The sequence below is a fragment of the Pleurodeles waltl genome, chromosome 2_2 (assembly GCF_031143425.1).
Source record: "Pleurodeles waltl isolate 20211129_DDA chromosome 2_2, aPleWal1.hap1.20221129, whole genome shotgun sequence".
NCBI lineage: Eukaryota > Metazoa > Chordata > Amphibia > Caudata > Salamandridae > Pleurodeles > Pleurodeles waltl.
This window is the reverse complement of record NC_090439.1, coordinates 622,723,103-622,867,281: the sequence shown is the minus strand read 5'-3', so window position 1 is coordinate 622,867,281 and position 144,179 is coordinate 622,723,103.

The following is a 144,179-nucleotide window of genomic DNA, read 5'->3' as shown; positions in this document are numbered from 1 at the left end:
TAATGTATAATTTGATAGGTTAATGATAGTGGGGTATAGTGAATGTCCAATAGAATTTTGGGGGAAGGTATAACGAAAAAGGGATAAAAACCCATGTCACAGAAGGGTCGTCAGGACTAGGTAGGGAATGCTATTGATTTCATCCAGAAACTCTGTCACTCTGTTTGGTTATTTGAGACTAAAATAACCATCCTCACCCATAGGCTGCCCTTTACATTTCTCCTCCTTATGAGGGAAGTGTCCCCTGTCCTTTAGACAAGGTTAGACTGATGGTGATTTGACTGAGGTCCTGAAGACGAAGACTGATCCTGTGTGCTGACCTATTCCTGGAGGGTAATTATGACAATGCAATTTGTAATTTGTCTGTTTGCTTTTCCTTTCTAGGTACCAACTGCTCTTTGTTAGAGACCCTAGCTAGATGTTTTCTAAATTGATGTTCCAAATTGTTTTGCATGAAGCCCAACATGCCGATGCTAATTAGCGGTTAGGTTAGGAAATTCACTCTGACGGACGCAAATAGACAAATGACTGACGTTACACTTTGCTGAACTAAGACATATATGATATTTGCTGTATTCTGATCTATGTTCACACCGTGCTATCTTCTTATGTTTGTGATTCTTGCATTAATGAAATCTTATCATAGTTGTCATATTGTGACTATTCTCTTATGCTTCTTGGTTTTGAGATTGACACTTCTGCTTGTAGATTGTAAACAATAGGTAATAAAATTCATAAAATTCTATCAACAGGTGTGGTTATTCATGGCTGGAAGGTCATGGTTGCGTTGACAATTTGATTAATGTCTTTTTCTAAAGTAAGATGCATTGTGGTGATAAACATTGATGAAATTATTGATATATTGTTTGACATATTGATCAGTTATCTCGTCCTACGGTGTCTCACCACTGGGTCACAGGATTCATTGGCCTAAAACGAGTCCCAATGTGTAATAAAATAACATAAAGGGACGCGTTAACAGTTCTGGTAGCAGAGCGACGGTTTGGCCCTTGGGGGCCCTAGGACGGAGATCCATTGTTTAATTTGTTTTTCTGTGATAATGCAAATTGGAGGTATGATGGGTTTCTAAGTTCACCATGACTTTCCCGGGATCTCGGAGCCTGCCTAAATGAGTTGGGGATGTTCTCGGCACCATAATGTGTGTGGTTTAGGGTTTTTTGCTCTTGCTTAGCTTATGCTTTTGCAGAAGATTGTGAGATTTATGTGCATTTAGGTTAACTATGTGTTGTTTAGCAGGAGTGGGCGTACTCCACAGTAAGAGAGTAGGGAAGTCGGCGTACTTCATGAGTGTGGCGCTTAATGCTCAAAATTATCCACGTGGTTGGTTGTTATGTACGGACCTGTCGAGGTCTAAGACTCCGGAGTATGTTGACAAGTGTAGGAGACACTTGGGTTTATGTTGTAATCTGTGCGGTTTAATAGGTAAATCGGGCGTGGTTGACAAGTCATGTTTGAATCAAAATGCATGTGTGAAACCTTCGATGGAGATTTGCTAAGTTCTAAAGTGCACTAGAATAAGCCATTGACAAGTCGAGAGTAGAATTTGCGGGTCGAATTCTGCTTGCGTATGCGGGAACTGATAAGGAGAAAGTAGCAGCTGAGGCTTCAAGTGAAATCTCTGTAAAGTTCTGAAGGGAATGTTTTACCCTTCCTGTAGTAAACCGGCAGATTTGTGTTGTCGTTTAAGGTGCTTGCAATAATTGCATTAGTTTGTCTGGGTTCGTGTGGGTTCAGTAAGGAGCGGACGAGCCGCAAGACTTTGTCAGCTGCAATGTGTGTGAGTGTGACGTCAGTGGTGCCGCGCTGAGATAGGTCAGTTGTCGAGAGGGGTTGCGCACGGAATGGCTGCCGTCCGTGAGAGGCAAAGGGTTGAGAAAGGCAGGTGAAAAGTGTCCTGGGAACTAAGTCATTTCTGATTAAAATACAAACAAGAGAAAATCGCAAAATGAATTTTGTCAAGGCATTTAAGAGCGCTCTGAAAGGAGACGCATATATTATAGCACCCGAGGGGGAGCCTACACCACCTGAGGGTACTCCAGCCTATATAGTCATGGAAGAAAAAGGTGTTGCGCCATGTTTATGGATGAAACAATGGCGCAAATTAACAGAGAAGGAGGGATGTTTGGCGTTTCCGGAATATGGAACGTTCAATACGAGGGTTCTTGGAAGATTGAGGTGGATGTTAAATGAACAGAAACCACCTCCGAGGCCAGCTCAGTATGAGGCGTTAGCGGTTTGGGATCTAATGGCTCTTAAACAGAGGCAAGAAAAGTTTCAGAGAAGGTTGAGAAGGGCAGAAAAATCTTATGCAGAAGCTAGATGGGATGATGAGAGCAAAATGTGGAGAAGGGGAATTGTTGATTGATTAAAATAGTTCCCCGCAATAGCACAGGGAGAAGAAACACAGGGCAAGAAAGCCACCTGTAAAACAGATAAAGACTCAGGCAAATCTAAAGAGAATAAAAGATCTTGGGAAGAGGAAGATGATTCAGACGATGAGGAGTTTATGGACAGGTTGTTGCACGATCGCCCACCACCCTATGCGGTGAGCGACAGTGTTCCAAGCACCAGCACAGATCCTGGGAACCAGACGCAGAAAAAGGGAGCTGCTGATATGGTACAGACTAGTGATACGACTTCGTTACAGAATGGTGTCAGTGTACCCACTGCTCCAGACATGCCGATACAGTTGCAACCTCCACCGCAGATTCAGAGAATTTACCCAGACGTCCCAGTACTTGGGACTACTACAAATCTGATAGTGCCGCCAGACCCGATATATACGAAATCAAAGTTAGTACAGATTGAGTCAACTCCGAAATTAATGTCCCAGCCACAACCACAGCTGATACCGGGGTACAACCCAGTAACTAACCCAACATTAGTACCTGTCCCGGGTACCTTGAAACAGACCTATGGAGTCGCTGCTCCACGGAGTCTGGGTCCAGGTCAGACACCTGCTGCCATATCATTGCCAATTACTGTCGGTCCACCAGTGCCATTGTATGCGCAATGCAAACTTGGTGTATGTGATCAGGGAGTAATGACTCAAGATGTGATAAGAGGAGGGTCCATGGGAACTCTCCAGATAATGGCTCCAGTAGAGCAAGCAGTTGAACAGCCAAGGTCTTTAATGGATCTTAGTCCAGTAGGAGCACCCATCGAAGCAATGCGTCAAGCAGGACTAGGAGTTTTAACTCCACAGACAATGAGTACAAGTACATCACATTCCCCGATGAGGCATGCAGGGAACATTTCACTACAGGGTTTCACAGTCCAGCAGCTAAATGAATGGTTAGAAAAGACTTATACTTCACAAAAGGCTGCAGTAGTTACAGTTGAACCAGAAAAAGAAAAACAAGACGAATACCTGAATCTTGTAAGACTAGGGGCAGAAGCTGCTGAGTTAGTAGAAGGTACGATGGGAGTGAACAGATTAGAGTCCTACACGGAAGCAGAATTGAGATTCCTATGCCCCAAAATTACCAAAGAAGTAGGCAAGGTGCATCAGAGATTGGCGAACCTGGAAGATAAATACAATATTGATATTGGAAACACTAAACATCTGAAAAGAAGTTACAGATTAGATTTTGATTCAAAGGATTTTGAGCACATGAGGTCTGCTGGAATGAAGGCACATTTGAAAGAATTGTTACAAAGCGCACAGATTTGGGGTGCACTGGAGAAATGGGAAGGCAGGTGGGCAAAGAAAAGAGACAAAGGAAAGGGCCACAGTCCGGGGTCTAACCAAGCTAAGGCCTCACCTAATTTGGAATCAGTAAAGATACTACCTATGAGAGAAACTGCTGGTGGTGTCTTAGTCCATGTACCCTGGACCAGAGGAGATATCCTATCCTTTACTAATGATTATCCCAGATTAAGAGAAAAACTGATCGAATGGTATCAACAAACAGACAGGTTTGGGAAACTTGCAAAGTGTCTTTGCGAAGACCTGAATACCTTGTTTGAGATCATTGTTTCGCCTGATCTGTGGCTTGAATGCAAGAGAGGGGTAGATTGGCCAACCCTCTGAAGAGGTGATGAAGTATTATCATAAGGTGATTGAGTTTTTGAAACAAAAGGTGTCGCCGAAAGTGACTGATTGGCAGAAAATCTACCGGACCTCTCAAGAGGTTAAAGAATCAATACATGCTTACTATGAAAGATTGTTAAAGGCATTTAAACATTACAGCGGTGCTGAGACTATTGAACCAAAGGACATGAATCACCTTGTGTTTAGATTTGTTGAAGGGTTGAGACCAGAAGTTAGTCAGATGATTAAGAATCACTTGATTTGTTGGCAAGCTAAACCGATTGATGAGGTGTTGCAGTATGCGAAATACTGTAGTGATGAGATTGAGTTGAAGCAGAAAAAGTTTAAAGAGAAAGTGATGGTGATGCAGATAAGGACTGCGCAGGCAGGAATACAGGGAAACGGAGTCCAACAAATGATACAAAAACAACCGCAAATGAATGGTGCGTTTCAGACACAGCCGAGAGGTCGAGGCCGAGGGTTCGTGAATCGCGGTCCAGACATGAATACTGTTGTGGTTCAAAACGACGTGCAAGGGGTAAAAAAGATGTCACCATGTCATGCGTGCGGGGGCGTGGGGCACTGGAAACGGGAGTGCCCAAATATGATGCAGGATGGTATTTTTCAGCAAAGTGCTAATGTTGGTACATTACAGAATGTACGGGGCCTGAAAATGAGACATCAAAACCCGAATTTTCAGAACAATCTGGTACAAATGCTAGGGGTACAGCCCATGCAGCAGATGCAAATGCCGCGTTTTCAGTCAGAACAAATGCAACCAGTACAACAGCAGATTCCTGTGGTACCTAGACAGCAAATGCAGTTACCAATGGCTCCGATGGGACAGCAACAGGTGATGAATCCTCAACAGGTCACAGGTCAAGTAATGAGTCAAAATAATACAGTACAACAGTTCCCATTATGAGGTGAAAATGGCATGAATGGGGAATGGTCAGACGATAGCTCAGACAGTGAAGAGTGCAGGCTTGCAGCATCCTTAGAGGTGGATCAGAGGGGTCCATATGTGGAAGGAAAGGTGATGGGTTACAAGGTTTCATTCCTGGTTGATACAGGAGCCACACGCTCTACAGTCAGAAGTGCTGAGGTTCCAAAATTACCACTTTCAGGGCGTACCATAAGAGTGGTCGGGGTAGCAAACCAGTATTTGACAAATCCGATTACAGATCCAGTGCAGGTCGAGATCGGCAACTTTCAGGGGCTACATAGGTTTGTAGTCTGTGATTCGAGTCCGGTATCCCTACTGGGAAGGGACTTACTGTGCAAGACAAAATGCTCAATTACTTGTTCCAATGATGGAATCGAAGTACAGACAAATAGTGATGATGAGGGAGATGAAGGACAATTCTCAGAAGATGACACAGGAACAGCTAATGAAGATTACCCTTTGATTACTCTGTTCCCAATGCTTACCTTGATTGATTTACCTGTTGAGTTACAGGGAACGGTAACAGAGAAAGTGTGGGATTTGACCGGAAAAGAAGTAGGACTAATAAAAGGGGTAGAACCAGTCAAAGTCCAGATAAAGCCAAATGAGGTATTCCCTCAAGTGCCACAATATCACATGACCCAAGACGTTCTCATCGAAGTGTCACAAATAATTGCAGATTTTCTCAGACAGGGAGTCCTGAAAGAGGTTTTGAGCAGTCCATGTAACTCTCCCATAATGGGTTTAAAGAAGCCCTGTGGGAAAGTTCGAATTGTGCAGGATTTGAGGAAAATAAATGAAATTGTGGTAAAGTGTTGCACTGTGGTGCCCAATCCAGCAGTAATAATGTTCCAGGTTCCCTGTGATGCTGAATGGTTTACTGTCGTAGATCTGTCACAAGCCTTCTTTTCAATACCTCTTCATGAGGATAGCCAATTTTTGTTCAGTTTCAAATTCCTGGATAAGGTGTACAGTTGGTGCAGAATCCCTCAAGGGTTTTCTGAATCACCGTCCATTTTCAATCAGAAATTGAAAAATAATTTAGAGTCCCTGGTACTGCCTTTTAATTCGACTCTTGTGCAGTACATTGACGATTTGCTGATTGCATCTAAGACAAGGGACAGCTGCAAATACAATACCATTGCCTTACTAAATCATTTGGGAAAGAATGGACACAAGGTGTCGCCTAAGAAACTGCAATACTGTCAGAAAGAGGTGGAATATCTAGGGCATTTGATCGAAAGAGGTTCCTGGAGAATATCAAAGGAAAGAATAACAGCCATTTTACAAATGAACCCTCCAACGACAAAAAGAGATGTCAGGATGTTTTTGGGAATGGTGGGCTACTGTCATCAGTGGATACCCAACTTCTCGATCATTTCAAAACCATTGATAAAACTGACAGGCAAAGAGATCAAGGACGAGCCATATACCTTAGCTTTGTCTAAGGAAGAACTGGAATAATTTATGGAGTTAAGAGAGTGCATGTGCAGGGCACCAGCATTAGGAATGCCTGATTATACGAAGCCTTTTCTGTTGTTCTGTCATGTGATACTTGTTCTTTGTCTGTTTTAACACAGGTCCATGGAGATGCAAATCGCCCTGTAGCATATTTTTCAGCTACTTTGGACCCTGTCGCAGCAGCCTTACCGGGTTGTTTGCGTGCAGTTGCAGCAGTTGGTCAGAGCCTTACACAATGTGAAGGCATAGTCATGGGATACCCCCTAACAGTAATGGTTCCGCATTCAGTTGAAATACTGTTGACTCGAACTAAAACTCAGCATATGACTAATGCATGTCTCACTAGGTATGAGACGATCATACTGGGGTCACCAAATGTCTCCCTTAAGCGGTGTAATGTATTGAACCCGGCAACTCTACTTCCTGATGAAAACACTGAAATCAAAAATGAGGAAGAATTTGAACATGACTGTCTTGAGGTAACTGAGCTATGTACCAAACCTCGTCCAGACATTCACGACACACAATTGAAAGAAAATGACTGTATCATGTTTGTTGATGGGTCCTGTCTAGAAGATTCTGCTGGAATACTGAGAGCTGGCTATGCGGTATGCACTATAGCTGGCATCGTTGAACCACAAGTGGAAGAATTAATTGCCCTTACTAAGGCATGCCACGCAGCAGTAAACTTGAGAGTCACTATCTATACTGAAAGCAGATACGGATTCGGAATCGTACATGATTTTGGCCAACTTTGGTCACAGAGGGGTTTCATGACCTCATCTGGATCTCCTGTGAAAAATGGTGAACAAATAAAGGATTTGTTACATGCAATTCAGTTACCTCTTGAAATTGCCGTGGTGAAATGCAGTGCTCATATTAGATCACAAGATTTTGTGTCCATGGGAAACGGCTATGCAGATCAAGTCGCAAGATTTTGCGCATTGAACTGTATATCGTTCAAGGAGCAATGGGAACTATTACCACAAACTGAATATGACACATGTCTGAACCTTGCATTACGGGTGGTAGACACGTTAGATGAGTTAAAAACATAACAGAGTCGTGCAAGCAAAGAAGAAAACCGCTCTTGGCAGAGAATGCAATGTGTACAAAGGGGGGATGATTTGTGGGTTTCAGAAGAAGGGAAACTAGTCTTGCCAAACAGTCTTATATCTCAGTTCGCCAGGCTATACCACGGACAAGCTCACCTTGGGAGAGATGCAATGATCAGGTCATTTAAAATCGATTGGTTTAATCCAAAATTCAGACATGCTGCCGAGGTCCTTTGTCACAGGTGCGTCATCTGGCAACAGATGAATGCCGGAAAAGGAACTGTGGTAACTTTGAGCCACAGTGGGAGAGCTGGCAGTCCATTCAACAAGATGCAAATGGACTTCATTGAAATGCCTGTTTGCGGAGGATTGAAGTACGTGTTGGTGATTGTGTGTGTTTTCAGTCACTAGATTGAGGCGTACCCTACACGTAGGAATGACAGTCTTACAGTTGCAAAATTACTACTTAGGGAACTGATACCAAGGTTCGGGTTTCCGGTCTCTATAGAGTCAGATAGGGGCAGACACTTCGACAATGAGGTGATTAAACTCCTGTGTGCTGCACTTAACATCGTACAAAAGCTGCATTGTAGCTATCGCCCTGAAGCATCAGGACTAGTAGAACAAATGAATGGTACTTTGAAATCGAGAATGGCAAAAATGTGTGCAGCTACCAACATGAAATGGCCAGATGCATTGCCTTTAGTGCTGATGTCAATGAGAAATACCCCAGATAAGAAAACGGGATTATCCCCCCATGAAATCCTCATGGGTAGAGCTATGAGATTACCAGCAGTACCTGCAAACGCTCTAGTGAATATTACAGATGACATGGCGTTGGACTACTGCAAAGGTTTGGCTGATGTGATTCGCTCTTTCTCTCACCAGGTGGAAGCTAACACATTGCCACCGATTGGCGATCCAGGCCACACTCTACAAGCTGGTGACTGGGTGGTTGTCAAAAAGCATGTGAGAAAGTCGTGTCTGGAACCACGTTGGAAAGGGCCATATCAAGTAATCTTGACAACAACTACTGCTGTAAAGTGTGCCGGAATTCCAAACTGGATACATGTCAGTCACACAAAAAAGGTAACGTGCCCAGCTGAAGAGGAACTTGAAGTTTCCGGCACAACAGCTTCAGAAAGAGAAGTCTCAGGGCCAGAAAACAATCAAGAAGGAACTGAGACTGCCGGAGAGCTTGCTGAGAACAGCCTCGACCCTCAAACAGTGAATGAGTTCGAGAGGGGTGACAGAGTGCCCATCTCAGTAGAGGCAACAGGAGAACTAAATAAAGAAGAGGTTCTCCCAGAAGTAGACAGATACGGGTTAGAGCTCGAACCCGGTACAGACCCAGAGGAAGAAGGAGAAGAAGAAGAAGAAGAAGGAGAAATAAGAGAGAGAAATCAGAGTGGGCCAGTGTCACCTGAGCAAATTGCAGGTCCATCAAGTGAAAACACCATAGTACAAGAGGAGGGTGCTGTCCAGAGTCCTGAAAAGACACATCAAAAGAAGACGCATAAGGGTGATAACTGGCCAGAAAAACCACTCTTAAGGATAAGAGGCATACCAAGAGACACAATAATAGAGGAGAACGATACATCCCGAGTGGAAGATCTAAGTGAAGGAGAACAACAGGGTGAACAAAGATTGAAAAGAAAAAGAGTCGCAAACAGAAGATATACAGGTCCTGAATGGGCGTATGCTACAACATCTGAATGGCAACAAGAATTCCTAGCATTCTGTTTTGACGAGAAGTACCAGGCCAGTACTACAGTACCTGAACTGATCCAAAGAAAAGAACTTGGTTAAAAATGAAAATCTGAAAACTGAAAGAGAGACTTTATAAATTACCGAGAGTGACACTAGAACCGGATTGACTTTGAGAAACCTGATTACGACAAGCTGCTATCCTGATTTGACAAAAAGGGGGGTCCTGGAGTGAGTGAAGACGCTGTAAATACACGCAGAGAGCAAGAATTCTTTTTATCATCCTTCAATCGATTGTCGATCTACTATCTGATTCTATACAGACATGGCTTATAATAGAAGTAGCAGTAAAGGAAGTAAAGTGTGTGGTTGTTTAGGACTTATAATAGGTGTTGTGTGTGCAATAATAATTGTGGGAGTGATTGTGGGAATGCCATGGATAGAGAAAGAGACCATTAATGCTACCTCAAAACCTGAAACTACAACCCTAACACTGTGGGAGAGATTTGAGCAGGATGCAAGACACTTGTATGAGGGAACTAATTAAAAAGGGGAACTTTCTACTAACGTCTTCTATCGCTTGCTAAATGAGTATGTGGAGACCATGGATGCGAAAGATTGTTATGTGTGTACTAAGATTCCTTCATCTGTGCAGGAGGGAGTTACCTATCATAGTCTCCCTCTAGCTTATGGGATTAGTTGCAGCTTGCTACTAACAAAGTTCTATAATCAAGAGCATGTGCAATACTTTTATTCAAATGTGGATGTTGTGTTTTCCTTTGTGCCTGTGATTGAATTCCTGAATAGATTAGCTAAAGAACATGATATAAAAATAGTTAGAGGATTCTTTGAGCCGACGCTTACATTTGGAACCGCTTATGCACACCGCAATAATTTGACTTGCTTGCTATCACCTGTGGAGAAAAGCTTTTTAGATCATAATGATGATAGACGCAAAGCATTGAAAGAAAGACTAGAAAAAGGGTTAGAAAAACGCACATATGCAAATGATTATGCTTATACTGCAATCAAAACACAAGGCAAACTAGCTATAGATGCATTAATTGTAGGTAGGCTTTGTATATATAGACCAAAATCTGATCAAGACAATTTGTTTGTGGGAACGAGTGAATGCAGACATGTGTTTTTGTTTCAGAGTAAATGGACATTTATGTTGAATGGACAGGATCTAGCTATCCCTGGGATCTATTATATTTGTGGACTAAATGCTTATTACCGTCTCCCTAAGGGATGGTATGGGACCTGCTATTTGGGAATAGTTTTCCCAAACATTTACCAGATTGATGACTTAAAACAAGTACCTAAAACGTCTGAATTACAACATGCTAGACAAAAACGAGAATCAGTGGCTGCTGTCATTGGTGATATATTTGGAGCTATAATCCCTTCAGTGGGGGTTATCTTGAATTCTATGAAAATTCAAAAGTTGTCTACTATTGTGGATAACATGCTGACAAATTTTACAGGGGCTATACTCCTGATGGATACTGAACTTGCTGCAGAAAGAGCTATGACTCTTCAAAATCGGCTTGCTTTAGACATTCTTTTAGCAAAGAGTGGAGGGGTCTGCAAGATGCTCAACGAGCGTCATTGTTGCTCGTTCATTCCGGATAATAGTAAAAAGATTAGAAGTATGCTTACTTACCTTACTACAGATAGTACAGATTTGAAGGATTTGAAAGAACTTGGTGTTTGGAAAAGGAATTGCCAGAGTTGGGAGTTGGTTTACCAATATTTGGAATGGGGTACTTGCAAAAATATTAATGGGTCTATTAATAGTCTTGGCTTGTTTATTAGGATTGTGAGGGGCATGCAAAATTAAGGACAAAATCAAGAAAAATTGGACTAAAAGAACAAGAAGAAATGAATAGAGTGAGAGAGAGAAAATGTTCAATGAAACAACAAGGTAACAACTGCTCTTTGTTAGAGACCCTAACTAGATGTTTTCTAGATTGATGTTCCAAATTGTTTTGAATGAAGCCCAACATGCCGATGCTAATTAGCGGTTAGGTTAGGAAATTCACTCTGACTGACGCAAATAGACAAATGACTGACGTTACACTTTGCTGAACTAAGACATATATGATATTTGCTGTATTCTGATCTATGTTCACGCCGTGCTGTCTTCTTATGTTTGTGATTCTTGCATTAATGAAATCTTATCATAGTTGTCATATTGTGACCATTCTCTTATGCTTCTTGGTTTTGAGATTGACACTTCTGCTTGTAGATTGTAAACAATAGGGAATAAAAATCATAAAATTCTATCAATAGGTGTGGTTATTTATGGCTGGAAGGTCATGGTTGGAACGACAATTTGATTAATGTCTTTTTCTAAAGTAAGATGCATTGTGGTGATAAACATTGATGAAATTATTGATATATTGATCAGTTATCTCGTCCTAAGGTGTCTCACCACTGGGTCACACGATTCATTGGCCTAAAACGAGTCCCAATGTGTAATAAAATAACATAAAGGGACGCGTTAACAATCCTATAAAGGTTGGAATAGTCTTTGTCGTCTTGCAGGCCTCATACAGAACTTGTAAATCTCTCAATAATGTTTGAACTATCTATGCAGCATATGATCCAGGACACATACAGGGCAATTCATGGCTGAATACGATCTTTTTAAGGTTTCATCCACTTTCTGATCTCCCATAATCATGAGGTCTAGGAGCTTCAGATTCAATATAAGAAACTCCAGCCATACTTGTGAGCAAGGAACTTACATTTTGAACCAATGGTATTTGAGAAGAAGTCAGAAACACTAGATAATCATCATCTTTCCATTCTTTTTTCACTGTGTCCCAAATGGCTTTCTGCAGTGGGAGAGAGACAGCAGAGATTGTTTTATGCTGACTGACACGGTCCTAAGTTTCAGTTACAGTAGCTTCAAACTGCAAAGTCTCTCTGATGTGGGAAATACCTTCTACTAACAAATGTCCTTGCATTGTTTCCTTTTTAAAAATGGGTCTGTAGAGTTGTCTAAATTTCATCATCATCTAGTTTACCTCATTTAGAAGGTGGTTGTTCTTCTTGAAGGACAGTTGATACAGTCTTCTCTATTATTAAGTGTAATTTATTCCATGATCTAGCACCTAGGGAATCCTCCACATTATCAAAATCAGCAGGATTAGATTTTTGCTTCAAATTAGATTCCTTGTGGCTGTGCTTGTTTGAAAACATCTTGTGTTTCATTTTCAAAGCAAGCTTTTTTAAATAGATAGAGCAGGGTTTTCTATAGCTCAATCTCTGGGTGTAATTACTAATCAAACATGTCACTGGTCATATGGACATTTGCTTGTCAACAAGGAGAAGTAAGGAGCAACCATTTACATAGCAATAAATCATTAAAGACTTCCAATTCAGTCAATAAAGAGAATTAGTGTGAGTTAACAGGTTTTATTGTCAACTGTTTTAGACTATCATCTGTTTATTCATTAAATATTAATCTTTAGATTTTAGAATTAAATGTTAATATAATTCATCACTCGATATTTGATTATAAAATAGAACAAAATGTTTGTTCACACCACATTTAATATAATAATAATACAGCAAGCGTGTTCCATAAAGGAAAATTAGCTATTCTAAATTATATTGAAATAACATGAGAGAAAGTTGCCGGTTCAGATACCCATAAAGCAGGTGTATAGCTTGGCCAGTAAGACTTGGGGGGGGGGGGTGAACTTCAGATTTCCCAGCAATCACACTTTCACATAATGTTAAAATACATCATACAGCAAATAGGGTGCACGAGGGGGACATGAGGGGTAGCTGAAAGAAGGAGGAATGCAGATTAGTAGGGGTTCAAAGGGAGAGAAAGCACATTATTTTGTGACATAACCAACATTTTTTAAATCTTTCCAAACAGAATGTGTGTTTTTGTCTGTGTGTAAAAATTCCTTGTGAAATCTGACACCGCACTATACCCAACTGAAAGCACTTGTAACAAACTATTTGTTAAGAAATAGATTTATTAGGGGGGTTTAGCACTCCAAATACCCTCCTGAAGCTACACCCCTGCCATAGAGATTACTTGTAAGAGATTCGATGCACAAGCAGGCAGCCTTTGCATAATAGGCTGGAAAGTATTCCCAGCTTAAAGATGTAAGCAGGCAATCAACAAAATCTAAGTAAGGCAGCCTCTCATGTACAAAGACATCAGAAAATCAAAATCAAGTCTCCAGTCAGAGAGTCGGAGAAGGAAATCCTATTCTACTCTAGAAACATGCACTAATATAAACACACAAATGCCATGTTGCAACTTTATTGTCATTCTTCTTTTAAGCCCTCTAATTGAATATCAGCAGACTCATAGGAATGAGCAAACTCCCCATGTTCCCATGTAGGTTTTCATACATTAGTCCTTGAAAAGTTACATAGTTGGTATTTTGCGGTCCATGCTGTGTTTCTCAAGAATCATATTTCCAGTTGCCCTCTCTCCTCCCAGTGAGAATTCACTATCAGTTCTCTAAATATAAAACAAGTGTCTATTCACCAGCCCACAGAAGGCTTCTGGAAAAATGCAGCAGCTGTAGCAAAACAAACAACATCCTGCACACACAACCATTCAATGAAAAAGCAGGCCTTTCAACGTTAATGCATTATTTTTCAGTTAACACAGCATCAACAGTTAGGCTAACTTAAATCAGCACCCTAATTTATTTGTAGGCCAATAACATTTAACCCCTCCCATGCCCCGGACGAGCTGGTCTCGTCCAGGCACACGCTTCCTGTGGGGGCATTTTACTGTTGGCCATAAGTGCCCCCCTTAGGGGTAGATTGGCCTATTTTTGGAAGGCCCATAAGAGACCAGGGAAGATTTTTTTTCAAAATAAGAGGTATTTAAATAAAATTAGATGGCCATGCCCCACCCCAAATAAATGGGGCCAAAGTTGATCTGCACACCAGTGGGCAGAATGGGCAATTACCCCCAATCCACAACCCAGGTGGACAGAAAGTCTACTAGATGTCAGGGAATATAAAAAATAAAAGAAAATAGTGGGGTGGTGGCTACCAAACCAATATGGGCCTGGTTCTGCCCCCACCCAAACTGAAGGGGCTAACAGTCTTTCAGCTCTTCCCCGCACACTAAAACATCTTATCCCATGGTAAGCAAGAGGACATTTGATTATTTTTGTTTTTTGTTTTACATTTGGGCCATGAGAGCTTGGTAACTCTCAAAATCGTCCCACTTGTAATGGTGAGGGCTGCACTTTTTTTTACTTTGGGACGCGGCCATGTAGAAAAATCCACAAGACCTAGACACATCTGAAAACTAAACATCTAACTGATTCCAGGGTGGTGTGCTTCACATGCACCCTGCACCATTTCCTTACCCACAATGCCCTGCAAACCTGCAACTTTGCTGGAAAGCACACATTTTTCCCACATTATTGTGATGGAACCTTCCAGAATCTGCAGGAATCCACAAAATTCCTACCACCCAGCATTGTCTCATCTACACCGATAAAAATTCTGCTGCACTTGTCAGCCTAAATATGTTTTTTTTCAAACTGCCCTTTTGGACCCACTTCGGTTCCCCCTCAATTGTGACATGTTTTTGGCTCTTCCCTGTCAGAAGCACTTGGCCCACCTACACAAGTGAGGGAACGTTGGGTGGTAGGAAATTTGTCCCGCTGCGGTGATCCCACAAAGAAATATGGGAAAAATTTGATTTTTTAGCTAAATTTGAGATTTGCTGAGGACTCTGGGTAAGAAAACATTGGGGGAACCACGCAAGTCACACCTCCTTGGACTCCCTCAGGTGTCTAGTTTTCAGAAATATCTGGGTTTGGTAGGTTTCCCTAGATGGCTGCTAAACGCAGGCGCCCCCCGCAAAAACAGGCAGCTTTGTATTTGATAATTCTGATGAGTCCAGATAGTGTTTTGGGGCATTTCCTGTTGCGAGCACAAGGCCTACCCACACAAGTGAGGTACCATTTTTATCGGGAGACTTGGGGGAACACTGAGTGGAAGGAAATGTGTGGCTCCTCTCAGATTCCAGAACTTTTTGTCACCAAAATGTGAGAAAAAGTGTTTTTTAGCCAAATTTTGAGGTTTGCAAGGGGTTCTGGGTAACAGAACCTGGTGAGAGCCCAAGTGAGCCCATCTTTGATTCCCCTAGGTCTCTAGTTTTAAAAAATGCACAGGTTTGGTAGGTTTCCCTAGGTGCCGGTTGAGCTAGAGGCAAAAATCCACAGATAGGCACTTTGCAAAAAACACCTCTGTTTTCTTTGGAAAAATGTGATGTTTCCACTTTGTGTTTTGGGGCGTTTCCTGTCACTGGCACTAGGCCTACCCACACAAGTGAGGTTTCTTTTTTATCGGGAGACTTGGGGAAACGCTGGGTGGAAGGAAATTTGTGGCTCCTCTCAGATTCCAGAACTTTCTGTCACCGAAATGTAAGGAAAAAGTGTTTTTTTAGCCAAATTTTAAGGTTTGCAAAGGATTCTGGGTAACAGAACCTGGTGAGAGCCACACAAGTCACCCCATCTTGGATTCCCCTAGGTCTCTAGTTTTCAAAAATGCACAGGTTTGGTAGGTTTTCTAGGCGCCGGCTGAGATAGAGGCCAAAATCCACAGGTAGGCACGTTGCAAAAAACACCTCTATTTTCTTTGGGAAAATGTGATGTGTCCGCGTTGTGTTTTGGGGCATTTCCTGTCACAGGCGCTAGGGCTACCCACACAAGTGAGGTACCATTTTTATCAGGAGACTTGGGGAAACATAGAATAGCAAAACCAGTGTTATTGCCCCTTGTCTTTCTTTACATTTTTTCCTTCCAGATATAAGACAGTGTGTAAAAAAGATGTCTATTTGAGAAATGCCCTGTAATTCACATGCTAGTATGGGCACCCCAGAATTCAGAGATGTGCAAATAACCACTGCTCCTCAACACCTTATTTTGTGCCCATTTTGGAAATACAAAGGTTTTCTTGATACCTATTTTTCTCTCTTTATATTTCAGCGAATTAATTGCTGTATACCCAGTATAGAATGAAAAGCCTCTGAAAGCTGCAGTTTATTTATTGGCTCTGGGTACCTAGGGTTCTCGATGAACCTACAATCCCTATATATTCCCGCATCCAGAACAGTCCTGTAGACGTAAAGGTATATTGCTTTAACAAATCGGACATTGCAGGAAAAAGTTACAGAGTAAAATGTGGAGAAAAATGGCTGTTTTTTTTCTCCTCGATTTCAATATTTTTTTATTTCAGTTGTTATTTTCTGTAGGAAACCCTTGTAGGATCTACACAAATTATCCATTGCTGAATTCTGAATTTTGTCTACTTTTCAGAAATGTTTAGGTTTCTGGGATCCAGCATTGGTTTCACACACATTTCTGTCACTGACTGGAAGGAGGCTGAAAGCACAAACAAATTGTAAAAATGGGGTATGTCCCACTAAAAGGCCACAATTATGTTGAAAAATTGGGTTTTCTGATTCAAGTCTGCCTGTTCCTGAAAGCTAGGAAGCTGGTGATTTTAGCACCACAAAATCTTTGTTGATGTCATTTTCAGGGAAAAAACCACAAGCCTTCTTCTGCAGCCCTTTTTTCCAAATTTTTTGAAAAAAACAAAATGTTCATTGTATTTTGGCTAATTTGTTGGTCTCCTTCAGGGGAACCCACAAATTCTGGGTACCTCTAGAATCCCTAGGATGTTGGGAAAAAAGGACGCAAATTTGGCGAGGGCAGCTTATGTGGACAAAAGGTTATGAGGGCCGAAGAGCGTCCCGCCCCAAATAGCCAAAAAAAGGCCTGGCACCTGAGGGGGAAAAGGCCTGGTAGCGAAGGGGTTAAGTATGATTACCTACCAAAAATGTTGCAATTAGTATATCTTTACTTAGACGTAAGCTTTGCACGTCATTAATAAAACTTGCGTCAACAGTATCTTCTCTTCCTATTTAGGTCCTCAATGGGAATATATGAAAAACCTTATTGTCTGCTTGGAGGGATGAGGATCGGCTTTTAGAGAGAAAAGGTCACTCGCACTACCTCTACTCCAGAAAAGAACATGCTGTGTAACAAGGTCTCTATGCTCTCACCGGACATTAAACATAATAAATATTAAACAAAACATTGTGCTTTAGGGTAAAGATAAAAATATATATTTCTTCCTGTAGCCTCAGGGCAACTAAAAAGAAAGGGGCAAAAAACAAACTAAGTAGGAAGGGTTGGGCAGGGTATCGTGGGAGGCAGTAGAGAGACTATACTGGAAACGGTAGTCTTTCTTCTGATACGATATCAAAGAAATATGCAATAAGAATCGAGGCATATAATATATACTCGGGGAAAAGACAGAGGGGCGAAGCAGAAGTGCTGATTTTTAATCTGTTGAAAAGAGTCGCAGATTTTTGTCAATTTGAAAAATGTAGCAAAACATGATTCATAAATATGCAGAACTGAAGAGTTCAGTGAATAATACACTTATTGAGATAGAGCGTATCATTAATTGAAAAATATATTTTCTCGTCTAATGACCCGTGCATGAAGGCAGCTATACATTGCTAGCACAATCAAAGCTTTAATGAAGCACATTTAATTTAAGAGTAAGGAAAAGCTATTAATGCAGGTTATGGAAAGTATACCAATGTAACATATTGGGAAACGGGTCATGACTGCAATGCACTACATTTCACATTCTTAATGCTGTGCACAGCAAAAACACGACTGATGGGAAAACAATAAGTTAAAGATTCCTTAAATGTAAAACGACCATTTCGGGTTTGACTGTGATTGGTATTGTGCAATGTAATAAACCTTTTTTAATTATCTTTGAAATTAAATATTGTTGCCTTGAGGAAATTTGCTGAGGGTGCCATGATCGTCAATATCGCTCATAAATACGACCAGTACAACAATTACTAGGGCATAAGGAAACCATGGCAGGACTTGTAAACCAAAAGCAGCCTTGGCGAAAATGTTCAAACCACCACTGCCTCTTCCTCACTCTCTCATCTCTCTCCTTTCTCACTCCTGAAGCTCCGATCCTCTAAGTTCCTGATGTAATTACAGGAGGAATCTGGACAAAGTGACAGAGGTGGCAGCAGCAGGCAGGGTCAGGCTGGGACAAAAAATAGCCACGGGCACCAAAATAAAACAAGCCTTTACAATGCAACAGGTCTTGTGTTTGCTCATGTTAGAGCTGATCGCGTTGTAAACTCCTAACCCGACTTTTCACCTATTGGACAAAAGTGCATTTATGTACGTAACCCGAAAAAGTGAAATTAACTATGTAAAGCGCTCGACTTCTGCCAAGCGAGATCGCGCTCGTAAATTAGAGAAAAAGAAGTCCACGAGCCCGATGGAAAACAGCGAGCCTCGCATGTTTTCTGTACTTGGTCGCTGCGCTCGAGGAGGGCTAGCCACTGGAAAAGGCATGATGTATGCGTGCCTTCGACTAATGAAAGCAAGCAGATTTTATTAGGCAAGCCCACGAACCAATAAAAACACTGACGTGAAGTTGACAGGGCTCCGAGCCCTTTTCTAAATACTAAAGCGTCTCACTGCGATACGCATGCACGAGCGCATGCAACGCAGGCTCGACCCTAAAAAGTGGCCCCGTTAGCGAACCTGGGAGCTAAGAGATTGGCCGACATTTACAAATGGGGATTCTCTGAGGTGTGGGAGAGTGTGTACATGTGTGTTTGCTGCAGGCAATGCTTCTGGCAAATGCAAGGAGGCCAACTGCAAAAGAAGCCTACCTGACCATAAAACAGATCCACAACCTGCTAAAAAAGCGGCCCACATACTAATGTCAGACCAGCCCTCCGGGTACTTCCTGATTGGCCTATACGCCGGTCCGATCCTGGTAGCGACCATCTGCCTTCAATCACTTTCAGTAACCACAATCCTACGGGTCCAGGCCACTGGGGGAATGTCAGGTAGAAACAAGCATTGGAAAGCCAATAGGTTTCGCCTATGTGAGGTCTATTGTCTTTGTCAACGTTATTTTAGACATGTTCACACTACCATAATGCTTTGTGGTTAGACAACACCAAGGCAAAGTGTGAAAATAAGAGGCGCAAAATATGAAGGATAGCAGCAAGAAGATAGAACAGCAGCAGCCTCCCAACAGTCAGCCTACCTGCACCGGCTCCACAGCGACTGGCAACCCACTGCTCCAGTGCTACAGACACACAGGCCAGATGCTGATGTAAGCTGAATGTAACTACCCAGGGGAGGAATGAGCTGATCTGTCAAGAGTGTCCTTTCTTTAACAGTTATTCGCACACACTTAGTAAGTGTAGCTCAAACCTGTTGGAGTGTGACCTTTAAAAATTAATATTAACATGAAAAGATTGCTATATATTTTGTAATGAAGCTGCATAGAAAATGTGTTAACGTAGAAAATAATGCACACGTTTGAAATGTGCCCACCGGGAGTGGCCAGCAATGTATACGATGACTGATGAAACTAATTAATGATGAATTAATAATGTACTAATGTATGGATTTGCATTAGCATATTATAATTAGAGTCATGAATTGGGGTTTTGCTGAATTAATCAATAGGCCTTAGTTAGCGAGGGTCTGGGCCTAACTGCCCGGTCTCATATTAAACTGTGTTTTCTAACGTGCAATGTGCTGCTTTCCTGAAGGACACAAAGCTGTACTTTTCCAGAATCTAGATATGTGTGTTTGTAGCCGTAGTAAATTCTTTCTCATAGGACCCGACTTGCTCAAGGAGACATTCTTGCTGAATGCAACATTGTAATTCGTAACAGGTGCAAGCCTGCCTGGACTGGAAGAAAACAATGGGACTACTGACTGGAGCATAAAGTGTAACTTTTCTTACCTGACATTCCACCCGATAAAGACGTCAATTGCATGGGCCAATCAACTGCATGATAACTGTGTTTTGTGGAAAATTCTAGTAAGGTGCGTGGAGAATTATTGGACAGAGATAATGATGCACCAAAATTGATCCAATAGGGAATTAAAGGCTAGTTTGACAGTTTTGATATGACCGCATGACCTGAGGAGAAATTGTTTTTTTACCTCGCCATTCTTCATAATTCCTTGCCATTCCACTGAGCTATACTTTGCCATTTTGAGAGTTTGGCGTCTATTTTCCTGATACTTAAACCATCCTCTATTCGTTCTTACCTGATACTTACTTCTCCTCCATATGAGCGAAGAGCCTTATTCTTAGCTATGCCATACTGAGACCTGCCCTGTCCTGTTCTTGCTGATGGTGAATCGACTGATGTACTGAGGACGAAGACTGACGCTGTTTGCTGATTCGTTGGGGGGTAACTATCTGATGATAATTGTAATTGTCTGTTTGCCTTTCCTTTTTAGGTACCAACTGCTCTCTTTGGTATTGGCCATAGTTAGATGCTTTCCAAATTTGTGTTTGCTAAATTGTTTTGTATGAAGCCCAACATGCCGATGATAATTCGAGGTTAGTTAAGGTGTTCACTAAAATCTGACGCAAATAGACAAATGACCGAATTCTTGCTTTGTTGAACCTTGTACTCTGAGACTTTGCTAAACTGCTTCTTACTAGTGATGTGTTAATGCTTAATGAATATTCCCTATGCATTGATTAGTTGTGTTTTAATGATAAATCTGAAGAGTTACTATTGAGATTGATTGCTAATGAAATTAACAAAATGACTTTAGATTGTAACTAATAGGGAATAAATATCCTAGCACTCAATTAGATGTGTGTGGTTATTCTTGGCTGAGAGGTCATGGTGCGTTCGCTTTATTGATCTCTATTGAATGTTATCGACTAACTTGCTGATTAGGTATTGCATATACTGATTGGGTTATTGAAATATTGATTTTGTGATACCAGAAAGATATCTCGTATTGGGAAGTCTCCAAACGTGGTCAAAAGGTTCGTCGGCCTAGGCGTGTCTCCTTGTAAGTTTACTTATCAAGGTTCTGACATGCTATCAAACCCACATATTGTACCCGAGGCATGTACAGTCGCACAAAAGACACACCTGCATGCCGCTCACCTTAAAAACTCCAATTAAGAGGGCAAGAGCGTTGTATCCAAACACAATGGAAGAAGACTACAGTTAGCCTTTTCCATCCCCCCGCTAAAAGAGGCAAGGTATTCCTAACATGTGCACCCCAGTTAGAAGGTCTTGGGCTAGTAAACACGGAAGTATGATGCAGGGCAGCAAGCGCTGGCTCAAGCTGTCATGTGTCTGGTCAGATGGGAGTCCTTTGTTAAATATGCCATCACTCCTGAATCAGTCACATTCACAAAATGTCTATGGAAGGTTGTAAGGTTGAAACCATTTATTGTTGTGAGAAATCAGATCTTCCGTAAACAACACAATGTAGAAATATCCACTGCAACAACCAACATGTGTTTCGTCACCTGCATGACTTTTTCAAGGCTGCAAAAGGTCCAGTCAAGGACAACCATCGCATGAGGTAGATGCCCAAGCATAAAGTGACAATATTATGACCTGTCAACCCCAATGAATGTGCAAGTACACCAGGCTCTCTAAATTGCACAACTCCTATCCTTTAAGTTGCGGTACTGTTTAAGTAGAAACAGTACTAAGTCAGGCTCCGTTCAGTCAATGGTGAATACAAAAAGTAGTGTGACCACCAAGCTCATATAAGTAGTAAGTGACAAAAGTAATAGCCTGGTAGCAGCATTGATGTGATTTCTAAACCCAACTAGCAAGAGCCAGTCTACATCCAGTTGAAACTGGTCAACTAGTCACTTCAGGAAAAATGGCTTTTTATGTTCCTGTAGGCACAGAGGAGATCAGATAACTGACCCTTGGAGTGCACATTTTAGTCCTGGGTAGAAGTAGGAACATTTTAAACTCTCCAGGTCGCTACACAGGTTGTGAACAGCGGGCCAGTTCAAGTATTTTCTGTCAAAGGTTTAGACATGGTGTTTTGCTTTCACTAATGACCGAGCTGCAAAAATCTCTGGAATACACTTCTTAGTTTAAAGAAGACATTTATTATTACTTCACCATGAGGTTCCTGAGAGAGGAGATTAGTAGGTTGGAGGCACATGTTTAAAAATAGTCACAGCAATGAAGGAAAATATATCAAAGGGATTCTCAATTGCAATGTACACTGCAAATATATGTGATAATATTACAGCATAACTGTCAAACAAAGAATAAAGGTAAAAATTCATCACTGTAGGGCCTATCACTGCTTGTCATCTTTCTCATGCCAGCAAGTTGATGACCTCTGTTCAACTGCGAGAAAGAGATTTTCCACCCTCACAGGACAGGTCAGGCAGTTGACATCCACTCCTGACTGAAGTCTCGGAAAATTCCCCGTCACTGCTGCCCAGGGACACCTTTTATAATATTAAAAACATGCTGGCTACTGTAGGTCAGAGTTGGAAGAAACACCGTTGAAAGTTGGCCAAGTTTTCAAGGCTGATTCTCCCAAGGCCGCACTAGTGAAAAACACAAGCTTAGTTTACCATGTGGAAAAAAACAGCTTGTAGTGAATCCTAGTTTGTTTTAGCGGGATAACAGGAGTTAGCTTAGCCGTAGGCTTGTAAACTCGTGCCCCCGTCACCTAGTGACTTTTAACCTACTTAGCTTGCTCTGTCTTAGTCTATTTAATTTTTTATTTCCTTTAAGATGGCGGCCTTGTTTATAGTTAGGCCACTTGTTATGGGTTCTATTATCAGTGTCACTGCACCAAGGCGTCAATATCAAGCACGAAAGACAAACATACGTAGGTATTCACACATAGGGATTTTCCCTCTCTATACTTTTGAGGGACTGTTGATATTAATTGCCGTCCCAAGCATGCCTGTTATCTATTGTTTTGAATTACACTTACGTCAGGGGACCTTGTAGATCTGTATAAATATATTGCACTTTAGACAGATAATCAGAGGGGTTCCAACAAGAGGACATCGCCACCATCGCTGATACCGATGCTGCAGTCATCTTGACTCTGACCCAGTCTTCGTGTCCCTGCGGAGTCTGAGATAGAGACCTCATTCCAAGGTATCAAGGGTTGGGGGCTCCTCTCATGGACACGGCTTTGGCAGATTAGGTTTAACAAACCCAGCTCTCCTTTTAGGTAGGAGGTTAGACCTATTCTCCTTAGGGTATTAGGGCATATTCCATCTTATATATACATATATATTTCTTTCATATATTGCACAATGGTGGGGGTCTTCATAACAATGACTCTCTTCTTCACAATACTGTTGCTTGGTATATTCATTATCCTAATAATTGCAGTTCATGCAACTTATCGCAAATTGCAGTTATGTTGAATAAAAACTATTATAACTTCACTGCATCTGTGTTATTGCCTTTGTTTGTATGAGACATAATATATCTGTGAGAAAAGAGTAATTTCCGTTTAACCACGACAACCCTGAGAAACCTTACTTTGAGTCCATGCATAAGCGACTGCTACTAATCACCTTTTACTATTGTGTTTCTGGTGAGGTACTGCTAGTAAGCCGGTAAGGTTTGGACAACAGTTACAACTAGTTGTAGGAAAAAACATAGTCACCTACAAACGAAAGTACTGTCATCCTGAGACCAGCAGTCTTGCTTAGAGAAAGAGGCCAAACTACGACATGGCGCCACCAACGATGGTGTTTAGGCACTAATTTACGGTTACCCTGACTATCACTGTCTCACAGACAACAGGTACCCTCAGTACCATTATACAGAGATGTCCGTGGTCTTTGGGAGAATCCTCCTCAGCTGAACAGGTAACACCTAATTAAGCTGCAGGTTGTTCGAGCTCGAACTCATAAAAAGGAAAAATCTTCCCCTAATTGGTGTTCCGTTTCTCTTAACAACTATGGCTGATACCATAGACATTCCTGCAAATGCTAGACATGCACTTACACAACATTTATTAGCGCATGGCCTTACAGAAGAGGGCGGGGATGTTACTCTGATTATAGAGGCGACTGAAGCATACCAAACGGAGACTTTTTACAGTTGGGTCACCTTTCCTGAGGCTGACCAAAGAACGCACACATTTCACACATATGACATTGCAAACGTACCTGTAAGATACGAAGCATACCAGTATCATGAAATTTCGCTCACATATCAAGAGCATCAGAACTGGTTTGAAGGCGCCCTACCACATGTACTAAGAAGGGTGAGGCTAGGTCCTTTGAGTAATGAGGGTCCTACATGGTCTATGTTTGCCACGTATATACCTCACCCAGGCATACAGACCATGCCGATCGCAGATTTACGGGTATTATACAATGAATTAGTGGCATTATATAGACGATTAGTTCAGTTCGTAATGCGAACATTGAACACTACGCCAGCGTGTCCAGCACCGCCAGTAACTGATGGATATCAATTGGATACTGGGATCAATCCACAGACGGTGCATACTATTATGGGGAAAGTGCCCACGGAACGGGAAAAAATACCGTTCTGGATTGCCCAGAAAACAAATCAGCTGGAAGCTGTGTTCCCCCATACGGGGCCACAGGAAAAACATAGACTGCTCACTATGTGCTTGCCATTTGGGATGGTTCCCTCGGTGGATGAATGTGTCACATGGGGTACAGTCTCAGCTGCCGTTTATACTACCACACATGGTACCCGTACACTTGCCAATTTACCGGATGTGTTAAAACAGATACAAAATGAGCATGGGGCTGCACCGGCCCTGGATCTAGGGATGAAATTGATGCGTAACTTTGACGCGGTCTCCTCCATAATGCTAAGTAATATTAAGGGGGAAGTGGTGGCACTGGCAATACGCCAGCGTCTCCGGGAAACTCCAAATATGGAACAAGAGAGATAGCTACCGAAAATAATTTACGATACCTATACTAGTATAGGACAGGATAGTTTGGGAGCCAAACCTAAAAAATTTGAATTACCAAGTATCACCCATAAGGAAGGTACCAAGCAGGCACAAGAGGGCTCTAAAAAGCGCTGGGACAAACAAAAATATTTAAAAGACAGGAGAAATAAAAGAGCTGATTCTCCACATCCGGAGTACTCCGAAAGGAGGTATAATCTCAGAAATAGGGATAACATTAGAACTCCAGACAGATATACTGATTCACGTCCTTCTCGTTCCTTTCAGGACACACCGGATAAACGTAGCGAGAGAGAGGGCCGTCAAGATCGACGTCCGGAATACGTGAAAAAAAAAGACTCGCCACAGTCTACCATTAAAAAAGAAGAAAAGACTACTCAGCAGAAGCCACAATTTAAAAAGAAGAAAGTGGCAGCACTGACAGTTAAAAATGCCAATAGTGTTGAGAACACTGTTGAGGAACAAGAAGTGGGCCGTGACTCTGTTGGACAGCGCGGCAGAGGTCACGATATATCGCCAGAATCTGAAAGATCATCTGGATGCGACAGCAACTATCGATCACATCGCGGTTGAGACAGCGGATGGCTGCGTTCTCCCACCCGATCGGGTTTATGATTTAACAATTCAGATAGAGGGAGACGTGGAACGCATTATTAGTGTGATATTTTGGGATGAACTTACTAGTGATATCCTGTTGGCCGAGAGAGACTGGCCACCTCAACATGTCCGCAAGCTCCCACATGGGGAAGATGTCATTTTGCCTTCTTTTTCCGATCTTGTTCCGGAGGCCGACAAAATATCCTATGCTGCTGAATGGGCTTTAGCGCAGGCACCTGCATTATACCGTAATCATGTAGGTTGGGACAAGGACTCTCCTTGTCATGTTATTCCCGTTAGGTCTACACCCCACCCGCAACCACAATACCCTGTTAAGCATGAAGCAAAAGCTCCGGTGATGGAAATACTGTCACAACTTGAGTACCAGGGAGTGATTGAGCCCTGTACATCGGCAACGAATAACCCATTATTTCTCGTTGCAAAACCAGATCATTCATATAGAATAATGGTTGATTATAGACACTTAAATAGTCATACTCGCACATATGCTATACAAAATTCACACAGCACAGCACTGATAAACAATATAGTGCGTAAAAAATATAAAACTACATTGGATATATCTAATGGGTTTTTCTGCCAGAATTTAGCACATGAAAGTAGGGATCTAAGTGCGGTTTCATTTGGCTCTCAGAAACGCTTTTGTCGTTTACCTCAAGGCTATAAAAATAGCCCATGTGACATCAATTTTGCACGAGCTCGATTCAGATGCATTATCCTATTTGGATGATATCTATCTCACTGACGACGCCCTCGACATTCATCTTGCGAGGGTCGATCGGATCATTTTGGGATTTGCAGCCTTCGGTTATAAATTTAATTTTAAGAAAAGCAAAATAGCCTTTCTTAGTGTATTGTTCCTGGGATATGAGCTATCAAACGAGGGGAAGAGCCTGGCCCCGCACTTCCTAGAAAAGTGTGCTCAACTACAGCCTCCGAACACACTTAAGAAATTACAGTAATTACTGGGTTTCTTTAATTTTGGCAGAACATACATTCCAGATTATGCAGAACGCATCAAACCACTTTATGACTTAATTCAGCCTAATTTTTCTAGCAGACGATGGACGATTGAACACACACACATCCTTAGGGACATCCAACGGGACATGCTAGAAGCTAGACACTTATACACACGTGACAATAAAGCAAATTTTGTCATCAGAATAATTGCTAGTGCCCTTGGATTTACTTACGTCACCTTTAATGAGGGTGACACAGTGCCGATTGCATATAAATCACACTTATACTCAAATGCTGAAAAACGTTTTGCACCCACAGAAAAGATTCTGACAGCAGTTCAGATGGCCGTCATAAAGGAGAGGCCACTTGCCCAGGGGAAACGCATTATTGTTGTCTCCCCGGTGCCGGCCTTAGAGGCTGTCACTAAAGAGAGCGTTCCAAACGCTAAGGCATTACATCCACGCTGGATTCAATGGGCAACGTCTCTGACTGCCACTGATGTTGATTATGTGTTTGACCCAAGACTTCAGACACAAGAATTTCTCCAGTATGAACAGGAGTACCCCGCGCCTCTACATATCTTGCCAATAGACAGTTATAATACCATCATTTATACTGACGGGTCGGCACAACCGGCTGTAGGTACTAAACATCAATACTCGCCAGCTTGCGCAGCCGTGTGTGGGATAATGGAAGACGGAGTTTTCCATCCTCACAATACCTACACGCAGACCTTAGGGGACTGCACAGCCCAGTTGGCCGAGCTTAAGGCTCTTCTTCTAGCGCTCGAACATACTGAGCCAGGAACCCAGACTTTGATCATCTGTGATTCATATTACTGCGTCCAGTCATACAATGATTATCTCAACCATTGGAAACTGAACGGGTTTAGAGATTCTAAAGGGAACACCATTAAACACAAAATGTTGTGGGGAAGGGTGGCTGATCTTAAGGATAAGCTACCATGTGTCCATGTAGTTCATACATTAGGACACCAACGTGTAGGAATACACGTTGCCGGCAATACATTGGCTGATGAAGCAGCCAAAGCATCAGTAGCTACGGCTTCTGTGGCTGCAGTGACTTGTTCTCGGACGAGGTTGGATAATGAAATACTGATTGCCGTTAAAGCTTTGGCTGCAGGCAAGACCCTTCCGAAAGGATATCCTACGAACTATACTTACCATATCAGTGCACAGAATGTTGCTTATGCAACGATTCCTGGGGTAGGTGATCGTGTAATCCCCAATGAAGATCAGAGATTAGAGCTGATTACGGCTGCGCACGAGGGTGTCGCTTCTGCACATGCTGGTATACAGGCCACTATAACAATTCTACAACAACGATACTGGTGGCCTGGTCTATGCAGACGGACTAAACAGTATGTCCTTCGCTGTGACATTTGTCAGCAGATTAAGGGCTCGAATATCAAATGCCCTCCGCAGACATCCCTCTTAGTGTCAGACAAGCCACTCCAATGTGTGTACCTGGACCATTGTGGTCCCTTACAGCCTGATGGTGCATACAAATACATTTTAGTGGCTGTGGATTCCTGTTCTAGATTCCTGTGGGTATGGCCACAGCGGTCGGCTGACGCCCGGACTGTTATAAAAGATTTGCTGATATTTATCGGTACATATGCGGTTGCTGCATTCCATTCGGACCAGGGCCCTGCATTTGCCTCTAAAGCTTTCAGGGACACCATGAGAACGATGGGTGTTTAACTCCATTACTCCTCACCATACCATCCCGATGGAAATTCGGTCGTGGAGAGGCGGAATCGTGATCTAAAGCAGTCCTTAACAGCTCGAGTATTAGGTTCAGGCCGCAGTTGGTTACATCACCTATATGGGGTCCAGAGAGCACTGAATAATCTGCCAAGACGGTCCTTGGGGGGAAAGTCTCCATATGAGGTTCTCTTTGGGATACCCATGTATGTCCCTGATCTTGATGCCCCTGGTATGGTGGCAGCAGAAACACCATTTGACATAAAAGAACGTCTCACTGTTTTACAGGAGCTTCAACAATTTTGTGATGATAAATCATCTGCAAGTGCTGCACCTTAGGAATAAGGGAATTGGCGAAAACTTCGACTGGCTGGATTCTTAACGTTGGGGATTTGGTTCGTGAGAAGATCGCTGTGAAAAAAGAGTTCGGTCCATCATACAGAGCACCTGTACCGGTCTTGGGAATTAAAGGCACCAGGACTGTCATCCTTCCACCATTGTCTGGTTCTAAATCGAACAGATTCATCTCCTTTGATGACATCAAATTACACCATGTGGCCGATTCTTCACAGTAGACCACGAGGTCCCTTGGGTAGTTCCCGATCCCCTCTCACTACCCAACAGGACATCCATCTGCATAGTAGGATGAACATCACTACTACTGACTATGCAACTATGTCAACTGCTGTTCCAGACACTTCCTCGACCATGGGGAGGGCAGAAAATGAACTTTTGTTGGTTCCAGTAACAACTTCGGTGACCACCCCGCTTCAGGATTTGGCTGTCTTTTACACAAACACTTCCACGGCTAATAACGTTGTCTATCAAGAACCTCCACGAACGGTGGATCAGAATTCACCAGGTCCTGTGTTTGCAGAGACTTCCTCTGGCTATTTCGTAGATATTGATGATTTTTCTTCGGATTCATCCTCAACTGAGACTGACAAACTTTCGAGAAGTAGCAAACTGTATTGATGGCTTAAAAATAACTATTTGATCTACCCATGGAACTATCTATGGTTCTGTTTGACATTTATTGCATTATTTTTGTGGATTGGTTTTGTGACTGTTTTCTTTTTACTGATTAATGGTCACTATATTGCTGATCGCTCCTCTGTGGAGCCTGTTGATGAAATTTTAACACCACATCATTCTTCACATAAAATCCGACGTGATTTGTCCCATGTCAATATTACAGCTATTCCAATTACTGATGGGATTGTGTGGGACAAAGTTCCGTTCGATATATACGGGCCTACAGAGATAATTCAAATACCATACGTGTTCAAAATTTCAATGTCTGATGTTATTACACCTAACGTTGTATCTGATGATTGGGATGTCCAAACAGTTGATTGGATGCTAGCTGAAATGAAAGACTACTCCGCATTTGGAAGTGATGATGTATATGATTATACAATGAATTATGGAGAAATGTTCTGCTATAACAATTGGAGACATCACTACCTACACCGTGCAACTAGATATAGGTCTCTCTTGAACTACACACAATTGGAACACTCTTCAACACCACAGGTGGGGAGTCCAAAGTATTACAGTGACAAATTTACATACTTTTCTGGTCATGATACAAAGAAAGCAGAATCATATTATTTTAAAATACCTCCGGCACAGATTAGAAAACTTTTGATAACAGATACGAAACTGATTTATTCAGATCCCTTCGTTTCCCGGCTCTCGATTGAGGGTTACGAATATTGGAAAGACACTATTGATTTGAAAAGTGTATGGGGGACACACGTTTGGCAGATACAGGGTAGGGAGGCTTTGTTTCGAGCATGCCTGATTCCTGTGCAAATGATTTTCTTAAATGACACTAGTGAGCAGACATCATGTCTAGGGTTAGCAAAAATTAAAGATCTGAACACGCCCAGTATCCCTACTCCAACAAAATTAAGAGATTGGCAACACTTTCTTAATGTCTCAGAAGACAGGCTGGATGCAATGGTTAAGGCTGGTGCCTATAATTCTTCACTTTCCCGTCCCGGCGGATGGTTGGTATGGCCTACCGACACTGGTGAGTGTCAAAAGCGTTTTTTTAACTCTTCAGGGGGTTTTTCCATTCACAGGCCCGACCCTTGCTTTCTATCAGGTCAACATACAGGTATAATTACAACATGCAGTGTGGGTAAGCTGTGCCAGCAATGGGTGCAGACAAACACTTTAACAGCGGTTAAGCAAAACCTGAACACTCTTTTTGACAGTGTAGACTTACAGGATTTCCTATTAGGTCCTAGGAAACAACGCTCGAAACGTTTTTTATATGCTATGTACAATGAAATTTGGAAACTTTCCCAGATTGAAGCTGCTGCACGTTTAAGGCAACTTGATAAGGAAAATTTTGAAAAAACGCTAGCTGTTGTCGACAATGGCATGAACACGCTATCCAACAGGATTTATTCACTATCAAATATAGTGTTGTCTGCTATTGATATCACTCAGACTGACTTGTCCCGGTTATATCATGGGCAAACACAGCTACGTTCCATCATGCAGCTGGCTTGGACATTACAGACACTGAAAAGTGGCCACATTCCATGGAAGTACATTAATGGGAGTGAACTGTTCACTGCTTTTAATTTTCCCAGGGAACAAGAGACAATGGCTAAAAGGGAGGCTCGTTTCACCCTGCTTCAAGTGGAAAAGTTAGATAAGTTGCCCTTCACGGTAGCAGAGTCCTTCAACTATCTGGCTCTTACATGGCATTATTAATTTACTGATTTCGACCTTTTGTTTCTCGAGCTGCCTGAAACATCTTGCGGTGGGACGATATGAGCAGCTAGGAGATAGCTTTATTAAGGAAGTGTGGGAGTTGCCCTTTGACTATAAATGTCTGAACGGTGAACAGGAGGTCTTTCTTAGCGGAAGTGAATGTGAGACTGCTGTTCGTCATGCTATGATATGCAAACAGGTGTCTCTTCATGGTCTTTGCAATGCGGGGGTCGCGAATTTGGCCTGTTTTCTGAAGGGTACTCCCGTCCCTTTGAATCGTCCAGTGTTTCATGTACTTTCCAATGGAAGTTATGTTCTACTGAACGATGAAAGCTGTTGCGGCTTGCGACCTGGAATTGCCTACGCAATCTCAGTCACGAAGGTCGTTACGTGTTGTGGACATGTTTTGTTTCCCCCCACCCGAGAGATAAAAGTATCTGAAATGTGGCCCTACATAGATACTATTAATATGAACTATGACAAGTTGAGTAGACAGAAGGCGCAATTGTTTCAGAAACAGGTCGCCTTGACATCCGCAAAAGAGTCGTATGCTCTCCAGATTGCGAGATCATCAGCCGAGATACAATCCCTTTTAAATACCGATTTCCCCAAACACTTTGGAGAGCTGGTATCCAGAATATTCAATGCTTCAAGCACAACTGGGATTGTTCATTTCTTTAAGGCTGTCAGGTCTGGTTTCGCGTCCATCTTCCAGACTGTCTTCGGAGTCATCCCATCAGCCATCCATTCTCTCTTTTCCAGTGTGTTTGGTGGCTTTCCAATTATTTTGGCTTTATTTGGCGGACTGCTACTGCTATTTTTTCTGATTCGCGGTGGTTGTTTCTTTCCAGCGACGCAGAGCAATGGAGCCGCTCCCGTCAACCCCGCTGTGCCGTGAACGCATGGTTCAGATCTTCAGTACACCTTTGCTGGTGGAACTGGAGTTTGACTGGTCGTTGTCATTCCGGCCACTTCTCTGGTGCGTACAACCAGTCTTCCGCTGCATATGATGTCTCTTTGAACATCTGCCTATGGTCTGTCTTGCTGTTGCACCGACATCTCCTGTGGACCACGAACTGCTGATGTCCCCGATGAGGGTTCATACATGGTCATGCCACTTGAGACTGAGGTTGCTCCGCGAGGCCACCTATGAGCCTTCTGTTATAAGATCTAGCATGGATGAGGACACTGCAGCGAGTATCGATACACCAGTGAATGTGGCTCACTTCTGCTCTGTGGATCCGTTTGTCCGTCCAGCAATAGATTTCACTTCAGACGATGTTGACTCATTTTTGAGATCCTTGAATGGTGACTTCGATGACATTCTTCAAGATGCTGCATATAACACATGATTTGATGAATTTGCTTACCATTTCCCGGTTCCAAAATATGCGATTATACTGAATGTTTGCTGTACTTGTCATAGTTGATATTAACATCTCTGTATGTTTTTTAAACGAATTTTAACACACAGCAATTGTTTTATCATTAGCTACATTTATTAGCTTGTGTTTTAATTTGATTTTTTGGCTTTTAGTTCAGAAACAGCTTTTTTAGTGTTTGGGTTCCTGTACCTTCATCATACCTGTTACGGCAATGGGGAGGGTGTAGTGAATCCTAGTTTGTTTTAGCGGGATAACAGGAGTTAGCTTAGCCGTTGGCTTGTAAACTCGTGCCCCCGTCACCTAGTGACTTTTAACACACTTAGCTTGCTCTGTCTTAGTCCATTTAATTATTTATTTCCTTTAAGATGGCGGCCTTGTTTATAGTTAGGCCACTTGTTATGGGTTCTATTATCAGTGTCACTGCGCCAAGGCGTCAAGATCAAGCAGGAAAGACAAACATACAGTAGGTATTCACACATAGGGATTTTCCCTCTCTATACTTTTGAGGGATTGTTGATATTAATTGCCTTCCCAAGCATGCCTGTTATCTATTGTTTTGAATTACACTTACGTCAGGGGACCTTGTAGATCTGTATAAATACATCACACTTTAGACAGATAATCAGAGGGATTCCGACCAGAGGGCATCGCCACCATCGCTGATACCGATGCTGCAGTCATCTTGACGCTGACCCAGTCTCCGTGTCCCTGCGGAGTCTGAGATAGAGACCTCATTCCAAGGTAACGAGGGTTGGGGGCTCCTCTCATGGACACGGCTTTGGCAGATTAGGTGTAACAAACCCAGCTCTCCTTTTAGGTAGGAGGTTAGACCTATTCTCCTTAGGGCATTAGGGCATATTCCATCTTATATATACATATATATATTTATTTCATATGTTGCACAATGGTGGGGGTCTTCATAACAATGACTCTCTTCTTCACAATACTGTTGCTTGGTATATTCATGATCCTAATCATTGCAGTTCATGCAACTTATCGCAAATTGCAGTTATGTTGAATAAAAACTATTATAACTTCACTGCATCTGTGTTATTGCCTTTGTTTGTATGAGACATAATATATCTGTGAGAAAAGGGTAATTTCCGTTTAACCACGACAACCCTGAGAAATCTTACTTTGAGTCCATGCGTAAGCGATTGCTACAAATCACCTTTTAATATTGTGTTTCCGGTGAGGTACTGCTAGTAAGCCGGTAAGGTTTGGACAACAGTTACAACTAGTTGTAGGAAAAAACTTAGTCACCTACAAACGAAAGTACTGTCATCCTGAGACCAGCAGTCTTGCTCAGAGCAAGAGTCCAAACTACGACAAGCTCATCTACAATGTCACAACTGCAATGTCTAACGCCACGATAAAGCCAATAGGCAGCTAAACTGAATAAAAAATGTAATATCTAATGCCATGTTAAAGCCAATAGGCAGCTAAACTGAATACAAAATGTAATGTCTAATGCCACGTTAAAGCCAACAGGCAGCTAAACTGAATACAAAATGTAATGTGCTACTGGTGGACATTGAACAACTAATATGCACAGTGGTGAAACACAAAGTCAGTGGTCAAACATAATTATTTTCATTGTACATGGTTCTTAGGACATGCTGGGGGTGAGGTGCTATTATTGTTCAATTCACTACCCAATTGGTGGGAGTGATTTCTGGACACTCTTTGACCAAAAAGGCCACAGGTCCCCAAAGGCAAACCTTTCCATTTGTGCAGCACAATGTGTGAGTCTCACTAAAAACCCTCTCAAAGTGCAAATTTTTCAATAAAATCCATCAAGGCAGAATCGTTCTGCCCCTGGAAGGAGGTTAAGGGCATACCTACTAGCATGTTTTAGGTAAACAGCAGACCTCACCCATTCAACCACTCCAAGTGGGTTCTATGGCCAGCTCCCTCCTCACCTGAGACTAAGCCAAGAGGATAAGGAGTATTTGGGGATCAAAAGACCCCTATTTTCAGGCATCCTTAATCACTAAGCTATACACGTATAGGTCTCTCTGTGGTCCCTTTTATTTTAGTTAGATCAAATACCTCCCCAAGATGTTCTGTAAGGTCCATGTATTGCCTCTGCTCTGAGAGCAGCATTCCACACCTTGTCAAATCTGCTGGCAGTGCAGTGCTAATTGGCATGCACGGGCAGAGAGAGTATACCATTTTAAATGATACTTTCCCTACATAATTATCCTATATACTGACAAAAATAAGACTTCACCATTGAAATGCATATTAATGTATATTTAAAACAGTGGTTGAACCATCTCTGTAGCTTACTCCAAACTTACTCCAAACCAAAGTTACAGGATTAACATACTAACTGTACTTTTTCTTTTTCTTCATAGAACCAACTACAACATTGACTTATTAGGGGTGATTTACTTAATCTTTAAAAGTAGGATTTGCTTCCGGTCAAAAGGTATATTTTGTCAGGTCAGTCAAGCTACCCCAGTAGGCCTGAAGCTGTTTTCCTTGCCAGCCTAGTGAATGGAATGGCATGATTGTTGCAGCAGTAAAGAGGTGACATTTAGCTCTCTATGCAATTGGTGTCATTCCTACACATGATATGTGGTATAATGGAAAGTTAAATATGCCTTTAAGAGCACAGAATTAAAAAGTAGAATCTGTGAACAAAAAATGAGGGTGACCATGCGAAAAGGGCAATTTTCTTGCAAGCTCTATACATATAGCGCTATAACAGAAAGTACAGATTGTACCCAAGGTAAAAACACACCAAAAAAATGAATAAACACACCAAATACTCTCACTATGTTTTGTAAAACTCTTACCATCTCCAGGGACACTCCTCTCTCAACTACTAAACTTCCCACTAAGGAAAATGCATGCCACAGCTATTTTGTGTGTTTTTCCATCATGACAACATTTGTTGTTGTATTACAAATCTTTTTGGACACAATGTGATGCAGAACATTATTTGACCTAGATGCATCATATAGCATAATAAATGGTACTCATCATGATACTGTTGTGTAGCCATTTTAGTTACAGCTCCATGCACGTTATTTTAACACACTAGGCTGCTGTGCACTTTAACCTAGATATGTTTTATTCAGCTTTCCATTATTGTTATTACAATAACCATTTTTACTGTCTTGTTTTATTTTCATCTATGTAACTGTTTTGCCTAGGCCAGCACTCTGTTCTCAAACAAGACATTCATGATCACTCTGTGCTTAATTCAAGGCTACAGTTCGATACATTGCCGGTAAACGTGGTAAATGTTTAGTCTCCAACATTCGTAGAAATTACACATCCTTAGGTAGGGACATTTTCTCAGAACATCAGCTGTGTTATTATATAAACACTTTCTTGTCCCTTACACGTTAGAGGGAGATTCCAGCCGGGAACCAGGACTGTATGCTGATTGGTGAATGCTTTGCTACAGATGCTAATGCAGACCACAGGCCTTTGCTCAGGTATCGGGGTTGATGTCTTCCCAGGGGAACCTGAAAGGCAGAATTAGAGCTTAACATGCTGTGCTCAAATTTAAAATTACAACCTAGATAGGAAATAGCCCGTGGACAATATGATAGCGTTGTTTTTATGCTTCACTCTTCTCGTCACAATTTTAATACTGTCATGGTGTGTCGTCCTGGTTATTGCAGCTCACGCTTTGCTATCTAAGATGCAGTCGTTTTATTAAACTCATTATTGAAACATATACTGCCTCTGTTTGTCGTTTATATATGAGACTAAGGCCCTCATTACAACATTGGCGGTAAAAGCCGCTTACCGCCATGCAGAAGACCGCCAACACACTGCTGCGGCAGCGGAATTCCGCCACAGCTATTATGACCCACATCTGGAAATCTGACAAAATTCAGACACCCACACAAGTCCGCCACCCCAAAGGTCAGTGATAAACTGGCGAAAACAAAACCTCCACCGTCACGCCAACAGAAATACGCCCGCGGTATCACGACCCACGAATCCACGCGGCGGTCTTTCAACTGCGGTATTCCATTGGTGGTACACACTTCCGCGCTCAAAATACACACACTTCTACAAAACACTGCCACAATGGACAATTCGAAATACACACACCTGATATACATACACACACCACTCCCACAAACCCATTACAATATAAAACACACACCCACATAACCCACAAACCCCTATGACCACTATTACAGAGAGAAGGCCAGAGAGAGACACCACCATCCACAAACTAGCATCCACAGGCACTCAACACCATCACCCACACAACTTCCATGCACAAAACACCACACACCACTACATATCACCACACTTATCAACTCACACACCACCCCACACATCACCCACACCACCCCATGGCACAGCAAAGACACCCCAGGTTCTCGGAGGAGGAGCTCAGGGTCATGGTGGAGGAAATTGTCCGGGTAGAGCCACAGCTATTCGAAGCACAGGTGCAGCACACCTCCATTGCAAGGAAGATGGAGCTATGGCGAAGAATAGTCGACAGGGTCAACGCAGTGGGACAGCACCCAAGAAATCGGGACGACATCAGGAAGAGGTGGAACGACCTACGGGAGAACGTGTGTTCCGTGGTCTCAAGACACCACCAGGCGGTTCAGCGGACTGGCGGCGGACCCCCACCTCCTCACCCACAACTAACAACATGGGAGGAGCCGGTCTTGGCGATTCTGCATCCTGAGGGCCTCGCAGGAGTCAGTGGAGGAATGGACTCTTGTAAGACAAATCTTAACTATTACATCCCCCACCCTACCTGCATGCCAATACATACTTCACCCTCACCCCCATCACTCCAACTCCTCACAAATGTCCCAATATCACAAACCACCCATCCCAACACCAAGCTCTGCATGCAACACCAAAGCATGGACACCCATCACTAAAGCATGCCCACTGCACATACCCATACACCCCCCTAAACCGTCATCAAACAAGCCCCCACACAGGAATGCCAGCACTGGGGTACACGGTCACCCACACATTGCACACCATGACACACACATATGCAATAATCATGCTTTTCTACCCCTGCAGGATCACTACCCAACGTCACCAGACAGGAGGGTCCAGACATCTCCACCCCACCCACAGAAGAGTCCCACAGTGATGACAGCAGCTCTGTCCAACTGGATCTAGATGACCAGCCCGGACCATTGTGGGCCTCGGGACAGTCGGTTCCCCTAACACAGGCACAGGCCACCACAGACCTTTTACCCTCTGGTAACACCAGCACAGCACCCACCCAGCGGGCCCATACCTCCATCCCCAGGACACGTCAATCTGCTGTGTGTCCACCACTACAGGGAATCTGGGATAACCCACCACCCCAACAACAACAGGGACCTGGCGGCAGTGGCAGTGGGCACACGGTCCAGGGGACGGAGGCCCAGGAACACAGGGGAACAGGGAGGGCTGCTGTGCGAAAGGGGGCGGACAGGCCAAGGGAACCCACTCTCCACGAGGCCCTCTCCTCCATCATGGGAGCTTACCACCACTCCCAGGAGACGATGGCAACGGTCCTGGCCAAGTTTCAGGAGACCCAGCGCATGCAGGACGAACAGTATTTGGGGTTCAGGGAGGAACTCAGAACCATCAGCTCCGCCCTGGGCACCATCGTAGGGGTGCTGAAGGAAATACTCAACACCAGGAGGGACACTGTGGCACTACAAGGGGCCCCTGACACTAGCATGGACGATGAACTGCCCACCACCTCCGCCGGGGCTAGTGGACAGGAGGCCCCGCCACAGGACCACCACACCAGCACCCCACCCCCTGTAGATGGAGAACCACCCCGCAAGCGGTCCCTGAGATCCAGGAACAAGACAGAGCACAATGCCATGACCCCCGCCAAGAAATGAGACCACCCTGATTGTCAACCCACTGTCCCACTTTGTCACCCTGTCCATATTGGAACTGCCCCAGCTCCACTTCCTATGCCCATATGGGCAATGCACCTATGAGACAAATAGACTGGACTCTGCCATGGACACTCCTCCGCCATCACCCCTCACCATTTACTTTAACTTCCCCCTCCAATATTTTGTATGGAAATAAACACACCTAAACCACCAAAAGATCTGGAGTCTGTCTGTGATTTTCAAATAGTGTATTTGCAATTACAGTGACAAAATTTCCCGGAAATAGTAATGTCAACATACCTATGTCACACAGCTCTAGTCCATGAGGAATCTAAGCAGATGACACACGTTGGGACCCACACCTGTGAAACCGTAATGGAAAGTGACAACTCAGTGACCATACACTGGGTGAAATCGACAGACAGGAGAGAGGTAGAAGTGTAAAAGTACTTGTAGTAGGCAGGAATGTATTCTCACCTGTGTTTCACTGGAAATATTGCTGGATGACTGAGTCCCTGTTGTCAATGTCTTCTTCCTCTGCTTCCTCCTCATCACTGTCCACAGGCTCCACAGCTGCCACAACATCGCCATCTGGACCATGCTCCTGCAGAAAAGGCACCTGTCGTCGCAAAGCCAAGTTATGAAGCATACAGAAGGCCACAATGATCTGGCACACCTTCTTTAATGAGTAGAATAGGGATCCATCTGTCATATGGAGGCACCTAAACCTGGCCTTCAGGAGGCCGAAGGTGCGTTCGATCACAGTCCTAGTCCACCCATGGGCATCATTGTAGCGTTCCTCTGCCCTGGTCCTGGGATTCCTCACTGGGGTCAGTAGCCATGACAGGTTGGGGTAACCAGAGTCACCTATTAGCCACACCCGGTGCCTCTGTAGTTGACCCATCACATAAGGGATGCTGCTATTCCGCATGATGTAGGCGTCATGCACTGAGCCAGGGAACATGGCATTCACATGGGAGATGTACTGGTCTGCCAAACATACCATCTGTGCATTCATGGAATGATAACTCTTCCGGTTCCTGTACTGGCATCTATGATGTTGGGGATATGTCCAAGGGCATAGAAGTTACCTTTCACTGTAGGCAAGACCTCCACCTGAGGGAAAACGATGTAGCTACACATGTGTTTCAGCAGGGCAGACAACACTCTGGACAATACGTTGGAAAACATAGGCTGGGACATCCCTGATGCCATGGCCACAGTTGTTTGAAAAGACCCACTTGCAAGGAAATGGAGCACTGATAGCACCTGCACTTGAGGGGGGATTCCTGTGGGATGGTGGATTGCTGACATCAGGTCTGGCTCCAACTGGGTACACAGTTCCTGGATTGTGGCACGGTCAAACCTGTAGGTGATGATCAAATTTCTTTCCTCCATTGTTAACAGGTCCACTAGCGGTCGGTACACCGGAGGATTCCGCCATCTCCTCACATGTCCCAGCAGACGGTGCCTATGAAGGACAACAGCGACCACAGAGTCAAACAACTCAGAGGTATGTACCCACAGTCTAGACAGAACACGATTCATACACAAAATCTGGCCTGTATGTGTGTTGAGAGTAGGCTTAGGTATGTGTGACGCAGTTGGTAATTAGGCCATGTGGGCCCCTGAAATGGCAGCTGTCTGACCTCTAAAGAGGGACAATGGGATGTGAGGTAACTGCGCTGGCGTTGTACACCGTCGCGGTAGGCAGTCGAATACCGCAGCGCAATGCTGCATTGGTTAACATTGGACCCTATGGGTCGCAGGAGCCAATGACGATGTACGCCGGCGGTGATGGTACGCACCGCCGCGGACGTGACCGCCGCGGACGTGACCGCCATTTTCTAGCTGTTGAATCACTCGATACCTGATCTTCGACAGGAGAGGACCTACACTGCAAGTGCTGCTGTGACCTCGGTCTGGAAGAGACAATAGCTCGTGCGTCTGGGGAAAGGGCCCCTGCCTTCACATCGGAGGAGTTGGAGAAGCTCGTCGACAGGGTCCTCCCCTAGTACACGCTACTCTACGGTCCTCCAGACCAACAGGTAAGTACACAGGGAGCATGCTGTATGGGCTATGCCTGTGTGGAGAGGGCTGGTTGTAAGAAGGAACGGGGCAGAGTTCTGCATGCATGAAAGACTGTGGTTGCATGTGCCACATGGCAAGGGTAGGGATGGAGGCCACTCACTTTGACGGTGCAGTTGGTAATAACTTCTCTTCTTCCCCTGTACATTTCATGTAGGTCAGCGCCCACCAGAAGAAGGATATTTGGCGTGCCATCGCCAAGGACGTCTGGACCCTTGGGGTCCACCACCCACTGCCGGAAGAGATGGGAGGACATTCGCCGCTGGAGCAAGAAGACGGCGGAGGCTCAGCTGGGGATGGCCTCCCAACGAAGGAGGGGTGCCCGTCGAACCATGACCCCCCTGATGTTCCGGATCCTGGTGGTGGCCTACCATGAGTTGAATGGGTGCTTGAGGCCATCACAGCAGACACAAGGGGGTGAGTACACTCTCATTCTGCTGCCTTTCCGCGCAGTGGAGGGGTCTGGGTGGGGGATGAGGGCTGTGGGTTTCCCTAGGCCAGGTCGAGTTCCGTAGGCTAGGCCACTTCGTAAGGCATGGCCCTGTGGCCCCCCACCCCACCTCCGTAGAGTGCCAAGTACAGCTATTCATGCACCTGTGTCATCTATGTGTGCAGATGTCATCCATAGCCTTGTAGGCCATTTCCCAGGAATTGCACTGTAGAGCCCAACAGCGCGAGGTAGTGCAGGGGGCTGCTGTGTCTGTCTTGTCCACCAACGGTAGCGGTAATACATGCACTCAACATGTCTTTCTTCTGTTTCCCCCCTTTTTTTGCGGTCTCCCTGTTCTTGTGTGCATTAGCATCATCAGGCGGAGGTGCAGTGGCACCGTAGCACGAGGGAGCTGCATCCCACATGGGCATGGAGGCCCACACTACGGACTCTGAATACACCAGTGGGACTGAGGGCGAGGGGAGCACCACGGAGGTCACAGGATCTGCAACCAGCGACATGGACTCGTCCTCCGATGGGAGCTCCCTTGTGATGGCAGCAACATCTGTGCCACCCACTTCAACAGGTACAGCCGCCAGCACCGGCGTCCCAGCAGCCCCTCAGCCTTCGCCCCGTGCCCGCTCACCCAGGAGGGTGGGCATCACCTTCACCCCAGGCACCTCAGCCCCTGCCCCTGTCACCTCTGCTGCCCTCAGTGAGGAGGCCATGGACCTCCTCAGGTCCCTCACTGTTGGGCAGTCTACCATTTTGAATGCCATCCAGGGTGTAGAAAGGGAGTTGCAACACACAAATGCATTCCCGGAGGGCATTCATTCTGGTCAGGCTGCCCTTCATCGAACCGTTCAAACTCTGATCTCAGCACTGATAGCAGCCATTGTCCCTGTGTCTAGCCTCCCCCCTCCAACTTCCTCCACCCAGACCCAATCCCCTTTACCTCTGCCTATCCCAAGCACACCATTAGACCAGCCTGCACACACCTCACCACACAAGGGAAGCTCAGGCAAACATAAGCACCACACATCCCACAGGCACTCACGCAAGCATCACACACATACAGACACAGCAACATCCACTGCCTCCACTGTGTCCCCCTCCTCGTTGTCTCCCTCCTCCCTCCCAGTCTCGTCTACACTCACACATGCATGCACTACCACTACAGCCACTACGTCCCTCTCCAGCACACCCACCAGCACACCCCGCTCAAGTGCACTCACCACCCCCACTACCATTCACACGTCCCCTGTGTCCTCTCCCAGTGTGTCTGTGACGCCCCCTCCGAAGATACACAAACGCAGGCACACACCCACCCAACAGCCATCCACCTCACAACAGCCTCCAGCGCATGCACCTGCACCCAAATCCACAAAAGTTACACCTCCTACAACCACCACCTCTTCCTCCACTCCCTCACCCCCTCCAGCTACCCGTCCCAGTGTCTCCCCAAAAATGTTCATGTCCACCCTTAACCTATTTCCCACCACCCCGTCCAACTCATAGGTCCCATACTAGCACCTCAGCCACAAAATCAGCGGGACCAGTGGTGCCTGTTGTCACAGGTATGTGGAGTTCACCAGCCACCAGGCCAGCCAGTGTATCACGGAGCCAGAGCACAGCCAGTCCCCCCCCTGTGAAGCACCAGAAGTTGGCCAGTGCCCGGCGGGCGAGGGGTAAGACTCCAGCCACCCAAGCCGCTCACAGGGGTCCCGGGGGGAGTGTGGACTCAGCTGTGACTCCTCCCAAGATGGGGAAGGGGCAGAAGAAACCCGTAAAGTCTGGGAGGACCAGCACGGCAGAGAAGACTGCCACCATCCCCGCTGGCCAGGAGGCCACCGCCAGCCCCATCGTCGCTGTCCAGGAGGACCCCGCCAGCCACAGCCCAGCTGCCCAGGAGGGCCCTGCCAGCAACAGCCCAACTGCCCAGGAGGGCCCTGCCAGCCACAGCCCAGCTGCCCATGAGGGCCCCGCCAGCCACAGCCCAGCTGCCCAGGAGGGCCCCGCCAGCCACAGCCCAGCTGGGCAATGAAGGACCGCCAGCCCCAGCCCAGCTGGGCAATGAAGGACCGCCAAGTCAAGCACCGCTGAACAGGGCAAGGACCACCAACTCAAGCACCGCTGAACAGGGCAAGAACCGCCAGGTCAAGCACCGCTGAATAGGGCAAGCACTGCTGAACAGGGCAAGGACCGCCAAGTCAAGCACCCCTGAACAGGCCAAGGACCGCCAACTCAAGCACCGCTGAACAGGGCAAGGACCACCAAGTCAAGCACCGCTGAACAGGGCAAGGACCGCTGGAAAGGGCAAGCACCGCTGAACAGGGCAAGGACCGCTGAACAGGGCAAGGACCGCCAAGTCAAGCACCGCTGAATATGCAAGCACTGCTGAACAGGGCAAGGACCGCCAACTGAAGCACCGCTGAACAGGGCAAGGACCGCCAACTCAAGCACCGCTAGCCCATGAGCAGCAGGGGCAGTGACGCAACAGGGACCGTCACGGGGTGAGTGATGCACTCTGGGCACTAGTCCCCCTCCAGAACCAGTGGAGACATGCATCCACTCTGTCTGTCCTGCACAGGATGAAGCCCTCTGGGCACCAGTCCCCCTCTAGAACCAGTGGAGACATGCATCCACTCCGTCTGTCCTGCACAGGATGAAGCACTCTGGGCACCAGTCCCCCTCCAGAACCAGTGGAGACATGCATCCACTCCGTCTGTCCTGCACAGGATGAAGCACTATGGGCACCAGTCCCCCTCCAGAACCAGTAGAGACTGTTATCCACTTGAGAGACTGTGGCTTTGCACTCCCCAGGATAAAGCAGTGGGCAACCCACCCACTGGAGAGACTTGAGAGACTGTGGCTTTGCACTCCCCAAGATGGAACAGTGGGCAACCCACCCACTGGAGAGGTTTGAGAGACTGTGGCTTTGCAGTCCCCAGGATAAAGCAGTGGGCAACCCACCCACTGGAGAGACTTGAGAGACTGTGGCTTTGCAGTCCCCAGGATAAAGCAGTGGGCAACCCACCCACTGGAGAGACTGTGGCTTTGCACTCCCCAGGATAAAGCAGTGGGCAACCCACCCACTGGAGAGACTTGAGAGACTGTGGCTTTGCACTCCCCATGATGGTACAGTGGGCAAACCACCCACTGGAGAGACTTGAGAGACTGTGGCTTTGCACTCCCCAGGATACATGAATGGGCATGGAGCCCCCTCATGGATCTGGTTTTGTGCACTCATCCGGCTGAGGTGCCCCCCCTTCCCTTCCCCCTGAGGTGCCTGTTGTATTTCTATCTGATGCCCCTGCAGTGTTCTCTCCGTCATGTTCGGGTATCTTGTGTGGGCCTCGCCAATGCATTTTGGGCCCAGTGGTCCACGGACTATGAATGGTGCATTACCTAGACTACTATTTGTGGTGTATATTTTGTGAATACTGTATATATGTATATTTTTGCTTACTCTATTTTGATATATTACAATGGTTACACTCATTTCCTTTTGTCTTTGCATTCTTCCGGGGGGGTTGGGGGTGTTACTGTAATGTTTGGATATGCATTGGTGTGTGTGTTGTAGTGGGTGAGGGTGGGGGTTGGGGTGTTGCGTGTGTGTGTGTCCCTGTTTTTTGCCTGCCCCCTCCCCTATGTCGTAGGTGCAGTACTCACTGTGGTCTTCGCCGCCGGCGTTGGTACTCCTGGTACAGGAGCAGGAAGACTAGCGCAGGAAGAATATAGAGTTCCGGCTCCATGGTGTCGTCGTTCCTCATGGAGTGTGCAGAGGTGAGCGTTTTTCCTTTGAAATGCCTGTTTCCATTGTGTTTTTATCCACGGTGAATCCGCCCCGGAAAAGGTGGCAGATTGGCCTGTCATAATAGTGTGGGCAGTACATTGTCTCCCGCCTGTCTGTTGGCGGTGACCGCCTCGCTGTTTGTCTGTACCGCCGTGGCGGTCGGAGTGTTAAAGTGGCTGTCTTTGTTGGCGGTTTCCGCCATGGTCGTAATTCCAATTTTTTTACTTCCGGCCTGTTGGCGGTCTTACCACCGCTTTATCACAGTCTGTCAGGGTTGTAATGATCACCTAAGTTGTACATGAGAGAACCGGATGCGACCTGAGTGACCACGACTTCCCTGAGAAGCCTAGTATGTCATGAGCTTGGCTGCCCAATCATCACTATCCTTCGGTAGAGAAGAGGCAGTGCTAGTTAGCCGGAGCAAAACTTGGATTAGAGCGACAGGTGTCACCCGCAGTGGGTTAGACTCAGTCTCCTACACTGTGGAAGATTCTGCTGCTCAAAATCCAGTAGTCTCATTGGAATAATAAGGGCCTACATGACAATACAAATTATATGGGACCTTTGAACACGACTACAGCATGAACCACTGGACAGAATGACACCAAATTTGGCAGAAAGCTCGCTGTTGGTACACAGATTGTGCTTTGCAGCACTTGCTGTAAATCTGTTTAGTAGTTTAGGAGAAATGAAAGAAAATCCAAATTTGTACATCTGAGGACAGAAATGTAGGAGGCTGCCCTGGCTTATAGTGGGTACCTTGTGGAACTTACACCTTGTGCAAGGTCCAGTTATCCCTTATTAGGAGATTAGAGATGTTCTAGCAGCTTAGGCTGATAGAGGTAGCTATAGCATAGCAGCTTGGGCTGAACTAGGAGACATGCAAAGCTCCTACTATACCACTTATATCACTTAGCACTATATCATAAGAAAACACAATACTCAGTGTTACTAAAAATAAAGGTACTTTATTTTAGTGACAATATTCCAAAAGTATCTGAGAGGATATACTCCCTTAGGAGGTAAATAATATACACAAAATATACACACACAAACTAAAATCAGGTGAGCAACAGTTAGAAAAGTAGTACAAACACTGTAGAACACAATAGAATGCAATAGGGAGAAATAGGCCTAGGGGCAACACAAACCATATACTCGAAAAATGGAATGCGAACCACGAATGGACCCCAGGCCTAGTGTAGTGTGTAGAGGGTCGCTGGGAGTGTAAGAAAACACTAAGGGTGTCCAAGATACCCCACCCCAAGACCCTGAAAAGTATGAGTAAATTTACCCCACTACCCCAGAAGACAGTAAAGTCGAGATAGGGGATTATGCAAGGACAACAACTGACTGCAAAGCACTGAAGATGGATTCCTGGACCTGAGGACCTGTAAAGGAAGGGGACCAAGTCCAAGAGTCACGCAAGTGTCCAGGGAGGGGCAGGAGCCCACTAAACCCCGGATGAAGGTGCAAAAAGGCTGCCTTGGGGTGGGAGAAGCCAAAGATTCTGCAACAACTGAAGGTGCCAGGAACTTCTCCTTTGGTCAGAAGATGTCCCACGGCGTGCTGGAGGACACAGAGTTGTTTCCATGCAGAAAGACCACAAACAAGCCTTGCTAGCTGCAAGAGTCATGGTTGAGGATTTTGGGTGCTGCCAGGGCCCAGGAAGGACCAGGAGGTCGCCCCTTGGAGGAGGAGACAGAGGGTGCGTTCAGCAAAAGGAAGAGCCCATGCAGAAGCAGGCAGCACCCGCAGAAGCACCTGAACAGGTGCTTACAAGATCTGAGGATGGCAGTCGACTCAGCACAACAAAAGGGAGTCCCACAAAGTTGGAGTCCAACTCAGCGAGTTGGGCAATGCAGGACAGAGTGCTGTGGACCTGGGCTAGACTGTGCACAAAGGAAGTCTTGCAATAAGGCACAGAAGCCCTAGCAGCTGCAGTTCACGCAGTACACAGGATTACTGTCTGGCATGGGGAGGCAAGGACTTACCCCCACCAAATTTGGACAGAAGGGCCACTGAACTGTCGAAGACACTTGGACCCAGCTCCTGTGTTCCAAGGACCACGCTCATCAGGATGAGAGGGGGCCCAAAGGAACGGTGATGCAGAAGTTTGGTGCCTGTGTTGGCAGGGGGAAGATTCCGTCGACCCACGGGAGATATCTTCTTGGCTTCCAGTGCAGGGTGAAGGAAGACAGCCCTCAGAGCATGCACCACCAGGAAACAGTTGAGAAAGCCGGCAGGATGAGGCGCTACAATGTTGCTGGTAGTCTTCTTGCTACTTTATTGCGGTTTTGAAGGCGTCCTGGAGCAGTTAGCGGTCGATCCTTGGCAGAAGTCGAAGAGGGAAGTGCAGAGGAACTCTGGTGAGCTCTTGCATTCGTTATCTGCTGAGATACCCACAGGAGAGACCCTAAATAGCCCAAAGAGAAGGATTGGCTACAAAGAGAGGTAAGCATGTATCAGGAGGGGTCTCTGACATCACCTGCTGGCACTGGCCACTCAGAGCTGTCCATTGTGCCCTCACACCCTTGCATCCAGGGTTCTAGGATATCCCTATGAGCTGCAGCATTTCTTTTGCCACCCAGAGGGAGCTCAAACAAACCTTTACACAGGATTGACACTGCAGCCTGAGTGGAATAATGCACACGTTATTTCACAGCCATTTTCACTGCACTTAAGAAACTTATAAGTCACCTATATGTCTAACCTTCACTTGCTGAAGGTTAGGTACAAAGTTACTAAGTGTGAGGGCACCCTTGCACTTGCAAAGGTGCGCCCAAATTGTTCAGGGCCATTTCCCCGAACATTGTGAGTGTGGGGACACAATTACATGCGTGCACTACATATAGGTCAATACCTATATGTAGCTTTACAATGGTAACTCCGAACAAGGCTATGTAAAATGTCCCCCCAATTCAAATCTGGTATTGGAGAGCCAATTCCATGCATCCCCGGGACTCCACTATGGACCCCGGGTAGTGCCAAACAAGCTCTCTGGAGTTTTCTCTGCAGCTACCGCTGCTGCCACCCCACAGACAGGGTTCTGCCCTCCTGGGGTCTGGGCAGCCAAGTCCCAGGAAGGCAGAACAAATGATTTCCTCTGAGAGAGGGTGTTACACCCTCTCCATTTGTAAATAGGCCTTAAAGGCAGGGGAGGGGTAGCCTCTCCCAGCCTCTGGAAATGCTTTAAAGGGCACAGATGGTGCCCTCCTTGCATAAGCCAGTCTACACCAGTTTAGGGAACCCCTAGTGCCTGCTCTGGCACGAAACTGGACAAAGGAAAGGGGAGTGACCACTCCCCTGTCCATCACCACCACAGGCGTGGTCACCAGAGATCCTCCAGTGTGTCTCAGACCTCTGCCATCTTGGATCCAGAGTTGTGAGAGCACTCTGGAGGCCTCTGAGTGGCCAGTGCCAGCAGGTGATGTCAGAGACCCCTCCTGATAGGTGCTTACCTGACTAGGTGGCCAATCCTCCTCTGAGGGCTATTTAGGGTCTCTCCAGTGGGCTTTTCCTCAGATAACGACTTGCAAGAATTCACCAGAGTTCCTCTGGACCTCTCTCTTCAACTTCTGCCAAGGATCGACCGACCGCTGACTGCTCAAGGACACCTGTAAAACTGCAACAAAGTAGCAAGAAGACTACCAGAGGCATTGTAGCGCCTAATCCTGCCGGCGTTCTCGACTGTTTCCTGGTGGTGCATGCTTTGGGGGCTGCCTGCCTTTATCCTGCACTGGAAGCCACAAAGAAATCTCCTGTGGGTTGATGGAATCTTCCCCCTGCTTCAGCAGGCACCAAACTTCAGCATCACCGGTACTCTAGGATCCCTCTAATCCTGATGAGTGTGGCCCCTGGAACACAGGTGGTGGGCCAAAGTGACCCAGACTGTCTAGTGGTCCAACTGTCCAAATTTGGAGAAGGTAAGTCATTGCCTCCCCTCTACAGACAGTAATCCAGTGCACCGCATGAACAGCAGCTACAAGGGCTTCTGTGCACATTTCCATGAAATCCTGCATGCACAGCCAAGCCTATATCCCCAGCACTCTGTCCTGCGATGCTCAGCTACCTGAGTTAATCTCCAGTGTCGTGGGACCCTTTTTTGCAGTGTTGAGATGACCGCTGTGTTCAGAATTCTTGAACCCATGTTCAAGGACTTCTGCAGGTGCCACCTTCTTGTGCATGGGCTCTCTATGTTGCTGAGGGCCACCTCTGTCTCCTCTCCCAAGTGGCGACATCCTGGTCCTTCCTGGGCAGCACCCTTTTTCTTCAACTGCAATTCTTGCAGCTAGCAATGCTTGTTTGCAATATTTTGCCAAGGAAACAACTCTGCATCCTCCAGGTTTAGCGGGCTCCTTACCCCCTGGACACTTTCGCGACTCTTGGACTTGGTCCCCTTCCTTTGCAGGTTCTCAGGTCCAGGAATCCGTCTTCAGTGCTTTGCAGTCTGTTGTGGTCTTTGCAAAATCCTCTTTCACGGCTTTAGTGTGTTTCTGGGGCAATAGTAGTACTTTACTCCTGCTTTCCAGGGTCTTGGGGTGGGTATCTTGGACACCCTTAGGGGCTCATTCTGACCCTGGCGGTAGACTACCGCCAGGCCAACGACCGCGGATGCACCGCCAACAGGCTGGCGGTGCATTCATGGGCATTCTGACCGCGGCGGTACTGCCGCGATCAGTAACGGAAAACCGGCGGTGTCCCGCCGGTTTCCCGCTGCCCTGGGGAATCCTCCATGGCGGTGCTGCGGGCAGCGCCGCAATGGGGATTCCGAACCCCTTACCGCCAGCCTGGCTCTGGCGGTTTTGACCGCCAGAACCTGGCTGGCGGTAACGGGTGTCGCGGGCCCCTGGGGGCCCCACCTAGATTTTCAGTGTCTGCCAAGCAGACACTGAAAATCGCGACGGGTGCAACTGCACCCGTCGCACCCCTTCCACTCCGCCGGCTCCATTCGGAGCCGGCATCCTCATGGAAGGGGGTTTCCCGCTGGGCTGGTGGGCGGCCTTCTGGCGGTCGGCCGCCAGCCCAGCGGGAAACTCAGAATTACCGCAGCGGTCTTTTGACCGCGCAGCGGTATTCTGACGGCGGTACTTTGGCAGGCGGCGGAGGCCCTTAGTGTTTTCTTACACTCCCAGTGACCCTCTATATACTACACTAGCCTAGGGGTCCATTTGTGGTTTGCATTCCACTTTCTTAGATATGGTTTGTGTTGCCCCTAGGCCTCTTGCATTCTATTGCAATCCACAGTGTTTGCACTACTTTCTGACTGTTTTACTTACCTGATTTTGGTTTGTGTGTATATTTTGTGTATTTTACTTACCTCGTAAGAGAGTATATTCTCTGAGATATTTTTGGCACATTGTCACTAAAATAAAGTGCCTTTATTTTTAGTAAGTCTGAGTATTGTCTTTCTTATGATATAGTAGCTATATAATATAAGTGGTATAGTAGGAGCTTTGCATGTCTCCTAGTTCAGCCTAAGCTGTTCTGCCATAGCTACCTCTATCAGCCTAAGCTGTTAGAATACTACTTCTCTACTAATAAGGGATAACTGGACCTGGCACAAGGTGTAAGTACCATTGGTACCCACTATAAGCCAGGCCAGCCTCCTACAGGCCTCATGAGATGGGTATACACAGAGGAGGGATAGTCAGTGTGCTTATTGTATTTTTACTGTAGGAACACCCCAATACCTGTCAATGGGAAAAAGTAGCCTAGGGCATAATCAGGGCCCATAGAGACCAGAGTCACACCAATGTACACTGTAACTTGTATGAAAAGAATGATGCAGTAGGTTACAAAAGCATAGTTGTACAACTTATGGGTCATCCAGGAATGTCATCTTTTGCTAGCTCAGCTCAGGATTAGGATCAATTACTGCTCTATCCAGCTGCCTGAGCAGGGCCTTGCATCAATCAGCCAGCTGTCAGCTGAGAAGCCCTGAAAGGAATGTCAGGGAGGAGGGGCTAAGTTTCAATATCATCCAAGCTCCTGGGCGCCGCCATTTTGAGCTATCCCAGAAGACTGTGCAGGAAGGAAGGGACAGGGGCAAGGAAGTGATGTGGCACATTTGGATTGGCCAGAGGTGCATGTCTGCTGGACACTTCCGCCCCCCCCTTAAAAGGTCCTGCACAGGGGAGAGCTCTCTCTCTCTCTCTTGGCTGTGCTCCAATGCTGGACACTGAGACTGCAGACGGGCATCATGGACAACTGGAAAAAAGAACCCCCTAACTACCCCCTGGGCCAGGGACTCGGCCCCTTAAGGACTTCAGGCCCAGCGAGGTGCAGTCCATGGCCATTTAAGCCGTCCCCCTTATTCCTCCTGAGGCTTACTTGGGGGAAAGATTGGGCTGGCACAAGGAGAGTGTACCGCCCAGAAGGAAAGGAGGGCACCAGAGGAAGGACTGGCTCCCTTTAATCTGGTACCTTTCTAGGCCAGGAGGCTTAAAGAGAGTGCTCCTGGTGACAGGTGCTTGTCACCAGGAGTGAAACTACACCGGAACCATCCAAATCGGCCTGGGGGGGCAAGATATCCAAAGGAGAAGGTCTGTGACCTTTGGCCTACTTCTGAGTGAGCAGCGAAGCTCGTGGGGCTCGCTGCTGCTCTGGTCGATGCCCCCAGGGTGGGCCAGGGACTGGAGGCTCCCCCCAAAATGAAGAAAGCGGGGGCTGAAGTTGCGACACCCGTGAAGAGAAACTTAGGGGGCCTTGGACCCTTTCCTGGGACCTCACGGAAGAGAAAGACGAGGAGCGCCGTCGCCTTCCTGTAAAAATGACAAAAGAGGGTCCCAGACACCATCCCGGGGCCCGTCAAGAAGTAAAGACGGGGATGCCGTCACGTCCCCGCAAATATGGCCGCCGGCTGAGGGAGAGCCAGTGGTCAAACACCAAATCAGACAGAAGACCAAATCAGGGGGGTGCCATTGCACGCCCTTGAATGTGGCCAGAGGGGCCCTGGATCTCATCCCGGGGCCCCATGAAGAGGTCGAGGATGGGGAGCACTGTTGCGTTCCCTGGAGTGGCAGAGGGGGCCCCGGACCCCATCCCAGGGCCCCCAATGTAGCAGAGGAGGTGGGCGGAGTGCCGCGGTAGCGGCAGACAGCAGAGTAAAGGCCGGCTCCCATGGCAGGATCTGGAGGTGATTCTCATGTGGGGAGCCGGCCGGAGCAGCCGGGGGTGGGCTCCCTGAGCCACTCCCCAACACCACTCACCTGAGGGGTGTGTCCAGGTGGGACAGGACACCACCCAACCATGAGGGCAGCTGGGGGTGGGCTCCCCACGCTGCCCTCCAGTGAAGTCAGCATTCGGGGGTGCCCGGGCGGGACTGGAAACCCCCCATCCCCAGAGGAACGCAGCGGTGTGAGGCCGCAGGAAATGAAGCAGAGCGGCTCTCCCCAGCACAGCGGGAGAGCCGCTCCTTAAATATGGATATGGCCCACAAGGCCTTGCGAGGCCCAGCATCATCCTGAACACCATGCTCAGCTCCTGGTGGCCCCAGGAAGATGAGGTCACCACCAGCCAAGTGCCCAACGTCAGGGGGAGCTGCAGGAACAGTGCAATGTTTATGTCCCAACCCTAGGTTGGGTAGGACAAAGGAAATATAACCCCCCAAGGGTTACATCCAAATGTATAGTACCAGCATCTTGGAACTTGTATTCTTGGCTTGTGTGACTGCATCTTCTAGGGGTGCAGGATGTATTACAACAGATTAATCAAGTGTATGATGTTATACCAGGGTAATCAAAAAATAATCTAACAGTAATCTGTAAGTAACTTTATCTTTTAAACTTTTTTAACTTGTTTCTATGTGTTTCTTGTAATGCTGATTTCAGTAATGAGACTGATACCCACTCTCTTGTACAGTAAATGTGCTTATTTGTCAGGTTTTGGTGCTTTCACTCTACCTTACAGGCAAATGTTGCATTGGGATACCATGGATTGTTTTGCCATGTGGGTTGTTGGATTATGTTTCCCCTAGGGAAGACATGAGAGATTACACAAGGTCATCCAAGGGTAATTCCATCAATTTGTGTATATTTGTAAAATGTTGCATAGTATTGAGTAGTTCGTGTGTGTGTAATAAATGTACTTTTACTTTAACAAAAGAAAAAGCACAGACTGGACAATCATTTATTGAGTGCCATTCTGGCGTGCTCTTGAATGGGGACTACTAACCCATACCACCTCCATTGAGTAAGCCTTGGACTGCTCAGCAACCCTACCCTATGAGAGTCAAGCGCTACAATGGGTTGTTTGGTTCCCAGTGGTGGTCGTGTGCAGACCCATTACTTGTGCGGGCCACAGAACTAATGATCCACCTTCCAACAGTTTCTATATGTGTAATTGAAACCAAATCACTTATAACAAAAGATATACATCAAATTCAACTTGATATTTAGAGAGCAACAGAAATCACTATTTGAGTCGATTTAAACACAAAAGTAATTCATTGTAGTACAGTGCTTTGTCTTGGGTTACTTTGCACCAAGGCAGTGTTCCACAAGTCTTCTATGACCATTTCCATATATCCACCCATAGATTTTGATGCAAATCCATATCTACTATGACTTCCAGAGATTGTTTTGCACCAGAATCCTGCACTTTCCTGAGAAGGGTGTGCTTAGTATGGACTTTGCCCCTTAAAAGAGCTTGGGTGTCTGGAGGGAGTGGGTTGTCTGTGAAGGCTTCTGTACAAGCAAAGGGCATGCCTAGAAGGGACTTGGCCACCAAAAGGGGCTTAGGGCCTGATTTATACTTTTTTTGTGCCGCATTTGCATAATTTCTTGATGCAAAAGTGGCACAAACTAACAAAATATAATTGAATTTTGTAAATGCCCTGCTTTTGCATCACAAAATTATGCAAATGCGGCACTAACAAACTATAAATCAGGCCCTTAGTGTTTGGAGGGATTGGGTGCTCTGTAAAGACATCAGTTGAAGGTGAAGGCTGTGGATAATAGGTGCTTGAATACCTGATAGGGCTTAGGTGACTGGAGGGTTTGGGCTCTTCATGAAGGCGTCTATATAAGATGAAGTATGTGCATAGCAGGGGCTTAGCTACCTAATAGGACTTGGGTGTCTGAGGGAGTGGACTCTCTGTGAAGGTTTCAGTACAAGAACGTGTGTAGTAGAGGATTGCCCCACTAATGGAGCTCAGATGTCTGGAGGAAGTAGGCTCCCTGTGAAGACTTCTCTACAAGGGGACGGGTCTGCATAGTAGGTACTTAATGGAACTTGTGTGTCTGGATGGAATGGGCTCTCCATCAGGGGTGTAACAGATGCCCCTGCAGCCCCTGTAGTGCAGGGGGCCCAGGCTGACTCATATTGGAGGGAGCCCCTCAGCCCTGCAGGAGGCTGGCCTGGTTTGTAGTGGGTACTTAAGGTACTTACACCTTATGCCAGGTCCAGTTATCCTTTATTAGTGAAATAGAGGCAGTGTTCTAGCAGCTTAGGCTGTCTAGAGGTAGCTGTAGCAGAGCAGATAAGGCTCAACTAGGAGACATGCAAAGCTCCTGCAATACCACTATAGTTACACAGTATTCATACACAATAAAAGACAATACTCAGTGTTATAAAAAATAAAGGTACTTTATTTCAGTGACACAAGGACAAAAATATCTTAGAGGCAATACTCCTTCTGCAGGTAAGTATTATACACAATATGTACACTAGTAACCAAAATCAGGTAAGTAAACAGACATAGAATAGTGCAAACAGTAGAAAACAGTAGAAAATACAATAGATTGCAATGGTCCTAGGGGCAACACAAACCATATACTAAAATAGTGGAAGGTAAGTAAAATACCCCACCCCAGAGCCCAGGAAAGCAGAAGTAAAGTACAGCAAGTTTCCTCAGAACACACTACAAATTGTGATGAAGAATTATGCAAGAACCAAGCAAGACTGCAAGCAACAAACAATGGACTCCTGGACCGGAAGACCTGTGGAGAGAGGAGACCAAGTCCAGAAGTCGAAGAAGAGTCCAGGAAGAACAGGAGCCCCTGCCAACCTGGAGGAAGGTGCAAAAGTGGATTCTCCGGTTAGAAGAAATGTACAGAAATACACCAGAGAAGATAGCTGTGGGTTCCTGCATGGTCCAAGAGATGTCCCATGTCGAGTTGTTGGATGCAGGCTGTTTGCATCACTGGATTCCACCAACAAGCCTTGGTTCAAGCAAATACGCGGTTTGTGTCAAAGAGGAGCTGCCTGGACCCAGGAGGGACCTGGGGGTCTCAACTTGGACTGAGGAGACAGAGGGGGCTCTCAGAACTTCAGAGAGCCCTCAGAAGACCAAGCAGCACCCACTGGAGTCCCAGAACATGGAGACAAAGAGGATGCAAAGTGCAGTTGTCGCAGCATTACACTGGAGGGTCCTACACCACTGGAGAACAACTCAGGGAGCTGTGCATCGCAGGATGGAGTGCTGGGGACCTGGGCTATGCTGTGCACAAAGATCTTTTGGAAGAAGTGCACAGAAGCCCAAGGAGCTGGAGAAGGCGTGGTGGACAGGGATACTGTTGCAGCACAGGGAAGCAAGCTCTTACCTCCACCAAATTTAGACAGCTGGGACTATGGACAGTCTGGGTCACTTTGGTCTACCACCAGTGTTCCAGGGAGCACGCTTGTCGTCAGGAGAGGAGTCCCAGAGTACCGGTTGTCATCGCAGAAGGGTGCCTACTGAAGCAGGGAAGGGACTCCATCATTCCACAGGAGATTCTTTTGGTTCTTCTGGTGCAGGATGAAGACAGGCAGTCCTCAGCGCGTGCACACCTTGGAAACTGTTGCAAATGCTTGTTGGAGCTGAAGTTGCAGGTCACAGGAGTGGTCCTAGATTCTTTGTTGCAGTTACAGCAGTTCCTTGAGCAGTCTGTGGTTGATTCGACAGTCAGAAGCTGAAGCAGAGGATGCACAGGAGTCCTGGAGGAATCTTGCAAACCGAATCTGAGGAAACACCTAGAGGAGAGACCCTAAATAACCCTGAGAGGGGGATTGGCTACCTAACCAGGTATGAACCTATCAGGAGGGGTCTTTGACATCACCTGCTAACACTGGCCTCTTAGATGTCTCCAGAGGGTCCCCACAACTTGGAACCTAAGATGGAGCCATGCCAGGGACATTCTGGAGGAGCTCTGGGCACTACCCCTGAGATGGTGATGGACAGGGGAGTGGTCACTCCCCTTTCCTTCGTCCAGTTTCAGGCCAGAGCAGGAGTCCCTGAACCGGTGACAGGATTATGCAAGGAGGGCACCGTTTGTGACCTTCAAAGCATTTCCAGAGGCTGTTGGAGGATACCCCTCCCATGCCTGTAACACGTATTCCTAATAGGAGAGGGTGCAACACTCCTCTCCTAATGGAAAAGTATTGTTCTGCCTTCCTGGGATTGAGCTGCTCAATCCCCAGGAGTGCAGAAACCTGTCTGTGGGTGGCAACAGCTGGGGCTGCAGTGAAAACCTCAGAGAGCTGGTTTGGCAGTACTGGGGGTCCATGGTGGAGCCCCCAGGATGCATGGGATTGGCCCCCTAATACCAGATTTGGATTGGGTGTCAATTTTATGATCTTAGACACCTCACATGGCCATATTCGGAGTAACCATTGTGGAGCTACATATATATATTGAAATATATGTAGTGCACGATTATAATGGTATCCCCACACTTACAAAGTCCGGGGAATTGGTCCTGGACGACATGGGGGCACCTTTGCTAGTACAAGGGTGTCCTCACACACAGTAACTTTTCATCACCTAGCCTTCAGTAAATGAAGGTTAGACATACAGGTGACTTATAAGTTACTTAGTGCAGTGAAAAATGGCTGTGAAATAGTGTGTGCACTATTTCACTCAGGCTACAGTGGCTGCAGTGGTTTGTATGAGCTCCTTATGGGTGGTAAAAGAAATGCTGCAGCCCATAGGGATCTTCTGGAACCCCAATGCCCTGAGTGCCTAGGTGCCACATACTAGGGACTTATAAGGGGGGTCCAGTGTGCCAATCAGAATTGGAATATGGAGTCACTAAACAATGGTGACAAATTTGGTAAGTAGAGAGAGCATAAGCACTGGAGTTCTGGTTAGCAAAACTCCAGTGTCACAGTCAAGCATACTGACAACACACATAGGCCACAAACTATGAGCACTGGGGGCACAGCTAGCAGGATCCCAGTGAGACAGTAAAAGCACACTGACAAACACTCACAAACAGGCCAAAAATGGGGGCAACCATGCTAGAAAGAGGCTACTTTCTCACAAGCCCCTACTGATGTGAGTGTGAGAGTCCCTTCAGCATATCTTGTAGGGAGAGGGCTCACATTTTGTGACACCCTGCTCTCCATCAAGACTTCTGTACAAGATGAAGGTTGTGGTGCTATGTGTTTGACCACCTAAAGGGTCTTTGTTTTTTTTTGTTTTTTTTCCACTGGTCCTTTGCTACTACCACAGGAGCCAGTGCTGACCCCTGTGTGCTCTGGCATTGGTCACAAAAGACTACACTAGGATCAGCTCTGGCTCACACAGAAGAACTGCAGGACCAGCCAGCCAACTTGTATTCAAGGCTTTTTGAGCCCTTGCGGTGTGTGTCTAGGACAGAGGTCTTAAATCTGGCGGGCGGGCCCACTTAGGGGTACCTCAAGTGATCCCAGGGGCGGGGCAGGCTCCGGCCAAAAGAAGCATTATACAGATAAAAGGGTTTTGTTTTAAGCAGAAGCATGTTATTGCATTTTTAAAAAGGTAACAGTACTTAAGTGCAATGTTTAAATAGGTCTAGACATATTTAAACATTGCCATCTTTATTAAATAATTGTAAAAAATTCTGAGGGGGGCCCAATGATTTTTATTTTTCAACTGGGGGGTGCAGCATTAAAAAGTTTGGAGACCACTGGTCTAGGACTACCCCTTAACTCTACGAGGGTCAGAGTACCCAAACCCTGCTCCCTTGCATCTTATTTTTTTATCATTGAAGGACACAGGCTCTGAGTCCCTACATCCTGTAATGGTGGGTGCAACATCTCTGTTTGGGTTGCAGACAGACAATCATATCTCCAAGAGAACTTCTTTCAGTTTGAGAAAAGTCTCTTTCATCAGATACAAGGTACGTCTATGGGGAGCACTTTCGCACCTAGCCTGGCCTGCCTATATATGTTTACCTTTGAGCAACGGCACATTTTGACTCCTGACCAACCATTCTTTTCCAACATTAAACTGTGGCACCGGTATATAGATGATATCCTAGTGATTTGGAAGGGCGATATGGATCGTGCTATAGCTTTCACCCAGTGGGTCAACAATTTGGACACCCACCTTTGTTTCAGTTCCACCGTCTCTGACAAAGAAGTATCCTTCCTTGACTTACAAATCACACTCAGAGATGGATTTCTTAACTCGTCCGTATACCATAAACCCACGGATCGTAACAGTCTTTTACTTTACAACAGTCACCACCCAAAAGCCTTACGAGACAACTTACCTTTTGGTCAATTCTTGAGGATACGACGTAACTGTTCAGATAAAAATGACTTCCACACACAAGCTAACACTTTATGTCGGAAACTTTGTGAACGTAACTATCCCATACCTAATATTCGACAGGCAAAGAAAAGGGCCAGTAACATCCCGAGGGAGATATTATTGACTGACAATATCCGTACACAACAATCGAGATTAACCTGTGTAACCACATTCACTCCCCTTAGTAATCAAATAAAAGGCATTGTCCGTAGGCATTGGCCCATCCTTACTAGTGCAGGCGCAACACTAGAACGCCCTCTATTTGCCTTTAAAAGAACTCCTAACATTAAGGACTTAGTTATCCATACAAGACCTACGACAAACCGGCCCCTTGACAATTCTGGCCCTAGCCAATGGCTGAAAGTGAAGGGACATTACCCTTGTGGCTGCTGTAATGTCTGTTCCCTGACTGACAGTATCCAAGAAGTGGAAATAGGTGAACAAAAGACCTGGCAATTGAGATCCCATACCAATTGCCGTACTAAGAGCTGTATTTATATGATTACTTGTCCGTGCAACTTAAAATACATCGGCATGACGACCAGAATGGTGAAAATTCGAATTAACGAACACCGTAGTACCATTAGATGTAAGAGATCCTCCACCAAACTGACCAACCATTTTATTGAGAAACAGCACACTCCTAATTATATCAAATGGATTGTTCTAGAAACCATGAGAGATAATATAGACTGTACAAAGAAACTCTTAGAAAAAGAACAACGGTGGGTCTTTAGACTCACGACCCATTTATGCGGTCTTAATGATGATATCCACTGGACCAGTTTTATTCATTAACAACACACTTTTGTGTTTACAGTTGCCATTACTGATTTTTCGACACAACAGCTCACACATTTATAGTCTTTCAGTATGGCTACATGGTGGTTGCTTATGTTTGGAGTACCGGTGGTAACATTTTAACCGTTTTACCCTTTTTTTATTCGACTTTCTCAGTGGGAATTACATTTGAGTACTTTATGAACAGACCACTTTAAAATGGCCGACACCTTCTCTGGGTCCATCTACTACTACATTCACCTTTCTGGTAGTCCTTCCTCAGTTTTAGCTTTCCTTTCCTCTTTAAATACATCTCGGTATCAACTGTTTCCTGAATACCGGGGGATAGGAACAGGCGTAGGTGATCCGGAAGTGCTCGTCATCTGTAAAAGTAAGTGCCCCATTTATTGTTTAAACTCCCGACCGTTATCTCTTGAATCCCGTCGTTACATGGTCTAGTAATTCTAGCCATGTTGTCTTGGCGCTTACATGTGTGTGCCCATGTTTGTTTGCAGACACTGAGTATAATGCATTTGGGCGCTTTGGCGCCGTAAGATCAGGAGAGTCGCGCCTTTGACTTCGCGCGCTCTCCTGTCTCTCCCTGGTTAATGAGTGAGACACGTGGGAATGCTCACGCGTTCACTCCTTGTCAGCATAACCATTTTTATGGCTACGAACGCGCTGGGAATGGCGCGAGTTCCTTAGATTTATATTGGCTGCATTAATGCAATTGATTCAAGTCCCCTTGACTTCCAGACTACTGTTCTGCCTACATCGATTCTTCGAGATCTCTATAATCATGACGGACTGTCGAGCTCTTTCCTCATTATACTGATGATAATTTTGTTTGGTGCCACTTCTGTATTTTCTTTCTGTCTTCCTTGCTGTGTTGACTACCATTTGTAATAGTGATATTTGTGTTCTCTGTGTGTATATGTAGATCAGAGAGTATTTTTAGAGCCTGGTACTACCCTGATGAGGCCCTACCATTAGTTTTTGGAGGGTAAGCAATGTGGACGTTTCATTGCCTATTTGGCTCTTGCACATTTTCTTTTTAATTGTGTGATCATTATATCACTTTTCTTTGTCACAAAGCACTTTTTGGATCCCTCACCTGTGTATGGGGTTTCACAATATAGGATACTGTAAACACATTGTCCTCACAAATTATGCTATGTTTTAACCTTGGTTTCTTTCTTTCCAAATTCCCTTAGGTTTTGATTTCCTGATTTTTGGGAATATCCATGGTTTAAAAGGATTAGGTATGTAATTAGGTCCTGACGAATCGCATAGAAAAAAAGCGAGAAACATGTTGACCAACTACATAGAGTGACACAGGGGATCCTGTGTGCACTGTCTCTTTCTTACTATTCCCTATTAAGAGACACAGTAACTATACCTACCTGTTTTTTATGGGGTATGTGGACATTATTCCACTAATTCCCCACATACTGGCTTTAATCATGTCAGAGGTATCAGCATGAGAATAAAAATCATTGCAGTTACCTCTAGTCATTTTTAACATTTTCCCATATACCAATCCTTCACTTTATTGTTCTGACCGGCTATACACGATTCTTAAAAGATCTCCGGCAAAGAGCCCCCCCGTGGGGCCCGTCAGGCATTGCAGCACCGGCCTGACGAGGAGCTAGGCCCTATGATGAAGCATGTCACCGGAAGGTGAGTGAGGGCTCTTGCTTCGAAAATTTCGGTTTTCATTTACTGATTGAACCATCCCCTTGAAAGAAACCCTTTTCTCTGTTTGGAACCATGTGTAATCTCTTTTGATTCATAGACAAACATATCACCTTGTACTGCGGGACCTCTTCGATCTTGTGTTACTGAAATGGTCAATGTGAAAAAAGCCATTTTGGCCAGTCAGATATATCAATATCTGTTCACTCCACACAATTTTTTTAATTTGTGGTACCAACTGTCAATATATCACTAACTAATATCGCTGACCTCCTTTGGGGTCAGCAGCCCCTCCACCTCCGCAGATTTATTTAATGAGTGGATCTCCTCCTCTTTGGATAGTATTCTGCCCATCAAATTAAGATCTAACAAGCCCCCCCATAAGGCTAAACCTTGGTTCTCACCTTGTCTGTTAGAATTAAGAAAAAAGTGCAGAAGGTTAGAAAGATCTTGGAGAAAGAATTACAGTCCCACCGAAAGAGAAATATATAGGCAATCTGTCAGACTCTACCACCAAAACATTAAAGCCGCCCAGTCCTCTTACTACGGAATAAGAATAGAAAACTCCTCCTGTTCACAAAAGGAAATTTTTCAGATTTTTAAGGAATTAACCATAACCCCTATGCCCTCTCCTCCCACAGAGCCCTCCACTGAATACAGTAATCTTCTGGCATCTCACTTCAATGACAAAGTCATCAAGATATACTCTGGGTTCCCTTCTTCTCCTCCCCCAGGTACAGTAGAGTACCAAACGATGGATCCCTCCCTCTCCGGAAGCACATTAACCGCTTTTGTACTTCTCACTGACACCGCTACTACCAACCTTCTTCTTCAAATTAAATCGGGCTCCCCCCTAGACCCCGCCCCTCCTTCCATCCTCTCGTGAGTTTCAGATATTATTGTACCTCCCCTTACAAAAATACTGAATCATTCCCTATCCTTAGGTTTCCTCCCCCCTCTTTTTAAGCATGCCATCATTAAGCCTCTTTAAAAAAACCAAAATTGAACCCATCTCTGTTAGAGAATTATAGACCCATTGCTCTCCTTCCCATTTCAACAAAAATTCTGGAGAAACACCACCAATTAACCAGCTACTTAGAGAGCCATGAACTCCTTCACCCCACTCAAATGGGTTTCAGAGCCCATCATAGCACGGAGTCAGCCCTCCTTACAGTGACGGAGTCAGCCCGGCAACTTCTGGACCAAGGGTCTCATGTAGCCATGATTCTACTTGATCTCAGCGCAGCTTTTGATACGGTGGATCACAACCTTCTCTGCTGTAGGCTCTCTGAATTAGGGATAGGAGGCCTAGCATTGTCCTGGCTGTCCGCTTTCGTCAAAGGTAGATCTTTTCAAGTCCTGGACCGAGCCTACTTCTCTGATATCTTCCCATTGACTTGTGGAGTTCCTCAGGGCTCCTCCCTGAGTCCATCTCTTTTTAATGTTTATCTATCCCCGCTGGCTAAAGTGATCGCTCCCTACAATCTGTCTTTGGTCACCTATGCCGACGATACTCAACTTGTGGTGTCACTATCTAGTTCTGGGGATTCGTCGGCGGCCAACCTTTCGTGTTGTATGAAAGACATTGGAGTTTGGATGATCCAGTCTAAGCTTAAATTTAATGATGGAAAGTCAGAAGTCATTGTACTAGGCAATGCCCCCCCAGCCCCTCCCCTTTCACTATACTCTGAGGCCTTCAACAATCTTCCTCCTCCTAAGGACCAGGTAAAAAGCCTTGGTTTTTGGGTGGATTCTCGCCTGACCATGGATTATCAAGCAAAAAGAGTTTCCTCTACATGCTTTGGCATTTTAAGAGTCCTTAGGAAAATCTTTAATCTTCTTCCCCCTATGGCCAGAAGAATCCTTGTTCAAACTCTGATCCTTTCCCGTCTGGACTATGGGAACTCACTTTTTCTCAGCACCCCGGCTTATGTCATAAGAAGGCTGCAAACAGTCCAGAACGCAGCTGCCAGGCTTCTTGTCAATCTTCCCAGACATTTATCCGCTAAGCCTGCTTTTTCCATACTTCACTGGCTCCCTATTAAGCAGCGTATTTATTTCAAGACCCTATGCATTGTTCACAGAGCCCTGCAAGATAAGGGTCCAATGTTCTTTAGAAAGCGGCTATATCTTTATGTCCCCTCTCGAAGTCTAAGGTCCTCCTCCTCTCGACTTGTGACCATCTTGCGGTCTAAGAGAGCCTGGGGGGCCAACTCCTTCTCCACCAAGGCCGCTTGTCTCTGGAATGATCTTCCCTCTGAACTCCGTCATGAACACTCAGAACTGCTTTTTAGAAAAAAACTTAAGACCATTCTTTTCTGTAGGTAGCTCTCTGAATTCTCCTATTGCTAGCACTGGTCAGGTTAGGTTTAGCGCTGGGATGCCTTCGGGTCACTACGCGCTTTATAAATCCTTAAAACTAAACTAAACTTCTGAACCTTAAATACTCAAAAAATGAATGAATAGATTTAAACCAAATAACATGAGGCAGGCTTTGTGAGTAAAGATAAGCTTTCTGGCAAATGTGGTGTAATTCTGTTCAGTTGTTCTCACTGTTTGCTCTCTTGTTGTCTAAATTTCCTTTAGGAAACTGCATAGGGAAAATGTTTTCATGCCCCCCTCATTTTCTGAGCCCCTCCTTGGTGGAACACGCCAAAACTATGGCGGTCATTATGAACATGGAGGTAAAGACCGGCGTGGCGGCGGAGAACAGAATTCCGGCGGCGATTGGAAACCCGCCATATAATGAACAAAAAACCCAACCCCGCCAAACATTCCCACACCACCACTCCCCGCCAGGACCCTGGCGGCGGGAATCCCGGCCCACCCCACCCCGCCACCGCCAAGCACACCCACAACCCGCCCTCCAAATAAGGATGCATAAATCACCTCAGCGGACAGTGGAAGCCGGACAACCATTGGCAGCTGCGACCGCCACGGGTGGCAAGTGGGCCCAACAGCAACCAGTGCACACATTGGATAGGCTTAGCAGCCACACTCCTGACACACATCCTGAACAACATAAAACACCGCCAGACACACCCCACAATCCCTTGTAAGGAAACCATGACCAGAAGACACAGAGCACCAGAGCCAGACAGAGAACGCCAGCAGACAGGACACGCATAGCGACCCACACAGGAGCAACCAAACACCGTACCCATTCCCGACGCCATCCACCACCCTCACCATGTCCCCCCCCAAAAATCCACGCTTCACTGAAAGGGAGCTAAGGAGCATGGTGGACGAGATCCTAATAGTGGAGCCACAAATATACGGCTCCGAGGTGCAGCACACACCCATCGCCCAAAAAATTGAGCTGTGGCAGACCATTGTCAACAGGGTGAATGCAGTGGGACACCATCCACGCACCAGGGATGACATCCGCAAGAGATGGAATGACCTGCGGGAGAAGGTCCGGGCCATGGCTTCCAGGCACCACATCGCAGTGCAGAAGACTGGGGGAGGACAGCCACCCACACCACCCGACTACACAGACTGGGAGGAGAAGGTACTCGCCATCCTACACCCAGAGGGACTCACTGGACTCACTGAAGGAATGGACTCGGGTAAGTCATCTACCCCATATACACCATACCTGTATTGCATGCACCACCCCACCATACCCACACCCACCTAGACCCACCCAGCCATTACCCACCACATCCACCACCCTGCATCCCCCACAACTCACTACCAGGCCCACATCACTCCCTCTGTGCACAGCCACCCACCCCTGCACATACCCACATTGGAATAATAACCCCCCCCCACAATGTAACCCCACCACTGCCACTAAATGCAATGCCCAACTCACAAAGACACCCTGGAAGGCCACTGAAAGGCACACCAGCACAAAATAGCACAGTTCTGTACACCTCAAACCCTCATGCCTATGTAACACACATTTCTATGTCCCCCAACAGGCACCGCCCCCCATGCAACCCTAAATGAGGGGACAAGGAGTGCCACAGGACTCCAGGTAGACAGAGGCACATCACAGGACACTGGTGAAAGGTACCTGGACACTGATGAGCAGGCAGGCCCCTCACACAGCCCTGGATGCTCACCAAGCAGCAGCCCCACCCAGGAAAACACTGTCACCCCTCACACCCAGTCAAGAACAGCAGGCCAGGGGAGGTGTACCTACACCAGTGGACCCAGGGCACAAACAGGTGTGACACAGCAACAGAGGCCACAGTCTCCCATGCCCAACATGCAGGAAGACAAGGGCCCCAGTACTAGTGGCATGTCAAGACCTGTGCAGGGGACACAGGCACAGGGGGCCAGGGCAAGGTCAAGTGCCCCAGTGGGTCAGGGGGCAGGGCACCCGATAGAGGCAGCAGCCCAGGATGTCATTGCAGAGGTATTGGGGGCATACCAACATACCCAAGACAGGTAGGCACTGAATGTAACCACCCTGGAGCAAAGTCAGAGGATGCAGCTGGAACAACACCAACGGGCCATGGAGCAGTGGAAAGAACACAATGCCACAATGGTCACCATTGCTGGAGCACTGCTGCAGTTGGTCAACAAACCCTCAGACACCCACACTGGACAAGAGGCCCCCACAACAGCCCTGGACAACCAGCAACAGATGACCCAAGCAGCAGAAACTGCACAGGAAATACCCTCCCAGGAATCACAAGTCCCAACCATGCCACCCCAAGAAGCTCCACAGGAGGCGCCCAAAAGCAGTCTCAGGCCAAGAAATGGCACTGGAAACCCAGCAAAGAACAAGCCCCCCTCCAACAATTGACACTGCTACTACTGCCAATCAACCATCCCACCCATTTACCAACTTCACTTAGCTGAGGGCTAAATAAAGTAGTAAACTACAAATAGGACCCACCTATGACAACAAACAGGGCCGCTACCAAGTCGGTTTTGAGGACACCTAACCATTACGAATTCCATCACCGTACATAGCACATTCCACTGTATTCCACCAATAAACAACTTATCTCACCTGTAACACTGTCCCCTGTTTTCAATGTTGAATAAAGTGGAGTAAGGATGCAGCAGGCAGGGATCAACTTTATTGTCAAATTGTGCATGCTGGTGGTAAAGTGTATTTCAAAATAGTCAAGAAGGAAAAGCATTTATTGTCTGTCTGTACCATGCTGCAGAGGTCCATGTCTCGCATATCATGACCAATTCCCCTTAGATGACATGGCACACTCACAGTATCATTCACTAACCACCTAGACAGACTGAAGTCCCACATAGTTATTGGAAGTAGAGTTGTATCAGTTGGTTTCTGGAATTTACATCTTCCCCTTCCTCATCACCACCATCACTCTCCTCACCTCTCTGAGGTAACAGATCAGGACCTATAGCACCCTCCACCTCCAAAAGGGGGATTGAATGTCTCACTGCTATGTTGTGCAGAATGCAGCAGGCCACCACTATTCTACACACCTTATCTGGGCCATAGGCCAGGAAACCCCCAGAGATATGGAGGCACCGGAATCTAGCCTTCAGGAGACCTATAGTACGCTCTATCACCCTCCTAGTACGTCCATGGCCCTCATTGTATTTCCTCTCTGCATCCGCCCTGGGATTCCTCACTGGTGTCAGGAACCAATGCAAGTTTGGATAGCCAGAATCACCTAGAGAATGGTCAATACAGAGTCGTCATTGGAATGTCCTTAGTCAGACAGGCTGTTTTTCTGCAATGTGTCAGTTAGTGACAGGCACACTTACCTTTGATCCACCCTCTGTCCTCTTGTAGTTGTTCCATCTTTTGTGGCACACTACTGCTCCTCAACACAAATTAATCATGGACAGAACATGGAAACATGGCATTCAAATGGGATATGTTCTGGTCTGCAGTACATACCAATTGGATGTTCATAGAGTGAAAGTTCTTCCTGTTTCCCTACAACTGTTCACTCACTCTTGGGGGATGATGGGAATGTGGGTTCCATCAATGGCACCAATGACATGGGGAATGTTTGCAAAGGCATAGAAGTCAGACTTGATGGCAGGGAGGTCAGCACTTTGGGGGAATCGCACTAGGATTGCAGATGTTGTACAAATGCATTCAGAAATCTGGTCAGTACCTGGCTGAACATTGGCTGTGAGAAACCAGCACCCATGCCCACAGTCACTTGAAAAGAGCCTGTGGCCAGGAAATGGAGTGCGGAGAGCACCTGCACTTCAGTTGGAATGGCATGCTGATTATAATTTCCTGGAGTCAGTGCAGGATCCAGTAATGCACATAGGTCCTGAATAGTTGCACGTGTGAGTCGGTAGGTGATTATAATCTGGCGCTCCACCATGGTCCCCATATCCACAAGTGGTCTGTACACTGATGGTGCCCTTCCTCGCCACAAGGGTCGGTACCTGTGAGGGCTAAGAAAAAGGAGTCATGTGCACACATACACTGGAATATTTGCTGTAAGCATTCAATGCATTCTTCATAGTAGTGTCTGTACAAAAACTGCAACCTGACAGATGTACATTTACATCACTACGAGGTAACGTAGTAAATCATGTATGATTTTTTACTCTATGGATAGAGCCATAGGTGCTTCATATGGCTAGTAGGCCCAGCATTGTGAGTAAAAAGATTTTCAAGATGCGTAGGTGATGCCAAAATGTCTGCCCAATGTAGTTCTGCCCCTTCGTTGTGGAAGTGACCTAAGACCGCTAGCGGTTGACGTCACAGAGTACGGCGGTGTTGACCGCTGTTCGCACCTTCATTGGATAACATGGATGCCAATGGGGAATCCTGGCGTATCATGATCGCCGCCGGCGATGACCGTGCATACCGCCGCGGAACGTACGATCACTTGACTCCCTGATCCGGTGCAGACAAGTACTCCACTCTGTGTACTGCTGTGGCCTGCCTCTGGCTATGGATGTTCCACGTGGTGCAGGGGAAAGGGCCCCGGCCTTCACCCAGGAATAACTGGAGAAACTGGTGGAAGGGGTCCTGCTCCTGTGCGGCAGACTCTACGGCCGGCCAGAGGTACAGGTGAGTCTGGGTTTGGGGGGCACTGTGTGTGTAATGGATGGAGTGGATTGCTCAGATGTGTGTGCCTGTGAACCAGGATGGGGCTTGGTGCATGGAATGCTGCGTGCCACTGTCCAGCCGATCTGGGAGTACTGCCTGTCCTATGTCTGACAATCTGCCAGCTATTGCCATTGTGCAGGTGCCTGACCTCTGTGTTTCATTTTTGTGTCTTCCTACTAGGTCAGCGCCCACCAGAAGAGGGCACATTGGCATGCCATCGCCAAGGAGGTACGGACCCTGGGGGTCTACAACCGGTGGAGCACCCACTGTTGTAAGAGGTGAGAGGACCTGCGGCGCTGGGCGCGGAAGGTGAGTGAGGCCCAGCTAGAGAAGTCCTCCCAACGTGGAACGGGTGCCCGTCGGGCACTGACCCCCCTCATGCAAAGGATCCTGGCAGTGGCGTACCGAGACCTGGATGGGCACTTGAAGGCTGCTCAGCATTCACAAGGGGGTGAGTACTCACAGCCCATACTTCAACCTGGAAGGATGAGTGTGTGTGCGATAGGGCTCATTGTGCTTAGAGCAGGGTTTTTGACTGGTGTCCAGCTACTGTCTGCTCCCCAAAGGGTGTAGGGGTGTCCCTGTCAGGTTTCACCTAACTCAGCTCAAATACAATTTCAGGATATGGGTGTGGGTCAGTATACTGCTCAGTAGTCAGGGCCATGGTCATGGGCCTAGTGCACGGTGCTGCCTGTTGTGTGTGTCTGCTGGGTAGCTGTATGTCAGGCCATTGTGTATCAGCATTCAGCTATTTACAAGTGTCTCTCCTGTTTTGTCCCCCCATCCCTGTGCTCTTGTGTTTGTCTGGTACAGCATCAACATTAGGCGAGGGAGCTGAGGCACCAGCAAGTGGGGAGGCAACGGCCCACGGATCCTCCGAGGCAGAGACAACGGACGCCCAGGGGACCAGTGGGTGGGAGGGCGAGGGGACTTCCACAGGGGAGGCTACTACCACAGGGGGTAGTGACTTTGAAACCGCCTCCGATGGGGGTCCTCCGGCGGTGGCGGAAACTAGTGGACAAACCACGACCCTGAGATCTTCCACCACCCCCATACCATCAGCGCCCTCCCTTCTGCTCCCCACCGAGTTGCCCGTGCCCGCCCAACCCAGAAGGTGGGCATCTCCTTCGCCCCAGGCACCTCCTCCCTTGCCCCAGTCAGCCCTGCTGCCCTCACAGAGGAGGCTATTGACCTCCTGAGAACCATCTCTGTAGGGCAGACAACCATCGTCAATGCCATCCGGGGGCTGGCATCAGAGGTGCAGCAGACAAATGCCTATCTGGATGGCATTCATGGTGCTGTGTCTGGCCTACAGAGATCTTTTCAGGCTCTGGCCTCCTCTTTGATGGCAGCCAGTTTCCCTGGCCATTCCGTCCCGACTTCCAACCTCCTCTACCCCATTCAGCACCCCACTCCCTTCACCCGTCCAAGGCACACATTCAGATACGCAGTCAAGCATGTCAACACACAAGAAACACACTTCCAAACACAAGCACCACCCATCCCACCACAAGCCTTCACACAGCCAACAGACACCTGCACACACAACAACGTCCACTTCCCCCAGTGCGCCTGCCTCTTCCGCCTCCCTGTCTGTCCCCTCTACATGCACACCTTCATGCACTGCACCTTCACTCACTGTTACTGCTCCTCTACCTGCACTCACCACAATAGCAGACAGCCATACATGCACCCCATACACCACACCTGCACTCACTACCTCCACTGCAGTTGACACATGCAGCACACTCACACGACTTGCAGACACCCACCCAACATACATCCACACTAGCTGTCTGTTTTCTCCCACTGTGTCCACCCTCCCACCTCCAAAAACACTGAAACGCAGCAACACATCCACCCATCACACATCCACCACACCACAGCATACTGAGCAGTCACTGGCACCCACTAGACGCACACCTACACCCCATACATCAACTCCCTCTGCCTCCACTCCCACGCCCTCATCCACGTCCACCCCAATTGCTACCAAAAAACGTTTCCTCTCCCATGCAGACCTGTTCGCACCCACTGGCCCACCCTGTCTTGTCTGGAAACGTGCCCACCTCCTTGCCCTTTCCGCACCTTCCACATCGCAGCCCACCTCGGCCCAGCCTTCCCATTCCTGTGCCCCTTCTCCAGTAAAGAAAACAGCCCGCTCGGAGCCTAAGGCATCCAGCTCCACCTGAGCCAAAAAGCCCCCACCCCCTTCAAAGGAGAAGGCCACCCCCCCTCCAACCTCCTCCTGCAAGTCTAAGTCCCACCCGTCGTAAATCCCCACCCCACCCCCATTCTGTGAGGTGCCTGGATCCCCCTATGGTGCCCCGTTTTGTGAAGTACCCACCACTTGTGGGAGTCAGGAGTGGCCAGTTGTGGCCAAGGACAATTGAATCTTGTTGGACTGGCCATTGGCCATGTTTGCTTCATCTAGCTCACTGAGCAAGTTAATAAAGTTTCTGTGTGGCCTGAGTTTGGACTGCACACAGTTCCACCCTGGTGTTTGTTTAAATGATTTATGTGTATGGGGCTATAGTATGTCCTATGGCCACGTTGCAGTGGCCTCCAGTCGGGTACGTCCCTCTTGGTGTGGGGTGTCTGACTAGTGCTGCTGGGAATGGTTGAGGGGACTTTGCAGGGTGGGTGTTGTGGGTGGGTATGTAAGTTTGTCCTTTCCTCCCTTGTGTCGTAGGTTGCAGTACTTACCGTTGTCGTCTTCGTCAGACGTCTTGGTCATGTAGATATATGGCAAAGAGCAAGGCTGGCATGATCTGCAGCTCTCTGTCTATGGCTGCCGTGCACACTTTGTGGTACTCCGGTGAGTGTTTCCTTCTATTTGTTTCATTTCCACCTGGCTTTGTGTGGCGGTGGTTCCCTTCCCGGAACTGGCGGCGGAATGATGGTTCATAATTTGATGGGCGGGTTGGGCTTCTCCGACGGCCTGTGGGCGGACTCTGCCGTCGTCAGCTTGACTACTTTCCTGGCGGTGGATGGTGCGCGGGATGCGAGAGTTTCGTTTGGTTCATTATTTGGCTGTCCGGACCACTCCTCTGTTGGGGGTTTCTACTGCCACCGCCGGCGGTGCGGAACGGACCGCCATGTTCATAATGAGGGCCTATATCTCTATCTATCTATCTATCTATCTATCTATCTATCTATCTATCTATCTATCTATCTATCTATCTATCTATCTATCTATCTATCTATCTATCTATCTATTTTTATATATGTATAACATAGTGGTGGTTAACACTAGATAATCATAGTTAGCACCTAGTTTCTATAGAAAAAGCTTTTATTTATTTGCTGATATCTTTGGCACCCGTTAACGAATCTTCACCAAGTTTTTGCAAAACATTTGACGCTCACATCAGCTGCTGTCTGGAAAGTTTTTGGGTGATCTGTCAAGTGAGGGCTGAATAAAAGGGGGGGCCCAAAACATGTTTTCTTCATGTTAATTTTTATAAGGATCTTGAACAGGAATAGCGGCAGAACCACTTGACGGATTTACCCCAAATTTGGCAGAATGGTAATTCTAGTCCAGGAAGAACCTTTTTTGTTATTTGGTTTAAATATGTTCAGTAGTTTTTGAGAAATTAAAGAAAACACAAATTTGTACATGAAGGGAAGCGAAGGCTTCGCAAACCCTCCCGATCTAGTGCTGAGATCTCATTGGCTGATGACACTTCAGGATGTGTTACCAGTCATCTTTTGACTCAGGTTCAGCTGAGTCCCAGAAAAAAGATTAAAAAAAAGAAAAGAGGCCAGGATAGGGACACCCTGACCCTTTAGCACTGGTGCTACGGTCCCAGAGGGACCCCCCAGACAAAAAAAGCATTAAAAAAATATATTTGATGGGAGATTCCATGATCCACGGATACGGCAAACATTCAAAAGAAAAAAAAAACAAGTGTGGGCTTCTACACATGTTTAAATGCAACCTCAGTGTGGACCAGTTCCCGGGGGCATTGAAAGTTTGAAAGTAGGAGGGGGGGGGCAGCCTCCTGCAGTGTCAGGTTCCGGGGTTGTGACAGATAAGGGCGGAAACATGAAACCATGGACTGATGCCCAGCAGACCATGAGCATGTTTCCATGTAGTCAGCATAGATATTATCACTGGATTATCTACCTGTGGTGGAAGGGCTCAGAGAAAAAAAAGATGTCTATGCTTCTTTCACAAAGCAATAGATATTTTTCAATGGAAATCCATATGGGAGATTCTGGCAATTCAGGGAGCCAGTTGATTAACTGTGAAAGATGGTGGGCAAAGCAGTGTGTGTGTTCATGTGTGAAGGACAACACCTTTAAAATCGGTATGTGTGAGAAAGTAGCCTATTTCTAGCATGGTTACCCCCACTTTTGACCTGTTTGTGAGTGTGTGTCGTGTGATTTTACTGTGTCACTGGGATCCTGCTAGCCAGGACCCCAGTGCTTATAGATAAAAAGCTATATGTCAGTGTGTTTTGCCTCTCTCACTAGGATCCTGCTTGTCAGGACCACAGTGCTCATAGTTCAGGGCCTAATGTGTGTGTCTCTATGGTGCTTGACTGTGTCACTGAGGCTCTGCTAACCAGAACCTCAGTACTTATGCTCTCTCTGCTTTTAAATTTGTCACTGTAGGCTAGTGACCACTTTTACCAATTCCAATTGGCATACTGGAACACCCTTATAATTCCCTAGTATATGGTACCTAGGTACCCAGGATATAGGGGTTCCAGGAGATCCCTATGGGCTGCAGCATTTCTTTTGCCACCCACAGGGAGCTCAGACAAACCTTTACACAGGACTCCCATTTTACACTGCACTTAAGTAACTTATAAGTCACCTATATGTCTAACCTTCACTTGCTGAAGGTTAGGTGCAAAGTTACTAAGTGTGAGGGCACCCTTGTACTAGCAAAGGTGCCCCCACATAGTTCAGCGCCATTTCCCCGGACTTTGTGAGTGCGGGGACACCATTACATGCGTGCACTACATATAGGTCAATACCTATATGTAGCTTCACAATGGTAACTCCAAATACAGCCATGTAACATGTCTAAGATCATGGAATTGCCCCCCATTCCAAATCTGGTATTGGGAAGCCAATTCCATGCATCCCCGGGGCTCCACTATGGACCCTGGTGCTGCCAAACCAGCTCTCTGGGGTTTTCTCTGCAGCTACAGCTGCTGCCACCCCACAGACAGGGTTCTGCCCTCCTGGGGTCTGGGCAGCCTAGTCCCAGGAAGGCAGAATAAAGCATTTCCTCTGAGAGCAGGGTGTTACACCCTCTCTGTTTGGAAATAGGTGTTAAAGGCTGGGGAGGGGTAGCCTCTCCCAGCCTCTGGAAATGCTTTGAAGGGCACAGATGGTGCCCTCCTTGCATGAGCCAGTCAACACCGGTTTAGGGAACCCCCAGTCCCAGCTCTGGCGTGAAACTGGACAAAGGAAAGGGGAGAGACCACTCCCCTGTCCATCACCACCCCAGTGTGTCCCGGACCTCTGCCATCTTGTTTCCAGAGGTGTGAAGGCACTCTGGAGGCCTCTGAGTGGCCAGTGCCAGCAGGTGACATCAGAGACCCCTCCTGATAGGTGCTTACCTGACTAGGTGGCTAATCCTCCTCTAAGGGCTATTTAGAGTCTCTCCAGTGGGCTTTTCCTCAGATAACGACTTGCAAGAATTCACCAGAGTTCCTCTGCACCTCTCTCTTCGACTTCTGCCAAGGACCGACCGCTGACTGCTCAAGGACGCATGCAAAACTGCAACAAAGTAGCAAGAAGACTACCAGTGACATTGTAGCGCCTAATCCTGCCGGCGTTCACGACTGTTTCCTGGTGGTGTATGCTTTGGGGGCTGCCTGCCTTCATCCTGCCTTCATCCTGCACTGGAAGCCAAGAAGAAATCTCCTGTGGTCGACGGAATCTTACCCCTGCTTCAGCAGGCACCAAACTTCAGCGTCACCGGTACTCTGGGACCCCTCTCATCCTGACGAGCGTGGCCCCTGGAACACAGGTGGTGGACCCAAGTGACCCAGACTGTCCAGTGGTCTAACTGATCTCCGGTGTCATGGGACCCTCTTTTGCAGTGTTGAGATGACAGCTGTGTTGAGACTTCTTGAACCCGTGTTCAAGGACCTCTGCGGGTGCTACCTTCTTGTGCGTGGGCTCTCTTCGTTGCTGAGGGCCCCCTCTGTCTCCTTTCCAGAGTGGCGATATCCTGGTCTTACCTGGCCCCGGTCAGCACCCTTTTTCTTCAGCTGCAACTCTTGCAGCTAGCAAGGCTTGTTTGAGGTATTTTGGCAAAGAAACAAATCTGCAGGTGCTACCTTCTTGTGCATGGGTTCTCTTCGTTGCTGAGGGCCCCCTCTGGCTTCTTTCCAAAGTGGCGATATCCTGGTCTTACCTGGCCCCGGTCAGCACCCTTTTTCTTCAGCTGCGACTCTTGCAGCTAGCAAGGCTTGTTTGAGGTATTTTGGCAAAGAAACAAATCTGCTTCATCCAGCTCTCTGTGGGACATCTTGTGCACGAAGCAGACATTCCTAGCTCCTTCTGTTGTTGCAGAATCTTCAGCTTCTTCCATCCAGAGGCAGCCATTTTGCACTTTCTTCCAGTGTTTAGTGGGCTCCTGCCCCCCCGGACACTTTCGCGACTCTTGGACTTGGTCCCCTTCCTTTGCAGGTTCTAAGGTCCAGGAATCTGTCCTCAGTGCTTTGCAGTCTGTTGTGGTCTTTGCAAAATCCTCTATCACGACCTTAGTGTGTTTTCTGGGGAAATAGTCGTACTATACTCCTACTTTCCAGGGTCTTGGGGTGACTCTTAAACTTGGTCCCCTTCCTTTACAGGTCCTCAGGTCCAGGAATCCATCTTCAGTGTTTTGCAGTCAGTTGTTGTCCTTGCATAATCCCCTATCTCGACTTTACTGTCTTTCTGGGGTAGTAGGGTAACTTTACTCCTACTTTTCAGGGTCTTGGGGTGGGGTATCTTGGACACCCTTAGTGTTTTCTTACACTCCCAGACCCTCTACACACTACACTTGCATAGGGGTCCATTCGTGGTTTGCATTCCACTTTCTTAGTATATGGTTTGTGTAGCCCTTAGGCCTATTGCATCCTGTTGTATTCTAAAGTGTTTGCACTACTTTCTGACTGTTATACTTACCTGATTTTGGTTTGTGTGTATATTTTGTGTATTTAACTTACCTCCTGAGGGAGAATATCCTCTGAGATATGTTTGGAACATTGTCACTAAAATAAAGTACCTTTATTTTTAGTAACATTGAGTATTGTTTTTCTTATGATATAGTACCTATATGATATAAGTGGTATTGCATGAGCTTTGCATGTCTCCTAGTTCAGCCTTGGCTGCTCTGCTATAGCTACCTCTTGTAGGAGGCTGGCCTGGCTTATAGTGGGTACCTCCAGGACACGTATAAAACTGCAACAAAGTAGCAAGAAGACTACCAGCGACATTGTAACGCCTAATCCTGCTGGCTTTCTAGACTGTTTCCTGGAGGTACATGCTCGGGGGCTGTCTGCCTTCACCCTGCACTGGAAGCCAAGAAGAAATCTCCTGTGGGTCGACAGAATCTTCCCCCTTCTAACGCAGGCACCAAATTTCTGCTTTACCGGTCCTCTGGGTCCCCTCTCATAGTGACGAGGGTGGTCTCTGGAACACAGGAGCTGGATCCAATTGACCCCAACAGTCCAGTAGTCCATATGCCCAAATTTGGTGGAGGTAAGTCCTTGCCTCCCACGCCAGACAGTAATCCTGTGTGCTGCGTGAACTGCAGCAGCTAGGGCTTCTGTGCACTTTTGCAAGGAATCCTTCGTGCACAGCACAGCCCAGGTCCCCAGCACTCCGTCCTGCATTGCTCAACTTGCTGAGTTGACCACCGGCTTCGTGGGACCCTCCTTTGTAGTGTTGAGATGACTGCCATGATCAGTTTTCCTGAACCCATGTTCAAGTACTTCTGCAGGTGCTGCCTGCTTCTGCATGGGCTCCCTGTGTTGCGGAGTACCCCCTCTGTCTCCTCCTCCAAGGGGCGACCTCCTGGTCCTTCCTGGGCCCGGGCAGCACCCATTTTCTTCAACCGCAACCTTTACAGCTAGCAAGGCTTGTTTGCAGTCCTTCTGCGTGGAAACAGATCTGCATCCCCCAGCATGCCGTGGGACATCTTCTGTGCAAAGGAGAAGTTCCTGGCATCTTCCGTTGTTGCAGAATCTTCTGCTTCTTCCACCCAGAGGCAGCCATTTTGCACCTTCATCCGAGGTTTAGTGGGCTCCTGCTCCCTGGACACTTTCGTGACTCTTGGACTTGGTCCCCTTCCTTTGCAGGGTCTCAGGTCTAGGAATCCATCTTCAGTGTTTTGCAGTCAGTTGTGGTCTTTGCAGAATCTCCTATCACGACTTTAGTGTGTTTCTGGGGAAGTAGGGTAACTTTACTCCTACTTTTCAGGGTCTTGAGGTGGGGTATCTTGGACACCCTTAGTGTTTTCTAACACTCCCAGTGACCCTCTACACCTTACACTAGGCCTAGGGTCCCTAAGTGGTTCGCATTCCACTTTCTTAGTATTTGGTTTGGCCATAAGGCCCATTGCATCCTCTTATGTTCTTCAGTGTTTGCACTACTTTTCTAACGATTTACGTACCTGATTTTGGTTTGTGTATATATTTTGTGTATTTTACTTACCTCCTAAGGGAGTATATCCTCTGAGATATTTCTGACACATTGTCACTAAAATAAAGTACCTTTATTTTTAGTAACTCTGAGTATTGTGATTCTTATGATATAGGGGGTCATTCGAATCTTGGCGGGAACCGCCAGAAGACCGTACCGCGGTCAAAAGACCGCGGCGGTCATTCTGAGTTTCCCGCTGGGCTGGCGGGCGACCGCCAGAAGGCCGCCCGCCCGCCCAGCGGGAAACCCCCTTCCACAAGGATGCCGGCTCCGAATGGAGCCGGCGGAGTGGAAAGGGTGCGACAGGTGCAGTTGCACCCGTCGCGATTTTCAGTGTCTGCTATGCAGACACTGAAAATCTTTGTGGGGCCCTGTTAGGGGGCCCCTGCAGTGCCCATGCCATTGGCATGGGCACTGCAGGGGCCCCCAGGGGCCCCACGACACCCGTTCCCGCCAGCCAGGTCTAGAACCAGGCTGGCGGGAAGGGGGTCGGAATCCCCATGGCGGCGCTGCCTGCAGCGCCGCCATGGAGGATTCTTCAGGCCAGGGGAAAACCGGCGGGAATCCGCCGGTTTCCCTTTTCTGACCGCGGCTTTACCGCCGCTGTCAGAATTGGCCTGGATGCACCGCCAGCCTGTTGCCGGTGCATCCGCGGTCACCGGCCCTGGCGGTCTATGACCGCCAGGGTCGGAATGACCCCCATAGTGTTATATGATATAAGTGGTAAAGTAGGAGCTTTGTGTGTCTCCTAGTTCAGCCTAAGCTGCTCTGCTATAGTTACCTCTATCAGCCTAAGCTGCTAGAACACTACTAATCGACTAATAAGGGATAACTGGACCTGGCACAAGGTGTAAATACCACCAGGTACCTACTATAAGCCAGGCCAGCCTCCTACAGTCACCCAAATAAATACCTTTATTTTTTGGTTACACTGAGTATTGTCTTTACTTGTGTATAAGTACAGTCTAACTATAAGTGGTATTGAGGAAGCTTTGCACGTCTCCTAGTTCAGCCTAAGCTGCCCTGCTGTAGCTACTTCTATCAGCCTAAGCTGCTAGAACACTACTACATTTCACTATATGTAATAACTGGACCTGGTGTAATGTGTAAGTACCCACTACAAACCAGGCCAGCCTCCTACAGACTATTGCCAGTAGTACCACCACTATTACCACTACTGCTAGGAGCACTAGAGTCTGATGTCTTAGTGGTGGTAGGCTCAGGGACTTTACCTGTGCAGGTCTTATCACCGGGCCAGTGGCCTTTATTTCTACACACATAGCACCAAGGTTTTTTCTGATTGTGTGAAGAGTTTGAAGAAGATTAAGAAGTTGTATCCCCACCCCAGAGGAGTGTTTTGGACTTGAAGAAGGATCTTTATGTTTACTTTTATACCCATGCTTGTCCTGAGATTTTTCACCATCTTTCTTTTTGCCATCCTTGTCATCCCCTGTATGAGCTTTTCTGCTCACCCTTGTTCTGACCCATTTGTGTGCCTTCTTTCCCAATTCTTAGGGAAAGGTCAGATCTGAGTCCACATGATACTGATGTAATAAGTCAGACACACAATTATTCAAAATATGCTCTCTCAGAATCAAGTTACATAGGCCTTCATAGTCAGTCACCTTATTGCCATTTAACCAACCTTCTAGGGCCTTCCCAGAACAGTCTAGAAAGTCTGTCCAGTCCTGTGATGACTCCTTTCTGGTCTCTCTGAACTTAAGTCTGTACTGTTCAGTGGTTAAGCCCAGACCATCTAAGAGTGCATCTTTAAGAATTTGATAGTTATCTGCATCATCCTCTCTGACAATAAGAAGTCTGTCTCTCCCTTTGCCAGAGAAGGATGACCAAAGGATAGCAGCCCACAGTAAAAGAGGGACCCTCTGAACTTTACAGGCCCTCTCAAGTGCAGCAAACCACTTGTAGATGTCATCACCATCCTTGGAAGAAGGGAAAACGTTGTGCAGATTTCTAGAGTCACAACAAGGTTCCCTAACATTTGAATTTCTAAAACTGCTGCTGCCACCATGGGGAACTAACCCCAACCCCTGCCTCTCTTTCTCCACAGCCAGGGATTCCCTATCTAAGGCCAACTGTTGCTGCATTAGCCCCATCTGGACTCTTCTAACCTCAGCTTTCGGAGTTCCCTATCTAGAGACTGGTCTTCAGGGTTAGAATTATGTGAAGCCTCTGAAACAGAGGTAACATATGAGTGTGCAGAGGCAGACCTATCTCTAACAGGGGCAGCTCTAGTGACTTGGCCTATAGGGGTCTAGATGCTGGACTGGCTTATAGTGGGTACCTGATGGTACTTACACCATGTGCCAGCTCCAGTTATCCCTTATTAGTAGATTAGTAGTGTTCTCGGAGCTTAGGTTGATAGAGGTCTAGAAAGTCTGTCCAGTCCTGTGATGACTCCTTTCTGGTCTCTCTGAACTTAAGTCTGTACTGTTCAGTGGTTAAGCCCAGACCATCTAAGAGTGCATCTTTAAGAATTTGATAGTTATCTGCATCATCCTCTCTGACAATAAGAAGTCTGTCTCTCCCTTTGCCAGAGAAGGATGACCAAAGGATAGCAGCCCACAGTAAAAGAGGGACCTTCTGAACTTTACAGGCCCTCTCAAGTGCAGCAAACCACTTGTAGATGTCATCACCATCCTTGGAAGAAGGGAAAACGTTGTGCAGATTTCTAGAGTCACAACAAGGTTCCCTAACATTTGAATTTCTAAAACTGCTGCTGCCACCATGGGGAACTAACCCCAACCCCTACCTCTCTTTCTCCACAGCCAGGGATTCCCTATCTAAGGCCAACTGTTGCTGCATTAGCCCCATCTGGACTCTTCTAACCTCAGCTTTCGGAGTTCCCTATCTAGAGACTGGTCTTCAGGGTTAGAATTATGTGAAGCCTCTGAAACAGAGGTAACATATGAGTGTGCAGAGGCAGACCTATCTCTAACAGGGGCAGCTCTAGTGACTTGGCCTATAGGGGTCTAGATGCTGGACTGGCTTATAGTGGGTACCTGATGGTACTTACACCATGTGCCAGCTCCAGTTATCCCTTATTAGTAGATTAGTAGTGTTCTCGGAGCTTAGGTTGATAGAGGTGTAGGAAGGTAGCCCATTCTGGCCTTGTTACCCCCACTTTTGGCCTGTTTGTGAGTATGTTTCAGGGTGTTTTACTGCCTCACTGGGATCTTGCTAGCCAGGGCCCAGTGCTCATAGTGAAAACCCTATGTTGTCAGTATGTTTGATATGTGTCACTGGGATCCGGCTAGCCAGGCCCTTAACACCTATTTCCAAAGGGAGAGGGTGTAACACCCTCTCTCAGAGGAAATCCTTTCTTCTGCCTTCCTGGGACTGGGCTGCCCAGACCCCAGGAGGGCAGAAGCCTGTCTGTGGGTTGGCAGCAGCGGTAGCTGCAGTGAAAACCCCAGAGAACTGGTTTGGCAGTAGCCGGGGTCCATGCTGGAGCCCCAGGATGCATGGGATTGGCACCCAAATACCAGATTTGGCGTGGGGGACAATTCCATGATTTTAGACATGTTACATGGCCATATTCAGAGTTACCATTGTGAAGCTACATATAGGTATTGACCTATATGTGGTGCACACGTGTAATGGTGTGCCCGCACTCACAAAGTGCGGGGAAATTGCCCTGAACTATGTGGGGGCACATTGGCTAGTGTCACGGTGCCCTCACACTTAGTAACTTTGCACCTAACCTTCACTAAGTGAGGGTTAGACATATAGGTGACTTATAAGTTACTTAAGTGCAGTGTAAAATGGCTGTTATTTTACTCAGGCTGCAGTGGCAGTCTTGTATAAGAACTGTCTGAGCTCCCTATGGGTGGCAAAAGAAATGCTGAAGCCCATAGGGATCTCCTGGAACCACAATACCCTGGGTAATTAGGTACCTTATACTACGGAATTATAAGGGTGTTCCAGTGTGCCAATCAGAATTGGTAAAAATGGTCACTAGCCTGCAGTTACAATTTTAAAAGCAGAGAGGTTCTGGTTAGCAGAGCCTCAGTGACACAGTTAAGCACCACACAGGGAACACATTCAGGCCACAGACTATGAGAACTGGGGTCCTGGCTAGCAGGGTCCCAGTGAGACATATAAAACACACTGACAAATAGGGTTTCCACTATGAGCACTGGGGTCCTGGCTAGCAGGATCCCAGTGAGACTGTAAAAACACACTGACATATACTCACAAACAGGCCAAAAGTGGGGGTAGCAAGCCTAGAAAGAGGCTACTTTCCTACACTGACACAGTACCAAAAATATATTAGAGACAATGCTACTTCTAGAGGTAAGTATTATACACAATATATACACTAGACACCAAAATTAGACAAGAAATTAGTCATAGGACAATGCAAATAATAGGAAATGCAATAAAATGCAATGGGAGAAAATAGGTCTAGGGGCAACACAAACCATATACTAAGAAATGCGAATCACAAATTACCCCCTAGACAAGTGAAGTGTGTGCAGAATCGCTGGAAGATTAAAAATGCAGTAAAGTTAAGTAAATTACCCCACCCCAGAGCACAGAAAAGCAGGAGTAAAGTACTGCAAGTTTCCTTAGGACACACTACACCTCGTGATTGGGATTTTGCTGCAGCCAAACAAGTCTGCAAAGAACAACTGCTGGATTCCTGGACCTGAAGACCTGAAAAGGAAGGGGGCCAAGTCCAGAAGTTGAAAGAAGTTCCAGGATGGACAGGAGCCCCTGCCAACCAAGAAGAGGGTGCAAAAGAAGAGTCTCCGGTTAGTCAAGGACTGCAGGAATGCACCCTAGGAAAATGCCAGCGGGTTCCTGCATGATGCAAAGCATGTTGCACAACGTGAAGATCGTTGCAGTTGTGATTTCATGTTGGAAGTTGCCAACAAGCTTTGGCTATGACAAATGTGCATTTTGCGTCAAAATGGCACTGGATGAATCCAGGAGGGACCTGGGGGCCTCTTCTCAACTGTGTGAGAAGGAAGAGGGGGCTCTCAGCACCTTAGAGAGCCCTTGGGATGTCAGCCAACGCCCCAGGAGTCACAGGATCTGGGGACATAGGAGGTGCAAAATGCGGTTGATGCAGCACAACAAAAGAAGATTCCACACCGCCAGAAAACAACTCAGCGAGTTGAGTGTCGCAGGATGGAGTGCTGGGGACATGGGCCAGGCTGTGCACAAAGGAATTTTGCAAAGAATGCACAGAGGCCTCAGGAGGTGAAGAAGAGAAAGTACACATGGGTACCGTCGCTCTCGGGGAAGGTAAGGTCTTACCTCCTCCAAATTGCATCAACAGGACCTCAGGACAGTCTATGTCGATGATGTCCCTCTTTTGTATCCTTATGAGCATGCTCGTTGCTGTGAGAGGAGCCCAAGGGTACCGGTCGTCGTCTTGGAAGGGGCCTGCTTGGATCAGGGAAGTGACTCCGTCACTCCACAGGAGATTTCTTTGGTCCTTTTGGTGCAGGATGAAGACAGGGAGTCCTCAGAGCATACACACCATGGAAACTGTTGCACTTGCTGACTTGGAGCTGAGGTTGCTGAAGAAAACTATAACTTGTGGATACTTTGTTGCAGTTACAGCGTTTCTTGGAGCAGGCTGCGGTTGATCTGAGGTCAGAGGAGGCTGAAGTTGTTGCAGAGGATTCCTGAAGGAAACTTGCAAGTTGAATCTGCAGAGAACCCACAGGAGAGACCCTAAATAGCCATGAGAGGGGGTTTGGCTACCTTTTCAGGTATGGACCTATCAGGAGTGGTCTCTGTTGTCACCTGCTGGCACTGGCCACTCAGAGCCCTCCAGAGTGCCCCACATGTTGCAAAGCAAGATGGCTGAAGTCTGGGACACACTGAAGGAGCTCTGGGCACTACCCCTGGGGTGGTGATGGACAGGGGAGTGGTCACACCCCTTTCCTTTGTCCAGTTTCCCGCCAGACCAGGGGAGAAGGGGTCCCTGAACCAGTGGAGACTGGTTTATGCAAGGAGGGCACCATCTGTGCCCTTCAAAGCATTTCCAGAGGCTGGGGGAGGCTACTCCTCCCCAGCCCTTATCACCTATTTCCAAAGGGAGAGGGTGTAACACCCTGTTCTCAGAGGAAATGCTTTGTTCTGCCTTCCTGGGACTGGGCTGCCCAGACCCCAGGAGCGCAGAACGCTGTCTGTGAGGTCGCAGCAGCTGTAGCTGCAGTGCAAGCCTCAGAAAGCTGGTTTGGCAATTCTGGGGTTCCATGGTGGAGCCCCCAGGATGCATGGAATTGGCTCACCAATACCGGATTTGGAATGGGGGGACAATTCCATGATCTTAGACATGTTGCATGGCCATATTCGAAGATACCATTGTGAAGCTACATATAGGTATTGACCTATATGTAGTGCAGGTGTGTAATGGCATCCCCGCACTCACAAAGTCCGGGGAAATGGCCGTGAACTATGTTGGGGCACCTTTGCTAGTGCAAGGGTGCCCTCACACTTAGTAACTTTGCACCTAACATTCAGCAAGTGAAGGTTAGACATATAGGTGACTTATATGTTACTTAAGTGCAGTGAAAATGGCTGTGAAATAACGTGTGCTTTATTTCAAGCAGGCTGCAATGGCAGGCCTGTGAAAGGGTTTGTCTGAGCTCCCTATGGGTGGCAAAAGAAATGCTGCAGCCCATGTGGATCTCCTGGTAGCCCAATTCCCTGGGTACCTAGGTACCATATACTAGGGACTTATAAGGGGGGTCCAGTATGCCAATTGAAATTGGTAAATTAAGTCACTGTCCTACAGTGACAAATTTAAATGCAGAGAGCATAAGCGCTGAGGTTCTGATTAGCAGAGCCTGAGTGACACAGTTAGGCACTACACAGGCATACATATAAGGCCACAAACTATAACCACTGGGGTCCTGGCTAGCAGGATCCCAGTGAGACAGGCAAAACACACTGACATATAGGTTTTTATCTATGAGCACTGGGGTCTTGGCTAGCAGGATCCCAGTGACACAGTAAAAACACACTGACACACACTCACAAACAGGCCAAAACTGGGGGTAACCGTGCTAGAAAGAGGCTACTTTCTCACACCCCCCCAAACAAAGGACAATAAGGCTAACCTTGGCCAGTTGAGACTTTGTTGTATAAGTGGTGATAAGTGGAGAGTAGATCTGCAATACAGTGGTTACTCCCTTTATCATCCACTATATGGTTACTTCCCTGTGTGGATGTAAATCACCCTGTTTGGAGATTTTTACCTAACCAGCAGTGTGAGTATAATTTCTCAGATTTCCTATGAGCATGTTTTAACGTTGGGCAGTGGAATTGGTCCACTGGGCCTATGTCCAATGCAGGAAATGCTAGACAGGGATGCTGTCTCAATAAAGCCATAGCTGGGCAAAAACTTTGTCCATATGGCTGAAAGAGAGCACAGGGCTGCTGTTTCTCTCGAGTTGGAGCAGGGCAGGGCTGTTGTCCTATAGGCACCACACTAGGACAGGGCTGCTGTCCCAATTGTTTAGAGAAAGTGCAGGCCTGCTGCACTAAAGTTTCTCTGGGAGGGCTGAAGGTTATGCCCCATATTTACTAAAATGGTGCAATTTTGCACATCTGGTTTAGTAATTCCACAGAGAGGTACTTTTACCTCTGGGAGTCCAGCTGTGGTAGCTGAGGGCTCCTTTGGTACAGGTTCCACCCCAAGAGAGGTTTCTTCCACCACAGGAATGGTATCTTTAGTGGCAGGGTGGGGAAGGGATACTTTATTACCCTTTTTACCTGCTGGCGGAGAAGGATCCTGAGATTACAGGCCTTTTTCTCTCCTTTGCTTTTTCATTTCACCAGAAATGAGAGGAAGCAATTCCTCAGGGATACCCAGCATGGACGCATGGGTACTAAACTCTACCTCAGCCCAACCTGAGGCCTCTATGTCATTCCCTAAGAGACAATCTACAGGTAAGCTAGGTGATACCACCACCTGCTTAGGGCTAGTAATTCTACCCCAACTAAGTTGAACTACAGCTAAGAGGGGAGACTGAGTAGAGTTATTGACACCAGTAACTTGGTACTTCTGTGTGTTGTACAGGTGACACCAGGTTTTTAGTCACCAAAGTGATACTGGCACCTGTGTCCCTGTAGGCCTGGGTCTCAACTCCATTTATTAAGATTGACTGCCTGTACTTATCCATGTTAAGGGGACAAGCAACCAATGTGGCAAGGTCAATGCCACCAGGTGTGACAGAAACTGTCTTGGGTCTGGCTACCCCAGCTTCTGTTATGGTCCCAAAAGTGAAACCAACTACACCTTTAGTATGACTATTGCCAGTAGTCCCACCACTATTACCACTACTGCTAGAGACACTAGAGTCTGATGTCTTAGTGGTGGTAGGCTCAGGGGCCTTCCCTGTGCAGGACTTATCTCCTGGCCAATGGCCTTTATTTCTACACACATAGCACCAAGGCTTTTTCTGATTGTGTGAAGAGTTAGAAGAAGATGAAGATGTTTTATCCCCACCCACAGAGGAGTGTTTTGTAACTGAAGAAGGATCTTTGTGTTTACTTTTATCCCCATGCTTGTCCTGAGATTCTTCACCATCTTTTTTCTTGCCATCCTTGTCACCCCCTGTATGAATTTTTCTGTTTACCCTTGTTCTGACCCATTTGTCAGCCTTCTTTCCCAATTCTTAGGGAGAAGTCAGATCTGAGTCCACAAGATACTGATGCAACAAGTCTGACACACAATTTTTCAAAATATGCTCTCTCAGAATCAAGTTATATAGGTTTTCATAATCAGTTACCTTACTGCCATGTAACCAACTTTCTAGGGCCTTCACAGAACAGTCTAGAAAGTCTGTTGAGTGCTGTGATGACTCCTTTCTGGTCTTTCTGAACTTAAGTCTGTAATGTTCAATGGTTAAGCCCAGACCATCCAAGAGTGCATTTTTAATAATTTGGTAATTATCTGCATCATCTTCGCTGACAATAAGACGTCTGTCTCTCCCCTTGCCAGAGAAGGATAACCAAAGGATAGCAGCCCATTGTACATGAGGGACCCTCTGAACTTTACAGGCCCTCTCAAGTGCTGCAAACCACTTGTTGATGTCATCACCATCCTTGTAACGAGGGACAACTTTGTGCAGATTTCTAGAATCAAACGAAGGTTCCCTAACATTTGTATTTCAAAAACTGCTGCTGCCACCATGTGGAACTAACCCCAAACCCTGCCTCTCTTTCTCCACAGCCAGGGATTCTCCGTCTAAGGCCAACAGCGGCTGCATTAGCTTCAGTCTGGCCTCCTCTAACCTCAGCTTTCTGAGTTCCCTATCTTGGGACTGGTCCTCAGGGTTAGAATTATGTGAAGCCTCTGAAGGAGAGGTAAGATGAGAGTGTGCAGAGGCAGACCTATCTCTAACAGGGGCCACTCTAGTGACCTGGCCTCTAGCGGTGAAGGGTGCCCTACTTGAGGGTGAACCCTTACCACTACCAGTTATACTAGGGGGCTTGTTGCAAGATAGGTCTGGGGAAGGACCCTCCCCAGGATTGTCATCTTGCTCCTCTGGGCTTTCCTGGTTGGAGTTATCCTCGACCTCTTCCTCAGTGCTGATTCCCTGGTCATCCTGTAGGAGGAGATGTAAGAGGTACTCCTTATTCGGGTTCTTCCAAATTCCAAAATTTCTTTCAATGCAGAACCCCTTCACGCTTTTATAGTTTAAATTGTCATAGGTAGTCTGGACAGTGTAGGAAAGTACCATCTTGCCTGGCATGTTACCCCCATATTTCACTGTATACATGTTGTTTTAGTCTATGTGTCACTGGGACCCTGCCAGGCAGGGCCCCAGTGCTCATAAGTGTGCCCTGTATGTGTTCCCTCTGTTATGACTAACTGTCTCACTGAGGCTCTGCTAACCAGAACCTCAGTGGTTATGCTCTCTCTGCTTTCCAAATTGTCACTAACAGGCTAGTGACCAATTTCACTAATTCACATTGGAATACTGGAACACCCTTATAATTCCCCAGTATATGGTACTGAGGTACCCAGGGTATTGGGGTTCCAGGAGATCCCTATGGGCTTATTTTGCCACCCATAGGGAGATCTGACAATTCTTACACAGGCCTGCCAGTGCAGCCTGAGTGAAATAACGTCCACGTTATTTCACAGCCATTTACCACTGCACTTAAGTAACTTATAAGTCACTTATATGTCTAACCTTCACCTGGTGAAGGTTGGGTGCAAAGTTACTTAGTGTGAGGACACCCTGACACTAGCCAACGTGCCCCCACATTGTTCAGGGCAAATTCCCCGGACTTTGTGAGTGCGGGGACACCATTACACGCGTGCACTACATATAGGTCAATACCTATATGTAGCGTCACAATAGTAACTCCGAACATGGCCATGTAACATGTCTACGATCATGGAATTGTCACCTCAATACCATTCTGGTATTGGGGGGACAATTCCATGCATCCCAGGGTCTCCAGCATAGAGCCCGGTATAGCCAAACTAACTTTCCGGGGACTCCTCTGAAGCTACTGCTGCTACCAACCCCCTCAGACAGATTTCTGCCCCCTTGGGGCCTGGGCAGCCTGGTCCCAGGAAGGCAGAACAAAGGATTTCCTCTGAGAGAGGGTGTTACACCCTCTTCCTTTGGAAATAGGTGTGAAGGGCCTGGGAGGAGTAGCCTCTCCTGGCCTCTGGAAATGCTTTGAAGGGCACAGATGGTGCCCTCCTTGCATAAGCCAGTCTACACCAGTTCAGGGATCCCCCCAGCCCTGCTCTGGCGCGAAACTGGACAAAGGAAAGGGGAGTGACCACTCCCCTGACCAGCACCTCCCAGGGGAGGTGCCCGGAGCTCCTCCAGTGTGTCAGAGACCTCTGCCATCTTGGATGCAGAGGTGTGAGGCCACTATGGACAGCTCTGAGTGGCCAGTGCCAGCAGGTGACGTCAGAGACCCCTCATGATAGGTGCTTACCTTTCTCAGCAGCCAATCCTCCTCTGTGGGCTATTTAGGGTCTCTCCTGTGGGTATCTCACCAGATAACGAATGCAAGAGGTCACCAGAGTTCCTCTGCACTTCCCTCTTCGACTTCTGCAAAGGATCGACAGCTGACTGCTCCAGGACTACTGCAGAACCGCAACAAAGTAGCAAGAAGACTACCAGCAACATTGTAGCACCTCATCCTGCCAGCTTTCTCAACTGTTTCCTGGTGGTGCATGCTCTGATGGCTGTCTGCCTTCACCCTGCCTTGGAAGCCAAGAAGAAATCTCCTGTGGGTCGACGGAATCTTTCCTCTGCTAACGCAGGCATCAAACTTCTGCATCACTGGTCCTCTGGGTCCCCTCTCATCCTGACGAGCGTGGTCCCTGGAACACAGGAGCTAGATCTCAATGTCTTTGACAGTCCAGTGGCCCTTCTGTCCAAATTTGGTGGAGGTAAGTCCTTGCCTCCCCACGCCAGACAGTAATCCTGTGTACTGCGTGAACTGCAGCTGCTCGGGCTTCTGTGCACTTTTGCAAGACTTCCTTTGTGCACAGCCTAGCCCAGGTCCCCAGCACTGCGTCCTGCATTGCCAACTCGCTGAGTTGGGCTCTGACGTCGTGGGACCCTCTTTTGTTGTTCTGAGTCGACCGTCATCCTCAGATCTTCTAAGTGCCTGTTAAGGCACTTCTGTGGGTGCTGCCTGCTTCTGCATGGGCTCTCTGTGTTGCTGAGCGCCCCCTCTGTCTCCTCCTCCAAGGGGCGACCTCTTGGTCCTTCCTGGGCCCTAGCAGCACCCAAAATCCTCAACCGCGACTCTTACAGCTAGCAAGGCTTCTTGCGGTCTTTCTGCGTGGAAACAACTCTGCATCCTCCAGCACGCCGTGGGAAATCTTCTGACCAAAGGAGAAATTCCTGGCATATTCCGTTGTTGCAGAATCTTCAGGCTTCTTCACCCGGAGGCAGCCCTATTGCACATCATCCGGGGTTTAGTGGGCTCCTGCCCCCGGACACTTGCGTGACTCTTGCACTTGGTCCCCTTCCTTTACAGGTCCTCAGGTCCAGGAATCCATCTTCAGTGCTTTGCTGGCAGTTGCTGTCCTTACAGAATCCCCTGTCTCGACTTTACTGTCTTTCTGGGGTAGTAGGGTAACTTTACTCCTACTTTTCAGGGTCTTGGGGTGGGGTATCTTGGACACCCTTAGTGCTTTCTGACACTCCCAGCGACCCTCTACAACCTATACTAGGCCTGGGGTCCATTTGTGGTTTGCATTCCACTTTTGAAGTATATGGTTTGTGTTGTCCCTAGGCCTATTTCTACCTATTGCATTCTATTGTGATTCTACATTGTTTGCACTACTTTTCTAACTGTTACTTATCTGATTTTGGTTTGTGTGCATATCATTTGTGTATATTACTTACCTCCTAAAGGAGTGTATCCTCTGAGATACTTTGGAATATTGTCACTAAAATAAAGTACCTCTATATATAGTAACTCTGAGTATTGTGTTTTCTTGTGATATAGTGCTATATGAAATAAGTGGTATAGTAGGAGCTTTGCATGTCTCATAGTTCAGCCTAAGCTGCTCTGCTATAGCTACCTCTATCGGCCTAAGCTGCTAGAACACCTCTATTCTACAAATAACGGATAACTGGACCTGGCACAAGGTGTAAGTACCACTAGGTACCCACTTTAAGCCAGGCCAGCCTCCTACAGGTATCTTGGACACCCTTATTGTTTTCTTACACTCCCAGCGACCCTCTACACACTACACTAGGCCTGGGGTCCATTCGTGATTCGCATTCCAATTTTGGAGTATATGGTTTGTGTTGCCCGTAGGCCTATTGTCTCGTATTGCATTCTATTGTGTTCTACACTGTTTGCACTACTTTTCTAACTGTTACTTACCTGATTTTGGTTTGTGTTTATATATTTGGTGTATATTACTTACCTCCTAAGGGAGTATATCCTCTGTGATACTTTTGGCATATTGGGGGTCATTACAACATTGGCGGTAAAAGCCGCTTACTGTCGTGCAGAAGACCGCCAACACACCGCCGTGGAATTCCGCCATGGTCATTATGACCCACAGGTCGGAATCCGCCAAAATTTAGACACCCACACAAGTCCGCCACACCAAAGGTCAGTGATAAACTGGCGAAAACAAAACCTCCACCGTCACGCCAACAGGAATACACCCACACTATCATATCATGACCCACGAATCCACGCGGCAGTCTTTCAATGCGGTATTCCATTGGCGGTACACACCGCCGCGCTCAAAATACACACACACTTACAAAACACATCTATATTGGACAATTCGAAATACACACACCTGATACACATACACACACCACTCCCACACACCCAATACAATATAAAACACACACCCACATCACCCACAAACCCCTACCACCAAATATTTCGAAAGCAGGCCAGAGAGAGACACCACAATCTACAAACAAGCATCTACAGGCACTAAACACTATCACCCACATAACAGCCACTCACCTCACACAACACACCACTAAATATCACCCCTCACATCACAACACACACCAACCCACACATCACCCACACCACCCCAGGGCAAAGACACCCCAGGTTTTCTGAGGAGGAGCTCAGGGTCATGGTGGAGGAAATCATCCGGGTAGAGCCACAGCTATTCGGAGCACAGGTGCAGCACACCTCCATAGCTAGGAAGATGGAGCTATGGTGAAGAATAGTGGACAGGGTCAACACAGTGGGACAGCACCCAAGAAATAGGGATGACATCAGGAAGAGGTGGAACGACCTACGAGGGAAGGTGCGTTCCGTGGTCTCAAGACACCACCTTGCGGTTCAGAGGACTGGCGGCAGACCCCCACCTCCTCCCCCACAACTAACAACATGGGAGGAGCAAGTCTTGGCTATTTTGCATCCTGAGGGCCTCGCAGGAGTAGCTCGAGGAATGGACTCTGGTAAGTCAAATCTTTACTACTATATCCCCCACCCTACCTGCATGCCATCACATACCTCCACCCTCGCCCTCACCCCCATCACTCCAACTCCTCACAAATGTCCAAATATCACAAACCACCCATCCCAACACCAAGCCCTGCATGCAACAACAAAGCATGGACACCCATCACCAAAGCATGGCCACTGCACATACCCATACAGCCCCCTAAACCATCATCACACAAGGTCCCACACAGGAATGCAAGCACTGGGGTACACGGTCACCCACCCATTGCACACCATGGCACACACAGATGCAATAATCATGCTTTTACACCCCTGCAGGACGCCTACCCAACGTCACCGGACAGGAGGGTCCACACATGTCCACACCACCAACAGAAGAGGCCCACAGTGATGACAGCAGCTCTGTCCAACTGGATCTAGACGACCAGCCCGGCCCATCATAGACCTCGGGACAGTCGGTTCCCCTGACAAAGTCACAGGCCACCACAGAGCTTCCCCCCCTCTGGAAACACCAGCATAGCACCCACCCAGCGGGCCAATACCTCTGTCCCCAGGACACGTCAATCAGCAGTGTGACCACCACTACAGGGAACCCAGGCTAACCCCCCACCCCAACAACAACAGGGACCTGGGGCAGTGGCAGTGGGCACACGGTTCAGGGTACAGAGGCCCAGGGAAACAGGGGAACTGGGAGGGCTGCTGTGCGACAGGGGGAGGACAGGCCCAGGGAACCCACTCTCCACGAGGCCCTCTCCAACATCATGGGAGCCTACCACCATTCCCAGGAGACGATGGCAACGGTACTGGCCAAGTTTCAGGAGCCCCAGCGGCTGCAGGAGGAACAGTATTTGGGCTTCAGGGAGGAACTGAAATCCATCAATTCCACCCTAGGCACCATCGTAGGGGTGCTGAAGGAAGTCCTCAACACCAGGAGGGACACTGTGGCACAACAAGGGGCCCCTGACACTAGCCTGGACGATGAACTGCCCACCACCTCCGCCGGTGCTAGTGGACAGGAGGCACCGCCAAAGGACCACCACACTAGTACCCCACCCCCTGCAGATGGAGAACCACCCTAAAAATGGTCCCTGAGATCCAGGACAAAGACAGAGTACGATGCCAAGACACCCGCCAAGAAATTAGACCACCCTGATTGTCATCCTTTTGTCCCACCTTGTCACCCTGTCTATCCTCAAACTGCCCCAGTTCCACTTCCTATGCCCCTTTGGACAATGCACCTGTGAGACTAATAGCTTGGACTCTGCCATGGACATTCCTCCACCATCACCCCTCACCATTTTATATCCCCCTCCAATATTGAGCACTTAAATAAACACCCTTAAAGCACAAAGCAATCTGGAGTCTGTTTGTGATTTTGAATTAGTGGATTAGCAATTACAGTGACAAAATGCTCTTTCAAATGTAATGTCAACATACCTATGTCACACAGCTCTAGTCTGTGAGGAAACAAAGCAGATGTCACACAGTGGGACCCACATCTGTGAAATCGTGAGGGAAAGTGACAACTCAGTGACCATACACTGTGTGAAAAGGACAGACAGTATAGAAGTAGTAGTGTTAAAGTACATGTAGCAGGCAGGTTTGTTTATTACCTGTGTCTCACTGGAAGTATTGCAGGATCACCGAGTTCCTGTTGTCGATGTCCTCTTCTTCTGCTTCCTCGTCTTCACTGTCCACAGGCTCCACAGCTGCCACAACACCTCCATCTTGACCATCCTCCTGCAGAAAAGGCACCTGTCATCGCAAAGCCAAGTTGTGAAGCATACAGCAGGCCACGATGATCTGGCACACCTGCTTTGGTGAGTAGAATAGGGAACCACCTGTCATATGGAGGCACCTGAACCTTGCCTTCAGGAGGCCGAAGGTCCGCTCTATAATTCTCCTAGTTCGCCCCTGGGCCTCATTGTAGCGTTCCTCTGCCCTTGTCCTGGGTTTCCTCACTGGGGTCAGTAGCCATGACAGGTTTTGGTATCCAGAGTCACCTGCAAATGGAGAGGGACAACTGTGAGACACACACTGACTCTTAGGGATATCTCCAGACCCAGACAACTATTCTCACTGATTTAGTTCCAGGTGCTCACCTAATAGCCACACGCAGTGCCTCTGGAGTTGCCCCATCACATAAGGGACGCTGCTATTCCTCAAGATGTAAGCGTCATGCACTGAGTTAGGGAATTTGGCATTAACATGGGAGATGTACAGGCCTGCCAAACACACCATCTGCACATTCATCGAATGGTAACTCTTCGGGTTTCTGTACACCTGTTCACTCCTGCGGGGGGGACCAAGGCCACATGTGTCCCATCAATGGCACCTATGATGTTGGGGATATGTCCCAGGGCATAGAAGTCACCTTTCACTGTAGGCAAATCCTCCACCTGAGGGAAAACGATGTAGCTCCGCATGTGTTTCAGCAGGGCAGACAACACTCTGGACAACACATTGGAAAACATAGGCTGGGACATCCCTGATGCTATGGCCACTGTTGTTTGAAATGACCCACTTGCAAGGAAATGGAGTACTGACAGCACCTGCACTTGAGGGGGGATTCCTGTGGGAAGGCGGATAGCTGACATCAGGTCTGGCTCCAACTGGGCACACAGTTCCAGGATTATGGCACGATCAAGTCTGTAGGTGATGATCACATGTCTTTCCTCCATTGTCAACAGGTCCACCAGCGGTCTGTACACCAGAGGATGCCACCATCTCCTCACATGCCTCAGCGGATGGTGCCTATGGAGGAGAACAGCGAGCACAGAGTCAACCAACTCTGAGGTACGTAAACACAGCTTACTCAGAAAACTATTCATAAACCGAAATTTGCCTGTATGAGTGTTGAGCCAAGGCCCAGGTATGTTTGACGCAGTAAAAAATAAAGCCATGTGGGCCCCTGAAATGGCAGCTGCCTGACCTGTAAAGTGGGACAATGGGATATGAGGTAACTCCGCTGGCGTTGTACACCTTCGTGGTAGGCGGTCGAAGACCGCGGCACAATTCTGCATTGGTTAACATTGGACCCTATGGGTCCCAGGAGCCAATGACGATGTACGCCGGCGGTGACAGTACGCACCGCCACGGACGTGACCGCCATTTTCTATCTGTTCAATCACTCGATACCTGATCTTCGACAGGAGAGGACCTACAATGCAAGTGCTGCTGTGACCTCAGTCTGGAAGAGACAATGGCTTGTGCGTCTGGGGAAAGGGCCCCTGCCTTCAGCACGGAGCAGTTGGAGAAACTCGTGGATGGGGTCCTCCCCCAGTACACGCTACTCTACGGTCCTCCAGACAAACAGGTAAGTACACTGTGAGCATGCTGTATGGGCAATGCCTGTGTGGAGTGGTGTGGATGAAAGATAGGGGTGGGGGGGAGAATGAGGCGTACATGAAACGACAGTGAGTGCATGTGCCACATGGCAAGGGTAGGGATGCGGGCCAATGACTGTGACGGTGCAGCTGGTAATAACTTCTCTTTTTCCCCTGTACAATTCCTGTAGGTCAGCGCCCATCAGAAGAAGGATATTTGGTGTGGTATCGCCAAGGAAGTCCGGACCCTGGGGGTCTACCACGGATGGAGCACCCACTGCCAAAAAAGATGGGAGGACATTCGCTGCTGGAGCAAAAAGACGGCAGAGGCCCAGCTGGGGATGGCCTCCCAACGTGGGAGGGGTGCCCGTCGCACCATGACCCCCCTGATGTTCAGGATCCTGGCGGTGGTGTACCCGGAGTTGGATGGGCGCTTGAGGGCATCACAGCAACAAGGGGGTGAGTACACTCTCATTTAGCTGATTCAGCACGCACTGTAGGTGTCTGGGTGGGGGAGGTGGGCTGTGGGTTCCCCTAGGCCAGGGCGAGTTTGCTAGTTAAGTCCCCTTTTTCAGGCAGACCCTGTGGCACCCCACCCCACCTGGGTACAGTGCCAACTACACCTAGTCAGGCTCCTGTGACATCCATGTGTGCAGAAATCTGCCATAGCCTTGTAAGCCATGTCCCAGGTATTGAATAGTGGACCCCAAGTGCGCGGCGTAGTGCAGGGGGCTTCTGTGTCTGTCGTGTCCGCCAACGGTAGTGGTAATCCATGCACTCAACATGTCTTTCTTCTGTCGTCCCCCCCCTTTTTGTGGTCTCCCTGTTCTTGTGTGCATTAGCATCATCAGGCGGAGGAGCAGTGGCACCGGAGGAGGAGGGTGCTGCATCCCACATGGCCCTGGAGGGTGAGACTACGGACTCCGAATTCACCAGTGGGACGGAGGGTGAGGGGAGCACCACGGCGGGGACAGGAGCTGACACCAGCGATACGGACTCCTCCTCTGATGGGAGCTCCCTTCCGGTGGCAGCCCCATCTGTGCCTCCCGCATCTACAGGTACAGCCGCCACCCCCCCTCCAGCACTGCCCTCCCAGCAGCCCCTCAGCCTTTGCCCCGTGCCCGCTCACCCAGGAGGATGGGCATCACCTTTGCCCCAGGCACCTCAGCCCCCGCCCCTGTCACCTCTGCTGCCCTCAGTGAGGAGGCCATTGACCTCCTCAGGTCCCTCACTGTTGGGAAGTCTACCATTTTGAATTCCATCCAGGGTGTAGAGAGGCAGTTGCAACAAACCAATGCATTACTGGAGGGCATTAATTCTGGTCAGGCAGCCCTTCAGCGAGCTTTTCAGACTCTGGCCTCAGCACTGATGTCAGCCATTGTCCCTCTGATCTCTAGCCTCCCCCTCCAACTTCCTCCACCCAGACCCACACCCCTATATCCCAGCCTATCCCAAGCACACCATCAGCCCAGCATGCACACACCTCAACACACAAAGGAAGCTCAGGCAAACATAAGCACCACACATCCGACAGGCACTTATGCAAGCATCAGATCCATGCAGACATACCAACATCCACTGCCTCCACTGTGTCCCCCTCCTCCTCGTCTCCCTCATCCCTCCCTGTCTTGTCTCCACTCACACCTGCATGCACTACATCTTCAGCCACTACGTCCATCACCAGCAGACCAACCACCACACCCCGCTCACATGCAGTCAACACCCCCACTACCATTCACACATCCCCTGTGTCCTCTCCCAGTGTGTCTGTGAGGCCACCTCCCAAGGTACAAAAACGCAGCCACACACCCACTCAACAGCCATCCACCTCACGACACCCTCCAGCCCATGCACCTTCACCCAAAGTCAGCAATCGTACACCTCCTACGACCACTACCTCTTCCTCCACTCACAAACCCTCTCCACCTACCTGTCCCAGTGTTCCTAATAATCTTTTCCTGTCCAACCTTGACCTCTTTCCCTCACCTCCCCACCCCGTCAGTCCAGGTCCCAACCTAGCACCTCAGCCACAACATCAGCGGGCCAGTGGTGCCAGTAGTCACCGGATTATAGAGTGCACCAGGCAGCAGGGCAGGCAGTGTGGCAAGGAGCCACAGCACGGACAGTCCCCCACCTGTCAAGCATCAAAAGTTGGCCAGTGCCCGGCGGGAGAGGGGGAAGACACCAGCCACCAAATCCGCCCCCATGGGTACAGTTGGGATTGTGGAGTCAGCTGCGACACCTTCCAAGGTGGGGAAGGGGCACAAGAAAACGGGCAAATCTGGGAAGATCAGAACGGCGGAGAAGGCCCCCATCAGCCCCGCTGCCCAGGAGGCGACCGCCAGCTGCCACACTGCCCCAGACAGGACCGCCAGCAGCAGCCCCGCTGCCCAGGAGGCGACCGCCAGGAGCCACAATGCCACAGACAGAACTGCCAGCAGCAGCCCCTCTGCCCAGGAGGCGACCGCCAGCAGCCACACTGCCACAGACTGCCACAGACAGGACCACCAGCAGCAGCCCCGTTGCCCAGGAGGCGACCGCCAGCAGCCACACTTCCCCAGACAGGACCGCCACAAGCAGTCCCATTGCCCAGGAGGCAACCGCCAGCAGCCCAACTGCCACAGACAGGAACGCCAGCAGCTGAACCGCTGCCAAGGACACCGCCGCCACAAGCACCGCTGCCAAGGACACTGCCGCCACAAGCACCGCTGCCAAAGACACCGCCCCACAAGCACCACTGCCAAAGACACCGCTGCCCAGGAAGCGACCGCCAGCTGCCACACTGCCCCAGACAGGACCACCAGCAGCAGCCCCGCTGCTGAGGAGGCGACCGTCAGGAGCCACACTGCCACAGACAGGACCACCAGCAGCAGTCCCGCTGCTGAGGAGGCGACCGCCAGCAGCCACACTGCCACAGACAGGATCTCCAGCAGCAGCCCCGTTGCCCAGGAGGTGACCGCCAGCAGCTACACTGCCCCAGACAGGACCGCAAGGAGCAGCCCCGCAGCCCAGGAGGCGATCGCCAGCAGCCACACTGCCCCAGACAGGACCGCCAGCAGCAGCTCCGCTGCCCAGGAGGCGACTGCCAGCAGCCACACTGCCACAGACAGGACCGCCAGCAGTAGCCCCGCTGCCCAGGAGGCAACTGCCAGCAGCCCCACTGCCACAAACAGGAACGCCAGCAGCTGAACCGCTGCCAAGGACACCACCGCCACAAGCACCGCTGCCAAAGACACCGCCGCCACAAGCACCGCTGCCAAAGACACTGTCGCCACAAGCACCGTAGGCCCATGAGCGCCAAAAGCTCTGACGCTACTGAGGCCGCCACGAGCAGGATGAAGCACTCTGGGCACAAGGCCCCCTCCAGAACCAGTGGAGACTGTTATCCACTACCTCAGTCCTTGGCAGGATGAAGCACTCTGGGCACCAGGCCCCCTCCAGAACCAGTGGAGACTGTTATCCGCTACTTTAGTCCTTGGCAGGATGAAGCACTCTGGGCACTAAACCCCCTCCATAACCAGTGGAGACTGTTATCCACTACCTCAGTCGTTGGCAGGATGAAGCACTCTGGGCACAAGGCCCCCTCCAGAACCAGTGGAGATTGACATCCACTTGAGAGACTGTGGCGTTGCACTCCCCAGGATTGAACAGTGGGCAAACCACCCACCTTAGAGACTTGAGAGACTGTGGCTTTGCACTCCCCAGGATTGAACAGTAGGCAACCCACCCACTGTAGAGACTTGAGAGACTGTGGCTTTGCACTCCCCAGGATTGAACAGTGGGCAAACCACCCACTGTAGGAACTTGAGAGACTGTGGCTTTGCACTCCCCAGAATTGAACAGTGGGCAAACCACCCACTGTAGAGACTTGAGAGACTGTGGCTTTGCACTCCCCTGGATTGAACAGTGGGCAAGCCACCCACTGTAGAGACTTGAGAGACTGTGGCTTTGCACTCCCCAGGATTGCACAGTGGGCATGGGGCCCCCTCATGGATTTGGCGTGGTGCACTCAACCGGCTGAGGTGCCCACCCTTTCCCTTCCCCCTGAGGTGCCTGTTTTATTTCTATCTGATGCCCCTGCAGTGTTCTCTCTGTCTTGTTCGGGTATCTTGTGTGGGCCTCGCCCATGCCTTTTGGGCCCAGTGATCCACGGAATATGATGGTGGACTCCCTTGGACTTGTGTTCTTGGTGTATTGAATTTATATAGTATAAATGTATATATTTGTAAACATATTCGATGTATGTAAATGAACATATCACAATTATTTGACTCATTTCCTTTTGTCCTTGCATTCTTCCAGGGGGGCTTGGGGGGTGTAACTGTGATGTATCATGATGTATTAGCGTGTGTGTTGTGGTGGGTGAGGGTGGGGGTGTTGCATGTGTGTGTCACTGTTTTTTCCCTCCCCTGTGTCGTAGGTGCAGTACTCACCATTGTCTTCGCCGCTGGCGTTCGTGCTCCTGGTAGAGGAGCAGGAAGATAAAGGCTGGAAATATCTGGAGCTCTGGTTCCATGGCGTCCTGGTCCCTCGTGGGGTGTGCAGAGGTGAGCATTTTCCCTTCGAAGTCCTGTTTCCGCCGTGTTTTTGTTTGCGGTGAATCCACCCCGGAAAAGGTGGCGGATTGGTGGGTTGTAATACTGTGGGCGGTACATTGTCCTCCGCCTGTCTGTTGGCGGTGACCGCCGATGTGTTTGTTTGTACCGCGGTGGTGGTCGGAGTGTTAAAGTGGCTGTCTATGTTGGCGGTTTCTGCCATGGTTGTAATTCCATTATTTTTACCGCCGGCCTGTTGGCGGTCTTACCGCCGCTTTAACGCCAACCGCCAGGGTTGTAATGACCACCATTGTCACTAAAATAAAGTACCTTCATTTTTAGTAACTCTGAGTATTGTGTTTTCTTATGATATAGTGCTAAGTGATATAAGTGGTATAGTAGGAGCTTTGCATGTCTCCTAGTTGAGCTTAAGCTGCTCTGCTATAGCTACCTCTATCAGCCTAAGCTGCTAGAACACCTCTAATCTACTAATAAAGGATAACTGGACCTGGCACAAGGTGTAAGTACCAAAAGGTACCCACTATAAGCCGGGCCAGCCTCCTACATTGGTGGTGCAGCGGTGGGATAAGTACTTGTAACTGCTTTACCACTTTGTCATTGGTGCTTTTCATGAGAAAAACATATACGAAATACTTCAATATATACACATTGAACCAAACAGTTTAACTGTTCTTCTCTAAAACTTTCTCCAAAGTTTCTGAAAAGTTCTGAAAACTTTGAAAAGTTTTCATAAAGATTGAAAAAGTTTTTTTTCTCTTTACTTTCAAAAGTTCTAAAACTTTTTCTCTCTCTGTCCTAAACCTTTTCTACCATGTCTGCAGTAGAGCTCACTCCCAAAATTGTTCAGACAACCTATGAGAGTTTAAACTTTAAAAGTTTGAGGGGTCTCTGCATAGAAAGATGTTTAAGTATTGGCAAGAATCCTACCAAAGACTTTCTCTTTAACCTTCTCCTAGAAAGTGACCAGAACCAGTCTGGCCCATCCCAGGAACAGGAGGTAGGAGGGGAGGATGCCCAGTCAAACTCAGAGGAGTTCCCTGAAGAGACTTGGGAGGGTTCTTCCAAAGACCTGCCACCTAGCAGGCCACCTAGTGACACTGGTAGTGGGAGGGGGTCACACATTAGTAGGGCACCTTTCAATCCTAAAGGCCAGGTTATTAGGGTCCAGCCAGTTAGGGACAGCTCTCTCTCTGCCAATTCCCACATTTACTCTGTATCTCACAATTCCCAAGCCTCGCACCCTGAGGTTAACTTAATGGAAAGGGAACTCAGAAAGCTGAGGTTGGAAGAGGCCAGGCTGAAGCTTAAACAGCAGCAGCTGGCCTTAGAGAGGGAATCCCTGGATGTAGAGAGGGAAAGGCAAAGATTGGGATTAGTTCCCCATGGTGGCAGCAGCAGTGTTGTTGATAGCAATCCTGTTAGAGAGCACGATTACAGAAACCTGCATAAGATAGTCCCCCCCTTACAAGGAGGGGGATGACATTAACAAGTGGTTTTATGCATTTGATAGGGCCTGTATGGTACAGTTGGTCCCTCAAAGGCAGTGGGCTGCTATCTTGTGGCTATCTTTCACTGGTAAGGTTAGGGATAGGCTCTTTACTGTCAGAGAAAGTGATGCTAACAACTACAAAGTTTTGAAAGATGCACTCTTGGATGGATTTGGCCTAACCACTGAACAATACAGGATTAAGTTCAGAGACACCAGAAAAGAGTCTTCTCAAGACTAGACAGACTTTGTAGACTGTTCAGTGAAGGCCTTGGAGGGTTGGTTGCATGGCAGTAAGGTGACTGACTATGAAATCCTGTATAATCTGATCCTGAGAGAGCATATTCTTAACAATTGTGTGTCTGATTTGTTGCACCAGTACTTGGTAGACTCAGATCTGACCTCTCCCCAAGAAATGGGAAAGACGGCAGACAAATGGGTCAGAACAAGAGTGAACAGAAATGTTCATACAGGGGTGACAAGGATGGCAAGAAGAAGGATAGTAAGTCTTCTGACAAGGGTAGGGACAAAGATGAAAAACATTCTGAGTCTTCTTCAAGCCCACAAAACTCCTCTGGGGTGGTGGGTCCAAATCCGCCTTGGTGTTTTTTATGTAAAGTAAAAGTCCATTGGGCAAGTGATCCACTTGTCCAAAGAAAAACACCCAACCTCCCACCACCACAACCCCAACTGCAACCTCTAGTACCCCTAGTAATAGCAGTGGTGGTGGGAAGTCTACTACAAATAGACAATCCAAGGGTGTAGCTGGGCTCACTATTGGCAGTGTAGTTGTGGCTAGTCTTGTTAGGGAGACCACATAGGCTCTTTTAGTCTCTGATGGTGGCATTGACTTTGCCACTTTGGTTGCTTGTCCCCTTAATGTGGGTAAGTACAAGCAACTACCCCTAATCAACGGTATTGATGTTGAGGCCTACAGGGACACAGGAGCCAGTGTATCTATGGTGATAGAGAAACTGGTTCACCCTGATCAACACCTACTTGGTCAGCAGTACCAAGTGACTGATGCTCACAATAACACACTTAGCCACCCCATGGCTGTTGTGAATCTCAACTCGGGGGGGTTACTGATCCAAAGAAAGTTGTGGTAGCCACTGAATTACCTGTAGATTGCTTACTAGGCAATGATTTGGAGACATCAGCTTGGGCTGAAGTGGAGTTGGAGGCTCATGCAGGAATGCTGGGGATTCCTGGGCATATTTTTGCTTTGACATGGGCTCAGGCTTAAAACCAAAAAAGACAGGGAAACTTGGATCCTGGAACAATAGACCAAGTGCTCCCAAAAGCTAGGGGTAGAAAGGGTAAATCCTTGCCCACTATCCCTCCCTCTCCAGAAGATTCCCCTTTTGAGGAAGATGAATCCTCTCCCTGTGCAAAACCTACACCAGATCAAATCATTAACATTTATCAAGCGCGCTATTCACCCGTGCGGGTCTCAAGGCGCTAGGGGGAAGGGGGGGTTACTGCTGCTCGAAAAGCCAGGTCTTGAGGAGTCTCCGGAAAGCGGAGCGGTCCTGGGTGGTCCTGAGGCTGGTGGGGAGGGTGTTCCAGGTCTTGGCTGCCAGGTAGGAGAAGGACCTCCCACCCGCCGTGGAGCGGCGGATGCGGGGGACGGCAGCGAGCGCGAGGCCAGAGGAACGGAGGAGACGGTTGGGGGCGAAGAAGCTGAGGCGATGGTTGAGGTATTCAGGTCCCTTGTTGTGGAGGGCTTTGTGTGCGTGGGTGAGAAGTCGGAAGGTGATCCTTTTGCTGACTGGGAGCCAATGCAGGTGTCTCAGGTGTGCGGAGATGTGGCTGTTGCGGGGTACGTCGAGGATGAGGCGGGCCGAGGCGTTTTGAATACGTTGCAGGCGTTTTTGGAGTTTAGCGGTGGTCCCAGCATAGAGGGTGTTGCCGTAGTCCAGGCGGCTCGTTGATGAGCTGGCAGCAGATACTGCTGAGCTTTTGGGTGCAGGGGTGCCTGCTAGGGAAGAGCTGAGTGTGGCACAGCAGACCTGTCCCACACTAGAGGGTTTAAGACAGCAAGCTGTCAAACAGCAGAATGGGGATGTCATTGATAGCCATGAGGTGTATTGGGAAGACAACCTCTTGTATACTGAGTCAAGGGACCCTAAACCTGGAGCTGCCAGGAGATTGGTCATTCCCTTGCACTACAGAGAGTTTCTTCTTACCTTGACACATGACATTCCCTTGGCTGGGCATTTGGGCCAAAGTAAAACTTGGGACAGACTTGTTCCCCTGTTTCACTGGCCTCATATGTCAGAGGACACCAAAGAGTTTTGTCGCTCTTGTGTGACCTGCCAAGCCAGTGGCAAGACTGGTGGCACTCCAAAGGCCCCGTTAATTCCACTTCCTGTGGTTGGGGTGCCCTTTGAAAGGGCAGGGGTTGACATAGTTTGCCCCCTTGACCCTCCAACAGCTTCAAGCAATAGGTTTATCCTGGTGGAAGTTGACCAGGCCACTAGGTACCCTGAAGGCATTCCCTTAAGGACCACTACAGCTCCTGCAGTGGCAAAGGCCCTCCTGGGAATCTTTTCCAGGGTGGGTTTCCCTAAGAAAGAGGTGTCAGACAGAGGTAGTAACTTCATGTCTGCATACCTCAAGGCAATGTTGAAGGAATGTGGTGTAACTTACAAGTTCACTACCCCTTATCATCCACAAACAAATGGTCTGGTTGAGAGGTTTAATAAAACTCTCAAAGGTATGATAATGGGACTCCCTGAAAAACTCAGAAGGAGATGGGATGTCGTGTTACCTTGCCTCCTTTTTGCTTATAGGGGGGTACCCCAAAAAGGAGTGGGCTTTAGCCCCTTTGAACTCATCTTTGGGCACCCTGTGAGAGGTCCCCTTGCTCTTGTTAAGGAGGGTTGGGAATAGCCTTTAAAAGCTCCTAAACAGGACATTGTGGACTATGTACTTGGCCTAAGATCACGAATGGCTGAGTGCATGAAAAAGGCCAGTAAAAACCTTCAGGCCAGCCAGGAGCTGCAAAAGCAATGGCATGACCAGAAGGCTGTCCTGACTCAATACCACACAGGACAGAAGGTGTGGGTATTGGAGCCTGTGGCCCCAAGTGTACTCCAGGACAAAGGGAGTGGACCCCATCTAATTGTTGAGAAAAAGGGTGAGGTCACCTATTTGGTAGACCTTGGCACTGCCAGGAGCCCCCTTAGGGTGTTCCATGTCAACTGCCTCAAACCCTACTATGACAGGGCTGATCTCACCCTGCTCATGGCAACTGATGAGAGACAGGAACAGGAAGAAGAGAGTGACCCTCTCCCTGATCTCTTTTCCACCACTGAAGCTGACTGCTTAGTGGAGGGAGTAGTACTTGTAGAGTGTCTTACTGCTGAGCAAAAAGATAACTATAAATCTTTTAAGTCAGTTTTCTGAACTCTTCTCACTGATACCAGGTACCACTACTTGGTGTGAGCATACAATTGATACTCGAGACAGTTTACCTGTCAAAAGTAAGATTAATAGGCAGCCTTGCCAAGTCAGGGACTGCATTAAACAAGAGGTTCTGAAAATGTTAGACTTAGGAGTGATTGAGCCTTCAGAAAGCCCCTGGGCTAGCCCAGTTGTGCTTGTCCCAAACCTCATACTAAAGATGGTAAAAGAGAGATGAGGTTTTGTGTTGACTATAGAGGGCTCAACCAAGTAACCATGACAGATGCTCACCCTATACCAAGGGCAGATGAGCTCATAGATACACTGGCTTCTGCCAAGTATCTAAGCACTTTTGATCTATCTGCAGGGTATTGGCAGATTAGGTTATCAGAAGATGCAAAACCAAAGACTGAATTTTCAACCATATGAGGGCACTATCAATTTACTGTAATGCCCTTTGGTCTGAAAAATACACCTGCCACTTTTTAAAGGTTGGTGAACACGGTCCTGCAAAGATTGGAAGCTTTTAGTGCAGCATATCTAGATGATATATCTGTCTTTAGTTCCACCTGGGATGATCACCTGGTCCACCTGTGGAAAGATTTGGAGGCCCTGCAAAAGGCAGGCCTCACTATCAAGGCCTCAAAGTGCCAGATAGGGCAGGGTAAAGTGGTTTATCTGGGCCACCTGGTAGGTGGAGAACAGATTGCACCTCTGCAGGGGAAGATCCAGACAATTATGGAATGGGCTCCCCCTACAACTCAAACCCAGGTGCGAGCCTTTTTAGGCCTCACAGGGTACTAAAGGAGGTTTATTAAGAATTATGGCTCCATTGCAGCTCCTCTTAATGACCTCTTTAGTAAGAAGATGCCTAAAAAGGTATTGTGGACAGCTAGCTGTCAAAAAGCTTTTGATGAGCTCAAACAGGCCATGTGCTCTGCACCTGTCCTAAAAAGCCCTTGCTACTCCAAAATGTTAATAGTCCAGACTGATGCTTCTGAATTGTGGGTTGGGGCAGTGCTATCACAGCTTAATACTGAGGACCAGGATCAACCTGTTGCTTTTATCAGCAGGAGGTTGACCCCTAGAGAAAAGTGTTGGTCTGCCATAGAGAGGGAGGCCTTTACTGTGGTCTGGGCACTGAAAAAGTTGAGACCATACCCGTTTGGTACTCAATTTATTGTTCAGTGCAGGAGGCTGGCCTGGCTTATAGTGGGTACCTTGTGGTACTTACACCTTGTGCCAGGTCCAGTTATCCATTGTTAGTAGAATAGAGGTGTCTCTAGCAGCTTAGGCTCTTAGAGGTAGCTATAGCTGAGCAGCTTAGGCTGAACTATGAGACATGCAAAGCTCCTACTATACCACGTATGTCATATAGCACTATATCACAAGAAAACACAATATTCAGAGTTACTAAAAATAAAGGTACTTTATTTTAATGACAATATGCCAAAAGCCTCTCAGAGGATACCCTCACTTAGGAGGTAAGAAATATGCACAAATTATATGTAAACAAACCAAAATCAGGTAAGTAACAATAAGATAAGTAGTGCAAACAATGTAGAATCCCAATAGGATGCAATAGGTAGAAATAGGCCTAGGGGCAACACAAACCATACACTCCAAAAGTGGAATGCGAATCACGAATGGACACCAGGCCTATGGTAGGTTGTATAGGGTCGCTTTGACTGTGAGGAAAGACAGTATAGTCGAGATAGGGGATTCTGCAAGAACCTTAACTGCTACCAAAGCACTGAAGACGGATTCCTGGACCTGAGTACCTGCAAAGGAAGGGGACCAAGTCCAAGGGTCACGCAAGTGTCCAGGGGGGGCAGGAGCCCACTAGACCCCAGACGAAGGTGCAAAAGGACTGCCTCCGGGTGGAAGAAGCAGAAGATTCTGCAACAATGGAAGGTGCCAGGAACTTCTCCTTTGGTCAGAAGTAGTCAAACGGCGTGCTGGAGGATGCAGGAGAGTTTCCAGGTAGAAATACCGCAAAAAAGCCTTGCTAGCTGCAAGAGTCACGGTTGAGGATTTTGGGTGGTGCTGGGGCCCAAGAAGGACCAGGATGTCGCCTGTTGGAGGAGGAGACAGAGGGGGCGCTCAGCAACTCAGAGAGCCCCCACAGAAGAAGGCAGCACCCGCAGAAGTACCGGAACAGGCACTTAGAAGATCTGAGGACAGCGGTCGACCCAGAGTCACAAAGGAGGGTCCCATGAGATCGGAGTCCAACTCAGCGAGTTGGGCAATGCAGGACGGAGTGCTGGGGACCCAGGCTAGGCTCTGCACAAAGGAATCCTTAGAAAAGTGCACAGAAGCCGGAGCAGCTGCAGATCACGCAATACACAGGATTACTGTCTGGCGTGGGGAGACAAGGACTTACCTCCACCAAATTTGGACAGAAGGGCCACTGGACTGTGGGAGACACTTGGACCCAGCTCCTGTGTTCCAGGGAACACGCTCGTCAGGATGAACCCAGGTACTGCCAAACTTGCTTTCCGGGGTCTCCACTGCAGCTGCTGCTGCTGCCATCCCCTCAGACAGGTTTCTGCCCCCCTGGGGCCTGGGCAGCCTAGTTCCAGGAAGACAGAACAAAGAATTTCCTCTAAGAGAGGGTGTTACACCCTCTCCCTTTGGAAATAGGTGTGAAGGGCTGGGTAGGAGTAGCCTCTCACAGCCTCTGGAAATGCTTTGATGGGCACAGATGGTGCCCTCTCTGCATAAGTCAGTCTACATTGGTTCAGGGATCCCCCAGCCCTGCTCTGGCGTGAAACTGGACAAAGGAAAGGGGAGTGACCACTCCCCTGACCAGCACCTCCCAGGAGAGGTGCCCAGAGCTCCTCTAGTGTGTCCCAGACCTCTGCCATCTTGGATGCAGGGGATTGAGGGCACAATGGACAGCTCTGAGTGGCCAGTGCCAGCAGGTGACGTCAGAGACCCCTCCTGATAGGTGCTTACCTTTCTCAGTAGCCAATCCTCCTTTCTGGGATATTTAGGGTCTCTCCTCTGGGCTATTCCTCAGATAACGAATGCAAGAGCTCACCAGAGTTCCTCTGCACTTCCCTCCTCAACTTCTGACAAGGATCGACCGCTGACTGCTCCAGGACGCAACAAAGTAGCAAGAAGACTTCCAGCAATATTATAGGGCCTCATCCTGACGGCTTTCTCAACTGTTTCCTGGTGGTGCATGCTCTGAGGGCTGTTTGCCTTCACCCTGCACTGGAAGCCAAGAAGAAGTCTCCTGTGGGTCGTCGGAATCTTCCCCCTGCTAACGCAGGCACCAAACTTCTGCATCACCGGTCCTCTGGGTCCCCTCTCATCCTGACGAGCGTGGTCCCTGGAACACAGGAGCTGGGTCCAAGTGTCTTCGACAGTTCAGTGGCCCTTCTGTCCAAATTTGGTGGAGGTAAGTCCTTGCCTCCCCACGCCAGACAGTAATCCTGTGTACTGCGTGAACTGCAGCTGCTCGGGCTTCTGTGCACTTGTCCTGGGACCCTCTTTTGTTGTTCTGAGTCGACCGTCGTCCTCAGATTTTCTAAGTGCCTGTTCAGGTGCTGTGGGTGCTGTCTGCTTCTGCGGGGGCTCTCTGTGCTGCTGATCGCTCCCTCTGTCTCCTCCTCCAAAGGGCAACCTCCTGGTCCTTCCTGGGCCCAGGCAGCAACCTTTTTCTTCAACCACAACCTTTGCAGCTAACAAGGCTTGTTTGCAGTCTTTCTGCCTGGAAACAACTGTGCATCCTCCAGGACACCGTGGGACATCTTCTGTGCAGAGGAGAAGTTCCTGGCATCTTCCGTTGTTGCAGAATCTTCAGCTTCTTCCACCCAGAGGCAGCCATTTTGCACCTTCATCTTGGGTTTAGTGAGCTTCTGCCCCCCGGACACTTTCATGACTCTTGGACTTGGTCCCCTTTCTTTGCAGGTCCTCAGGTCCAGGAATCCATCTTCAGTGTTTTGCAGTCATTTGTGGTCTTTGCAGAATCTCCTATCACAACTTTAGTGTGTTTCTGGGGAAGTAGGGTCACTTTACTCCTACTTTTCAGTGTCTTGGGTGGGGTATCTTGGACACCCTTAGTGTTTTCTTACACTCCCAGCGACCTCCTACACACTACACTTGGCCTGGGGTCCTTAAGTGGTTCGCATTCCACTTTCTTAGTATATGGTTTGTGTTGCCCCTAGGCCTATTGCATCCTATTGTATTCTACAGTGTTTGCACTATTTTTCTAACTGTTTACTTACCTGATTTTGGCTTGTGTATATATTTTGTGTATTTTACTTACCTCCTAAGGGAGTATATCCTCTGAGATATTTTTGGCACATTGTCACTAAAATAAAGTGCCTTCATTTTTAGTAACTCTGATTATTGTGATTCTAATGATATAGTGCTATGTGATATAAGTGGTATAGTAGGAGCTTTGCATGTCTCCTAGTTCAGCCTAAGCTGCTCTGCCATAGCTACCTCTAACAGCCTAAGCTGCTAGAACAATACTAATCTACTAATAAGGGATAACTGGACCTGGCACAAGGTATAAGTAGCATCAGGTACCCACTATAAGCCAGGCCAGCCTCCTACAGTGTGTCACATACTAAATGTGACCACGTGCAAAATGCCAAGGAACCAATCACCAGAGGTATTTTCAAAAACTTAAGGGCACATGCAGATAAGGAGAATACTAAGTGTCTCATGAACTCTAGGATCCAAAGCAGGGCAGTGAAAGATGTGACCATGCAATATTGTGAGGAGTCCGACCCCTGAAACAATCAACATCAATTAATCCAGGTAGGGGTGGTCAAGTCCCTACAATGGAAACATCCAGAATTAAGTGCTACAAGGCCTGGATGCAGGAAAAGAATGAAAATAAGGTACAAGCCTCTTTGCGGACCTACACAAATAACCAAAGGCGCCAGAACCTATCATGAGGTCAGATGAAGAAAGTTGAAATTCCTCTAAGCATGCTGAGCGCGGACCATAGCCTGAAATGCATCTAACATAAGCGGAGTTGCGCTGAGGGAATCTCCTGAGTACAGAACAGATGATCAGCCAAGGATATCCATCCTTGGGGAGCACATTGGCCAAAGAAAAACAAACCAGCACGCAGTGGCGGGCAAGTGATATACATGCAAAGTCCGGCGAGAGAAAGGCACGTGCGCCAGAACCATGAACCTCACGGAAATGGGGCGGCCATTTTGAAATTGACAAGGGCTTTTCTGCAAATTAAAGGGAATAACCAGATTAATGGACAGGGGGAGCCGTGGGCAAAATAATACAACCATGTCAACAGTGGCAGGCACGTAATTCCTATTTACAATTAATGCATGGAAGGAAAATTGTGCACATGCATTGATAACATGAAGGAAAATGTGGCAGCCTTCTTGAAATAGATGGAGAGAAAACCAATCCATAACTCCAGTAAGCCAACAAAGGGCAATATTTGGGCTTCTTTGTGCCCATTCCATGGTGTTCCATCATGGAAATGGGCCTATCTGCACTATAGCCCCTTCCCCCTCCTGTGCCGAGCCTTTTTTTGGCTATTTGGGGCAGTTCACGCTTAGGCCCTCATACCTTTTTGTTCACATAAGCTACCCACGCCAAATCTGCATCCTTTTTTTCCACCATCCTAGGGATTCTAGAGGTACCCAGGCTTTGTGAGTTCCCCTGAAGGAAGCCAAGAAATTAGCCAAAATACAGTGAACATTTAGTTTTTTTTTTAAAAATGGGAAAAAAGGGCTGCAGAAGGCAGCTCGTGTTTTTTCCCCCTGAAAATGGCATCAACAAAGGGGTTGTGGTGGCAAGATCACCATCTTCCAGCTTTCAGGAACAGGCAGACTTGAATACAATTTTGACATTTTACTGGGACATACCTCATTTTTACTATTTTTTGTACTTTCAGCCACCTTTCAGTTAGTGACCAAAATGGGTGAGAAACCAATGCTGGATCCCAGAAAGCTAAACAGTTCTGAAAAGTATACAAAATTCTGAATTTACCAAGGGGTCATTTGTGTACATCCTCCAAATGTTTCCGACAGAAAATAACAGCTGAAATAAAGAAATATTGAAATTGAGATGAAAAAAAACAGCAATTTTTCTCCACGTTTCACTCTGTAACTTTTTCCTGCAATGTCAGATTTTTTAAAGCAATATACCGTTACGTCAGATGGACTCTTCTGGTTGCGGGAATATACAGGGCTTGTAGGTTCATCAAGAACTCTAGGTACCCAGAGCCAATAAATGAGCTGCACCTTGCAATGGGTTTTTATTCTATACAGAGTATCCAGCAATTCATTTGCTGAAATATAAAAAGTGTAAAATAGGTATCAAGAAAGCCTTTGTATTTCCAAAATGGCCACAAGATAAGGTGTTGAGAAGAAGTGGTTATTTGCACATCTCGGAATTCCGGGGTGCCCATACTAGCATGTGAATTACAGGGCATTTCTCAAATTGATGTCTTTTTTACACACAGCCTTACATTTGGAAGGAAAAAATGTAGAGAAAGACAAGGGGCAATAACACTTGTTTTGCTATTCTGTGTTCCCCCCAAGTCTCCCGATAAAAATGGTACCTCACTGGTGTGGGTAGGCCTAGCTCCCACGAAACGAAATGGCCCAAAACACAACGTGGACACATCACATTTTTTCACAGAAAACAGAGGTGTATTTTACAAAGTGCCTATTTGTGGATTTTGGCCTCTAGCTCAGCCGGCACCTTGGGAAACCTAGCAAACCAGTGCATTTCTGAAAACTAGACACCCAGGGGAATCGAAGATGGGGTGACTTGTGGGCTCTGACCAGGTTCTGTTACCCAGAATCCTTTGCAAACCTCAACATTTGACCCAAAAAAACACTTTTTCCTCTCATTTCGGTGACAGAAAGTTCTGGAATCTGAGAGGAGCCACAAATTTCCTTCCACCCAGCGTTCCCCCAAGTCTCCCGATAAAAATGGTACCTCACTTGTGTGGGTAGGCCTAGCACCCACGAAAGGAAATGGCCCAAAACACAACGTGGACACATCACATTTTTTCACAGAAAACAGGGGTGTTTTTTACAAAGTGCCTACCTGTGGATTTTGGCTTCTAGCTCAGCCGGCACCTGGGGAAACCTAGCAAACCAGCACATTTTTTAAACCTAGACAACTAGGGGAATCCAAGATGGGGTGACTTGTGGGGCTCTGACCAGGTTCTGTTACCCAGAATCCTTTGCAAACCTCAAAATTTGACCATAAAAACACTTTTTCCTCTCATTTCGGTGACAGAAAGTTCTGGAATCTGAGAGGAGCCACAAATTTCCTTCCACCCAGCATTCCCCAAGTCTCCCGATAAAAATGGTGCCTCACTTGTGTGGGAAGGCCTAGCACCCACGAAAGGAAATGGCCCTAAACACAACGTGGACACATCACATTTTTTCACAAAAAACAGAGGTGTTTTTTTGCAAAGTGCCTACCTGTGGATTTTGGCCTCTAGCTCAGGTGGCCCCGGGGGGGGGGCAGAAATGGCCTAAAATACATTTGTCCCCGACCCCCCCGGGGAGCGACCCTTGCCTACGGGGTCGCTCCCCCTGCGTGACATTGGCGCAAAAAAAAAGATCCCAGGTGCCTAGTTGTTTCTGCCTCCCTTGGGGGCAGATTGACCTAAAATTGGCCGATTTGCCCCCAAGGGGGCAGAAGTGGTCTAAATACAATTTGCCCCCCAGGGGAGCGACCCTTGCCTAATGGGTCGCTCCCCATCTAAAAAAAAAACACACAAAAAAAACTAACCCTGGCGCCTAGAGGTTTCTGCCCCCCCGGGTGCAGATCAGCCTAATAACAATAGGCCGATCTGCCCCAAAGAGGGGCAGAAATGGCCTAAAATAAATTTGACCCCCGCCCCCCCCAAACCTCCCAGGGAGCGACCCTTGCCTACGCCGCCACTCCCCTTGCATGACATTGGCGCAAAAAACAAATCCCCGGTGCCTAGTTGTTTCTGCCCCCCTTGGGGGCAGATTGACCTAAAAGCCACCAATCTGCCCCCAAGGGGGACAGAAATGGTCTAAATACAATTTGCCCCCCAGGGGAGCGACCCATGCCTAATGGGTCGCTCCCCATCTCTAAAAAAACAAACAAACAAAAAAAAACACCATTTTTTTTTTGCCCTGGCGCCTAGAGGTTTCTGCACTCCCTGGGGGCAGATCAGCCTAATAACAATAGGCTGATCTGCTCCCTGTGGGGCAGAAATGGCCTTAAATAAATTTGCCCCCCCACCCCCCAGGGGTCGCTCCCCTTGCCTAGTGGTTTCTGCCCCGCTTGGCGGCAGATTGACTTAAAATCGGCCGATCTGCCCCCAAAGGGGGCAGAAATGGCCTAAATACAATTTGCCCCTCTAGGGGAGCACCCTTGGCGAAGGGGTCGATCCCCATCTGTAAAACAACAACAAAAATCCCAAGTGCCTAGTGGTTTCTGCCCCCCTTGGGGGCAAATCGGCCTAATTAAAATAGGCTGATCTGACCCCCAGGTGGGAAGAAATGGCCTAAAATAAATTTGCCCCCCAGGGGAACGACCCTTGCCTAAGGGGTCGCTCCCCTTGCGTGAAATTCACAATTTTTTTTTTTTAAAACTCCCTGGTGTCTAGTGGTTTCTGTCCCCCTTGGGGGCAGATTTGCCTCATAAAAATAGGCCAATCTGCCCCCAAGGGGGACAGAAATGGCCTAAATATAATTTGCCCCCTAGGGGAGTGACCCTTGCTCCCCACCTCAAAAAAAAAAAAAAGATCCCTAATGCCTAGGCCTTCAAAAAAAAAATGCCCCCCCCCCCCGGGAGCGACCTTTGCCCAAGGGGTCGCTCCCTCATGCCAATTTCCTTAAAAAATGTAACTCCCTAGTGTCTAGTGGGCGTTTTAGCAGCCGGAAATGCTGAGAGAGAATTCAAAGGCAAGGAAATTAATTTCCTTCCCATTGAAGCCTCTACGGCCTCCTCCACGTAATCGGAAAAGAAATGCTTTGCATTTCTCTTCCGATAGCGATGGGAGGAGGCCTCTGTGATTGTCAGTGCGCGATCGTGCGCTGACATCACGGGGGTTGGTGGGGTCGGGGGTGGAAGGGGAAGGGCTTCCCCTTCCATCCCTGCCTTGGGGGGGTGGGGGAAAACCTCTTAGAGGGAGCACACAAGCACTGTGCCTCAGGACGTAACCATTGCGTCCTGGGCACAGAAGGGGTTAATTCCCGGTGTGACCCAGACTTTAAATAATGGCGCTAAGCGGGTTTAGCACCATTATTAAGGTCGCCTCCTCCTTGGGCGTCGTTTCTATGCCTGGAGATAAATATGGCGCTAGGGGGTTAGTGTTGTGTTTTGGATGGTAACGCCTACCTCAAGGTGGTTTTGTGCATCCTAAACATGGTGCTAACTCAAACATTTTGACGCTAGACGGGTTTAGAGTCAAAATATATATATGGAGTTAGGTTAGTGCCGTTTTAGCGCCAAAATGAATGGCATGAAGGCAATGCTAACCATCCATAAATATGGGTCCAAGTGTCTTACTGGCATGACCAGAGTAGATCAAGAGTACAATTACATTAATAAGTGAAGGGGAAGAGCCATAATTAGGAAGCAAGTATGTAACAAGAGGTCATAATACTCATGAATATAACCATCATGTATCTTGAAATTACAGAAAACACATGCCATAGGGTTATACTGAGAGTGAAAAATAAGGCTTAAAGTCCCAAAAGTAAAAATGACTATATTAACATGGTCCAGTCCTCCATCGTATTCAGGCCAGTGTTACGGCTGTTTGTGTGTATTATCCACTTCCGTTCCTCTTTATTGAGTAGGGCGTTAATGTTGGCCCCTCCTGGAGGGGGCTTGACAACCATAATAACTTGCCAACGGAAATCAATTTCATTGTGCTGTTTCTCCATCAAGTGGGCCACCTATGGAGCATTCAACACTCTGGCGATAGTACTACCAACAGGCTGGCAGTACTTACCGCCACATTATGACATTGGCCGGTTGGCTGACGCCAACCCGCCAATGTACCACTCCGACTGCCGAGGCAGTAGCAGCCGCCAGGCTGGAGATAACCATCTCCAGCCCGATGGCCGCCATTGTGCCGTCAGCGGTACTATGACCTGCCTACTGCCATGGCTTTCTTGGTGTTCGTAACGTCACGAAAACCATGGCGGTAGGTCCTATCATTGACAGGGAATTCCTTCCCTGTCACTGATAAGAGGCTCCCGCCCCATACCTCTCCAAACACCCCCCACATTCCCTACATCCACACCCCCATTCACACACACACATACACAGACACACACTCATTCACACATGCATACACGCATGCATTCATCCACTCATGCACACATCTGCACACACATCAAATCATACATGCACACACGCATTCTGATTTCCATACATACACACACTCACACTTCCATACAGACACGCACTCACACACATTGATACACAAGTGCAGTTAACACAAAACACACACTTTCATTCACGCACACACTCACACATACATGCACACGCCCCCACATACACACAGACACACACACACACAACAGCCCCCTCCCTTGTCGGAGACCCGACTTACCTGGATCCAGGGGGTCCTTCGGCAGGAGAAGGGGTGGGGCGCTGCTACCACCAGCAGGGCCTGCCAGCAGAACACCGCCAGGCTGTATTATGTTTCATAAAAGGCTGGCTGCGGTCTACTGGCTTGGTGCTGCTGGTGGTAGCAGCGCCACCTTACCGCCATCCTCCACTATGGCCACAGCTGGATTTCTGCCCTTCTTGTGGCAGAAATCCGGCTGTGGTCATATTATGGCGGACGGATGATAGCTGCGGCGACAGTCTTTTGCCAGCTGTCTCTGCGGTGGTAGGCGGTTTTTACCGCCATTGTCATAATGAGGGCCTCTATGTCTTTTTCAGGTTAGGTAAACTGTAATTCTCAATTTTCTTGAGATTACAATAATAAAATCTTCTCCTCTTCTCCATTTCTATCTTTTCTCTCCTCTATTATTAGCTCTTTTCTCTTGCCACATTTTGTACAGTTGTATAATTCCAGTGCAACTAAGGTACACCCATTACTTCTTTCCCAAACTTTCCAAGCCATTTTCCAGTGGTTAAAAAAACTTTAGCAATTGCCTGTCATGCATCGGTGGATGTCAGTTCTTTCAGGTCATTTTTTAGGTTAATGATGTTTGACATAATCTCTATCTCCTTACTATTGTTAGGGATGTAAGTGCAACAATGTTGCACATGTATAACTTATCAGACTCCGCCCTCCTTTGCAAGTAAGATGTCTAACGTAAGTTGATTTTAAAAACCATTGATCTCACAATAACCACCTCCGTGTTCATCATTAACACAGCTCCAGCATAATCAGTAGGTAACTTATCTACTATTGTTGACAACATCCTAATCTTGATACAATTCAAGATTACTCTAACTGATGGAATGATGGAAGCCTGTAATCTCCACTGCACCAGCTCCTCTCTTAACTCTGGAGTTTGTTTTCTCTTTCCAAACTAGGTTGTCAAAATTGTCCACATGATACATTTTCAGAAATACCACTCCCAGGTAACATGTGCCATACCAGCTTTTCGGCAGTATGTAATAGGCATTTTTTCCACAAATAAAATAAACACCGGGTATGGTGGTATCTTGTACATTCAACACAAAGGTACAAACACTCTTAAGCAGAAATATGTCTCCATTTACTAGTGCCTACAAAACATTTGTCTGCCTTTAACTTAGGTCTATACATACACAATTTCCCTAAGTGTTGCCAGTCTAAAGCTAAATATGCTTGATTACTGCTACCTGAAGCATGTGCAGATTTTTTTTTTTTGCCAGTCAACTCTTTTTTCTATCTAGAATTTTATTGCTTTCCTTCTGTCATCTACTTGTCCAATGACCTCCTTTTCTACTAAAGTAAGAATCCACGTTAAATTGTTCTTGTGTCATATGTGGTTCCAAAAGTCAGGGTAGGGTCAAAGAAACCTCCCAAAATGTCAATGTGTTTAGCTTTAGCCACACTACTCAGGTGCTGATTAATAGGCATAAAAGAAAATACTAGGTCATTATTGGAATTGAAGTATTGGATATACTCCTAGTAATACAGCCATGTTAGTAATAGACTAAAAGAAATGTCATATGTTAGTGGCAAGTTGTGCTAAGTAATTCCTTGAAGGGATCTGGATGCAAACATAACAATCATGCAGTTACATAGTTTGATAATACACATTAGATGTCAAAGTTTCCTTAGAACTGTCAGTGTGAAACAATCTCTCATCCTCATATAGGGGACCTAATTCTGCAGATGAATCTCTTAGCATCAGTGTAATAGTGCTCTCAATCACCTCTTTCACTGGCAGACTCAGTCAAACTATCAATAAAATGCTCACAACCACACATACTGTTGCTAATCCTACACAGACATACTTGACATACTTGCATTTATTCCTTTTACCTTGACCGGGTTTCATGATTTGTCTTGACTCAAACCAGAATATATTAAATTCGAAAACAAAAATAAAAAATACAAAATCAGCTATAAATCAGTTTACAACATATTTTCTTTTATGTGAGCAAAGCAAAACTCCAAAATCAAAAGTTAATCAAGATTTTTCTCTACTTGCAAATGTTCAAGAATCGCGACAAAAATTTTCAAGTGTCTCTAATACTAAAACATCTGAATCACTTATGAGTACTTCCAGCAAATAATGTCTCTGTTCATCAAGCGGCAATAAGATTTCAAAAGTTCAGTCCGAAAGCAAATTCAAGTCCCAAAATGTTCAGCTGGATTTGCATTGTCAGCACAAGAGGCAATGAATTCCTTCTCCCAATCATCAGCTGCATAATAAGTCTATACAGGAGCTGAATATTTTTGACTGGGCACTCTTTTTCTTTTTGACCTCCTTCAATATCACTGTCATTTTGATCTGACTCTTCAGTTCTTTTCATAATAGCAAGAGGAACATTTGCACTGGGCCTGGACTTTTCTCTGGCCACTGGTCTTCAATTGTGATTCTCTTCTCAGCCACGAAGGGGATTTCAACATTTTCTGAGCTAGCAGTAGTCAACTGACTCTGACTCGACCATCCTGCACCTTCGACTGCAACAGACTCACTCAGAGTTTCGCAAGACTGTGCATCTTACATGACCGTCACTTGTTCAGTTCCCACAGATTGACTGACCCGGGCTATCTTATTCACTGTACATAACCCGGGAACAGGTGCTGTTTGATGAAGGGAAGCTAAAACTTTGCAAGTGTGGCTCCTGTGTATCCAATTTGTTAGACCAGCACAATTCACAGAAGTTGTGGTAACTAGAACAACTTGGAACAGCCTTTTCCAATGCTCCTCTAAGTACGGCTTTCTTACATACTTCTTCCCTAGAACCCAGGTTCCAGGATTCAGATCATGGCACACTTCTTGTTGTGGTGAGCAGTTGCTTCTCCAACATGGTGAGACAAACAGGGAACCATATAAGCTAGACCTTTGCTATAATCCAGCACTAAGAGCCTGATCAAGACTTTGGCAGAGGGAATTACTCCGTCCCAAATGTGACGGATATCCCACCCACCGAATTACGAGTCCATTATATCCTATGGAACTCGTAATGCAGCGGGCGAGATAGCCGTCACATTTGAGACAGAGTAATCCCCTACGCCGAAGTCGTAATGAGACCCTCAGTAATCTGTAATGTTCACAAATGCATTTGCGGGCATAGCTGGCAATGTCATAGCATGCCGCATAATGATCTCATGTGGAGACAGTCCTGTCTTTCTGTTGCATGTGCCACGCCTGCTCATCAGGACAATAGGCAATGCATCTGGCCATTTCAACACTGTAATTGCACACACTTTTGCCAGTCGAGACTTCAAAGTTTCATTGATATGCTCAACTAATCCTGAGACTTATTGTCTGTAACTGCTGTATAATCTTTTCTCAATTTTAAAACCGCACACAACAATTTTATGACTTCACTACTGAAGTGAGTTCCTCGGTCAGCTTTCAGAGAAGTCTGGAAGCCAAATCGAGATATCAATTCTCTCCAAAGCAGCTGTGCAACTGTAAGGCTATCATTCCTTCAAGTTGGGTACGCTTCAACACATACCACAACCAAAACAAATATCAATCTAGTACACACAGGCATTTCAATTAAATCAAGTTGCATTTTGTTGAATGAACCTCCTGATTTACCCATGTGACTCCTGCGAACCACAGGGTTTCCCTACATTCATTTGTTGACAAGTTACACATCTGTGACAAATTGCTTCAGCAATCAATCTAAATTGGGGGTCGTACCATGTTTGTCTTAATGTTCTGATCATTGCATCCCTATGAAATGAGCCTGTCCGTGGTAATACCTTGACATCAAGGACAACAATTTGGCAACACTGCTTTTCCCTCAATGGAAACCTAAACATTATCCTCATCTCTCTGAACACAACCTTTTATACTCCAACCTCCTTGTTCTTCTTCTGACACTTCTTCCTGCACTCTTTTGACTTCTTCCCAAGTATCAATTGCTATCCTAAAGAAGTTTTGACTTGTCTCACTGATGCTGCTTCCATCGCTCCATTCCTCATGATAGAATGTGCCATGAAGAGCACAATAACTTGTCATTTGGTATTCATAGGCATTCCCTAACAAGACATAATCATTTGACTTTTGATGTGCTGTGCATTTGACGACTGCAATTTTCACAGGTAACTGTAATGCTTTCAACAATTGGTAAACCTTCTACCATTTCGGATAGGTGTTCCAGAAGAGGTCATGAAGCTTCTCTGGGACCATAACTCTCTGAAATCATGAACCACACCAAAACTATACTGGCAGTCAGTAAAGATGGTCACTTTAAGCTGTTCAGAAGCACAGCATGCTCTAATAAGAGCAACCAATTTGACTACTTGGGCAGAAAAGACTCATTGAAACGATGAAGGTTCTATCACACCTGGGACTGTGCAAACTGCATAACCAGTTCTCAGAGTTCCATCAGTATCTCTTAAACAGGAGCCTTTAACAAACAGGTCATAATAATTTTCATCAAGTGGGGTATCTTGAATATCAGGCCTTGATTTGGTGCACAGTTTAGTCATATTGAGATAGTCATGCTCCACCTCATCCTTGCGGACATTTAGATTGTTAATGGGAATTGGTACGATCATTGCCACATTCAGGACATTACATCTCCTGATGATAACATTGTGGGACCCCAAATGATCTGCTCACAGCGAGTCAAACGAGCATTGGTCAGGTATTGGGTCTTCGTACGGGTCAAAAAAACTTCAACAAAATGGGGCACAAAAATAAAGAGGGGACGGCCTATGACAATGCCTTTGCATTGTACTATACTGACTATTAAGGCAGCCACGTCTTTTAAACAGCTGGATATATGCAGCAGCTACAGGAACAAGTGTAGCTGAAAAATAAGACACTGACTTGTCTGCACCTCCATGTAATTGTTTCAAAACAGAAAGTGCACAACCGTCTTTTTTGCAGCAAAACAAAGAAAAACATTTGGTGCAATCCAGCATTCACATAGCTGGGGCTCGGCACATGCTTCCTCTCAGCTTTGAGAAGGCACACATGCATTCGTCATCAAATGTTACCAGATCAGTCACATCCTTGTGTGTCGGTCTCTGTAAAGGCTTGGACAAAAGGGAAAAAATCTGAATTCACTGGCGGCAGTAGCCAACCATTCCCAAAAACATACTGACATCTCTTTGTGTTACTGGTGAGTTCATCTGCATTATTACTGAAATTCTCTCTGGGGATACCTAACTTGCACCTTTCTCTATGTGGTGACCTAAGTATTTTACTTCCTTTTGACAATACTGCAACTTTGCTGGGGAAACTTTATGATTTAACAGGACAATTGTATCTCTCCTACAGGCTTTACTGCAACAATCAAATCATTAATGTATTGCACTAAAACTGAATGAAAAGGCATTTTAAGGGATTCCAAATTCCTTTTCAAAATTGGTTTAAAAATGTATTGTGACTCTAAATACCCTTGAGGTGTACAACACCATGAAAAAACACAGCTTCCAAATTTAAAGGCAAAAAGAAACTGACTGTCTTTGTGAATGGGAATGGAGAAAAATGCTTGGCACAAATCAATGACCGTAAACCATTCTGCTTCACAAGGAATCTGGAATAAAATCACTGCTGGATTTGGTACCACAGGATAACATAAAACAACAATCTTGTTCACTTTTCTCAAATCCTGAACTATGCAATATTTTCCATTGGGCTTCCACAATCCTGAAATAAAGGGTTTACATGAGCTTCCTAAGATTTCTTTTAGAACACCTTGTCCTTATCAATTACAGGAATTATTCCTGCAATTACTTCTGGGGCCATGTTATAAGGTTGTATCCTCAGATACACTGGCTCAACTCCTTTTATGAGTCCTACTGCTTTTCCTGAAAAATCCCAAACTCCTGGCAAAACCGTCTCTTGCAACTCATCAGACAACATTTTAACTGTCATCATTGGCAACAGTGTGACAAACGGGTACTGTTCTATTATTTGACTCAGTACATCTTCTTCATCATTTGTTTTAGTTTCTATTCCTTTGGGTGTGCAGCTAATGGAACAATTTAGCTTGCACAATATATCACAACCTAACAGGCTAACTGGACCTGAATTGCAAACCACAAATTGGTGCCAGCTCTCAAATGAACCTATTGTTACTGGGACATGTTCTGTAAAAGGATTTTTCAATTGCTTATTTGCTACTCCTGCCACCTGAATTATTTTCCTGACAAGAGCACATCTGGTACTTCTGTGGTTCTGACAGTGGAACATGTATCTCCAGTGTCAACCAGGGATTAGCATTTATATAGGGACCACATTGCTCTACCTCTAGGGATGCTCCTAACATGAAGTTCTCATCATCAGAACTGTCACTGTTAAAAGTTTCTGAAAACTCCTCATCACTCAGATCAATTAAGGTAAACTGTGACACCAACTGATACATTTGCATTTGCTCTCTGATTCACACTTTGCTGAGGAACAATCACTTGCTACTGTGTCATTGGGGCTTGGGGAATCTGCATGTATTTTGGGGCCAGTATCTGCTCTGGAACCTGTATTTGCTGTGTTCCTGTGGCAGCAAACACATTTTGGACTCAGGGTCTTTGAATTCTCTGAATTTGAACTTCATCATTGCCAATAGTCAGAGCAACACCACCATTCAGCACCAAATTATTCACATTATTATAAGGACATTCCTATCTCCAATGCCCAAAATTTCTGCAAGCATAACATGTCTGTGTTATCTTCTGTGACTGCACATCTACCATATTTCCACTCTGACCTGTCCGAACAGCACGTCTTTTACCGCTAGACTGGGACACGTTGTTTGCTGTTGTACACGTTGCATTCCACTAGTGTTCATCATCATCTGCAAGATCTGATTTCCTGTCTGAGCAGCTTTCAATTTCATCACTATTAATTTGTCCTTCAACTTTTTCTGCTTTATTTCAATTTCATCACTACAGTACCTTGCATACTGCAATGCCTCATCAACGGGCTTGCTCTGCCAACAAAGTAAATGCTGCTGAATCATTGTACTAATCTTTGACTTCAATCCTTGCAAAAATCTAAATACAAAATGACTTTTATCGTTCAGCTCAATGTTTTCAGAACAACTGTGCTGTTTGAAAGCTTGCAACAATTTCTCATAATAAGCATGAATCGGCTCTTTTGTTTCCTATGCTGTCCTGTCAATCTACTGCCAATCAACATATTTAGGGGAAACTTTGCTCTTCAGGAACTCAATGACTTTATAATACCTTTTTCTCACCTCTTTAGATGGCGCACCTGTTACTGGATCTCTCAGTGGTTCATGATCAGGCCAATCATTACTTTGCTTGCACTCAACCCACAAATGGCCTGGAACCACAATGCCAAACAATGTGTTCAAATCTTTCTACAGACAGTTTGAAAGTTTCACAATCCTCTTAGTCGTCTTATAAAATTCCACTGGCTTCTTTCTCCATCTCATGTAGTCAATTGAACACAAAAGTATGTCACTGCTGCTTCACGAGACATGCACATAACCCCCACCTGGTATTTTGCTCATAGGCATCTTTTTTACATTGTCTTTAGCCTGATTTGCTCCTGCCAGAGACAATTCTGCTTTTCTTTATTCTGATCTCTTTTCTTAACCCATCTGCCTTCCCATTTATCTAATGTACAACATGTTTGTATGTATGGCATTAATTCCTCAATGTGCATTTTCATTCCAGGTGATCTCATATTATGAACGTCTTTGCTATTGAATCTAATCTGTAACTTCTCTTTAAAGGTTTATATTTTTCTAAACCTACTTCAAGTTTTTTGGCCAATTCTGCTAATTTCTCATAAGTCAGTCCTGCACATTGGGTAGCATCTTTGCACATGACCTGCAATTCATCTTATGTGTATGTTTTGATTTGCTCCATCTCAAGCGTTCCCATAATCAATTAATTTAATTCTAATTTTAATCTGGGCACATTCACTGCTCTGTCTCTCTCCGGTGTCTCTTCTGTTCTAAAGTTATCATTTGTTGCACCTGTTACTCCTTGAGGGCTTAAACTGCCTAGCCAATTGGTTAACTGCACTGCTGAAAAACCTTGCAAACTAATATTGTTTCTCTGTGGCATATTTTGTCGTGGTACATCATTGTACACTCATAATCTGATCTGATGTGGACATGTAAGCGAGTGGGGTTCCCTGAGGAAACCTCGCATCAAGAACTGGTCCTGCTTGATTCAACATCTGTGTGGGATCTGCAATTCATGTAGGGGTCAAAGTTGGGACCCAAGAAGCTCTTCTCTCCATCACCAAATTGTTTAAATATACTCGTCTCTGCAAACCACTTGGTGACATCCCTGCAGATACTGGTGTTTCTGAGACTGCTGAAACATTCATGGACTGAGCATTACTTCACGGGTTGCCTGCAGCATACACTGAAAAAACTGGACCTATAGTCATGGGAATTGTTAATGCATCAGGTCAGATGTGTCATGTCTGATTCTGTGGAACTGTCATTCCAGTACTTTGACTTGCTAAAACAGTACTGAAAAGCAGTCTTGCTTGAACTGGGGTAACATTTGAGACTGTCTGCTCTGGTGTATACATGGGCATAGTCTGATTCTGATTAAAATTCTGCAGAGGTGTGGTCACATTAGGTGTCTGCACCATCTGATTCGTAGTAGGACTTGGCATTACCTCATTCATAACAGGGTGTGTATGGACAGTCAGAACTTGTGGATAAACCACAGGAACTTGTGTCACTGAATTTGCAGGTGTACTTGGAACTATGTGAATCGGGCTCCGCGTAACTGGAGCAGTTGGCATATTTGAGGCTACATTCTGTACTACTTCCTCAACTGAATGACACGGAGGGGGACTATTGATAAGAAGCTGATTTATAAACTCAACTTCTGAATCACTTTCACATGTGACTGTTTTTTTACCTTCCTCAGATGTCTGTTCTGCTTTAGCTGTCTGTTTCTTTCTTGTCTTAGGTTTTGTACTCCTTTCACCTTCCTCTGTGATAGCTGGAAACATTCTCCCTCTATCTAATATTTCTGTTGTCCACACTTTTTGTACTGCATCCCATCTAGCTTCCGCTAATGTCTTAACTGCTTTCTTAATTCTGTTCTCAAATGTTGTCATTTCTTTCTGTCTTGAAACAAGTTCCCAAATAAGTAAAAGCTTCAAATTGTGTGGGTCTTGGAGGAGGTTTCGATTTGCGCATTGCTCTCCTCAAATTGTCTAAAATTCTCAGATTAAGGGGGTCATTCTGACCTCGGCGGTAAAAGGCCCTTACCGCCGGTCAGAAGTCCGCCATTCTACCGCCGCGGCCGCGGTAAACCGCCACGGTCATTCTGACCACCAACTGTGAAACCGCCAACAATCCGACATCCAAGGAAGGCCGCCTCATCAGCGGGCCGTGGAAAACTGGAGATGACCAAACCTCCACCGTCACGCCAACACAAACACGCCCATGCCATTCTGACCCACGAATCCACGCGGCGGTCTTTCAACCGCGGTATTCCATTGGCGGTACACACCGCCGTGGTCAAAATACACACACAGCTCCAAAACACAGCCACTTTGGACAATTTGAAATACACACACCTGACACACATACAAACAACACTCCCACACATCCAATCAACTACAAAACTCACACCCACATCACCCACAAACCCCCACTAGTTGGAAATCGGAGAGAAGGCGATAGAGATAGAGATAGAGAGAGCGAGCACAGCAATCGAAAACCCCAACACACACAGGAACCCAACTTCATCACCCACACCACATCTACGCACACATCACCACATATCACCACGCACATCACCACAAACACCACCCCACACCTCATCCACACCACCCCATGGCACCCCAAAGACACCCCAGGTTCTCGGACCAAGAACTCAGGGTCATGGTGGAGGAAATTATAAGGGTTGAGCCCCAGCTCTTCGGCACACAGGTGCAGCACACCACTATAGCAAGGAAGGCTGAGCTATGGCAAAGGATCGTAGACAGGGTCAACGCTGTGGGACAGCATCCCAGAAATCGGGACGATATCAGAAAGCGATGGAACGACCTACGAGGGAAGGTGCGCTCGATGATCTCAAGGCACAACATCGCTGTGCAGAAGACTGCCGGCGGACCCCCACCCACTCCACCCCAATTCACAGCATGGGAGCAAGAGGTGGTAAACATCCTGCATCCTGATGGCCTCGCTGGAGTACACGGAGGAATGGACTCTGGTAATTGGAATCTCAACTACTTCACCCCCCCCCAACCACCAGCATGCCACCCCCCCCCCCTCACCCCCAATCTCAACCCCCCAGCACACAACCTCCCTGCCAATGTCTCACCAGCACAACCCACCCTAAACAACACCAACCCCTGAATGCCAACACAAACCATAGACAGCCACCACCAAAGCATGACCATTGCACATACCCATACACCCCCCCCACCACCCTCACAACACCTCCCACAAGGGAATGCCAGCACTGGGGGACAAGGGCACTCAAAATGCACGCCATGGCACACACAGAAACAATAACCATACTCCTTTACCCCTGCAGGGCCCGAACGCCAACACACCGCCACGGAGGGTCCAGATTTGTCCATCCCACCCCCAGAACAGGCCCCGAGCGAGGACAGCAGCTCTGTCGACCTAGAACCTGATGACCAGCCCAGACCATCGGGGACCTCTGGACAGTTGGTTCCCCACACACAGACACAGGCCACAGCAGACCCAACCCCCTCTGGGAACACCAGCACAGCTCCCACCCAGCAGGCCCATGCCTCTGTCTCGCGGACGCGTCAATCAGCGGTGTGTCCGCCACTACAGGGCACCCAGGCTGACCCAACACCCCAACAACAACAGGGACCTGGGGCAGTGGTAGTGGGCACACCGTCCAGGGGACAGAGGCCCGGGGAAACAGGGCAACTGGGAGGGCTGCTGTGCCAGAGGGGGTTGACCGGCCCAGGGAACCCACTCTCCAAGAGGCCCTCACCACCATCATGGGAGCATACCATCACTCCCAGGAGACGATGGCGACGGTACTGGCCAGGTTCACCGAGATCCAGGCACAGCAGGAGGAACGGTACATGGGGTTCAGCAATGAACTCAGGAACATCGCTACCGCTATGGGGACCATAGTCCAGGCCCTCAACCGGATAGAAACCACATTGCAGGACCATGTGGCACCACAAAGGGCCCCTGTCACTAGCCAGGAACAGCCTACCACCTCCGCCGGCGCTAGTGGTCAGGAGGCCCCCACAGAACGACGGCCCACCAGAACCCCACCTCCTGCTGAAGAACAACCACCCCGCAAGAGGAACCTGAGATCTCAAAGGAAGACAGAGTAGGATGCCAAGACCCCCGCCAGCCTAATATCCCCCCGGATGTCATTCCACTGTCCCACAGTGTCACCCTGTCCAACCTTGAACTGCCCCTGCTCCATCCTTCCACAGGCATATGGACAATGCACCTGTGCGACCGAGAACTGGACTCTGCCATGGACATAACTCCACCCTCACCCATCACCGTTTTAATATCATGTACCAATATCTAGCACTAAAAATAAATCACTCATTGCACTGAAATCATTCAGGAGTGAGCCTGTATTATTTACAAATGTATAACACATTACTGATCAATAATGTTCTGTTATTTTTGTGATGACAACATACCGATGTCAATAAGCATTAGTCCATGGGCTAACCAAGCAGAAGTCACGCAGTGGGTCATACAGCACTGAAAAGGGAAGGGAAAATCAAACATCAGTTTAAAAGAACTGGGGGGAAATACACAAAGTAAAGATGCAGGGTGCTTTCAGTAAATGTTAAATGGCGTGGGTGATTCTTACCTGTGTGCTACTGAAAATACTGTTGGATAACTCTGTCCCTGTTGTCTGGGTCGTCCTCTTCGTCTTCCTCCTCTTCACTCTCCGCAGGCTCCACAGCTGCTTCAACACCACCATCTGGACCATCCTCCTGCAGGAAAGGCACCTGACGTCGCAATGCCAGATTGTGAAGCATACAGCAGGCCACGATGATCTGGCACACCTTCTTTGGTGAGTACTTCAGGAGGCCAAAGGTTCTTTCTATGATCCTCCTAGTTCGCCCATGGGCCTCATTGTAGCGTTCCTCTGCCCTGGTCCGGGGATTCCTCACTGGGGTCAATAGCCAAGGCAGGTTGGGGTAACCAGAGTCACCAATTAGCCACACACGGTGTCTCTGTAGCTGTTCCATCACATAAGGGATGCTGCTATTTCGCATCACATACGCGTCATGCACTGACCCAGGGAACTTGGCATTCACATGGGAGATGTACTGGTCAGCCAAACAGACCACCTGGACGTTCATAGAATGGTAACTTTTCCTGTTTCTGTACACCTGCTCATCGTCTTTTGGGGGTACTAAAGCCACATGGGTCCCATCAATGGCACCAATTATGTTGGGGATATGTCCAAGGGCATAAAAATCACCCTTCACAGTGGCCAAATCAACCTCCTCAGGGAATACAATGTAGCTCCGCATGTGTTTCGTCAGGGCAGACAACACTCTAGACAATATTTTTGAAAACATAGGCTGAGACATTCCAGATGACATGGCCACTGTTGTCTGGAATGAGCCACTTGCCAAAAAATGGAGGACTGACAGAACCTGCACTAGAGTGGGAATTCCTGTGGGTTGGCGGATGGGGGAAATCAGGGCTGGCTCCAGCTGGGCACACAGTTCATGTATAGTGGCTTGGTCAAGTCGGTATCGTAGTATGATATGGCGTTCTTCCATTGTCGACAGGTCCACCAGCGGTCGGTACACGCGAGGATTCATCCTTCTCCTCGCAAGTCCCAGCGGACGGTGCCTAGGAAGGACAACATGGAGCACAGAGTCAAGCAAATCACAGGTACGTTCACCACAGCATGCATAGCACACGATTATCTATGTATTGAAAGGCGTGTATGTGTGGCAATGCAAGGCCTAGGCCTGTGTGACGCAGTACAAATTATGCCATGTGGGCCCTTGAAATGGCGGCTGCCTAACCTGTGAAGTGGGACAATGGGATGTGAGGTCAATGCGCTGGCGTGGCCCACCGTGGCGGTAGGTGGTCGAAGACCGCTATACGAAGCCGCATTGGCTAACATTGAAGCCTATGGGTTTCAGGAGCCAATGACGAGGCGCGCCGGCGGTCGCGGGACGCACCGCCGCGGTACGCACCGCCGCGGGCGTGACCGCCATTTTCTATCTGCTTAATCACTCGAGACCTGATCATCCACAGGAAAGGACCTATACTGCAAGTGCTGCTGTGACCTCGGTCTGGAAGTGACAATGGCTGCTGCGACTGTGGAAAGGGCCCCTGCCTTCACATCTGAGGAGTTGGAGAAACTTGTGGATGGGGTCCTCCCCCAGTATGCATTACTCTACGGTCCTCCAGACCAACAGGTAAGTACACTGGGTGCACATTGAATGGGCTATGCCTGTGTGGAGTGGGGTGGATGTAAGTTGGTGGGGTGGGGGGCGAATGAGGAGTGCAACGCACGACAGATGAGAGCATGTGCCATATGGCAAGGTTGGGGAGGGGGGGCCAATCGCATCTAACATGCAGAAAATTGATGAATTTTTCCTTCCCACCCTGTACATGTCAAATAGGTCAGCGCCCATCAGAAAGTGGACATTTGGCGTGCCATCGCCAAGGAAGTCCGGGCCCTGGGGGTCCACATCAGACGGGGCACCCACTGCCGCAAGAGGTGGAAGGACATCCGCCGCGGGACCAGGAAGACCGCAGAGTCACTGCTGGGGATGGCCTCCCAACCTAGGAGGGGTGCCAGTCGTACCCTGACCCCCCTGATGTCCCGGATCCTGGCGGTGGCCTACCCTGATTTGGATGGGCGCTTGAGGACATCACAGCAGACACAAGGGGGTGAGTATCAGCACATTCTGCTATCTCTCTGCGCAGTGGAGGCGTTTGGGTGGGGGAGGAGGGTTGTGGGTGACATTAGGCCAGGGCGCTTTCTGTAGTGTAGTCCTCTCCTTTAGGCATGGCCCTGTGCTCTCGGCCCCCACCTCTGTAAGGTGACAAGTACAGCTATCGATGGTCCAGCATCACACAGGTGCGCGTTTGTCGTCTCTAGACCTGTTGTCCTACTCAGAAGTACTGAGTAGTGTACCCCGAATGCGCGGCTTAGTGCATGAGGCTCCTGTGTCTGTCCTCTCCGCCAACGGTGTTGACATTGCATGCACTCAACCTGGTCTTCGTTTTTCTCCCCCCACCCTTCTTCTTCATCTTCTTGTGCATGTGTGCATTAGCATCATTAGGCGGAGGAGAATTGGCATCGGAGCACGAGGGAGCTGCAAGTCACAAGGCCCCGGTGGGACCAGGAACAGACACCGAGGGCACCAGTGATCCGGAGGGCGAGGGGAGCACCACAACGGGGACCGGTGGTGACACCAGCGACACCGACACGTCCTCGGATGGGAGCTCCCTAGCGGTGGCGGCAACATCCGGGCCCCCCGCCTCTACAGGTACAGCCGCCACCCAGCGCACCAGCCCCGCCCTCCCAGCAGCCCCTCAGCCTACGCTCCGTGCCCGCTCGCCCAGGAAGGCGGGCGTCTCCTTCGCCCCAGGCACCTCAGCCCCTGCCCCTGTTACCCCTGCTGCCCTCAGTGAGGAGGTCATTGACCTCCTTCAGACCATCATTGTTGGGCAGACTACCCTTTTGAATGCTATCCAGGGGGTAGAAAGGGAGGTGCATCAGAGCAATGCCTACCTGGAGGGCATTCATTCGGGTCAGGCTGCCCATCAACGATCGTTCAATGCTCTGGCCTCAGCACTGACGGCAGCCATTGTCCCTGTTTCCAGCCTCCCTCTTCTGACTGCCTCCACCCTGTCTCTGTCTCCTGTTCCTCAGCCTATCCCATCCACACCATCAGACCAGCCTGCACACACCTCAACACCCAAGGGCAGCTCATCCAGACACAAGCACCACAGAACCCACAAGCATTCACGCAAGCAAAACCCAGATGCAGACATTCCAACAGTCACTACCACCTCTGTGTCCCCCTCCTCCTCGTCTCCCTCCTCCCTCCCTGTGACGTCTACACTCACACCTGCATGCACACCACCATCAGCCAGTGCTTCCATCACCAGCACACCCTCCAGTACAGCCCGCACACGTGCAGTCACCACCCCCACTACCATTTACACGTCCCCTGTGTCCTCTCCCACTGTGTCTGTCACCCCCTCTTCCAAGACACACAAACGCAGGCAGACACCCACCCAACAGCCATCCACCTCACGACAGCCTCCAGCACAAGCACCTGCACCCAAAGACAGCACACCTGACTCTCCTACAACCACATCCTCTTCCCCCACTCCCATCACTACTTCTCCTACCTTTTACCTTGGTCCTAAAAAAGTTTTCCTGGCTAATCTTGACCTCTTTCCCTCCACTGACCCACCCCCTCCATCTGCAAAGAGTCCCAAGAGCACCTCAGCCACCACCAGCCCAGCTTCGAGTGTCACTGTGGTGCATGGGTTCTGGAGTCCCCCTTTGCCAGCAGTGACACTTCAATCAGCAGCAAGGGGACAGCCAGCCCCCCCCAGGCAAGAGGACCAGGAAACTAAAGGGCCGCCGTGAGAGGACTGACACGGCTGCCCCCAAGGAGCAAAGTTCGCCCACTTCACCAGCCACAACATCTAGGGGAGGCAAGGGCCCGAGAGCCCCATCTAAGGAGCGAAAGGGCAGCAGGACGGAGAAGTCAGCCAGCAGGAGCGCGGAGCAGGAGGGGCCCACAAGCCCCATCCCGGGTGTTAGGGAGGACACCAAAGGGCCCAGGACTCCGTCACCGAAGGGTCCAGCAACAGCACGGTCGGAGGGCGACTGAGCAGGGAGTCCAGGCCAGGTCTGGCTCCCTTGACTTACTGGACGAGCACCGCTGAACAGGGCCCCGCCGTGCAGAAGAGCACCGCTGAACAGGGCCCCGCCGTGCAGAAGAGCACCGCTGAAGAGGGCCCCGCCGTGCAGAAGAGCACCGCTGAACAGGGCCCCGCCGTGCAGAAGAGCACCGCTGAACAGGGCCCCGCCGTGTAGAAGAGCACCGCTGAACAGGGCCCCGCCGTGCAGAAGAGCACCGCTGAACAGGGCCCCGCCGTGCAGAGGAGCACCGCTCCGCTGGGCCCCGCCGTCTCAAGCACCACTCCGCTGGGCCCTTCCTGTCAAGCACCGCTCCGCTGGGCCCCGCCGTCTCAAGCACCGCTCCGCTGGGCCCTTCCTGTCAAGCACCGCTCCGCTGGGCCCCGCCGTCTCAAGCACCGCTCAGCTGGGCCCTTCCTGTCAAGCACCGCTCCGCTGGGCCCTTCCTGCATGCACGGTTAACGGTTCACTGTGCCCACCATGCCTCCTCCTTGACCAGTGGAGACTGTAATCCACCTGATGGACTGTGGCTTTGCACTCCCCAGGATGGAACAGTTGGCAACCCACCAACTGTAGAGACTTGAGAGACTGTGGCTTTGCACTCCCCAGGATGGCACAGTAGGCATGGTGGCCCCTTCGTGGATCTGGCGTCGTGGACTCATGTGGCTGTGGTGTCCCCCCCTTCCCTTCCCCCTGAGGTGCCTGTAGTTTTTTCATCAGATGCCCCTGCAGTGTTCTCTCCAGAGGACTCAGGTCTCCTGTGTGGGCTTTGCCCTTGTGTTGTTACACTTTGGCCCACGGACACTTCGATTTTCTTTTGATGTGCAGGACTAATTGCCTCGGTTATCCATTGCACTGTATATGGAATTCTTTTGATATTGATTATTTGGCTAGTTGACCATTACTTTTCAGAGCCTATTTTGTACATAAATTTTTATTCACAATTTAATTATGTCTTTGCATTTTTCTGGGGGGTTTGGGTGGTGTCACTGTGACTTGTTGCTCTGCATTGGTGTGTACATAGTTTGGGGGGTGGGGGTCGCATATGTGTGTGCCGTAACCTTTCCTCCTCCCCCCTCCCGTGTGTCGTAGGTGCAGTACTCACCGTTGTCGTCTGCGCCGGCGTTCGTACTCGTGGTAGATGAGCAGGTAGACGAGAGCAGGTAGGATGTTTAATTTGGGTTCCATGCTGTCCTCCTTCCTCGTGGAGTGCGTAGAGGTGAGCGTTTTCCCGTTCGTAGTCTGTTTCCGCCGTGTTTTTATCGGCGGTGCTCCCGCCCCGGAAAAGGTGGCGGATTGGCCTGTCATAATAGTGTGGGCGGTACATTGTCTGCCGCCTGTCTGTTGGCGGTGACCGCCGCGCTGTTTGTTTGTACCGCCGTGGCGGTCGGAGTGTTAATGTGGCGGGCTGTGTTGGCGGTTCCCGCCAGGGTCAGAATTCCATTTTTTGGACCGCCGGCCTGTTGGCGGGTTGGCCGCCGCTTTATCACCGACCGCCAGGGTTAGAATCACCCCCTAAATGTTCCATAACAAGGAAAAGGTAATGGACCTTCTGTCTCAGTGATCTCACACCACTGTTTAAGCCATATGCATGCTGAAACTCCATTAGTTTCTGACACTTTGTAAGGTGGTTTTCCCTCGGGTACTACCTTCTCACCCTCTCTAACTGTCATAAACACATCTCCCCTAAGCACACTTCTTAAAGCTTTAAATAATTTCATATTCACACAATTTCAATTAATCACAATGATTTGAATCAAATTCATGAAGTAAATTCAGTCCCACAATCCTTTTCAAAAGCTGTTCTAAACTAATAGCTGCACGTACGTGCCCACCAATACCAGGGCGGTTTCACACAAATCAACCTGTCTCATCACAGCACAGAATGATGTCACACTCACTTCACTCAGCTGCTGCAGTCGCTTCACAATTGTCTCTCACACAATCGCTCATCAAGCCTAAGACAAAATATTGTGGGGAAAAAGCAACAACCTGTCTGCACACTTTGGGTAGGAACTTAGGCCCTCATTATGACATTGGTGATAAGAACCGCTTACCGCCATGCCGACTGCCGCCAACATACCGCTGCGGATTACCGCTACCCACATTATAACAAACACATAGCAATCCGTCACTATACAGCCACACACACAAGTCCGTCAGCCCAAAGGTTAGTGATAAACTGGTGGTAGCAAAACCCACACTGCTATGCCAACAGAACTATGCCCACAGCATTATGATCCACAAATCACCTATACACCATCCACACACCTTACATCACCCACACACCCCTAACACATCACCCCACACACCCTCACCCACACCACTCACACTACACCCATGACACCACAACAACACCCCAAGTTCTCAGAGGAGGAGCTAATGGTCATGGTGGAGGAAATCATCCGGGTGGAGCCACAGCTATTCGTAACACAGGTGCAGCAGACATCCACTGCTAGGAAGATGGAGCTATGGAGGAGAATCGTGGACAGAGTCAATGCCGTGGGACAGCAACCCCAGAACAAGGGATGACATCAGGAAGAGGTGGAATGACCTATGTGGGAAGGTGCGTTCCACAACAGCAAGACACCAAATAGCTGTACAGAGGACTGGCGGTAGACCCCTACAACTAGCAACATGGGAGGAGAAAGTCTTGGCAATTATGCATCCTGAGGGCCTGGCAGGAGAACTGGACTCTGGTAAGTTAACTCTTTACTACCTTCACCCCCCCCATCTGCATGTCATCACATACACCTGCGCTTACCCTCACACCCATCACTCCACCACCTCCCTCACACCCCACCATCATAACCCACTCATTCCAATACCAAGCCCTGCATGCAACACCAATGCCTGGATACCCCTCACAGATATGTATGGACACCTATCACTAAAGCCTGCACACTAGAGGGAAACAACAAACCCACCAAATAACTACTCACACAAGGCAAAGCTGCCAGGGCATTAACAACCATAGAGGGCAGCACACCCATGCACAAGATGTCACACGCAGAAACAATAACACTGCATTTACATCCCCACAGGTCCCCCAGTCAGCGTCACCGGAGAGGAGGTGCCATCAACATCCAGTCCCCCCACAGAAGAGGCCCACAGTGATGACAGCAGCTCTGGACGCCTGCATCTGGATGACCAACCTGGCCCGTCAGGGATCTCCGGACAGTCGGTAACCCTGGCACAGTCCCATACCACCACAGAGCCTCCCCCCTCAGGAAACACCAGCACACTACCCACCCAGCGGGCCCAAACCTCTGTCCCCAGGACACTTCAATCAGCAGTGTGTCCACCACTACAGGGACCCCAGGCCACCACACAAACACAGGTCAATCAGGGACCTAGGGTCAGTGGCAGTGGGCACACGGTTCAGGGGACAGAGGCACAGGACAACAGGGAAGCTGGGAGGACTGCTGTGTGACGGGGGAGGACAGGCCTGGGGAACCGACTCTCCAGGAGGCACTCACAAAGATCCTGGGAGCATACCACCATTCTCAGGAGACAATGGGCCAGATACTGGACAAGATGCTGGAGAACCAGCGGCTGCATGAGGGACAGTACCTGGAGATCAGAGAGGACTTGAAGGACATAAACACCACCCTGGTCACCATTGCAGGGGTGCTGTCAGAACTGGCCAACTCTATGAGGGAGGCTGTGGCACAACAGCGGGCCCCTACCACTAGCCACACCGATGAACAGCCCTCCACTGCCGCTAGTGTACAGGCCACCAGCACCCCACCCTCTGCAGAAGGAGAACCACTTGCAAATGGTCCCTACGATCCAGGCAGAAGCCAGAGACTATTGCCAAGACCCCCACCAGGAAATAAGACTCTCCTGATTGTCACCCTTGTGTCCCACTCTGTCAACCGGTCTACCTTGAACTGCCATTGCTCCCCTTCCTATGTCCCCCTTGGACACTGCACCTGTGATACAAATAGACTGGACTCTATCCTGGACTTTCCTTCATCATCACCCCAGCCCATTGCACATCCCCCTCTACTTATTGGCACTGAAATAAACAGACTTTGAAAAAATTCAAGTATGGAGTCTGTCAAATGATTGAACTATGTATGTGTTTAACAATCTTTAAACACTGCAATACAACTGTACAGTAATGTATACATAGGAATGACCTGTAGTTGGTTGTAGTCAACACACCAGGAGCGATAGTGGGGCACAAATATCTGCAAAAAGAGATTCTAAATGGTACAGTAAGTGGCATTAGAAGTGGGAAAATCAGCCTGCCAGTGACAATGTCAAACACAAAACTGTCAATGCAAAGTGAATTTACAGTGTCTTACCTGTGTGTCATTGGAAGTATTGTCATCTTATTGCACTTCTGTTGTCCTCATCCTCGTCCTCTGTCTCCTCATCTTCACTGTCCACAGGGTCCACTGCTGCCACACGCCCATCTCCAGCCTCATAATCCTGCAGAAAAGGTGCCTGGCGCCGTAAGGCAAGGTTGTGCAACATACAGCATGCCACGATGTTCTGGCAGATCTTCTTGGGTGAGTAGTACAGGTATCCACCTGTAAGATGCAGGCAACGAAACCTGAATGTCCCCTCTCTATGATTCTTCTTGTTCGCCATGTGCCTCATTATAACATTCCTCTGCCCTTGTCCTGGGATTCCTCACAGGGGTTAGTAGCCATGAGAGGATGGGGTAACCAGAGTCGCCTGCAAATATCGAGAGACAACTGTTAGACACACACTAATCCTTAGGGCCCACACCATACCCATACACCAACATCCACTGGGTGGGAACCAGGGCTCACCTATTAGCCACACCCGGTGCCTCTGGAGTTGAGCCATCACATATGGGATGCTGCTATTCCTCAGGATAAAAGCATCATGCACAGACCCAGGATAGTGTGAATTGACATGGGAGATGTACTGGTCAGCCAGACACACGATATGCATATTCCTGGAGTGAAAGTTCTTTCAATTTCTGAACACCTGTTCATTTTCCGGGGGGGGGGACAAATGCAATATGTGTACCATCAATAGCCCCAATAATGTTGGGGATATGTCCCATTGCCTAGAACTCAGCTTTCACTGTGGCCAAATCCTCCACCTGGGGGAAAACAATTTAGCTGTGCATGTGTTTAATCGGGACAGACAACACTCTGGTCAGCACTATTGAGAACATTGGCTGAGACATTCCAGCTGCCAAGCCCATTGTCACTTGGAAGGAGCCAGTTGCCAGGAAATGGAGCACTGAGAGCACTTGCTCAAGAGGGGGGATCCCGGTGGGCTGACAGATAGCAGATATCTGGTCAGGCTCCAATTGGGCACACAGCTCTGTGATTGTGGCCCTGTCCAGTCTATAGGTGAGGATAATGTGCATGTCCTCCATTGTTGCCAAGCCCACCAGGGACCTGTACACGGGGGATGTCTCCATCTCCTAATCATCCGCAGCAGTTGCAATCTTTGGGGCAAAACGGTGAGCAGCTGGTAAGTATTCCATATTTCCAAACACTACACTGCATTGCATTTTGTGACTGTAACAGCATATTGTTGGATAGGCCCAAATGTGTACTGTGACGCAGTTAGGTGCCATGGCCTGCCCCCCCCTAAAATGGCGTCCACCTGTCCTGTATGGAGGGACAGGTGGAAATGAGGTAATTCTGCTGATGTTGTGCTCCGTTGTGGGAGGCGGTCGAGAACCGCCGTGCAACGTCTTGTTGGATACCTTTGGGCCCTCTGGGTTACAGTAGCCAATGGTGATGTACGCCGGTGGTGATGGTACGCACCGCCGTGGACGTGACTGCTATTTTCTATCCATTCACTCACTTTCTACCTGACCTTCAACAGGAGAGGACCTACACTGCAAGTGCTGCTGTGACCTGTGTCTGGAACCGACCATGGCTTGTGTCACTGGGGAAAGGGCCCCTGCCTTCACCGCTGCAGAGTTGGAGAGACTGGTGGATGGGGTCCTACCCCAGTACCGAATGCTATATGGACCTCCAGACCAACAGGTGACTACACTGTGAGCACGATGCATGGGGCATGAATGCAGGGAGTGTGTGAGGGCCTCATGTGTGGGGGTGGGGATGGTGAAAGGGCCCTGGGCAGCGTGCTGCATGTATGATGGGCCATGTCTGTACATAAGTGGATGTGAGGGCTATTGTGGTCCTTGAGTGTAACAGACAGGACGGTCTGACTGATACCTTTTCCTATGTGTATTTCTCTGCAGGTCAGCACCCATCAAAAGAAGGGTATATGGCGTGCCATCGCCAAGGACGTGCAGACCTTGTGGGTCTACGGCATGCGGAGCACCCACTGTCAGAAACGGTGGGGGCCTGAGATACTGGGCACGGAAGACGGCGGAGGCCCAGCTGGGGATGGCCTCCCAATGAGGAAGGGGTGCCCGTCGAACCCTGACCCCCCTGATGGCCCACATAGTGGCTGTGGCCTATCTGGAGCTGGATGGACGCTTGGGGGCATCACAGCAGCTTCAAGGTGGTGAGTACAATGCCCTAATATACTACTTGCGCATGGTGGGGTGGCATCTGGTGGGGGATGTGGACCTGTGGGTGCACCTTGGCCAGACCTAACATTGCAGGGTCGGTCCCATGTTGGGCAGGGTCTGATGTATACCTCCTCCAACCAAGCTAGTAGGCATCCACTACTAGGCAGGGGTCTGTGGTTCTCAGGTATGCTGCAATTGCCGTTAGGTATCCCTGTCCATGGGCTGGTGACTAGCATTGTGACTGGTAGTGCATTGCCTAGTGCGTAGGGCTGTTCCCTTTGTGTGTTTGTCATGTACGCCAACAGTGGTGTTGTTGCAGCCACTGACCAAGTGTATCCTTTGTCTCTCCCCCCTTTTTTGTTTTGTCACCCTGTCCTTATGTGTATTAGCATCATCTGGCAGAGGAGCAGAGGAGCAGAGGCACCGGCGACGGGGAGAGCTGCATCTCACAGGGCCTAGGAGGCCAAATCCACCGACGGTGAGAGCACCAGTGGGACGGAGGGCAAGGGGAGCACCACGGCGGAGACAGGAGTGGACAGTTCGGCAGTGATACCTCCTCCAATGGTACAGCCTCCACCCCCGTATCAGCACCGCCCTCCCAGTAGCCCCTCAGAGTGTTTCCCGTGCCCGCTGACCCAGGAGGGTGGGCATCTCCTTCGCCCCAGGCACCTCAGGCCCTGCCCCAGTTAGCCTTGCTGTCCTGACTGAGGAGGCTATTGACCTCCTGCGATCCATCTCTGTTGGGCAGTCAACCATTGTTAATGCCATCCAGGGGCTGGCAGCCCATTTGCCATAAACAAATGCATTCCTGGAGGGCATTCACTCTGGCATGGCAGCCCAACAGAGATCAATTCAGGCTCTGGCCTCCTCCCTGATGGCAGTCATTGCCCCTGTTTCTAGCCTCCCCCTCCAACTTCCACCACCCAATCCCATTCCTCTCAACCTCAACCTATCCCAAGCACACAGGCAGACCATCATGCACCCAGGACATCTCACAGGAGTGGTTCAGGCAAACACAAGCACCACACATCATCCCACTGGCACTCACACAAACACCATCCAGATGCAACATGCTAACATCCACTGCCTTCACTGTGTCCCCCTCCTCCTCGTCGTCCACCTCCCTCCCAGTAGCGTCTACACTCACACCTGCATGCACTACATCCTCATCCACTACCATCATCCCACCTATCACTACACGCCCCTCACTGGCAGTCACCACCCACACTTCCATGCACACGTCCCCTGTGTGCTCTCCCACTGTGTCTGTGTCCCCTCCTCCCACAGTACACAAACGCAAGCACTCAGACACCAAACAGCCATCCACCTCACAACAGCATCCAACCCATGCACCTGCACCCAAAATCAGCAGACAGACACCTTCTACAACTACTTCCTCTTCCTCCACTCCCAAACCTAAACCCTCTTCCCGCCCCAATGTCCCTAAGAAGCTTTTTCTCTCCACTGTTGACCTCTTCTCTGCCACTCCCCCCGTCCTTCATGTCAGGCCAGGGTGGTCAGAACCCAGGTGAGCACCTCAGCCACCCAGACCATGGCCATAGTAGTGTTGACAGCTACTGCAGGTGGGAGAGGATCCCAGGTACCAGGCAGCCACACTAAAAGGATGCCTGCACCAGGTGCTTCAAGGAAGGGCAAGGAGGCACCACCAGCTGTGACAGGGAAGGGCAAGAAGGCACCACCAGCAGTGTCTATGATGGGCAAGGAGGCACCACCAGCTGCAACAGGAAAGGGCAAGGAGGCACCACCAGCAGCGTCTAGGAAGGGCAAGGAGGCACCACCAGCTGTGACAGGGAAGATCAAGGAGGCACCACCACCAGCGACAGAGAAGGGCAAGGAGGCACCACCAGTTGCGACAGGTAAGGGCAAGGGGCCTGCACCCGCAGGCAGGAAGGATAGGAGGGCTGGTGCTGGGACTCATTCGGAACCCCTACCACCAACCCTGGTGGTTCAGCCATCCGAGGCTGCAGGGGATGGGCTACAGCCTCCCCCACCACTGCCAGCACCGCCACCAGCACCACTGCCAGCAGCAGTGGCCCCAGTGGGCAGCCATCGAGGCTGCAGGGGATGGGCTGGAACCTCCCCCCACCACTGCCAGCACCGCCACCAACACCAATGTCAGCAGCAGCAGCCCCAGTGGGCAGATGTCTGAGGCTGCAGGGGATGGGCCGGACCCTCCCCCCACCACTGCTTGCACCGCCACCAGCACTGCCACCAGCACCGCCACCAGCACCACCGCCAGCAGCAGAAGCCCCAGTGGGCAGCCGTCCGAGGCTGCAGGGGTTGGGCTGGAGCCTCCCCCAACCACTGCCAGCACCAACACCTGCACCACCGCTGCCACCAATGAGCAGCCGTCACCGCCGGCGGACAGTGTGTAGTCTTGCCTCCATGGGCTGTTGTGCGTCCTGGCCCCTGTAAATCCTGTGGGTCTGACAACCAGGTGGGAGACTGTGACCTTGCACTCCCCAAGATCTGCATCACAGGTCACAATGCCCCCTCCAGAACCAGTGAAAGAAGCCATCCACTCACCCCATCCTTCCCAGGATGAAGCACACTGGGCACAATGCCCCCTCCAGAACCAGTAGAAGTAGCCACCCACTAGCGAGACTGGGGCCTTGCACTCGCCAGGACAAAGCAATGGGCAAACAACCCACTTGAGAGACTCTGGCTTTGCACTCCCCAGGACCAAGCAGTGGGCAAACCACCCACTTGAGAGACTGTGGCCTTGCACACCCCAGGACCAAGCAGTGGGCAAACCCCCCACTTGAGAGACTGTGTCATTGCACTTCCCAGGACAGAGTGATGGGCATGTAGCCCACTCCAGGACCAGTGGTGTTGTACCATCTTCCAGCTGAGGTGCCCCCCCATTCCTTGTCTCCCTGAGGTGCCTGTGTATTATGTACCTGATGCCCCTGCAGTGTTCTCTCCGTGTTGTTGCAGGAGTGGCCTATGTGTTGTGGCACTGTGTCTCATGGACATTGAGGACTGGGCAGTGTCCCAGCATTTGTAAATATGTCTGTACTTTTGTATTATGATGCACTTATTCATGGTATTTTATTGTATTACACTCACTTTCTTCAAATCACTTTGTCCTTGCATTATTCCTGAGGGGTGCGGAGTAAATATGTTATGTTACTGCATCTGGTTGTGTGCATGGTGTTGGGGGTGGGAGTGTTGCGTGTTGAGTGTTTGTGTGTCACTCTCTTTTTCCTCCCATATCCCTTGTGTGCTAGGCGGCAGTACTCATTGTGGTCATCTTCGCTGGCGTTGATGTTCATAATGCAGCAGAAGGTAGACGAGAATCGGAAATATTTGCAGCTCAGGCTCCATGCCGTTGTGGTTGTTTCCTGAGTCTCCACAAGTGAGTCCTTTGACTTCTGTGCAGTGTTTCCACCAGGGTCTTGATGTCGTTGGTACCGCCCTGGAAAAGGTGGCAGATAGGCTGGTCATAATACAGTGGGCGGTACATCATCTTCCGCCTGGCTGTTGGCGGTTACCGCCGTGGTGCTTGTTGATTCTGCCGTGGCGGTCGGTGTGTTAAAGTGGCTGTCTGTCTGAGCGGTTTCCACCGTGGTCATAATTACATTTTTGTTACCGCCGGCCTGTTGGGGGTATTACTGCCGCTTTATCACCGACCACCAGGGTTGTAATGAGGGCCTTAATCTCTTTGAAAGCTGTACGGGCTATGCTTCTGACTATGGCTTTCACAATTACACAACAAGTGAAACTTGATCAGCAATTCTCACTCTGATGAATACAGATCCTCCATGTGCACTCAGGATTCACCTAATACCAACCACAACTCACACTCAATCAAGGATAGACTACTGGTACTGTCAGTGGTGCTGCATGGCACATACCTCACTGCAGATAATAAATAAACCAAGTGCCTTTTACATTTGTGTGTTATTCCGGCATCTTAGGCCTCGAGGGGCCCTTCAACATTTTTTAGCACAAAGGGGCATATTTATACTTGTTGTCCACAAAATTTGCATCATATTTTTTACGCATATTCTGTGCAAAACTAACTCCATATTTATACTTTGAAGTTATGGAGCTAGTAATTTTTTGGACGTGGAAACCTACCTTGCGTTGCGTTAATGAGAAGCAAGGTAGGCATTCCCGTGCAAAAAATTACTCTATGGCCTTGTCGCCATATTTATCCCTCGTGCTAAAATCACGCATGGGAGAAGAAGGGGTCAAATAATGGTGCAAAGCTTGCTTTCCACCATTATTTAACGCCTGGGTCAGGTCAGGCTTAAGGGGACCTGTGGGCCTATTTCCATGGTGGAACACCATGGAATAAGCCCACAGGTGCTCTACCCAGGCCCCAGGGACACCCCCACCCACAACAGAGGGACAGCGGAGGATGGGGACCCCATCCAAGGTAAGTATGGGTAAGTAAAGGTAAGTATTTTTTTGAAGTGCCATTGGGAGCCCTGAAATGGGCCTCCCTACATGGCACTGGGTGCAATGGCCATGCCCAGGGGTCCCTGGTCCCCTGTGCTGGCCATTAGGGTGGTGGGCATGACTCCTGTCTTTTTTAAGACAGGAGTCATGTGGTATGGATATTTTTGCATCAGAAAATGACGCTATGCTGGTTAGAGTAATTTTTCTTTTTTACTCTAACCTGCCTAATGTAATTTTTTGTGCAAAACCCCCTTTCTACCATACCGCCACCCCCACCTGGCTAACATCATTTTTTTTATGGCAGCCTACCCTTTGCGCCGGCTTGCACCATTCCATAAATATGATACCCGGCTGGCGCTCAAGAATGGTGCAAGCCGGTGCAAAACTTTTTGATGCAAAACTGCAGAAGTGCAGTTTCGCACCAAAAAGAATAAATATGCCCCAAACTGCCACAATCACTTCAAGTACAATGACTCTGCAAAACATTTCACAATATCACACTTCACCTCAATCTTCAAGCAAAAAGCATCACACGTGCAAGTCCCTATTTATACTCACACAAAACACGTCAGTTGTAGTCACTGGAAAGTCATCAATCTCTCGAAAGGATCATGGAACAAATTACAGGGTGGGAAAAATGTATGACTGGGCACTGACATGAGACTGACAATATCTCCCTAACTATAAACAAAGTATGGTTCCCCCTCTTATGAAACAAAACCATAACTCAATGCCCAGAACTGTGAATCCTAACATTAATTTTAAATATGGTTCCGCCCCTTATGGAATGGAACCGTACTTCTGCTACCAAAACAGAAAGCACGTTTTCATCCTTCGTAAGAATCAACCACATCATTTGGGTCGATGGACCTTTTGACCCAGAAAGAAGTGTGGTGAACCATAACCAATTACATCAGCACCACCCAAATAATTTAGACACAATGGCCAATGTGGCCACAAAAGGAAAACTCCAATCAGGAATAAAGTTCAAAGCTTTATTTTACAACCTCAAAGTGTCATTAAGACAATGCGTAAAATCAAATTGTAAAAATATTTAATCACCATAGGCTTCCCAAAGCTTCAGAACTAGTTTTAGCAAGTTAGCATTAACAAAATTAGGCAGAGAAATAAGCAGAGTATGCAAAATTGGGCTGGACATAGGTTGTCCCCACAGCTAACCAAATTAAAAAATGCATGTGAGGGGACAAACACATGCAGGCAAAATATACGAAAAGGAGAAAAAAATAATTTGAGAAAAATATCTTGAACTGCAGATTACTAGCTAGAAAAATAAAAAGAATGAGTGTCGGTATGATAGATTCCATTCTAGGAAAAGGGACCAGCCAAGGGTAATGGCAATCAGCAGTGAGAGATATACCTCTCCAAGGACAACATTCAGAGATTCTTCATCAGCAAAGTATCAGGCTCAGCAGCAAAGTTCAGTCAGGGATGTTATCAAGCAAGGTGCAGAGAGAGAGAGAGAGAGAAATGACGATCTGAACAGGGTCTGCGGCTCTGAGAATCTGAGCTAAACTTTCAAAAGTCCATCCCCAATATAAAACACATTGATTCATTTGTTTAATGGCATCATGTATCCCAAAAGAGTATCATCCAGTCAAAATGTTAGCAAAACTTCAGGTTGCTACAGTTCGGTATTTTCTTGTGGCTCTCATGGGAACATCTCCTCTTTCTGTGTGCCTCCAATGGGTTGAAATATTTGTATTCCTTCCCAACAGTTTGTTTGTTTCCCAGGTTTTACTATGCGATCGTCTCTTTTCCGTGTATGTCCATGTACTTATAGCAACAATCTATTTCACGTCCACAGGCCTGGACGTTCCTCGCAAAGGTCACTAAACTAAACGTCTCTGTGCATTTGAACAAAGAACCTATGGCTACTTGCAAAGCTTCTCATGAGAACAGAGCCTAAGGAAAAATACACGCTAGAAAGAACAATAATTCATCACTTTTTGTGACTGCAAAATATGAGCAATACATTTTACTTTAATTGATAACTTAGTACATTTTATTAAATGCCGCAGAGAAGTGCAATTGGTTCATTTTTATACTCTTTTTTAGACTAGAGTCTAAATTATACCTTACCGTCATTTTTATTCCACCAACATATTGTTTAATAGGAAAGGTACAATTGTGACCACTAACAAATGAAAAAATGAGCTCATTAAAAATGTGTGCCAGTGCAGCTTTCTACGCTAGGCTGTCAAAAATGAAACATAAATCCTCACCTTTCGCTGATGACTGAATCACTAAAAACATCACTAAACGTTACGCTCCAACAGAAGCAAGGTATAATTACAAGGGTGTAGCTATCAGTGAATCAGCATGTGCAATAGCTTTGGGACCTAGAAATGTAAAGAACTCATTCACTTGAATTATGACTGCCTTTTATTAGCCATTTCCACACACGCCACAATGAGCCAACACACTGTCTACCCTTACACCAGCTCTATTGCTTAAATGCCCTCAGTCTTTTCTGCTTCAGTATCATGTCTCAGTTGAGGAACAAAACACAATAAGGCTCTGGAGCTCATACTTGATATCAGAATGCTACCCATATCAGTCACATCACGGGCAGACACTCTTCCAAACCGAACACCCCACAGCATAGCAAATCAACCATTAAGTGCTATCTAAATGCGATTGGTGTACAATATCTAATACTGTGACTTGACCAAAAAAAGGAAAAGAATGTTTTAGTTATAATTCAAATATTACTTTAATCAGGAGTTGGAGTTAAAAATGCCAAAAGAATGCTAACTATATTGCATTGTATGGCTCTCACAGAGACTTGAAACCTGGTTATTTATTGAAATGGTAATAACAGTGGGAAAAATACATTTTTTACCAGTCCATGAGGATATGTGTTTATTTAGTCTGTTTTACCCAACTCGTCTGGACCTCCAGAGATGTTAACAAAACAGTGGAATGGTGGGTGCCAATCTGCCATCCCAACTCCTCTCTTCTGCCTCTATCAGGTACCTGCAGGCCTGTCAGGAGAATCCTAACCGTCACTATTCCCTGTCAGTATTTGCTGACACATGCCATATGGACAGCTGCTTTAACACACAGTCTGACACCCCAAATCCAGATAGCAGGAGAGGGGGCATACAGCTCCACATTGTGGTGTGGGAGGGTGGCAGAAGAGTAGGAACTCATCTTTTTATATTTTTGACATGATTGGGGTATGGTGTATTTATGATGACATTGCGGGATGTGTGAAAGCATATCTTGCATTTTTTGTGTTTTTGTTTCATTTTTGTATGGGTTGTTGAGGGCTGTTTTTACAAAGGTGCATGGGTGGTTGGTAGGAAACAATGTATTGGTATTTTTCACATTTTGGAATGGTAAGGGTGATACAGGTATAAACTGGAGTGGGTGGGTGTGAGGAGACCAGGGTTTTTACAAATTTTGGAATGTTATGATAGTGTTTTTACAAGTGTGTGATATATTTTATGTATTGTGAGGTGCTGCTAAGGGGGGCTCAGTGGGGTTGATATAGATTCCTGCACCAGAATTAATCTTTAAAGGTACTTAACACTGGCCTGATTTTAGGCTTTTTCATATTTATGTAAGTTATTTTCCCATGTTGCTTCGTTGCAATAACAATTTGACTTTTTGACTTTTTGATTATCAATACTTTAGAAAAAAGAAAGAAAGAAAAAAACTGTTGTGCTCCGCTAGTACATTTTGTTTGGTTCTATTGTTACGGTCTTTTCTTTGAAAAACCGGAAAGCACATCAGGGCAACGATGTGCATTAGTGTATGAGCACTACCTAACAGCATTTATACTTGGGTAAATTAGGAAATCTGCATTGATACTGTTGCTTAGTGTTGCCAAATTAGTTTTTCTCTTATGACACTTACTCT